Here is a 144,179-nt window from a genome sequence, read left to right on the forward strand (position 1 = left end):
CAAATTAAACCAAAAATACGATCAATGAAAGGTAATATGATTCTATAGATATGTTATAATAAACACATTGACTAGTGAAATGTGACTTGCATAGTTACACTTAGTGGTTGATACAGCCGTAGGAAGAGTGCCTAGGCATATTACCTTTCATTGATCGTATTTTTGGTTTAATTTGTGTTTGTGATTTGTAATCGGTTTGCCACTGTGTTGCCTTGTCCCCGTCCTATCTTTGTTGACAACCATGAGGAGTATGAGGTCAGCAGCATTATTGACCCTCGTATGTCCAGGGGCCGTGTACAGTATTTGGTTCACTGGAGGGGCTACGGTCCGGAGGAGCGTTCTTGGGTTCCCTCCTCTGATGTTCATTCTCCCGCCCTACTCCGTGCCTTCCATGCCCGTTTACCCAATAAGCCTTTTGTCCTCCCGCGGGGGAGGGGTCGTTGAGGGGAGGGTACTGTCAGGGTTTTTCCCTGTTTTGTTTGCCATGTGCTGCTGGCAGCCATTTTACTCACCTCTCTTCCTGACTATGGTGCATTGTGGGGGATGCTGCACATTTCCTACACTTCCTTTTATGGCCAGACTGGTGTGCATCATCCATGTGAGACAGGATGCAGTCTCAGAATTGTGATGTCATCACTTATTATTTAAAGGGCCTCTGTTCAGTATGCTTTGCCTTTTGCATTGTCTCAGACCTGTTTGTAAGAGTTCCTGTGTATTACCTGGCTGCCTGACGTCCTTCCTGGTTCCTGATCCCTGGCTTGTTCCTGATTCTGCTGTTTTCCTTGTTCCTGATTCCGGCTCGTCTGACTATTCGCTTTGGCTGCTGACTCGGCTCGTCTGACTACCAGCTCTGGTTTTGACTCCTGGCTTGTTATTTGACTTGTGGACTTTTTATTATTTTTTGCTATTAATAAAGGTGTGATTATTTTTGCATTTCTCGTCTCAGTCTGATTCCTGGCACCCTGACAATGTTGCGTCCTTTTATGAGATTCCTTTAGAACTGCGGCTGAGGACTTCTTTTCATTTTTCCTTTATGATCCGGGTCCAGAGGTAAGTTCTATTAGACTGCCCAGACTTAATTGCCTCACGTCTGACCATCAAGCTCCTCCGTATTGAGCCCTTGTTCTCACTTCAGATCTCTGATGATCAGTTTGTCTCCTCAAGATTCTTGTTAGCTATTAGCCAAGTTTGATCAGCTTATTATTATTTTTTTTCTTGTCAGCTAGTTGATCCGGACTCTCCCATCTTAATAACTAGTATTAGGAGATCAATTCTTTATCAAATAACTGGTATAATTTAACTAATATATCAGAGCTTCAGTTCAGTGCGAATTGTCTCCCCTGTAGTTGGCTCTGTCCCCCCTCACCACTATTCTTAAAGGGACACATGTAAAAATTAAACTGTCATGAATCAGATAGAGCATTCAATTTTAAACAACTTTCCAATTTACTTCCGTTAACAAAATGTGCAGTCTTTTTATATTTACACTGAGCATGTGCAAGAATTCACAGAATATATGTATATGAATTTGTGATTGGCTGAGTTCTGTCACATGACACAGGGGGAGTGGAAATAGACATAACTGAAATCTACTTCTTTGAAGTTCAGACTAAGTGCATTGTCTTTTTATAATGCATTTGTTGATTATGCAAATCTACTATATTTACTAATATTTTAAATACTGGCAGACAGCCTGCCAGTATGCACTTTAGTGGGTCCATTTATTAAACAGCGGATGCTGCATCGGAGCCCCATTGTTTCAGGTCCCCTTGAAACGGAGTTAATCATCCCGATCCGATCCGATTGGGATGATTGATGGCCACTGCTAGTGGCCATGCTTGTGCAATGTTAAATGCCAACCGCATATACTGTTGGCATTTAGCGAGGTCGAGTGGACATGATTTAATACAGCGAATCATGTCCGCTTGCCTCTTAAAAAAATCTACCCCTAAGACTTTTTTTTAAAAATGATTTCTTTTTTTTTAAATGTAGGGATCCCCAACCCTTCCACCTTCCAAACAGCTCTTTACCCCTTCTTACTAGTTACAGCCATCTTAGGTACTGGCAGCTGTCTGTCAGTACCCAATATTAATTATTATTTTAAAATGTTATATCTGTATTTATGTTTTCTCTGTAGTGAAGGGGTCCTTCCACGTCTCTCCTCCCTGCAATCGTTATGTAGACCCCCTCTGATTCCCCACTTTACTATAGTGTAGCGTCCTATCCCTCCTCCCTTCAAAAATTATTTTCTGTAGTGTAGGGTACCTCCCCCTGCCCATGCTGCCTCTGGGCTGTGCCTTACACCTCCCGGCTACCCTACAACAGCTCCCAAAAGCACCAACGGATAATCATTACAGAAAACGTTACAGAAAAAAAAAGTGTCACTGTCTGTAACGATCCGGCAGTCTGCCTTCATATGGTAAACGGAGCATCGATCATGCTATGTTACCATATGAAAACAGATGCCTGCAGCTCAGGCAGTGACGTGCAGTCACAGGAGGCAGGTGAGGCAGTGCCTCCCCTGGCCAATGTATGTAATAAACAGCCTTTTTATTAAAAAAAAAAAAAAAAAAAAGATCTTTTTTTTTTTCATATTTTTTTTTTTAATAAAAAAAGGTGACCCCCCCACCCCTCCACCAAATTCAGGACTTGTGCTTGTGTAAATTAAAACTTAGTAATACAATACATAATTCAATACATTCATATTGCGCAAGACAAGGCCAGCCAGCTGTCCTTGCATTGCGCAATATGAATGTATTGACTCACTGTGGAAGTGTATGGGCCGCTGAGAGACTGCCACCAAGAGGAGAAAAGGTGCTAATGCAGTGCTCTCCAATGCGCCCCATATGCTCCCACTGGAGGCTTCACTCTGAAAGCCTCCGGACTCAGCCCTGGCCGCCTCTCAGAGTCTCAGCCAATCAGAATTCAGCAAGTCGTCTGATTCTCTCTGGGGCTGGCTGTTGCTGAGTGCCAGGTGGGAAGGAAATGGAATCGAGGTGCGCGTCAGCGTTTCACGTGCGGTCACGCTCAGAGCAGCTCAACTAAGAGACGGAGTCAGAGTAGATGTGGTGGAGAGGTTTACAACAGGAACAGGCTTAGGTGCTTCAGTATGGCACACGTCCCTCCTGGTGCTGCTAGTGTCGACTCGATGTCCATTGTCCAAGAAGGGGGTCACTCAAATTCAGATGGAGGTTCAGTGTGGGGCTCATCCCCGTCGGTGCCCGCACTGCTCGTTTGATTACCTGGTGATCGGGGCCCGGGGGAGGATCAGGTGGACTGGCCAGTGCCCGCAGGGCGGTGGAGTTGGGTGCCCGAGCGGCTGTGGTGGTCATCATTGTAACGCAGGCAAGAATGTTTTACAGGTATAGCCTTTTTTTGTGGTTATTTTTAAATTGTTGTTGTAACAGTAGGACTAATCATTGATCATTCTGTTGGTTGAGCCCCTCGTCAGGCATATTTTAATTACAAGTCATTTCTGTTGTGTATGTGCCGTTGATTATAATATATCCAGTACGCATATATATTTTTAACCTTATCTTGATTGTGACAAATTACTACCCTGAGTCCAGGTTGCACTCTGGAACACTTGGGTCACAAATATAAGCTACTATAAAAATATGTACGTTCTTTCAATGCTTTAATAGGAAGATGTACCATCCTTGTCATGAGTCATAAATTCACCAGATCATATTATGAGTCCCCCCTCCCCTGTGTCTCTCCCCCCTCCCCTGTGTCTCTCCCCCCCTCCTCTGTGTCTCTCCCCCCTCCTCCTCTGTGTCTCTCCCCCCCTCCCCTGTGTCTCTCCTCCCTCCCCTGTGTCTCTCCCCCCCCCTCCCCTGTGTCTCTCCCCCCCTGTGTTTCTGTCTCTCTCTCTCTCCTCCTCTGTCTCCCTCCCTCTCCCCTTTGTCTCTCTCCCTCTCCCCTCTGTCTCTCTCCCTCTCCCCTCTGTCTCTTTCTCCCTCTCACCTCTGTCTCTCTCTCTCTCCCCTCTATCTCTCTCTCTCCCCTCTGTCTCTCTCTCTCTCATCTCTCTCTCTCTCTCTCTCTCTCTCTCTCTCTCTCTCTCTCCCCTCTGTATCTCTGTCTCTCTCCCCTCTGTCTCTCTGTCTCTCCCTCCCCCTCTGTCTCTCCCTCCCCATGCCTCCCCCTCTCTCTCTCTCTCTCTCTCTCTCTCTCTCTCCCTCCCCCCTCTGTCTCTCTCTCTCCCCTCTGTCTCTCTCTCTCTCCCCTCTGTGTGTGTCTCTCTCTCCCCCTCTGTGTCTCTCTCTCTCCCCTCTGTGTCTCTCTCTCTCTTTCTCTCTCTCTCCCCTCTGTGTCTCTCTCTCTCTCTCTCTCTCTCTCTCTCTCCCCCCTCTGTCTCTGTCTGTCTCTCTCTCTCTCTCTCTCTCTCCCTCTCTCTCTCCCCTCTGTCTCTCTCTCTCTCTCCCCTCTGTCTCTCTCTCTCTCTCTTTCTCCTCTGTCTCTCTCTCTCCTCTCTCTCTCTCTCTCTCTCTCTCTCTCTCCCCCCTCTGTATCTCTCTCTCTCTCTCTCTCTCTCTCTCTCCCCCTCTGTCTCTCTCTTTCTCTCCCCTCTGTCTCTCTCTCTCTCTTTCTCTCTCCTCTGTCTCTCTCTCTCTCTTTCTCTCCCCTCTGTCTGTCTCTCTCTCTCTCTCTCTCTCTCCCCTCTGTCTCTCTCTCTCTCTCTCTCTTTCTCTCCCCTCTGGCTGTCTCTCTCTCTCCCCTCTGTCTCTTTTTTTCTCTCCCCTCTGTCTCTCTCCCCCCCTCTGTCTCTCCCTCTCCCCTCTGTCTCTCTCTCCCCAGTCCCCTCTGTCTCTCTCCCCTCTGTCTCTTTCTATCCCCTCTGTCTCTCTCTATCCCCTCTGTCTCTCTTTATCCCCCCCCCTCTCTCTCTCTCCTCCTCCTCTCTGTCTCTCTCCTCCTCTCTCTCTCTGTCTCTCCCCTCTGTGTCTCTCTCTCTCTCTCTCTCTCTCTCTCTCTCTCTCTCTCTCCCCTCTGTGTCTCTCTCTCTCCCCCTCCCCCTCTCTCACCCTCCCCCTCTCTCCCCCTCCCCCTCTCTCACCCTCCCCCTCTGTCTCTCTCTCTCCCCCCTCTGTGTCTCTATTTCTCTCCCTTTCCCCCTCTGTCTCTCTCTATCCATCTGTCTCTCCCACCCCCCTCTGTCTCTCTCCTTACATGTCTCATTCTCCCCCATGGTCTCTTTCTCTGTCTCTCTTTGTGTCTCTGTCTCCCCTCTGTGTCTCTATCTCTCTCTCCCTGTCTCTCCCACCCCCTCTGTCCAATTTACATCTAATATCTAATTTCCTTCATTCTCTTGATATCCTTTGTTGAAAATCATATCTAAATATGCTCAGTAGCTGCTGATTGGTGGCTGCACAATAGATACCTATGTACATTGCTATCTCTTCAACAAAGGATATCTAAAGAATGAAGGCATATCCTAGCCAGTGCCTCACCTGCCTCTGACCTCACTGCACGTCACTGAGCACGCCTTGGGTTGCCACTTGAGAGCTGAGACTGCATGGGTTGTTTGAAGCTCGGGTGTAGATCTACGTTATGTGGTACAATGGGCAATGTACTACATTGATGTAGATCTACGTCTGATTGGTGCAAGGAGTTAAAATTGTATGCTCTGTCTGAATCGAAGATGAAATTTTTTTGGGTTTCATATGCCTTTTATCTCTGACACACTGTAAAGCTGCATTGTACTGACAGTATTGGCTCCATGTACAAAGCAGTGTAAGCTGCTCGTGAGTCCTTGCGGGACAGGTCCGCACATGCAAGCCTGCTTTCTGCAATGTAACTCTTCGCCACCTCTGAGGTTGTGAAGAGAAATCACCCCGAACTTGCTTGCTCGGGGAGATTGACAGACCCTTCTCTTGTGCGATTGGTCAAACGAGAGAATGGGCGGAATTACACACTCATTGGAGTGTGTAATGATACATACGGGTCAGTAGATGAACAGATCTGCGACCCGTATGCAGCAAAGGCGTGCAAACAACTTCTCAAGTTTTAAATTTGTTTTTAGTATGATTGAAATTTACAATACTGAATATTGGCACAACCAGATAGACTGCACATTATTAGTTTGTATATCTGGATATTAAAAGTGAATTAATTTAGTCTAGAGAGAGCTGTTTAGGAGAGATCAAGTAGGGATCAGGGGTGGGAGGTATCAGGTAAGAGTGTATTCTTGTTCACTATAGCTAAACTTAACCTTACAAGCTCCCTGATTAACCCCTTAACTGATGGGAATTTCAGAAGTGTGGTGCGCAGCTACAATTAGATTTTTAAAATCTTTTAGACTTGGCTGATATCTTATTCTATCTATAGCAACACAACAAAAATATCTTGTAATTATAAGGTGAAAGTTTAAATTCTCATCCCAATGTGAAAAACACATGGAAATTCATGGTTTCCCCAAACACATTTTGTTGCTTTTGTATAGCTCTTGCTATAGTTAGTCTAAATCGTTTCCACTTCTGTCATTTACCAAACTAAGGAATCCCTTCAAGAGGTCCATTGTCTTTTGTCACAGTGTAATTTGCCTCCTGCTTCTTTGCTTGTTTTAGGGATAAAAAGCAGCAACCTTATATAACTGGGTAATCTTTCTGATCCCAAGAGTCAAATGTGACATCTTAAACACACTTCATAGCTTTTGTGTTTAAAGATCAATATGCCAGTTGCTGGTCAGATTACAAATTTGGTATAGGCCTGTATCCTATCATCACTTTTTCTGCAGATTCCTTTGTTTACATTTTTCTTTTCACATACATGCCACTATAGCCCTGACATCTCTCCCAGCCCTGGCCCCATAACAATTACCTATATAAAGGGACATCAGAAAATAAACACCAGATTGCAAATGATCGACATAGAAAATAAATATTTTAAATGTATTTAAACTGTCATTTTGTTGAAAAATGGACCTTGTTATACAGTCCAGGCTGCGGCACATAGCTTTTTAGTATTGTTTAACTTATCTCCTTTACTATGAACAATTAGGGAAGGATTTAAGTAGATATGAACAAGTGATTACAGTGTAGAATGAAGAAGGGCCAGAGTTCTGATTTCCACAGGGTAATCTCCAGCTTTTCTTCAGCCACTGTAAAAAATAAAAATTTCCAATTTAAAGGGACAGTACAATAGATTTTTCTTGCATAAATGTTTTGTAGATGATCCATTTATATAGCCCATCTTAGAGTGTTTTTGTAACAACGTAGTTTTGCTTATTTTTTAATAACCTTGTGATGATTTTCAGACTCCTAACCAAGCCCCACAGTGTCAGATGTATACATGCGTTTACAGACTCCTGCTGGCACTTGTTTATGTTCTCTGTCTTTTCATATGCAGGGAAGGGGGGTGGGGGTGTCTGCTCTTATTGTTTTTCCAGCCCCTTTCAGTGGGTGTCCCAGCCTAACCTCATCAACAGTGCTAAACTGGGAGCTTCTAAGTAAGCTTTTAAAAGGTTTTATACTGGATTTTAAGATCAGCATCTGTGCATATTCTTCTTTATAATAGTGTCTATTACATGCATATATGAATATTGGTGTACGCTGCCCTTTAAATTACAGGAAAAGCAGCAAGGTAAATAATAAAAGTGCTTTTTTTTGCATTATGCATAAATAAGCCATTTATGGGGAATTACATTTCAAACCCCTTTAAAGGGACATTAAAGGAATATCAAACCTAAACATTTTCTTTTGTGATTCAGACAGAGCATACAATTATTTTATTTTTATTAATTTACTTCTATTATAAAATGTGCTTCATTCTTATGGTATTAATTGTTGAAGAGATACCGAGGTAGGTGTCTCGAGCACTACATAGCAGGAAATAGTGTTGTCATCAAGTGCTCTTGGAAATAGAAAAAGCATTATGCTTAGGGTGACCATATTGCCGCTTTAAAAAGGGACACATATGAAAAATACATATGTCAGGGCTGTTTCCAGGGCTGTTTCAAGAAATATTTTGTATAAGAACCCATATGTATTTTTCATATGTGTTCCTTTTTAAAGCGGCAACATGGTCACCCTAATTATGCTGTAGGCACAAACAGCTATTGGCTATGAGGTGCAAAGTTACCTCATTGAAAAAATGAGCAGTGCCGTGGTCCGCAAGATGCCGCTAGGCTTAGCAGTCAAGCCGCAACAAAACAAAGGCACTTTTTCATACATTTATTTTAAACTGACGAATGAAAGTGGCCTTTATTTTTAGTGATAGTAAATCCTAGCTTTTTTGAAACTCTAGGATTTACCATTACTTTAAAGTGAATGTCTATTTTCATATAGATAAAGAACATAATGGATTCTACTACTAAGATACATTATAGTCGCTAACTAATTTTTCCCTCAAAATGTTCCTATATTCAAGATTTTTATTTATTTTTTATTCCGTACCGTTTGCTAGCTTCCTCTGCTCCCCTGCTAGCTTCCGGGTTTAGAAGTGTTAGATGTAAGAGCGGTCCCACCTGCTCTATACGTCCTTATCCGTGCGCACTCTCATGAGCCCAATAGTTTGCACATGCGCAAAAATAAGCGTTCCGATCGCTGTTACAATGAAGTTTAATGAATTTCCTTTGATAAATTGAATGTGCATGCGGATATCATGAACGCGCATCTGATGATGGATGAAATCCGTGGATAGCCGCATGTGCATTGCAAAATTGGGGCGTATAGAGACGCCCATGGCGGACCAATGAGATTACAATATCTCTTATTCGTCACGACTAAAGGAAAAAAAAAATGAATGCGGCGGACAACAGAGAAAAAAATCTGGCGGATATCATGGTAAAAAAACAGAATTTATGCTTACCTGATAAATTACTTTCTCCAACGGTGTGTCCGGTCCACGGCGTCATCCTTACTTGTGGGAATATCTCTTCCCCAACAGGAAATGGCAAAGAGTCCCAGCAAAGCTGGCCATATAGTCCCTCCTAGGCTCCGCCCACCCCAGTCATTCGACCGACGGACAGGAGGAAAAATATAGGAGAAACCATATGGTACCGTGGTGACTGTAGTTAGAGAAAATAATTCATCAGACCTGATTAAAAAACCAGGGCGGGCCGTGGGCCGGACACACCGTTGGAGAAAGTAATTTATCAGGTAAGCATAAATTCTGTTTTCTCCAACATTGGTGTGTCCGGTCCACGGAGTCATCCTTACTTGTGGGAACCAATACCAAAGCTTTAGGACACGGATGAAGGGAGGGAGCAAATCAGGTTACCTAAACGGAAGGCACCATGGCTTGCAAAACCTTTCTCCCAAAAATAGCCTCCGAAGAAGCAAAAGTATCAAATTTGTAAAATTTGGCAAAAGTGTGCAGTGAAGACCAAGTCGCTGCCTTACATATCTGGTCAACAGAAGCCTCGTTCTTGAAGGCCCATGTGGAAGCCACAGCCCTAGTGGAGTGAGCTGTGATTCTTTCAGGAGGCTGCCGTCCGGCAGTCTCGTAAGCCAATCGGATGATGCTTTTAAGCCAAAAGGAAAGAGAGGTAGAAGTCGCTTTTTGACCTCTCCTTTTACCAGAATAGACAACAAACAAAGAAGATGTTTGTCTGAAATCTTTTGTAGCCTCTAAATAGAATTTTAGAGCACGGACTACGTCCAAATTGTGTAACAAACGTTCCTTCTTTGAAACTGGATTCGGACATAAAGAAGGTACAACTATCTCCTGGTTAATATTCTTGTTAGAAACAACCTTTGGAAGAAAACCAGGTTTAGTACGCAAAACCACCTTATCTGCATGGAACACCAGATAAGGCGGAGAACACTGCAAAGCAGATAACTCTGAAACTCTTCTAGCAGAAGAAATAGCAACCAAAAACAAAACTTTCCAAGATAGTAACTTAATATCTATGGAATGTAAAGGTTCAAACGGAACCCCTTGAAGAACTGAAAGAACTAGATTTAGACTCCAGGGAGGAGTCAAAGGTCTGTAAACAGGCTTGATCCTAACCAGAGCCTGAACAAATGCTTGAACATCTGGCACAGCTGCCAGTCTTTTGTGTAGTAAGACAGATAAAGCTAGGCTGAAGGTCCAAGGTGCTACTAGTGCATCTACTAGAGTCGCCTTGGGATCCCTGGATCTGGACCCGTAGCAAGGAACCTTGAAGTTCTGACGAGACGCCATCAGATCCATGTCTGGAATGCCCCACAATTGAGTTAGTTGGGCAAAAATCTCCGGGTGGAGTTCCCACTCCCCCGGATGGAATGTCTGACGACTCAGATAATCCGCTTCCCAGTTTTCCACACCTGGGATGTGGATCGCAGATAGGTGGCAGGAGTGATCCTCCGCCCATTGTATTATTTTGGTCACTTCTTTCATCGCCAGGGAACTCCTTGTTCCCCCCTGATGATTGATATACGCAACGGTCGTCATGTTGTCTGATTGGAATCTTATGAATCTGGCCTTTGCTAGCTGAGGCCAAGCCCTGAGAGCATTGAAGATCGCTCTTAGTTCCAGAATGTTTATCGGGAGAAGAGACTCTTCCCGAGACCATAGTCCCTGAGTTTTCAGGGATTCCCAGACCGCGCCCCAGCCCACTAGACTGACGTTGGTCGTGACAATGACCCACTCTGGTCTGCGGAAGCTCATTCCCTGGGATAGATGGTCCAGGGTCAGCCACCAACGGAGTGAATCTCTGGTCTTCTGATCTACTTGAATCATTGGAGACAAGTCTGTATAGTCCCCATTCCACTGTTTGAGCATGCACAGTTGTAATGGTCTTAGATGAATTTGTGCAAAAGGAACTATGTCCATTGCTGCAACCATAAACCCTACTACTTCCATGCACTGCGCTATGGAAGGACGTGGAACAGAATGAAGAACTTGACAAGTGCTTAGAAGTTTTGACTTTCTGACCTCTGTCAGAAAAATCCTCATTTCTAAGGAATCTATTATTGTTCCCAAGAAGGGAACTCTTGTTGACGGAGACAGAGAACTTTTTTCTATGTTCACCTTCCATCCGTGTGATCTGAGAAAGGCCAGAACGATGTCTGAATGAGCCTTTGCTTTTGACAGGGACGACGCTTGTATTAGAATGTCGTCCAAGTATGGTACTACTGCAATGCCCCTCGGTCTTAGAACCGCTAGAAGGGACCCGAGTACCTTTGTGAAAATCCTTGGAGCAGTGGCTAACCCGAATGGGAGGGCCACAAACTGGTAATGTTTGTCCAGAAAGGCGAACCTTAGGAACTGATGATGTTCTTTGTGGATAGGAATATGTAGGTACGCATCCTTTAGATCCACGGTAGTCATAAATTGACCTTCCTAGATAGTGGGTAGAATCGTTCGAATGGTTTCCATCTTGAACGATGGTACCCTGAGAAATTTGTTTAGGATCTTCAAATCCAAAATTGGTCTGAAGGTTCCCTCTTTTTTGGGAACTACGAACAGATTTGAATAAAATCCCATTCCTTGTTCCTTTATTGGAACTGGGTGTATCACTCCCATCTTTAACAGGTCTTCTACACAATGTAAGAATGCCTGTCTCTTTATTTGGTTTAAGGATAAGTGAGACATGTGGAACCTTCCCCTGAATTCCAGAAGATAACCCTGAGAAACTATTTCTAGTGCCCAGGGATCCTGAACATCTCTTGCCCAAGCCTGAGCAAAGAGAGAGAGTCTGCCCCCTACTAGATCCGGTCCCGGATCGGGGGCTACTCCTTCATGCTGTTTTGTTAGCAGCAGCAGGCTTCTTGGCCTGCTTACCCTTGTTCCAGCCTTGCATAGGTTTCCAGGCTGGTTTGGGCTGTGAGGCATTACCCTCTTGCTTAGAGGATGCATAATTAGAGGCCGGTCCGTTCCTGAAATTGCGAAAGGAACAAAAATTAGACTTATTCTTGGCCTTGAAAGGCCTATCTTGTGGAAGGGCGTGGCCCTTTCCCCCAGTGATGTCTGAGATAATCTCTTTCAATTCTGGTCCAAATAGAGTTTTACCTTTGAAAGGGATGTTAAGCAATTTTGTCTTGGATGATACATCCGCTGACCAAGACTTTAGCCAAAGCGCTCTGCGCGCCACAATTGCAAACCCTGAATTTTTCGCCACTAATCTAGCTAATTGCAAAGCGGCATCCAAAATAAAGGAGTTAGCCAACTTAAGTGCGTGAACTCTGTCCATAACCTCCTCATATGGAGTCTCTCTACTGAGCGACTTTTCTAGTTCCTCGAACCAGAACCACGCTGCTGTAGTGACAGGAACAATGCACGAAATGGGTTGTAGAATGTAACCTTGCTGTACAAAAATCTTTTTAAGCAAACCTTCCAATTTTTTATCCATAGGATCTTTGAAAGCACAACTATCCTCGATAGGAATAGTAGTGCGCTTGTTTAGAGTAGAAACTGCCCCCTCGACCTTAGGGACTGTCTGCCATAAGTCCTTTCTGGAGTCGACCATAGGAAATAATTTCTTAAATATAGGGGGGGGAACAAAAGGTATGCCGGGCTTCTCCCACTCCTTATTCACTATGTCCGCCACCCGCTTGGGTATAGGAAAAGCCTTGGGGTGCACCGGAACCTCTTGAAACTTGTCCATCTTGCATAATTTCTCTGGAATGACCAAGTTGTCACAATCATCCAGAGTAGATAACACCTCCTTAAGCAGTGCGCGGAGATGTTCTAATTTAAATTTAAATGTTACAACATCAGGTTCCGCTTGTTGAGAAATTTTTCCTGAATCTGAAATTTCCCCATCTGATAAACCCTCCCTCATGGCCACTTCAGATTGGTGTGAGGGTATGACAGAACAATTATCATCAGCACCCTCCTGCTCTTCAGTGTTTAAAACAGAGCAATCGCGCTTTCTCTGATATGCAGGCATTTTGGATAAAATATTTGCTATGGAGTTATCCATTACAGCCGTCAATTGTTGCATGGTAATAAGCATTGGCGCGCTAGATGTACTAGGGGCCTCCTGCGTGGGCAAAACTGGTGTAGACACAGTAGGAGATGATGTAGTATCATGTCTACTCCCCTCATCTGAGGAATCATCTTGGGCAATTTCATTATCTGTGGCAGTACTGTCCTTACTTTGTTTGGACGCTATGGCACAATTATCACACAAATTTAAATGGGGAGACACATTGGCTTTCATACATATAGAACATAGCTTATCCGAAGGCACAGACATGTTAAACAGGCTTAAACTTGTCAATAAAGCACAAAAACCGTTTTAAAACAAAACCGTTACTGTCTCTTTAAATTTTAAACAGAAACACTTTATTACTGAATATGTGAAAAAGTATGAAGGAATTGTTCAAAAATTACCAAAATTTCACCACAGTGTCTTAAAGCATTAAGAGTATTGCACACCAAATTAAAATAACCGCTTACAAATTTAACCCCTATACAGTCCCAGCTACAGCTTTTGCTGTGACCTAACCAAGCCCAGAGGGGAATACGATACCAAATGACGCCTTCTAGAAACTTTTCCAGCTATTTTCAGGTCCTCACACATGCATCTGCATGTCTTGCTCTCAAAAACAACTGCGCAGTAATGGCGCGAAAATGAGGCTCAGCCTACAACTGGGAAGGCCCTCCCTGACTGGAAAAGGTGTCTAACATAGAGCCTGCCGTTAAAAAACGTTCCCCAAGCTTATAAATGTGAAATATCAGCATAAACATGTAAAAAATGTCCAAATAAAGCAATCGATTTAGCCCATAAAAGTGTCTACCAGTTTTATAGCCCATATTAAGCACTTTATTCTGTTTGAGACTAAGAAAATGGCTTACCGGTCCCCATGAGGGGAAATGACAGCCTTCCAGCATTACACAGTCTTGTTAGAAATATGGCTAGTCATACCTTAAGCAGAAAAGTCTGCTAACTGTTTCCCCCAACTGAAGTTACTTCATCTCAACAGTCCTATGTGGAAACAGCAATCGATTTTAGTTACTGTCTGCTAAAATCATCTTCCTCTCACAAACAGAAATCTTCATCTTTTTCTGTTTCAGAGTAAATAGTACATACCAGCACTATTTTAAAATAACAAACACTTGATAGAAGAATAAAAAACTACATTTAAACACCAAAAACTCTTAACCATCTCCGTGGAGATGTTGCCTGTGCAACGGCAAAGAGAATGACTGGGGTGGGCAGAGCCTAGGAGGGATTATATGGCCAGCTTTGCTGGGACTCTTTGCCATTTCCTGTTGGGGAAGAGATATTCCCACAAGTAAGGATGACGCCGTGGACCGGACACACCAATGTTGGAGAAAATCATGTTGGAAATAAATACGAAAAAAATGATGAATGAAAGTTATGTTATTTATAATCGATTTATATAACCGTATATAGCGATATCATCAACTTTACTTTCACTTTAAGTCTGGCACTTCTGAGGGGGCGGAGGGCATGAGAAGACTGCTGTTTCTATACTTGCCGGTGTTGGTCACATTAGCGAACCTACATGTCAAGGGCTCTAAAGGTACTAATGTAGCTTAATAAATGTGGGCCCATGTCTATACGTAGGTGGTCCTTGGTGTGATAAGAAAAACTCCCACAATTCTACAGGTGAGTATTTACATACTCCACGAGCATGAAAACAAGAAATGTATGTTTTTCAGCAGAACATCCATCTAAAAAATGCAACCCAGAAATGACTATAGAGGGACATGAAACCCATTATTTTTCTTTCATAATTCAGATAGATCACACAATTTCAAATAACTTTCCAATTTACTCCTATTATCAAATTTGCTTTCTTGTCTTGGTATCCTTTATTTAAGGAACAGCGATGTTCAACTAGGAGTTAGATGAACACAAAGGGGCCGATTTATCAAAGTCTGGCGGACATGATACACTGTAGGTTATCATGTCCGCCAGACATCGCTGAATGCCGACAGCATACGCTTGTGCAATGCCGCCCCCTGCAGATTCGCGGTCAATCACCCGCTAGCAGGGGGTGTTAATCAAACCGATCGTATAGGATCGGGCGGATTGATGTCCGCAGCCTCAGAGGCAGTGGACCAGTTAAGGAGCAGCTTGTTCGGCCCTTGATAAATTGGCCCCATTAGGTGAGCCAATGACAAAGGGCATATATGTGTGCGTTCAGTCACCAATCAGCAGCTAGTTCTCAGAAGTGCATTGCTGCTCATGAGCCTACCTAGGTATGTATTTCAACAAAGGATACCAAGAGAATAAAGCAAATTCTGTAACAGTAGAAAACTGGAAAGTTTACTAAAATGACATACCCTATTTGAATTATTAAACTTTAATTTTTGTCTTTACTGTTCCTTAAAGGGACACTGAACCCAAATTTTGTCTTTCGTGATTCCGATAGAGCATGCAATTTTAAGCAACTTTCTAATTTACTCCTATTATCAATTTTTCTTCATTCTCTTGCTACCTTTATTTGGAAAAGAAAGTCCAGTACCCTGGACAGCACTTGTTTATTGGTGGATGAATTTATCCACCAATCAGCAAGAACAACCCAGGTTGTTCATCAAAAATGGGCCAGCATCTAAACTTACATTCTTGCTTTTCAAATAAAAATACCAAGAGACTGAAGAACATTTGATAATAGGAGTAAATTAGAAAGTTGCTTAAAATTGCATGCTTTATCTGAATCACAAATTTGGCATTCATAATTCAGGCGGAGAATACATTTTTAAATAGCTTTCCAATTTACTTCTTTTATTTAATCTGCTTCCTTCTCTTGTTATCCTTTTTTGAAGGGTTTAGCTAGGTAAACTTAGAAGCAGAGAAGCTAGGTGCTGATTGGTGGCTGCATATATAAGCCTATTGTCATTGGCTCATACCATCTGTTAAGTTAGAAACCAGTAGTGCATTGCTGCTCCTTCAACAAATGATACCAAGAGAATAAAGCAAATTTGGAAAGTTGTTTAAAATTGTATGTTCTACCTAAATCATGAAAGCAAAATTTTGAGTTTCATGTCCCTTTAAATAATGATAACCTTACTTGTTAAAAAAAGATGGGAAATTAAAAGATTTATGCAAACATTTACTTACATGTATTGCATTCCTTTTCAGCTCTGTAGTTTTTTAAAAAACTGTATCACAGCTTGTCTAATCACAGCACGCCCAATCACAGCTAAATGTAGTGTGCTCCTGAACTGTGTAAAGCTGTTGGTTGCTTTACCCAGAGCAGGAGAAAGCTACATTTAGTTGAACAGTGCAATGATAATAAAGAAATAAAGATTATTAATCAAATGGTTAGATGGTGTAGGAAATAGAGCACCTTTCTGCTGGTTCTTTATCTAAGACAGTAATCTTAACAGTCATGTATTAATGCTCAGACTGAAATATCCTCAACTTCCAAAATGATTTGCAGTTTATGTTTGTGCATATAAATGTGAAGTGCAGATAATATATATAGAAAGTTTGCTTCTAAACACATTTCACCTGTGTCTTAGGTGAACTGTCTGCTTCACTGTGTGATGACATCATCAAGAATCTAAATAGCTTATGACATATAGCAAATCAACGATAAATTCACAGGGACAAACTACACTTAATACATTTAATATTTTTAAAGTTATTTATTACTGCTCATATATAAACAGCCACAACCTGCAGCTCACGAAGCATAAGTGTTATTTTCTCTGGTTTATATACAAAAAGATTAAGTAATCCTAACTGCTTAATTGCAATGTGTTTCGGTTAAGCACAGATGTTCATGTAATGAGAAAAAAATTAAGTTTATGCACGTGAGGTGTCTCCAACAATAATACTGTGGGGGATCTGCTTAATCCAAGAAATATATAGAAAAGTATAACTACACAAATATTATTTTTTTTGCTATATAAATACACTTGTTATCCTTTTGCTATTTTATGCTGTTTTGTACCTTTTGTAGGCACTAATGATTATTTGTCTTCCTAAGACACAGAGAGCACAGTGTTCAGGTAGGGTTGAATTACATCTTAGGCAGATGTCATTTAAACTCTTGTTTTTTCATCCATTGTGTCTAGTTGAATTACCATCAGTTTTTATGCTAACCATAGCCAACCTACAAATATATGCCTACTTAAAGGGACATTCAAGTTAAAAAAAAAAAAAGATTATTTTTCTCAACAAAATATTTTCAGGAACTATTTATTTAACCCATGGTAAAATTCCGCACCTGACATTTTCCTGTGCTTCTACAAATGAAAATATGGCTGGTAATCCAGCTAAGATTTGCAAATGCGCATATATTCGGCTTCTGGAATTGGTTTGTTCAAATCTTTTAGAATGGTTCTTAAGAATGGCTTATGGGGCTTTTCAAAATTTTAGGCAATCCCAGCTCAGTTTAAAATGGTTTTCTATTAATGTTTTATCTACTTCAGACTATGAAAACCCTTCAGTTCCCTTGCACTGAGACCCTGCATCACAATGATTTTAATAAATAAAAAAATCATTATTCACACGTAATTTTAACAATGTCTACTTAGGCTTGTTTGTGAATATTGTTCTTTTAAAGTGACACTGAACCCAATTGTTTTTCTTTCGTGATTCAGATAGAGTATGCAATTTTAAGTAACTTTCTAATTGACTCCTATTATCAATTTTTCTTTGTTCTCTTGCTATCTTTATTTGAAAAAGAAGGCATCTAAGCTTTTTTATTGGTTCAGACTCTGGACAGCACTTTTGTATTGATGGATGAATTTATCCACCAATCAGCAAGAACAACCCAGGTTTTTCACCAAAAATGGGCCAGCATCTAAACTTACATTCTTTCATTTCAAATAAAGATACCAAGAGAATGAAGAAAATGTGATAATAGGAGTAAATTAGAAAGTTGCTTAAAATTTCATGCTCTATCTGAATCGCGACATAAAAAAATTTGGGTTCAGTGTCCCTTTAAATCTTAACACATATCTAGCTAAAGTTTTAATTAACATGATTATTTCCTGATTTAATGAAATGTTAAAAATCAAATTCAAAAATATAAATGCTTATACGCTGAAATTCTTAAATAACTAACTTATGATACAAAAATGTTAATTATAATCTTTTGCAAAATGCTATTAAATTATTTGCATATGTCTTGATATCATATTAAGTGAAAAAATGTAATTAAACAGGTTAAGCAGTTACCATCAATACTGGATCAAACAGTAGCCATGTTTCCAGTTGGTATTTTGCCTGCACTTATCTTGCTTCTGTTTAAGGTCCCGTTGATTTTTTTATTTTTATTAAATATATATATTCCGTCTACAAGTAAGAAAACAAATTAAACAGCTTAAAGGGACAGTCAACACTATTGTTATTGTTTTAAAATATAGATAACACCTTTATTACACATTCCCCAGCTTTGCACAACCAACATTAATATATTAATATACTTTATAACATTTAAACCTCAAAACCTTAACATTTCTGCCTGTTTTTAAGCCACTACAGACAGCATTTTATCACATGCTTTTTTATTAGCTTTTCAGGAGACTGCTAGTTCATGTGGGCCATATAAATAACATTGTGCTCTCTCCCGTGGAGTTATTAAGAGTCAGCACAACACAGCACTAATTGGCTAAAATTCAAGTCAATAGATAATAATTAAAAAGTCATGTGATCAGGGGGCTGTCAGAAGAGTCTTAGATACAAGGTAATCACAGAGGTAAAAAGTATATTAATATAACTGTGTTGGCTATGCAAAAATGGGAAATGGGTAATAAAGGGATTAACTATCTTTTAAAACAATATAAATTCTGGTGTAGACTGTCCCTTTAACTCATTTAAAGAACTGCACTTATAATAGATTGGAATACCTTAAGATTTAAGCAAAATTGAGTATTTTTTTTTCACTTACATGTCCTTTGCTCATAATGGAAATGTTGATTTCATTGTCTAGTAGTGTCGGCTAACTAATCAGGTAGGTGCTCTTCTGACTTAAAGGGATACTAACCCCTCATTTTTTCTTTCATGATTCAGATAGAGCATGCAATCTTAAAGGGACACTGTACCCAAAAAAATTATTTCGTGATTCAGATTGAGCATGCAATTTTAAGCAACTTTCTAATTTACTCCTATTATCACATTTTCTTCATTCTCTTGGTATCTTTATTTGAAATGCAAGAATGTAAGTTTAGATGCCGGCCCATTTTTGGTGAACAACCTGGGGTTGTCCTTGCTGATTGGTGGATAAATTCATCCACCAATAAAAAAGTGCTGTCCAGAGTACTGAAACCAAAAAAAAGCTTAGATGCCTTCTTTTTCAAATAATGATAGCAAGAGAACGAAGAAAATTTGATAATAGGAGTAAATTAGAAAGTTGCTTAAAATTGCATGCTCTTTCGGAATTACAAAAGAAAAAATTTGGGTACAGTGTCCCTTTAAGCAACTTTCTAATTTACTCCAATTATCAATTTTTCTATGTTCTCATGTTATCTTGATTTGAAAAAGCAGTAATAAAAGGTTAGGAGCCGGCCCATTTTTTAGTTCAGCACCTTGGTAGAGCTGCTGATTGGTTTGCTACGTTTAGCCACAAATCAGCAAGTGCTACCCATGTGCTGAACAAAAAATGGGCTGGCTCTAAAGCTTACAGTACTGCTTTTTCAAATCAAGATAGCATGAGAACAAAGAAGAATTGATAATAGGAGTAAATTAGAAAGGTGCTTAAAATATCATGCTCTATCTGAATCATGAAATAAAAAAATTGGGTTTAGTATCCCTTTAAAGGGAAAGTCAATCCTAGTGTTTGTGGAACGCTAGGATTGACCATTGAAACAAATAAAGGTGACTTTGATTCATGAAGTATAAAATACTTCATGCTAAAAGCTCCTTTATTTGTTTCAAGCACTCGCCATTCTTAGCTGCTCAGGCTGAACACTGTTTTGCTAGAGAGGTGACGTTTTCACCTCTTAGCTAATAGCCGTGCAGTAAATCCGGTTTGGCACCCTTGGGAGCCTGATTTCCCGCACGCTATTTGCTAAGAGGTGGAAACGTCACCTCTTAGCAAAACAGCGTTCTGCCGTGGGCTGCCTGAGCAGCTCAGGATGGCGAACGCTTGAAACAAATAAAGGAGCTTTCTGCATGAAGTATTTTATACTTCATGAATAAAAGTCCCCTTTATTTGTTTCAATGGTTAATCCTAGCGTTCCGCAAATGCTAGGATTGACTTTCATTTTAAGTTACTCTTAGGTAGCTGCTTACCTTGACTTATGAGAAACTAGTCTCAACCAATGGTACAGAACCACGCAGAAACTAAACTATATATACACTAGGCGATAAGCCTGCCCAGAGGGCAGTCTATGTTTAAAAAATACAAACCCCCAAGCTAAAGTTACAAAAAATAAAAAAGTAAAATTACAGATAAAAATAAACAAAGCTATCCAAAATACAAAATGTAAACCTAAACTTATACCCCTATAAAAATAAAAATTCCCCCCAAAATAAGAACACCCCCTAATCTAATACTAAACTACCAATAGCCCTTAAAAGGGCCTTTTGTAGGGCATTGCCCTAAGTTAAACAGCTCTTTTACTTAAACATTTTTACCAATTACCCCCTAACAGTAAAACCACCCACCCAACCAACCCCCCCAAAATAAAAAAACCTAACACTCAAAAAACCTAAGCTATCCATTGCCCCTAAAGAGGCATTTGTATGGGCATTGCCCTTAAAATTGCATTCAGCTCGTTTACTGCCTTTAAAATGGCAATCAGCTCTTTTACAGTCCATTAAATGCATAATCTTAGAAATAAAAATAAAAAATCCTAAAACTAAGCCACAAATAGGTACTCACCGTTCCTGAAGTCCGGCAGTGAAGGTTTTCTTCCAAGTGGCTCCATCAACTTCTATCTTTATCCGGAGCAAAGGCAGCGCAGAGCGGAGGTGCGGAGCACTCTTCCCCAATGCGCGTATCCGGAGCGGCGGTCCTCAGCGGTGGTTCTCAGCGGCGATCCTCAGCGGCGTGGAGGCTCCTCTTCATCTGATCTCCGGCATACACTGAAAATTGAATGCAAGGTACCGCATTCAATTTGGGGTATCTTGCATTCCTATTGGCTAAAATTTTGAAATCAGCCAATAGGATTAGAGCTACTGAAATCCTATTGACTGTTCAAATCAGCCAATAAGACTTCAGTAGCTCTCATCCTATTGGCTGATTTCAAAATGTAAACAATAGGAATGCAAGGTACCCCAATAAATATGGGGTACCCCTTGCATTTAATCTTCAGTGTGCGACGGACGATCGCATGAAGAGGAGCCGAGCCTCCACGCTGCTGATGACCACTGCCGCTGAAGACTGCTGCTGAGGATCGCCGCTAAGAACCACTGCTGAGGACCACCGCTGAGGATCCATGCACAGGGAAGCCAGCTCCGCAGCTCTGCTCCGTGCCACCTTCGCTCCGGATGAAGCTATAAGATGATGGAGCCGCCTGGAAGAAGGCCTTCTCCAGCTGGACGTCAGGAACAGTGAGTACCTATTTGGGGCTTAGTTTTAGGATTTTTTATTTTTTAAGATTAGGGATTTAATGGGCTGTAAGAGCTGATTGCCTTTTTAAGGGCAGTAAAAGAGCTGAATGGCCTTTTAAGGGCAATGCCCATACAAATGCCCCTTTGGAGGCAATGGGTAGTTTAGGTTTTTTAGTTTTAGTTTTTTTTATTTTGGGGAGTTTGGTGGGTGGGGTTTTTTTACTGTTAGGGGGACTTAGTATTTTTTAAATGTAAAAGCTGTTTAACTTATGGCAATGCCCTACAAAAGGCCCTTTTAAGGGCTATTGGTAGTTCAGTTTAGATTAGGGGTGTTTTTATTTTGGGGGCTTTTTTATTTTCATAGGGATTAGGTTTAATTTTTTAATTTTTGTTTATTTTTTTCTGTAATTTTAATTTATTTTTTTGTAATTTAATGTTAGCTTTAATTTAAGTGTAACAGTATTGGGGTTAATTTAGGGGGTGTTAGGTTAGGGGGCTTAGTTATTAAATTAGTTATTTGCACTGTGGGGGATCGGCGGTTTAGGAGTTAATAGGTTATGTTTATTGAGATGTTGGGATTTGGCGGTTTATGGGTTAATAGGTTAATTAGGTTTATTGCGATGTGGGGATTTGTCGGTTTAGGAGTTAATAGGTTAATTAGGTTTATTGCGATGTGGGGGGTTGGCGGTTTAGGGGTTAATATTTTAATTATGTTATTTGATGATTAGGGGTTTATTACTTTATTATTTTGCGATGTTGGCGGTTTTGGTGTTTGTTAATACTTTGTGCGGGAGGTAAGTTTTTTTTTGTTATACTTTGTGCTGGCGGTTACGTGTTTTTTCGTTGTTTTGTGCGGGTGGTATGCGTGCTGCATCCAGGTGGATTCCGTAAATGGCAGGGTGATGAAAGAATCCATCAAAGGTGGATTCTTTCACCACCCTTCACCACCCTGCCATTTTCGAAATCCATCGGGATGCAGCTTAGCTGCATCCATGTGGATTCTTTTGGCTGTGCGCACAGCCATCATTCTTTTGGCTGCCTCCCGCAGCCAACATTCCTTTGAGGATGCGTACGCAACTGGCGACACCGACGGATGCGTTACAAATGCGATTATAGTATAGATAAGAAATGTTTTTGTTTGTTTTAGAAATGTAAGCACTTGCTTAATGTGTATAGTTAGAATACATGAAACAGACAAAAAAATGTTTTTTGGAAAAAAGTGTTCATCAGGAGAAAACATTTATTTTCTTTCTTCCAATATTAGTTTTGGTGGTTGTTTGGTTCAGCTGAATTTTTATATCATTATTTGCTGTTACCAAATCCTCGCCTTTTTCAGTGACCAACCTTTAATATCTCTGACGTATGTTTCACTGCTATTCGTGCAGCTTTTTCAAGGAGTATAATCCATCCATGTTTGTGTCCTGTTTTAAACCCCTCTTCCTATGTTCCTATTGGTCGCTCCCAGGGGTGTGTATTGATGACTTATTCTATTCGTTGTATGTGATTCCTTTATGTCACATGGTCACAAGTGTCACCTGATACATTGTTCATAAGTCCGATATGTCAATCTCTAATACTGATCTTTTTGTACAGTTCTTAATATTTCTGGTAAATTAATAGTTGACATTGCATTTCCTTATAATGCAAATCAATATTTTAGAAAAAGATTTCATTTATATATATATACAATAACAAAATTTATGTGGTGTGTATATTGTTCTTAGCTAAAGCAATCTATATTTAGAAAACTAATTAGAACAAAATATGTTCACGCAAAAACACTTTTTTACAACACTATTTATATTATTTGTACATTAATAAAATATATTAACCCCTTATTTCCTATTGGGCCATCTTCAGGGAAGCAGAAAAACAGCTAGACAGTAGCCTAAACTTAAATAAGTAGTAGCTAATGCTACTGCCACAAGCCAGCAACAGCACAAAGAGAGATTTAAAAAATACTTTTTTAATGGGGTTATTATTGTCTGTTACTCCACAAGATTCACTATGACTAAAATAATATTTCAAGTTTTTTTAGTTTCACCAATGCATATGTCAAATTTTGGAGAGGCTGTTCTCTTCCCTACTAAGGGCCAGATTACAAGTGGAGCGCTAAATATCGCTTTCAAGAAAGCGATATTTGCGCTCCACTGTGTAATACCAGCGCACGCTAATGTGCGCTGGTATTACAAGTTAACAGCAATGCAAACACAAACTCAATGGAAAATAATGGTGGTCACACAAAATATTGACACTTTGCGCCCAATTTGGACATTTCCACTTAGGGTTGTACTTACTTTTGTTTAGACATTAATAGCTGTGAGTTGAGTTATGAACTATTAATTTGTGCTGTCCCTGTCTGCTTTCAGCAAGTGGCATAGAACTTTTAAGATTTCCTTCATTGTTAAATTGTTGTTTTTAATGCAGAGTTAAAACATTTATACATGCCACCCTTGTTTAATTTACTGTGACTAGGTTGTAGCTGATAACAGTATAATTGATTTAGCATAAAATGTGAATGTGCTGTGCATTTGTTAGTTTCATTCAAGAGTGCCTGTAGCTCCGAATATAAGAAATCACTGTAAAATACAGCAAGACTCCTGATTATAATATGTTTACTGAGTTTTTGGCAGCAACAAACAAAATACAGTAACCCAAAGAATAGAGATGAGACAGCAGCAAATTGCTGAAAAAAATCATCATTGTTTTGTAGTTCGTACAAATACTTCTCAATATAATCTGATTATTTATGTTATGCATTTTTTGGCTGTAATTCACCTTAAAAAATGTTTTTGCTTCTAATTACAGTGAGAATTGAAAAGTGCATACTCCAGATGTCTGCTAAATTAGAAATATCCATTGGTATATTATTGTTGAGGCTTATTTATGCCTGTCCCTAAATGGCCTCAGCAGAGGAGATAGAATAAGAGGCTTTACAGGGATATTGAACAGTGCTCATTCAGTTTAAACAAATATGGTAAATCAAAGTAAATCTAAAAAGCACTATTTCTTGCCATGTAGTGCTTCCCATAATATGATGGGAATAAAGCAAATTTGATAAAAGTAGTAAATTGGAGACATTTGTTTTAAATTATATGCTCTGTCTGAATCACAAAATTTTTTTTTGGGGTTTTATATTTTTTTAAGAAAGGGTATTGCAAATTGTCATTTTTTTTTTAAACCAAATGTCAGTAGCTGCGTTTTCTCCAGTAACAAGTCTGGATTGGCTCTTTCAAAGGCAACAGGTGGGAGAAGTTAGACCAGTGAAAAATAATTGCAGCAAACAATGTGTTAATGTATTCCAAAAGTTTTAAAGCTTGCCTGGTATGTTAATTTATGACAAGACTGCACAGAAGTCTGTCAATTACTAAATATTTCATGCTGCTTTAATAAATACTATTACACAAAATAATTGGCATCATATTGTGAATGATGATCTTGAGTATACCAACATATCGTCATGCGTGTCATTCTTAAGTGAGAACTGTGTGGTGTAAGGTTTTTGTTATTTTGTCAGTATACAGTTAAAGGGACACTCAGGTCAAAATTAAACTTTCATGATTGAGATACAGCAGCAATTTTTAACAACTTTCCATTTTACTTCCATTAACAAAAAGTATTTTTATATTTACACATTTTGAGTCACCAGCTCCTACTGAGCATGTGCAAAAATACACAGAATATATGTATATGCATTTGTGATTGGCTGATGGCTGTCACATGATAAATAAGGTGTGGAAATAGTCATAACAAAATCATTTGAAGTTCAGACAGAAGTCCCTATATTCTAAACATCGACAGACCATTGGGAAACTGCCTCGATTGCCTTGTTGGCATTACAGCCCAACGGTCTGTTGGAATATTCTAAAAAAAGGAGCGTGTCTAAGCAATGCCGGCATTTTACTGTGGAGCGGGGTTCCTTTATGAAGTGTACTGTGCAGACAGTGTGCTCACTGAAACTAAATTTAGTTTCTGTGCAGGCACACTTTAAATATTGCGATGGGGACCTAAATTTAATTACACCTACACTAACTAGCTCAGGCAATGTTGTCTCGGCAGCTGATAGCTCCTCCTCGCAACCTGCACTGCTTTGAACATATTGATCTTGTGTCAATGTGTCCAAAGCAAAGTGCAGGCTACTTCCACTAGCATGCCTCGCTAACTCCCACTGAACGCCTAAAAAGTATGTTATGCCTAAGCTACACTCTCCCTCCTCCGCCTCGCTACCTCCCACCGAACGCCTTCACCTATGTCACAGCTAGCCTACACTCCCCCTGCACCACTCAGCTAACTTCCCCTGACTGCCTACACCTACGTCACGCCTAACCTACACCCCCCGTAATGCCCAACTAAGTCCCTAATACCGCCTACACTGACATCATGTTTAAACAACACTCCCCTGGAACGCCCAAGCTAACTGCCTACTGTCACAAAAATAACTCACTATAATAAACTAATCTATAAATCCTAAACCTGCCCATTATAACTATGAAGCTATGTCGCTAAAGTTATCAACAATGTTTAAATACTGTGTCACAAACATGCGCTAAAATGCTGGTGGAAAACCTCTCCGTTAAAACCTCTCCTGGAACTCAACGCTGGACCGGAATTGAGCCCTGGACCAATGCTTCTTAAAAGGGGTGTCGATTGACTAGGGTGCAAGGGATCAAGTCAGTCTTTTAGTATGTTGTCGGCAATTTCATGAGGCACATAGGGATACTTGTTTGGGGGTGCTACCTTCTAGGAGAATGGGGGACACTTCTAATCCGGTCCCCCGTTCCTCCCAGAAGGCAGCACCCCCAAAATAACCCCCCAAAATAACAAATTCTTAATGTAAAAAAACTAGCCTACAAAATAAAATTAAAAATAACAAACCCTATTCTTAAAAATGAAAAACCCACCCCAAAAAAACTCTAACTCCAAAAGTGTTACAGTTGATGGCTCCTCTTGATCCGAAGTTAGGCCCTCTTCATGCAAGCTCCAGGTGTCGGGGGCCCAAATTCACAGTGGGGGAGGCGGATTTCCACAATCTCTTCTGCTGTCTCCACTCCGCAATTTTCTTCAATATCGTGGAACACTTCATCCAGTCTCCAGGCCCCAGTGGGCCTACTTTCGCAGTGGCAGAGGCAGACTTCCACGGCCTCTTCCGATTCCTCCACTCCGCAATTTTCGGTTCTTTGGCTCTCTTCTGGGAGCCCTGGTCTTCATGCGGTCGCTGTGCACACTGAAATCACGGAAACATGGAGCACATAGGGCTACCAATTAATTTAGATTTGCTGATTTCAAATCAGTCAATCCCTATTGGCTGATTTGAATCAGCCAATAGCAAGCATTATCCTTTTTGGAAATTAAGTGGTACCCCTATATATTGGGGTTTCATGATTCCGGGATTTCAGTGTGCAGCAGCGACCTCATGAAGACCAGGGCTCCCCGAAGAGAAACGAAAAACCAAAGATTTTGGAGCGGAGGCATCGAGAGAGGCCGCGGAGATGGCGGGAGAGGCTGCAGAAGTCTACCTCTGAAAAAATGGGTCCCTGGAGGTTGGATGAAGAGGGCATAACATCAGATCAAGAGGAGCTGGAGTCCCCATCAACTGTGAGTAACACTTTTGTGGTTAGATTTTTTTTAGGGTTTTTATTTTGGTTTGTTATTTTTAAATTCATTTTGTAGGCTAGGTGTTTTTAAAGTTAGATTTTGTTATTTTGGGGGTTACTTTAATGTAGGTAAGGGACTTTGTAACTTTTTTTGCAAAAGATCACTTTAGGACAATGCCCTTCAAAAGGACTTTTTAAGGGCTATTGTAATTTATTTTATTGTTAGGGTTTTTTTATTTTGGGGTGGGGGTTATTTTCTGGGGCATGTAGTTACTATTTTTTTTGTAACTTAGATTTTTTTTTGTAAATTAGTGGGGTTAGTTTAGAGGGAGGTTAGGTGTTAGGTAGAGTAGGGTTAGATTTTTTATTTTTTATCTAGATTTTTTTTTTTAAATATTTCTAACTTAGTGGGTTTAGTTTAGAGGGGGGTAGGTATATGTGGTGGCATTGGGGTTAATATTTAGATACTTGTGGTGGGTATGTGTCAGCATAGAGGTTAATAGTTAGAAACATAAGGGTTAATAGCTGATTGTGGTGGGTTATGTCGACATAGGGGTTAATAGTTAGATACTTGCGGCGGGCATGTGGCGGCATAGGGTTTAATGGGATAGAACTTGCGGTGGGTATGTAGCAGTTTAGAGGTTAATAGTTAGCAACTTGCAGTGGGTATGTGGTGGTTTTGATGTTTATTAGTTTAGTGTTATTTTGCGATTGTGGGGTACTTCGGTTTAGGGGTATTAGGATAAGCAGTTAGGCACGGCAGTAATATTCTAGGGATCCTTTTACTATACATCGCCAATATCAATTTACAGATGAAGAGTGAATGCTGGGTCCATTGTATTTATTATACATATATATATATATATATATATATATATATGTATATATTATCCTATATTATAAAAGGCCAAGTGTGTTTGTCTGAAGCCGTCATGCGCAGTAGAGACTGTGCACGAGGACAAACACACCTGGCCTTCTGTCTTCCCCCGGCGTCGCGTGTGGTGGAGTGGGCGTGGCCGACGGGAGTGACGTGGGTGGGACCTGGGCGTGGCGTGGGCGTGGCCGGGAGTGACCGTCTGTGGCATGGGCGGGGCCTAGCATGACGCGGGCGGGGCTAGGTGGGGCCAGGTGCCGGGTGTGTGGCTGTGCACAGTCAGTGAGTGAATCATAAGACAGAGAGCTCTAAAAAGCAGAGGGGGATAAAGAGAGGGGGGAGAGTGAGCAAAAGAGATTGGGGAGAGTGAGCAAAGGAGAGGGGGGAGATAGCACAAAAGAGAGGGGGGAGAGAGCACAAAAGAGAGGGGGGAGAAAGCACAAAAGAGAGGGGGGAGAGAGCACAAAAGAGAGGGGGGAGAGAGCACAAAAGAGAGGGGGGAGAGAGAGCACAAAAGAGAGGGGGGAGAGAGCACAAAAGAGAGGGGGGAGAGTGCACAAAAGAGAGGGGGGAGAGAGCACAAAAGAGAGGGTGGAGAGAGAACAAAAGAGAGGGGGGAGAGTGCACAAAAGAGAGGGGGAGAGTGCACAAAAGAGAGGGGGGAGAGAGCACAAAAGAGAGGGTGGAGAGAGCACAAAATAGAGGGTGGAGAGAGAACAAAAGAGAGGGGGGAGAGAGCACAAAAGAGAGGGGGAGAGAGCGCAAAAGGGAGAAGGGGAGAGAGAGAGCAAAAGAGAGGGGGGAGAGAGAGAGCAAAATAGGGAGAGAGACAGCAAAAGAGAGGAGGGGGAGAGAGAGAGCAAAAGAGAGGGGAGAAAGAGAGAGAAAAAGAGGGGGGAGAGAGAGCAAAAGAGAGCGGGGAGAGCGAGCAAAAGAGAGGGAGAGAGACAGCAAAAGAGGGAGAAAGACAACAAAAGAGGGAGAGAGACAGCAAAAGAGAGGGGGGGAGAGAGAGCAAAAGAGAGGGGGAGAGAGAGAGAGCAAAAGAGAGGGGAGAAAGAGAGAGCAAAAGAGAGGGGGGAGAGAGAGCAAAAGAGAGGAGAGAAAGAGAGAGCAAAAGAGAGGGAGAGAGAGAGCAAAAGAGGGAGAAAGACAACAAAAGAGGGAGAGAGACAGCAAAAGAGAGGGGGGAGAGAGAGCAAAAGAGAGGGGGGAAAGATAGAGCAAAAGATAGGGGGGAGAGAGAGGGGAGAATGAGAGAGCAAAACAGAGAGGGGGGAGAGAGAGAGTAAAAGAGAGGGGAGAAAGAGAGCGCAAAAGGGAGAGGGGGAGAGAGCGCAAAAGAGAAGGGGGGGAGAGAGCACAAAAGAGAGGGGGAGAGAGCGCAAAAGGGAGAGGGGGAGAGAGCGCAAAAGAGAGGGGGGAGAGAGAGAGCGCAAAAGAGAGGGGGGAGAGAGAGAGCAAAATAGAGGGAGAGAGAGAGCAAAAGAGGGAGAAAGACAACAAAAGAGGGAGAGAGACAGCAAAAGAGAGGGGGGAGAGAGAGCAAAAGAGAGGGGGGAAAGAGAGAGCAAAAGATAGGGGGGAGAGAGAGGGGAGAAAGAGAGAGCAAAACAGAGAGGGGGAGAGAGAGAGTAAAAGAGAGGGGAGAAAGAGAGCGCAAAAGAGAGGGGAGAGAGAGCGCAAAAGGGAGAGGGGGAGAGAGCGCAAAAGAGAGGGGGGGAGAGAGAGAGCAAAAGAGAGGGAGAGAGAGAGCAAAAGAGGGAGAGTGACAGCAAAATAGGGAGAGAGACAGCAAAAGAGAGGAGGGGGGAGAGAGAGAGCAAAAGAGAGGGGAGAAAGAGAGAGCAAAAGAGGGGGGAGAGAGAAAGAGCAAAAGAGAGCGGGGAGAGCGAGCAAAAGAGAGGGAGAGACACAGCAAAAGAGGGAGAAAGACAACAAAAGAGGGAGAGAGACAGCAAAAGAGAGGGGGGGGGGGAGAGTAAAAGAGAGAGGGGAGAGAGAGAGCAAAAGAGAGGGGAGAAAAAGAGAGTAAAAGAGAGGGGATATAGAGAGAGAGCAAGGGGTGGGACCGCTGTACTGCAAAAAATGGCCCGTGTACACGGGCTTTAGGACTAGTATATATATATATATATATATACAGTATATATATATATATCTCACAATATTGCTTAAAAAAACAATTTAGGAGAAGACAAAAGAAGCATAATAACTGAGAACATAAGATTTTAGCTTTATTAATGGGCTAGTAAACACGAAACGCAATTCTCAAAATAATCTTCATTAAAGGGACACTCAAGTCAAAATGAAACTTACATGATTCAGATAGAACATTCATAGTAATTAAGGTTGAATAAAAACAAAAGTCCATCGAGTTCAACCTATACAAATCTTAATATACTTACAAAAAAGCTCCAGCTGAGCTTAAATTAATCCAATTAAAAAAAGGTTACCCAGTTAACACCAGGAATCATATCCCTGAATTCTGTTTCTAGCCAGAAATGTATCTAAACTATTTTTAAATGTATCTAAGGTATTGGCATTTACTACCTCCTCAGGTTCCACAATTTTATTGCTCTTACAGTGAAAAAACTTAGATTAAGGGGCCGATTTATCAAGCTCCATATGGAGCTCGATGCCCCTTGTTTCCTGGCTCATCGGAAACAGAAGTAAAAGACAGCTGCTCTATAACTTGTCCGCCTGCTCTGAAGCCGCGGACAGAAATCAACCCGACCGAATACGATCAGGTTGATTGACACCCCCTGCTAGCGGCTGATTGGCCGCGAGTCTGCAGGGGGCGGCATTGCACAAGCAGTTCACTAGGACTGCTTGTGCAATGATAAATGCAGACAGCGTATGCTGTCAGCATTTATCAATGTGCGGCGGACATGATACACTACATTGTATCATGTCTGCTCGCACTATGTTAAATATACCCCTAAATCTCCTTTTCTCCAGCCTTAAATTGCGACCTCTTGTCACAAACAATTTTCTTGGAATAAAGAGAGCTTCTTCTTGAATATATTTATATAAAGTAATCATGTCACCTCTCAAGCGCATTTTTTTCTAGAGAAAACAGACCAATGGCTAGATTACGAGTCTTGCTTTAGCCTTAAAAAGCAGCGTTGAGGGGTCCCAACGCTGTTTTTTAATGCCCGCTGGTATTACGAGTCAGGCAGGAGAGGGTCTACCGCTCACTTTTTTTCCGCGATTTTAGCTTACCGCAAATCCCCTTACGTCAATTGCGTATCCTATCTTTTTAATGGGATTTGCCTAACGCCGGTATTACGATCGCCTGAAAAAGTGAGCGGTAGACCCTCTCCTGTCCAGACTCCTACCTCATATAAAAGTCAGTAGTTAAGAGTTTTATGGGCTAACGCCGGAACATAAAGCTCTTAACTAAAGTGCTAAAAAGTACACTAACACCCATAAACTACCTATTAACCCGTAAACCGAGCCCTCCCCCCACATCGCAAACACTATAATAAAATTATTTAACCCCTAATCTGCCGACCGGACATCGCCGCCACTTTAATAAATGTATTAACCCCTGAACCGCCGCACTCCCGCCTCGCAAACACTAGTTAAATTTTATTAACCCCTAATCTGCCGTCCCTAACATCGCCGACACCTACATACATTTACTAACCCCTAATCTGCCGACTCTGTCGCCGCTACTATATTAAATTTATTAACCCCTAAATCTAAATCTAACCCTAACCCCCCCTAACTTAAATATAATTTAAATAAAACGAAATGAAATTACTACTATTAAATAAATTAATCCTATTTAAAACTAAATACTTACCTATAAAATAAACCCTAAGATAGCTACAATATAAATAATAATTACATTGTAGCTATCTTAGGGTTTATTTTTATTTTACAAGAAACTTTGTATTTATTTTAACTAGGTAGAATAGTTATTAAATAGTTATTAACTATTTAATAACTACCTAGCTAAAATAAGTGCAAAAGTACCTGTAATATAAACCCTAACCTAAGTTACAATTACACCTAACACTACACTATAATTAAACTAATTACCTAAACTACCTACAATTACAATTAAATTAAATAAACTAAATTACGGAAAAAAACAAAAGAATTACAAGAATGTTAAGATAATTACACCTAATCTAATCCCACTAATAAAATAAAAAAGCCCCCCAAAATAATAAAATTCCCTACCCTATACTAAATTACAAATAGCCCATAAAAGGGCCTTTTGCGGGGCATTGTCCCAAAGTAATCAGCTCTTTCACCTGTAAAAAAAAATACAATACCCCCCCAACATTAAAACCCACCACCCACACATTCAACCCTACTCTAAAACCCACCCAATCCCCCCTTAAAAAAAACTAACACTACCCCCTTGAAGATCACCCTACCTTGAGACGTCTTCACCCAGCTGGGCACAAGTGGTCCTCCAGAGGCTCCGAAGTCTTCATCCTATACGACCAGAAGAGGACCTCCAGACCGGCAGAAGGCTTCATCCAGGCGGCATCTTCTATCTTCATCCTTCCGGAGCGGAGCGGGTCCATCTTCAAGACATCCCACGCGGAGCATCCTCTTCATCCGACGGCCGACGACTGAATGACTGGTCCTTTAAGTAACGTCATCCAAGATGGCGTCCCTTGAATTCCGATTGGCTGATAGAATCCTATCAGCCAATCGGAATTAACGTAGGAAAAATCCTATTGGCTGATGCAATCAGCCAATAGGATTGAAGTTCAATCCGATTGGCTGATCCAATTAGCCAATAGGATTGAGCTCACATTCTATTGGCTGTTCCAATCAGCCAATAGAATGCGAGGTCAATCCTATTGGCTGATTGCATCAGCCAATACGATTTTTCCTACCTTAAAGGACCAGTCAACACATTAGATTTGCATAATCAACAAATGCAAGATAACAAGACAATGCAATAGCACTTAGTCGTAACTTCAAATGAGTAGTAGATTTTTTTATAACAAATTTCAAAGTTATGTATATTTCCACTCCCCTTGTACCATGTGATAGCAATCAGCCAATCACAAATGCATATACGTATAGTCTGTGAATTGTTGCACATGCTCAGTAGGATCTGGTGGCTCAAAAATTGTAAATATAAAAGACTGTGCACATTTTTTTTAATGGAAGCAAATTGGAAAGTTGTTTAAAATTACATGCTGTATCTGAATCATGAAAATTTAATTTAACCTGAGTGTCCCTTTAATTCCGATTGGCTGATAGGATTCTATCAGCCAATCGGAATTCAAGGGACGCCATCTTGGATGACGTCACTTAAAGGACCAGTCATTCAGTCATCGGCTGTCGGATGAAGAGGATGCTCCGCGTCGGATGTCTTGAAGATGGACCTGCTCCACTCCGGTAGGATGAAGATAGAAGATGCCGTCTGGATTAAGCCTTCTGCTGGTCTGGAGGTCCTCTTCTGGCCGGATAGGATGAAGACTTCGGAGCCTCTGGAGGACCACTTGTGCCCAGCTGGGTGAAGACGTCTCAAGGTAGGGTGATCTTCAAGGGGTAGCGTTAGGTTTTTTTTAAGGGGGGATTGAGTGGGTTTTAGAGTAGGGTTGAATGTGTGGGTGGTGGGTTTTAATGTTGGGGGGGGTATTGTATTTTTTTTTACAGGTGAAAGAGCTGATTACTTTGGGGCAATGCCCCGCAAAAGGCACTTTTAAGGGCTATTTGTAATTTAGTATAGGGTAGGGAATTTTATTATTTTGGGGGGCTTTTTTATTTTATTAGGGGGATTAGATAAGGTGTAATTAGTTTAAAATTCATGTAATTCTTTTTTTATTTTCTGTAATTTAGTGTTTTTTCCCCCCGTAATTTAGTTTATTTAATTTAATTGTAATTAATTGCAGGTAGTTTAGGTAATTAGTTTAATTATAGTGTAGTGTTAGGTGTAATTGTAACTTAGGTTAGGGTTTATTTTACAGGTATTTTTGTACTTATTTTAGCTAGGTAGTTATTAAATAGTTAATAACTATTTAATAACTATTCTACCTAGTTAAAATAAATACAAAGTTGCCTGTAAAATAAATATAAATCCTATGCTAGCTACAATGTGATTATTAGTTATATTGTAGCTAGCTTAGGGTTTATTTTATAGGTAAGTATTTAGTTTTAAATAGGAATAATTTATTTAATTTTAGTAAATTTATTTAGATGTATTTAAATTATATTTAAATTAGAGGGGTGTTAGGGTTAGATTTAGGATTTGGGGTTAATAAATTTATTATAGTGGTGGCGACGTTGGTGGCGGCAGATTAGGTGTTAATAAATTTAATATAGTTGCGGCGACGTGGGGGGCAGATTAGGGGTTAATAACTATAATGTTAGTGTCGGCGATGTTGGGGGCAGTAGATTAGGGGTTAATAAGTATAATGTAGGTGGCGGCGGTGTCCGGAGCGGCAGATTAGGGGTTAATAATATAATGTAGGTGTCAGCGATAGCGGGGGCGGCAGATTAGGGGTTAATAAGTGTAAGATTAGGGGTGTTTAGACTCGGGGTTCATGTTAGGGTGTTAGGTGCAGACATAATATTAATTTCCCCATAGGAAACAATGGGGCTGCGTTAGGAGCTGAACGCTGCTTTTTTGCAGGTGTTAGGTTTTTTCAGCCAGCTCAGCCCCATTATTTCCTATGGGGAAATCGTGCACGAGCATGTTTTGCCAGCTTACCACTACCGTAAGCAACGCTGGTATTGAGGTGAGATGTGGAGCTAAATTTTGCTCAACGCTCACTTTTCTGAGGCTAACGCCGGCTTGAAGAAAACTTGTAATACCAGCGTTGGCTTAAGTGAGCGGTAAGAAAAAAAGGCTTGTTAGCTCATAATCTAGGCGCAAGTTTGGCTAACCTCTCCTTATAGCTTAGAGTCTCCATTCCACTTATTAGCTTTGGGGTCCTTCTCTGAACGTTTTGCTAAGTCTGCAATGTCTTTTTTTGAGATTGGTCCCCAGAACTGCACTCCATACTCAAGGTGAGGTCTTACCAGGGATTTATATATAATACATGCTAGTTTCTTATTAGCCTTAGAAACTGTTGCCCTGCATTGTGCACCTGCTTGTTATCTATTACTACTGCCAAATAACTTTCCTCTGTTTGGCTAAATCGAGTCCTATTTAAATAATACATTGCCTGCTTAATTTTACTTCCAAAATGTAGAACCTTGCATTTTCCAGTATTAAATCTTATTTTCCTTTTATCTGCCCATTCTTTTAATTTTTGTAGATCCCCTTGTAAAGCAACTTCATCTTCACCTGACCTAATGAATTTACACAACTTTGTATTATCTGCAAAAATAGAGATGTTGCTATTTAATCCTTGCTCCAAGTCATTAATAAAAATATTAAAAAGAAAAGGGCCAAGTTCTGATCCCTGGGGGACTCCACTGATTACCTTTGTCCAATCTGAGTATGATCCATTTACTACTACTAGTTGTCCCTATCTTTTATCCAGTTATTTATCCATAAACTAACATTTTCAACTATTCCCAGTCCCTTAATTGTGTACATTATTCTCTCATGTGGGACTGTATCAAATGCCTTTGCAAAATCACATATCACATCAACTATATCACATCAACCGATTCACCTTTATCTAAATTTTTACTTACTTCCTCATATAATCGAATTAGATTATTTTGAAATGATTTATTTCTCATAAAACCATGCTAATTTGAACTCATAGGGGTCAATTTATTAAGGTGCGGACGGACATGATACGCTGTATCGTATCATGTTATCATGTCTGCCGCACATGAACTGCTGGTGCAATACTGCCCCCTGCAGATTCACGGCCAATCTTGCCGCTAGCAAGGGGTGTCAATCAACCCGATCATATCCGATCGGGCTGATTGCTGTCCGCCACCTCAGAGGTGGCGGACGAGTTAAGGAGCAGCGGTCTTAGGACCGCTGCTTCTTAACTTACGCTTCAGGCGGACCTGAATCAGAGTGGGTCAGAAGCAGCATCCGCTGCTTCATAAATCGACCCCAAGATCTTGTTTACACAAATGTGCTCATCAATATAATCCTTTATAATCCCTTCAAGTATCTTCCCCACTATTAATGTCAGACTAACTGGTCTATAGCTTCCCGGATCAGCCCTGCTTCCCTTTTTAAAGAGTGGCACCACATCAACTTTACGCTAGTCCTGGGGTACTATGGATGAGGATAATGAGTCTAGAAAAATTGAGGTTTGGCTATAACAGTGCTAAATTCCCGTAAAACCCTTGGATGTATTCCATCCGGGCCTGGAGTTTTGTTTTCCTTAATATTCACAGAATATATCTATATGCATCTGTGATTGGCTGATGGCTGTTAAATGATACAGGAGGAGTGGTAATAGACATAACTTTGAAATTTGTCAGAAAAAATCTACTACTCATCTGAAATTCAGAGTAAGTGCTATTGCATTGTATTGTTATCATGCATGTGCTGATTATGCAAATCTACTGTATTCACTGGTCCTTTAAGTTTAGGGCTTGGCAGAGGTTAATTGCTTTGTGCCATAGTATAATGCTATATGTAGGGTTAATGGGAGTTTGTCATCCCTCCGAGGCAGCATCTAAGGTGACAATATGGCCAACATGTCCTCTCAGCTACTATGTTATAGTAGCTGCAAATTGTTGTATGGTAACATCTCTGAAATAACCAAAATCAAAATCATATTTATATATATATATATATACAAATTTACAAATTTACAAAATATATACATATTGTGCTTATTTTGTTTATATATATAAATAACTGAGAACATAAGATGTGCTTTATTAATGGACTAATAAAAACGAAAGGGAAAGGGAAAGCAATATAATTTTTTTTTTCCAATTACTTCCCTTAACAAAATGTGCTCAGTCTTTTTATATTTACACTTTTTGAGTCCCCAGCTCCTACGGAGCATGTGCAAGAATTCACAGAATATACGTATATGCATTTGTGATTGGGTGATGACTGTCACATGATACAGGAGGAGTAGAAATAGACATAACTTGAAAATTTGTCAGAAAAACATCTACTTCTCATTTGAAATTCAGACTAAGGGGTCTATTTATGAAAGGCCTGTCGGACATGATCCGACATTGTGGATCATGTCCGACAGACCTCGCTAAATGCGGAGAGCAATTCGCTCTCCGCATGCAGCATTGCACCAGCAGCTCTTGTGATATGCTGGTGCAACGCCGCCCCCTGCAGATTTGCGGCTAACCGGCCGCTAGGAGGGGTTGTCAATCAACCCGATTGTATTTGATCGGGTTGAATTGTCGCGATGTCTGTCCGCCTCCTCAGAGCAGGTGGACAGGTTAGACCGCTCCTCCATAACTTGTGCTTCTGGCGAGTCTCAAGACTCGCCAGAAACACGGGGCTTCCAGCTCCATATGGAGCTTGATAGATATGCCCCTATGGGGTCAAATTATTATTGGCCGAATTGGGCCAATTCACCCTGTTTCCGCGCGAGCCTTTAGGCTCACTGGAAACAGGAGTTAAGAAGCAGCGGTCTATAGACCGCTGCTCCTTAACTCATATGCCACCTCTGAGGCTGCGTACAGCAATCCGCCGGATCCTATACAATCAGGCTGATTGACTCCCCCTGCTAGCGGCCAATTTGCAGCGAATCTGCAGGGGCGGTATTACACAAGCAGTTTGTCTTGTTAGTATACATTTGTTAATTATGCAAATCTGCTGTATTTACTGGTCCTTTAATCTATAGAAAAATAGTTTCTCATATACATTCATTATGTATTTTGCCCACTTTTCCTGTAAACACTGAAACCTATGCTTAAACATGAAACCTATGCTTAAACATGAAAATTCTTTGATGTGTCAGATAGAGCATGTGATTTTAAACATCTTTCCAGTTTCTTCTAGAATGTAATTTATTTCCTTGGTATCCTTTGTTCAAAAGGGATACCTAGGCAGGCTCAAGAGCTGCTGATTGGTGGCTACACATATATGCCTCTTGCTATTGGCTTACCCAATGTGATCAGCTAGCTCCCAGTAGTGTATTGCTGCTTCCTCAACAAAGGATACTAAGGGAATTAAGCAAATTAGATAAAAGAAGTACATTGGAAAGTTGTTTAAAATTGCATTCTGTATCTGAATCATGAAAGAAAAAAAAATTGGGTTTCATGTCCCTTTAATCCACTGCTCCATAGAGGCTGGAGTACATCTGGATCAGGTAGTATTCTGAAACCTGACCCTGTAACACAGTGACTACCCTAATTGAAAAGCAAAGGAGATAAGATACATATACTTAAGATGTTTATCCCTGGAAAGCAAAATAATGCAAACTTTTCTAAAAAAATATAAATTTTTATTCTTTGGAAACATTTATTTGTATGCAGATGTTTTTCAATGCAAGTATGAAATGTTTAAAAATACTTTGCATTTATAAAAATGGCATTACTGTCCCTTTAATGAGACATTAAAGTCAAAATTAAACTTTCGTGTTTCAGAAAGAGTATACAGTTTTAAACAGAAAATAAAAACGCAGTACTGGGAGCTAGCTGCTTATTTGTTGCTGCACATAGATGCCTCTTGTTATTGGCTCACCGGATGTGTTGAGTTAGCTCCCAGGAGTGTGTTGCTGTTCCTTTAACAAAGAAAACTAAGAGAATGAAGAAAACTGGAAAGTTGTTTAAAATTCACAGGAATTAAGACACTGAAAATGAAAAATCTAATATGGCTGATTTATAACTATAACTGAGATAAAATGCTACAAAACTGTAAAACTGTAAAACCTCATACCACCCTGGAGATTTCACCACTAAAATCCCCATACAAGATATAAAAAACCATGCCAAGATCTCCTGATATCAGGAAGGATATCTACCCAAGACTTCAACTCAAGAACCCACCTCAGAAGCCCTCACCCACCTTAAAGGGACACTTAACCCAAATGTATTATTTTATGATTCAGATAAAGCATGCAAATTTAAGCAACCATCTGATTTACTCCTTTTATCAATTGTTCTCCATTCTCTTTGTATCCTTATTTGAAAAACCAGGAATAAAAGTTTACGAGCTGGCCCATCTTTATTTCTGCACCTGGGTAGCGTTTGCTGATTGGAGGCTAAATGCAGCTACCAATCAGCAAGTGCTATCCAGGGTGCTGAACCAAAAATGGTCCGGCTCCTAAGTGTACATTCTTGCTTTTTTCAAATAAACATAACAAGAGAATGAAGAAAAATTGATAATAGTAGTAAATTAGAAAGTCGATTAAAATTGCATGCTCTATCTGAATAAGGAAAGAAAAAAATGGGGTTTAATGTCCCTTTAACATAATTCCCAGTCTGGACACTTATCTCAGGTATGCCCATGATACTCTTCAGTTTGATTGAAACCTTCCCATTCTCAGTCTTCAGCTACTGAAAACTAAATTTTTATCTAAAAATAATAATAATAATAATAATAATAATAATAATAGCCTTAATTGTCTCATGTTGGTCTCTAATTAATAAGTTCATTTGATATCATTAGTTACTCTTAATCAATTAAAATGTAGAACAGTTAAAGGGACATGAATCCCAAAATTTTCTTTCATGATTTAGACAGAGAATACAATTTTAAACAACTTTCCAATTTACTTATATTATTTAATTTGCTTCCTTCTCTTGTTATCCTTTGCTGAAAGGTTTATCTAGGCAAGCTCAGCAGCAGCAGCAGCAGAGAACCTAGGTTCTAGCTGCTGATTGGTGCCTGCATATATATATTGATTGTGATTGGCTCACCCATGTGTTCAGTTAAAAACCAGTAGTGCATTGCGGCTCCTTCAACAAATGATACCAAGAGAATGAAACAGATTAGATAATAGAAATAAATTAGAAAGTTTTTTAAAATTGTATTCTCTATCTCAATCATGAAAGAAAAATGTTGTGTTTCATGTCCCTTTAATGATGTGATAAGAGACCTCCCTTTTTTCAAAGTGGCTGAAAATAAATATGTGAATATTCCCAGCAAACAAAAAGTTAAGTGGGTTTTAAATTAATAATAATTATCTTTCTAAACATTCCCTGTAACAATTTCCTCTTCCCACAAAAAGCTTTCTCATATGAATACAATCATAATAGCTCATTGATTGGAGCTGTGTGCAGAATAGCATGATCTAGCAAGTGTTACACAAAACGTAGAGGTGTTTAATGCCCTTTTAAGCCTTTGCCCAGCTTTGGGGTTTGTGCCCTTAACCCCTTAATGACCGCAGCACTTTTCCATTTTCTGTCCGTTTGGGACCAAGGCTATTTTTACATTTTTGCGGTGTTTGTGTTTAGCTGTAATTTTCCTCTTACTCATTTACTGTACCCACACATATTATATACAGGTTTTTCTCGCCATTAAATGGACTTTCAAAAGATACCATTATTTTCATCATATCTTATAATTTACTATAAAAAACATTATAAAATATGACGAAAAAATGGAAAAAAAACACACTTTTTCTAACTTTGACCCCCAAAATCTGTTACACATCTACAACCACCAAAAAACACCCATGTTAAATAGTTTCTAAATTTTGTCCTGAGTTTAGAAATACTCAATGTTTACATCTTCTTTGCTTTTTTTGCAAGTTATAGGGCCATAAATACAAGTAGCACTTTGCTATTTCCAAACCACTTTTTTTCAAAATTAGCGCTAGTTACATTGGGACACTAATATCTTTCAGGAATCCCTGAATATCCATTGACATGTATATATTTTTTTTTCAAAGACATCCCAAAGTATTGATCTAGGCCCATTTTGGTATATTTCATGCCACTATTTCACCGCCAAATGCGATCAAATAAAAAAAATTGTTCACTTTTTCACAAATTTTTTCACAAACTTTAGGTTTCTCACTGAAATTATTTACAAACAACTTATGCAATTATAGAATAAATGGTTGTAAATGCTTCTCTGGGATCCCCTTTGTTCAGAAATAGCAGACATATATGGCTTTGGCTTTGCTTTTTGGTAATTAGAAGGCTGCTAAATGCCACTGCGCACAATACGTGTATTATGCCCAGCATTGAAGGGGTTAATTAGGGAGCATGTAGGGAGCTTCTAGGGTTAATTTTAGCTTTAATGTAGTGTAGTAGACAACCCCAAGTATTGATCTAGGCCCATTTTGGTATATTTCATGCCACCATTTCACCGCCAAATACGATCAAAGTAAAAAAAACGTTAATTTTTTCACAATTTTAGGTTTCCCACTGAAATTATTTACAAACAGCTTGTGCAATTATGGCACAAATGGTTGTAAATGCTTCTCTGGGATGCCCTTTGTTCAGAAATAGCAGACATATATGACTTTGGCGTTGCTTTATGGTAATTAGAAAGTCGCTAAATGCTGCTGCGCATCACACGTGTATTATGGCTAGCAGTGAAGGGGTTAATTAGGTAGTTTGTAGGGAGCTTGCAGGGTTAATTTTAGATTTAGTGTAGAGATCAGCCTCCCACCTGACACATCCCACCCCCTGATCCCTCCCAAACAGCTCCCTTCTCTCCCCCACCCCACAATTGTCCCCGCCATCTTAAGTACTGGCAGAAAGTCTGCCAGTACTAAAATAAAAGTTTTTTGTTTTTTTTTAAGAAAAAAAAAAAAGCATATTTGCATATGCTGTGTTTAGGATCCACCCTTAACCCCCAACCTCCCTGATCCCCCCCAAAACAGATCTCTAAGCCTCCCTCTCAGCCTTATTGGGGGCCATCTTGGGTACTGGCAGCTGTCTGCCAGTACCCAGTTTGAACAATCAAATGTTTATTTTTTTTTTTTTATTTTTTTTTTTTCTGTAGTATAGCTCAATCCCCCAAACCCCCCCCCAACCCCCCCACGACCTAAATCACACCTAAGGGTTTTTTATAGATTTAAATTTTGTCCCACTTTTATTTTGTTTTGGGACACATTTTTTCCGTAGTGTAGCGGTTCCGACCCGCTCCCTCCCCGTGCACGCGCCCGCCCCCGCCCCTCCACATGACCAGGGCCATCGATTGCCGCCACCCACCTCTCACACCGGCTCCCACCCACCAACGATACCGGCCATCGATGTCTGGTGCAGAGAGGGCCACAGAGTGGCTCTCTCTGCATCGGATGGCCGTAAAAGGTTATTGCAGGATGCCTCCATATCGAGGCATCACTGCAATAACCGGAAAGCAGCTGTAAGCGAGCAGGATCGCTTCCAGATGCTTTCCACACCGAGGACGTGCAGGGTACGTCCTCAGGTGTTAACTGCCTTTTTTCTGAGGACGTACCCTGCACGTCCTCGGTCGTTAAGGGGTTAAACCCTTAATGACCACAGCACTTTTCCATTTTCTGTCCGTTTGGGACCAAGGCTATTTTTACATTTCTGCTGTGTTTGTGTTTAGCTGTAATTTTCCTCTTACTCATTTACTGTACCCACACATATTATATACCGTTTTTCTCGCCATTAAATGGACTTTCTAAAGATACCATTATTTTCATCATATCTTATAATGTACTATAAAAAAATATAAAATATGAGGAAAAAATGGAAAAAAACACACTTTTTCTAACTATGACCCCCAAAATCTGTTACACATCTACAACCACCAAAAAACACCCATGCTAAATAGTTTCTAAATTTTGTCCTGAGTTTAGAAATACCCAATGTTTACATGTTCTTTGCTTTTTTTGTAAGTTATAGGGCCATAAATACAAGTAGCACTTTGCTATTTCCAAACCATTATTTTTAAAAATTAGCGCTAGTTACATTAGAACACTAATATCTTTCAGGAATCTCTGAATATCCATTGACATGTATATATTTTTTTTTAGTAGACATCCCAAAGTATTCATCTAGGCCCATTTTGGTATATTTCATGCCATCATTTCACCGCCAAATGCGATTAAATACAAAAAATCGTTCACTTTTTTACTAATTTTTTCACAAACTTTTGGTTTCTCACTGAAATTATTTACAAACAGCTTGTGCAATTATGGCTTAAATGGTTGTAAATTCTTCTCTTGGATCCCCTTTGTTCAGAAATAGCAGACATATATGGCTTTGGCGTTGCTTTTTAGTAATTAGAAGGCTGCTAAATGCCACTGCGCACTACACGTGTATTATGCCCAGCAGTGAAGGGGTTAATTATGGAGCATGTAGGGAGCTTTTAGGGATAATTTTAGCTTTAGTGTAGTGTAGTAGACAACCACAAGTATTGATCTAGGCCAATTTTGGTATATTTCATGCCACCATTTCACCGCCAAATGCGATCAAATTAAAAAAAACGTTAAATTTTTCACAATTTTAGGTTTCTCACTGAAATCATTTACAAACAGCTTGTGCAATTATGGCACAAATGGTTGTAAATGCTTCTCTGGGATCCCCTTTGTTCAGAAATAGCAGACATATATGGCTTTGGCATTGCTTTTTGGTAATTAGAAGGCCGCCAAATGCCGCTGCATTTCACACGTGTATTATGGCTAGCAGTGAAGGGGTTAATTATGTAGCTTGTAGGGAGCTTGCAGGGTTAATTTTAGCTTTAGTGTAGAGCTCAGCCTCCCACCTGAAACATGAGACCCCCTGATCCCTCCCAAACAGCTCTCTTCCCTCCCCCACCCCACAATTGTCCCCGCCATCTTAAGTACTGGCAGAAACTCTGCCAGTACTAAAATAAAAGTTATATTTGGGCTTTTTTTGTGTGTTTTTTTTTATAGCATATTTACATATGCTGCTGTGTAGGATCCCCCCTTAGCTCCCAGCCTCACTGATCCCCCACCAAACAGCTCTCTAACCCTCCCCCTCTGCCTTAATGGGCGCCATCTTGGGTACTTGCAGCTGTCTGCCAGTACCCAGTTTAGTAAAAAAATATGCCTTTTTTTTAAAAAAATGCCCTTTTCTGTAGTGTAGCTCCCCCCCCCCCCAAGATCAACCCCCCACCCCTTCCAGATCCCTTAGCTGTTTATTTACAGCTTTTAAAACTTTTTATTTTTTCACTTTTTTTCAGTTATTTTTCTGTAGTGTAGAGGTTCCCTCCCGCTCCCGCCCCGTGCACGCGCCCGCCCGCCCGCCGCCCCACCGTGCACGTGCGCGCTCCTGCCCATCCCGCCCCCGATCCCGCCCCCCTCCACTCCAATCGGCGTATCGATGGCCGCCCACCCGCCTCCCAGACTTGCTCCCACCCACCAACGATACCGGCCACCGATGTCCGGTGCAGAGAGGGCCACAGAGTGGCTCTCTCTGCATCGGATGGCCAAGGGGGGTTATTGCAGGATGCCTCCATATCGAGGCATCACTGCAATAACCGGAAAGCAGCTGGAAGCGAGCAGGATCGCTTCCAGCTGCTTTCCAGACCAAGGACGTATGCCACACGTCCTCGGTCATTAACTGTATTTTTTTTGAGGACGTGTGGCATACGTCCTTGGTCATTAAGGGGTTAAAGGGACATGAAACCCAAATTTTTTTCTTTCATGATTTAGAAATAAAATTCAATTTTAAACAACTTTCTAATTTACTTCTATTATCTAATTTGCTTCATTCTCTTGATATCCTTTGCTGAAAAGCATATCTAGATAGGCTCAGTAGCTGCTGATTGGTAGCTGCACATAGATGCTTTGTGTGATTGGCTCACCCGTGTGCATTGCTATTTCTTCAACAATGGATATCTAAAGAATAAAGCAAATGAGATAATAGAAGTAAATTGAAATGTTGTTTACAATTATATTCTCTATCTGAATCTAGAAAGAAAAACATTGGGTTTAATGTCTGCAAATGAAGCAAATTTGATAATAGAAGTAAACTGGAAAGTTGTTTGGGGTTTCATGTCCCTTTAATGTTGCAAAGTGCAAATGTATTAATTAAAGGGACATGAAACCCCAAACAACTTTCCAGTTTACTTCTATTATCAAATTTGCTTCATTCTCTTAGTATCATTTGTTGAAGAAGCAGCAATGCACTACTGGTTTCTAACTGAACACATAGATGAGCCAATGATAATCAGTATATATATGCAGCCACCAATCAGCAGCTAGAACCTAGGTTCTTTGCTGCTCCTTAACTTACCTAGATAAACCTTTCAGCAAAGGATAACAAGAGAAGGAAGCAAATTAAATAATAGAAGTAAATCAAAAAGTTGTTTAAAATCACATGCTCTTTCAGAATCATGAAGGGGAAAAAATGTTGGGTTTCATGTCCCTTTAACCCCTTAATGACCGGACCATTTTTCAATTTTCTTACCCTTAATGACAATGGCTATTTTTACATTTCTGCACTGTTTGCGTTTAGCTGTAATTTTCCTCTTACTCGTTTACTGTACCCACACATATTATATACCGTTTTTCTCGTCATTAAATGGACTTTCTAAAGATACCATTATTTTCATCATATCTTATAATTTACTAAAAAAAAATGATAAAATATGAGGAAAAAATGGAAAAAAACACACTTTTTCTAACTTTGACCCCCAAAATCTGTTACACATCTACAATCACCAAAAAACACTGATGCTAAATAGTTTCTAAATTTTGTCCTGAGTTTAGAAATACCCAATGTTTACATGTTCTTAGCTTTTTTTGCAATTTATAGGGCAATAAACACAAGTAGCACTTTGCTATTTCCAAACCACTTTTTTTCAAAATTAGCGCTAGTTACATTGGGACACTGATATCTGTCAGGAATACCTGAATATCCCTTGACATGTATATATTTTGTTTTAGAAGACATCCCAAAGTATTGATCTAGGCCCATTTTGGTATATTTCATGCCACCATTTCACCGCCAAATGCGATAAAAAAAAAAAAAGTTCACTTTTTCACAAATTTTGTCACAAACTTTAGGTTTCCCACTGAAATTATTTACAAACAGCTTCTGCAATTATGGCACAAATGGTTGTAAATGCTTCTCCGGGATCCCCTTTTTCAGAAATAACAGACTTATATGGCTTTGTGGTTGCTTTTTGGTAATTAGAAGGCCGCTAAATGCCACTGCGCACCCCACGTGTTTTATGCCCAGGAGTGAAGGGGTTAATTAGGGAGCTTGTAGGGAGCTTGTAGGGTTAATTTTAGCTTTAGTGTAGTGTAGTAGACAACCCCAAGTATTGATCTAGGCCCATTTTGGTATATTTTATGCCACCATTTCACCGCCAAATGCGAGCAAATAAAAAAAAAAACTTTACATTTTTCACAATTTTAGGTTTCTCACTGAAATTATTTACAAACAGCTTGTGCAATTATGGCAGAAATTGTTGTAAAAGCTTCTCTGGGATCCCCTTTGTTCAGAAATAGCAGATTTATATGGCTTTGGTGTTGCTTTTTGGTAATTAGAAGGCAGATAAATGATGCTGCGCACCACACGTGAATTATGCCCAGCAGTGAAGGGGTTAAATTAGGTAGCTTGTAGGGAGCTTGCAGGGTTAATTTTAGAGATCAGCCTCCCACCTGACACATCCCACCCCCTGATCCCTCCCAAACAGCTCTCTTTCCTCCCCCACCCCACAATTGTTACCGCCATCTTAAGTACTTAATTATAAAATATTTTAGTTGTGATGGACCCCTGCCTTAGCACCAACCTCCCTGATCCCCCCCTCCAGCTCTCTAACCCTCTCCCCTACCTAATTACCGCCATCTTGGGTACTGGCAGCTGTCTGCCAGTACCCAGTTTGGCCCCACAAACCAAACTTATTTTAATTGTATTTATAACTGTTATTTGTGTTTAATTATTTCTGTAGTGTAGCAGCCCCCCCACAATACCCCCACCCCCTCCCCCTCACAGATCCTTTTAAATATAAAAAAAATAAAATAACTTTTTTTCCCCTTACTTTTTCATTGGTGTCAGTGTGGCTAATGTGCGCATGTGCACGTGCACGCGCGGCCACGTGCACGCGCACACCCGTGCACATGCACGCGCGCATCGTGCACGCGCGCGCACACGCTCCCTCCTCCCACCGGTCAGAGGCACCATCGGCACCATCACTACCGGTGCAGAGAGGGCCAGAGAGTGGCTCTCTCTGCATCGGAGTCTTGTAAAGGGGTATTGCAGGATGCCTCCATATCGAGGCATCACTGCAATACCCTCAGAGCTGCTGGAAGTGATTGTGATCACTTCCAGCACTCTGTTAGACAACTGACGTACCAGGTACGTCCATTGTCATTAACTGATTGTTAATGCATGACGTACCTGGTACGTCAGTTGTCATTAAGGGGTTAACCTTTGAGTGCTAAGCAATTTCCCACCTGGGTGCTAAGCTAGATTTTTTATTTTTTTTATTTTTTTATTTAATATATTTTTTTTTTACTTTTTTTTTTTTCAGATCCCCAAAACATATACCATTGGAAAGGTTAGGCGATTGCCTTTTCAACAGTGGGTCTTGGGGGTCTGTAGCTGCTCAGATGCCTGAGATACAGAGTTCTAAGCAGCATGCCCCCATTTTCCAATACTGTCCATTGTAATTTTTCAATAAAGTTGTGCGGTGACATCATCACGTCATTGCACGTGACGTCACCGCTAAAAACGTAAAGCCCCGGTGATGCCTGTCACTATACAGGCCCGATCGCCGGGGTGGGAGTCGATGGGAGCCACCAGATTGCCCTCAAGGTGGGTGAGTGCTAGCGACGGCTCTGAGCCGTCGTCGGCACCTGACTCGGAAAATTTGCGACGGCTCAGAGCCGTCTTTAGCACTCAAATGGTTAAGCTTCAGAACCCATTTTGTTGTTTTCAGATTAATTCCTGATTTAATTCTTGTACTTATTCGTTGTATCCCTGTGTGAATATAACTCTGATTTAAATTTTAGTTTCACAGACATTCTAGCATTGTTATTGGTAAATATATTAAACAAAGCAGGTCACAGCACTAATCCCTGTGACTCTCAGCTATTAACATTTCACGTCTTTAAATGAACTTCAGTAATTGAAATACAGTGCAAGTTATTTGTTTTTCTTCTAGTGAAAGCTATATCTAGTGTCAGTTACAGATGGATGCGTGAGGCTAGTTCCTGACCTCCATCATTATTATAGAATTCTCAAATTTTAAAAGGAATAAAAAACAGAGAAATGCCAATAAACATTCTTTACTTGTGCCATTCTCTGCTCAGTTCCCTGACTTCTATTGATATCACCAAAACATCAGCTTTCTGGATCCTCACAGAAGAAAGAGAAGATTTACAGAAAGGATAGTTGATTCATGGGGGCCCATTTATGAAGGCCCGTGTTTCTAGCGAGCGTGCAGGCTCGCCAGGAACACCAGTTATGAAGCAGCGGTCTAAAGCCCGCTGCTCCATAACCTGAGCAGGCGGACAGACATCGTCGCAATTCAACCCGATCAAGTACGATCGGGTTGATTGACACCCCCCTGCTGGCGGACGATTAGCCACGAATCTGCGGGGGGCGGCATTGCACCAGCGTGTTGCTCTTCGCATTCAGCGAGGTCTGTCGGACCTGATCCGCACTGTCGGATCAGGTCCGACAGACCTTTGTTAAATAGGGGCCATGGGGTCAATTTACCAAATGTCAGGCGGACATGATTCGCTATAACGATCCATGTCCGCCCAAAATCCCTAAATGCCGACAGCATACGCTGTCGGCATTTAACATTACACAAGCATTTATTGTGAAATGCTTGTGCAATGCCGGCCACAACACATTCGCAGCCAATTGGCTGGTAACAGGGTTTGTCAATCGTTCCTATTGTATCTGATCGGGATGATGGCAGACTGCTGCTTTTTAACTGCTGTTTCCGGCGATCCAGAAACTACAGGCGGATAAAGCAGCATCCGCTGCTTAATAAATCCGCCCCATGGAATAAACTTCTATTACATGTAGTTAAAGGGACATGATAGCCATTTTTTTTCTTTCATGATTTAGAAAGAGCATGTCATTTTAAACAACTTTCTAATTTACTTCTATTATCTAATTTGCTTCATTCTCTTGATATCACTTGCTGAAAAGCATATCTAGATATGCTCAGTAGCTGTTGATTGGTTGCTGCACCTAGAGGCCTTGTGTGATTGGCTCACACATGTGCATTGCTATTTCTTCAACAAAGGATATCTAAAGAATTGAGCAAATTAGATAATAGAAGTAAATTGGAATGTTGTTTAAAATTCCATGCCCTATCTGAATCATGAAAGTTTAATTTTGACTAGACTGTCCCTTTAAGATGAACACTGTGGGGAGACTTGATGGTTCTATGGTTCTATTCCATTGGAGGAAAGGGACATGTCCTACAAACATAAAAGCATTTATTTTTCGGCATAGGAACAACCACTTCAAAAAAGTTCTTGTCTCTGAAAAGCACAGCTGGGCTAAAAGAACTATATACTACTTTATATATATTCACACTGCGAAATGTTTCCCTAAGAATGATGGGGAAACCAGTAGATATGTGGATTTGTGCACTTTGGGTGCTAACAAATGCGGAAGAAGGTGGCCGCAAGTCACATTCAGTTTTATTCAGAGCTGGATTTATTCTTGTGAAAGTGCAGTACACTGAGATCTGTGCAAATCCAGATCTCAATGTCTTTCACAAGAATAAATCCAGCTCCGAAAAGAGCCAAATGCGGCCTTCAGCTGCCTTCTTCTGCATTCGTTAGCTCTCAAAGTGCACATATCTAGAAACCAGATGTGGACTCCTGGTCAATTGTGCCTTGAGGGACATGGTGACACCTCACTGATGAGGCCCAAAGAAGACCGAAACAGTTGTCTTGGGTTGCCCTGTCCCTTGTTCAGAGGAGGGTTTCCTGTTATTTCTGAGCTGTTCCATCCTTTTTAGACCAGATCAGACTGATATATTTCAGGAAATGTATTCTCTCTAAAAAGCACAATTGGGCTAAAAGAGGCTGCTACCAGGTGGTGACCCACCAAAGAACAAGCTACTGAGCCATTGTTTGTTCCTGGTTTAACTCTTCTTAGCCACTAATCACCAGCTTGTTCTCAGTAGTGCATTGCTGCTTCTGAGCCTACCTATTGGTGCTCTTCAGCAACAAATACATTGAGAGAATAAAGTACATTTGATATTAACCATAAACTGAAAAGTCTGAACCATAAAAGTTTAATTTTGACTGTCATGTTCCTTTAAAGGGAAATGAAATAAAGCAAATATCATTAGTGCATTTGATAGATCAGCCCTTAAACATTCTAATGATAATTTTTCATGAAACGTAAAGATGTTTATATTGATATTGAAATTAGGAGGATAAGTATGTTTAAAGGGACAGTATACACCAATTTTCATATAACTGCATGTAATAGACACTACTATTAAGAATAAGATGCACAGATACTGATATAAAAATCCAGTATAAAACCATTTAAAAACTTACTTAGAAGCTCCCAGCTTAGCTCTGTTGAAAAAGTAGCTAGAATACCCACTGCAAGTGGGAAATAAAGACACTTCCCCTTCCTCTGCATATGAAAAGTCTCTTTCCACAAACAGGAGCAAGCTGGAGGAGGAATACATCAGTATTCTCCTAAAACTTTGGGGCTTGGTTAGGAGTCTGAAAATAAGAGCAATGTTATTTAAAAATAAGCAAAACTATATTTTTTTTTAAAAAAAAACTTAAAGTGAAAGTAAATTTTGTCCCATTAGAACACATCACTGCATTGTATAACTGTATAATATTACAATCGCTATATTTTTTCTATGAAATGTATTGATTTGTGCCGTTTTTATATCATATAATTGTAATACCGTTCTCCTGCTGACTCCTCCCATCTTCTACTTCCTATATTTTTCAGTGTTGTTGTATAGAGCGGTTCCACCCGCTCTATACAAATCATGAATGCGCGTTCACAAGGACCAGTTCCATTGCGCATGCGCAAATCGCCGATTCTAACTTTAATGCGCATGCGATTCTCTGTTCAACCTGTGTCCAAAGTGCATGCGTCTATCTATCGTTTATGCTGTCAGCCACAAATGTTATGCGCATGCGCGAATCGGGAACGCGCGTTCAGCATAACAGTAGAGAATCTAGATTTGACGCATGCGCAGATCCATCAATAGGAGGATGATGTCGCTTCACGGCCGCCTAATGGCCAGAATTTCAGTTGGCCCAAAAAGAAACGTGATCAGGAAGTAGGAATAATAAAAAAAAAGGGTTGAATTTGAATTAGGTAAAATTCTGCTTTTATTTAGGATAAAACTTGATTTGCACATAAGTATAAAAAAAAAACATGAATGAAAGTCCTATTGATTTGCAACATAATATGTTACTACGGTTAGCAAAACAGCAAACTTTACTTTCACTTTAATGGGTTATATAAATAGATCATCTACAAAACATTTATGCACAGAAAAAACGAGTGTATAATGTCCTGCTCAACCTATACACACCAGAAACATAAGTTAAAGAGCAGCGGATCATGTCCGCACGCATCTTCATAAATCAGCCACTTAAAGTGATGGAAAATGTAACATTATATTAACTTAACATGAGATCCTAATTGAGTCTCAGTCACCATTGTATATATATATAACAGTGATGTCACTGAAAATGTAATGTTATTATTGCATCATTTTTAACTTCCCCCCCTTCCTTGCATTTCTTTTTCTGTAGTGTATTGATGTATAGATTGGTCCCACCCACTCTATGCATAATTGTCAGTTCACGCTCCCAAGAGATAGCTGATTAGCATTCTCATGTAAGCTTCCAGTAATGCAAGCAAACAGTAAATGGGAATAAGAGTTTTTTATTCACTGTTTACTTTTACAAAATGGGGACTCCCTTATTAAAGAATCCGAGCATGCAAATGGCCTCTGCTAAAAGAGCATCAATATTGCCCATGCATAGAAGAGTTTGGCAGCCTCCACATAGAAAACAGCAAGCCGTATGGCTACGCTGCTGATTGGTTGTTAATGAGAACCATGACAAAAAAATCAAAACACTACAATGGCGGGTGGGGGGTCTACATACAAGAGCATCTCTAAGTACAAATGTATTACAGACAACATTCTCGTGGTATCTTTATTTGAAAAGCAAGAATGTAAGTTTAGATGCCGGCCCATTTTTGGTGAACAACTTGGGTTGTACTTGCTGATTGGTGGATTAATTTAACCGACCAATAAACAAGTGCTGTCCAGAGTTCTGAACCAAAAAAATAGCTTAGATGCCTTCTTTTTCAAATAAAGATTGCAAGAGAACGAAGAAAAAATAATAATAGGAGTAAATTAGAAAGTTGCTTAAAATTGCATGCTCTATCTGAACCATGAAAGAAAAAATTTGGGTTCAGTGTCCCTTTAAAGGGACACTAAACCCAATTTTTTTCTTGCATGATTCGTATAGAGCATGCAATTTTAAGCAGCTTTCTAATTTACTTCTATTATCAAATTGTCTTTGTTCTTTTGCTATCTTTATTTGAAAGAGCAGGAATAAACGCTTTGGAGCCGACCCATTTTAGGTTGAGAACCTGGGTTGCGCTTGCTGATTGGATGGCTAAATGCAGGCACCAATCAGCAAGCCCTCTCCAGGGTACTGAACAAAAAATAGGCCGGCTCCAAAGCTTTCATTCTTGCCTTTTTAAATAAAGATAGCAAGAGAATGAATAAAAATTGATAATAGGAATAAAATAGAAAGTTGCTTAAAATTGCATACTTTATCTGAATCATGAAAGAAAAAAATTGGGTTCAGTATCCCTTTAAGGGTCAGTTACTTACTGGCTGATAATTCCCCTGTTCTATTGAAGGATAGCGACAAGCATAGCACATTTCTTTTTCAACACAGGAACAACAGCTTTCCATAAAAAAAAGAACACTTTAATATATTTTAAAATATCCTCTTTAAAAGGCACCAATGAACTAAAATGAACTACATGATAAAAAAAGGTTTGTGTAATCTAATGAATGGAGAGTTCAATTCTGTGCTCTAAAAGAGCAAATTAAATCAGAATATTTAAAATCATATTCAGTAATAAATCAGAAAAATCGAATTTTATCTTTTTTTAATTTTAAAACAACTTCACAACATTCCAATACATTTTAAATAAACAATAAAGGTTTTACAAAAATGTTGTTGCATTATTTTTATTTCTTGCTTTAAAGGGACATGAAACCCATAATTTTTATTTTAGGATTCAGACAGATTGTGATTTTAAACAACTTTCCAATTTGCTTCTATTATCTAAATTGCTTCATTCTCTTGGTATCCTTAGTTGAAAAACATTTCTAGGTGGACTTAGGAACAGCAATAAACTACTGGGAGCAAGCGTGGCTGCACAAAAATGCCTCTTTTCCTTGGTTCGCCAGATGTCTTCAGATAGCTCCCAGTAGTGCATAGTCACTCCTTCAAAAAAGAATACCAAGAGAATGAAGCAAATTGGATAAAAATAAGTAAATTGGAACGTTGTTTAAAATCACAAGCTCTGTCTGAATCATGAAAAATAATAAAAAGAAAAATGTTGGGTTTCATGTCCCTTTAAGTTAAAATTCTGTTTGATATGAAAAAATATCATATACAATTTCTATTTTGATATTGTAGAGGAACCTTTTTGGTATAGAGATGGCTCTGCTTTCATTGCTCAAATGTCTGTAGTTTTGTTTCCAGTAGTAAAATTCACCTTTTTCTTAGGTTATTACTCAGTAATGCCTTGAGAAATATCTCTTCAGGCAATTGCAAATAGCCACTGTACAGTGTTTTACTTCTGTCTGCCGTAGGCAAAGGTGCTGGGGAAAAGTGAATGCGAATCTCTTATTACTGTTACTTTAAATGTGCAGTGAAATAAGCCCATGTTTTATCAGGAGCTAAAAATGTCTGCTAAAAAGTGTGCAGAATTCTGGGTAGTAGCAGCTTCTGCGTTCTCTATCAAACCCGGTATTCTAAATTTATTCTGAAATCTAACATTTTAATTTAAAATTTTAAAACTAAAATTATCAAAAATTTCTATTATTCCCTTCCTGTTATTCACAATCTTCGCAGCCTGCGTCTTTGGGGTGGTTTTTTTTGTTCTAAAATGCAAATAATAGTCTATATTTATTTAAAACAACAAATATTACCTTTTTTGATTACAGTTTTGTACTATTTTTCTGATATAATATATACAAAGTTATTATATATATATATATATATATATATATATATGTGTGTATATATATATATAACTTGTCTGTCTGCTCTGAGGCCACGGACAGAAATTAACCCGATCGAATACGATCGGGGGCCCGATCCGATATGCAACGTCGCCCGCAAAAGCCGGCGACGCCAAATTTTGCGCTGGTTTGGTATCACATATACGGCGTAGCATACAACTTACGCGCGTATATTTCTGCCTTCGCCCGTATTTTTTTTACCCATAGACTGACATACAAAACACGCGCAGTTTGGTATCCAATACACAGCGTAAGGACTTACGCACGCAGAATTCAGAAAATCTACTCCATTCTCATCTCGCCACAAATTGCAGGCGCAGCAACCCTTGCACTGACTTAGAAACCAACGTAACTCTCTGAAGGCCTAACAAATGCATGCTTAACAACATACATATCAGCAGCTTGATCACAAATAGTTAAACCTCTTCAAAGCATTTATTATTCCTGCCCCTGCAAGTGTGTCAAACCAATCACAAACAGCACAACCTCACAACAGGAAGCCTTAAAAACCCGCCATTGCACATCCTCATTAGCCACCATGTTTTCCTGCTTTCCATAGAGAGGCAGCATCATGGGGCACAAGGGTGCATCATGGGGCACAAGGGTGCATTATGCGGCACAAGGGGTGCATCATGGGGCACAAGGGGTGCATCATGGGGCATCATGGGGCACAAGGGTGCATCATGGGGCACAAGGGGTGCATCATGGGGCACAAGGGTGCATCATGGGGCACAAGGGGTGCTGGAAGCCCTACAAGCCCCTGTTGTTCCATCTATACATGCTGATTCTATAGTTGCTGCTGAGGTCCCTGGTCATGGTGCTGTCCCTGCTGCAGCTGGTCATAGAATTATATACTGCGGATTTCCACTGCATGTAAGTGAAACTACTACATCCCACCCCCTTAACCACCCTAATTACTGAAAATATCTCATTTGTTTAATTCATGTTTAGGTCACTATGATTTATTGACTATCATTAAGAAGAATGAAAATGGATGTTTATACCTTATGTTCACACCTTCTGTAAAAACATTATTATTTAGATATATATATACCCATGTGCAGGGATAGGCAAGGTGTCCTTCACTAAAGGTCTTTACCTTAGAAAATCTCCGCCACAGCCTTGCCTTGTGCCTATCCCTGCCCATGTGTCAATATCCATTGGATGTGAGAAACCTTGATTTGCATCTTATAAGTGAATATTACTATATGTACCCTTCATACACAACTATGTGATGTGGTTTATAGAACATGAATATGTCATAAACATGATGATATTACCTTTTTTAGCCCATTTCCATACAGGCCTTATTATATGTTTAAACAATATTAGTGTACTAAAACACCCCTCACATGGATGTGGATGACAATTATATGGTAAATAACAGAGGACAAGATTTATGGTGAACTATAAGAATATTTTTTTTTTTTTTTAGGCTCCTTTTGGTTGAGGGGGCTGAGGTGACTGGAGTGGATTTCCTGGTTCTCCTGGTTTGGGAAGCTTCAGATTATTCTGCTGGAGTGCTGGCCACAGATGATAGGCTGGAGGCAGTGTCCCGCTGGTGTGTGAAGTGCTCAACCAACACACCCAAGAGTTGGTTTTGTTCCCGCCATCTGTTGTCAATCTGCATCTGCATATCAGAAATAACTCTCATCATCTGCGATTGGTTTTGTACTATACCATTTAATGATGCTGCCATGTCCCTCTGCAGCTCTATGGTACGCTGGAGTAACCTCTATTGGCTCCTGTGAAACCTGTGTTGGCCTTTTTGTCTGCTCTCACAGCTTGTTATGAGCCTCCTCTGGAGTGAAATATATTCCTTGCCCAGGGGAGAATACAGTGGATCTACAGGCTCTTGAGCAGCAGTGATTCTAGGTGCAGGTTCAGCTCTATCTGCTGGTGCATCATGGACAACTGCAGCTGCTGGTGCTTCAGGGACAACTTCAGCTGCTGGTGCTTCAGGGACAACTTCAGCTGCTGGTGCATCATGGACAACTGCAGCTGCTGGTGCATCATGGACAACTGCAGCTGCTGGTGCTTCAGGGACAACTTCAGCTGCTGGTGCTTCAGGGACAACTTCAGCTGCTGGTGCTTCATGGACAACTGCAGCTGCTGGTGCTTCAGGGACAACTTCAGCTATATGCTCATCTGAGGATGGTGGAGCTCTCCCAAGGGAAGCGGATGGTGGAGCTCTCCCAAGGGAAGCGGATGGTAGAGCTCTCAGGCTGGATTGGTAGTCCTATTGACGACTAGTGTGTGACCACTCAGCCTGTCCAGTTTGCATTTCTTGCAACATCCCCTGTGTGGAAAAGCCATGACTGGCCTGATATTGTGTTGGGGGGTAAAGACATGGACCCTTCATGGCTGACTTGGCTCCCCCTCAAAGCCAAAAGGATATTCCTCAGGCCAGGTATCTTGCCAGGGGTTGTATGCCAATGGTGGTGGCATCACTTCTGGGTCCTCAACGGAGGCAATCCAACCCTGCTCATGCCTGGGAGCATACTGTCCATGTTGCTGCCTGAAGACTGGTGGTGGAGGTGGCTGCATGGCTGTGACTGGTCGTGGAGGTGGCTGCATGCCTGTGACTGGTTGTGGTGGTGGAGGTGGCGGCATGCCTGTTTGCAGCCTGGTGACAGGATGTTCTGTGGAGGAGTCAAATGATGATAGGGATTAGTACAGTCATATATATGTCCATGTGGGCATACAATATACATTGATACATGCTAGGGACAATACTCATTCTCATGTCAAACTGTATAACATGCATGTGCACAATGTGATTTGTGATAAGAGGGATTTTAATCTGCACAGTATACAGGTATGTGTTTCATACAATAGTTATGTGTACATGTCAGTGATGGAGAAAATGTGTTCTTAAGTGACACTATGGTCAAACAATTTACTTTAGCCTGATGTAGGCACAGAACCTGCTTTCTGAGCTAAAAGTATTGTGATGGCTATAGTGTCCATTTACTGAAAACTCTACATGTGGCTTGTGGCCTGTGTTACTCTGAGACATGTTAGTATTGCACTATTCCACCTCATATCATGAATTGCATTGTGTTAAGTAGCATTAATGTGAAATATAATTGTAGATGTTTTTGTTAGTAGGCCAAATACCATGCTCCTCATTGTGTACATGAATGTGTGACATTAAAGGATGTTATATCTCAAATACATATAATACTGGTGTGTGGGATGTTACTCACCAGCATGAGGTACTGTGGTTGCAGCCCCTGAGTCACAAGCCCCTGGAAGTCCACGGACTGCTGTGATACTCAGGGACCTGCGTATCATATCCTGCCAGGTGTTGTATTCGGTTTCCAGGGGTGGACCACCGCCTGTTCCCCTCTGGTGCATGGCTTCCTGCCCCATCTTCTCTTTCACCCGCCTCTTTCAATCGTTCAACCTTTTTTTAAGTCCCTTGACAGTCCTCCTCTGCGGGGCCACACTTTTTACAGTATCCTCTATCGCCAACCATGCTGCCTTACGCCTTCGGGCAACGCCTTTGCCCTTCTCCTGGCCAAAGAGGGCACTGTGGTTGTCCATGATGGCCTGGACTAGTGCAACATTCTCATTGAATGAGAAGTTTGGGCATCTCATGCACTCCTCCTCTGTGGCCACCTGGCTTGCTCCCTGGGATGTCCCTGGTGTGGGTTCCTCCCTATCCTCTCCCTCCTCCTCCCTTCTGTCCCCATGTGCACCCTCTGTCCCTCTTCTAAGTGTGCCTGGTCTCTGGGCATCTCCCCTCCCATCATCCCTTCTAACTCTCCCTCTCCCCACTCCACTTACTCCCTGACGGGGACCCCGCTGCTCCTCCTGTCCGCTACAATACTCGTCTCCCTGCCACTCCTCTCCCCTCCTCCCCTCCGCCCTACCTCTCCCTACCATCCTCACACTACACACACTCACACACTCACACTCACTCCCAGTTCAATCACACACAATCACAACCAAACACTCAGCCTATCACACTGTAAAATTGAAATAAAATGTGTGAGGTGTTAGAAAAAAAAAGTGTTGTGTATTTTGTATATGTATGTATGCAATATGTGTGCAATATGTAAAGATAAGTGTAAGTAAATGTACAAGCTTACCCAAACAAAAATCCGACTTAACTAACTATTATGCTGCGCCTCTCTCACTACTCTTACTAATCCTAAACTCACTGTAGTGTGCTGTAGCTCAACGAACCATCCAAACACACTGAAGAAAATGGCGGCTGCGCATAGCTTTATATATGACTTTTGAATAGTGTAATTACGTTGCGCATTTTTAGATGGAGTCGCAGGTAATTTTTACGAGTCTTAGCCTAATTTGCATAAAACTACACTTTATTGAGACTTTACGTGGACAAAATACTGGCGTAAGTACTTGCGACGACTTAAATGTGTATTTGCACACTTTTCGGAACAACGCCAGTTTGTCCTATGCCACTTTAGCATCTGATGGCGCCGTATATTGGATAGCCCAATGTGCAAGGTGAAATTATGGGCGGCGTGGGTTCCCTCGCTTGCGCCGAAAACTACGCCGTATATCGGATCGCGCCCCGGGTTGATTGACACCCCCTGCTAGTGGCCGATTGGCCGCGAATCTGCAGGGGGCGACATTGATAAATGCCGACAGCATATGCTGTCGGCATTTATGGATGTGCAGCGGACATTATTCGCTACTTCGTATCATGTCCGCTCGCACATTGATAAATATGCCCCGAAATGTCAACTCTTGTTTTTACTATCGATTGACTTATTAGAGATTTGTCTCAGTGTAAGTCGCTTGAGTGCCTATAAATATATAAATAAACAAATAAATAAATATATATTTATATAAATATAAATATTACTACTATATATATATATATATATATATATATATATATATATAATTTTCCAATAGATGCAACACATATGCATACAAATTTTGCGCTTTTCTATCATTACCTTTTTATTTTCAATGGTTTTTATTGATTTTATAACTTTTATGTTATTATCCTGTACTTAGATTAGTCATAAATAAATTTGAGTACGGCTACAACTTCATGGTTTTTAATCTCACTTTCAAATATGTCTTACTTCCTACTAATTCGATATGACGTTTGCTATAATCCTAATATTAATGTAATTTATGTTTAGAGTGGCAATAAATTACACAGAGCTAAACATTACTGAAAGGTGGTTACAAAAATCAAATTAACAAATGCAGAAAAAATGAGACACCTTTTATTGCACCAGTTGATGAGAGGATGAAAATTACAGGTATGAATATTACTTTAATACCTCCATAAATTTAGATAAAAACATATTCATAAATTGTTGGAAAAACATAGCTGTAAATTAAGGAAAAGTATAAGAGACATTAAGAATGTCATAAACGTACTGCTACTTAAGAAATTATATATCACTTGAATAAAATTATAAAACATAATAACACAGAGTGATAAAGACTACTGGTCAAATGCAACAAACGCAGAAAACTGCAACTTTAAAGAATATTTCTGATTGGTTGTTGTAACCTGTACATCCAAACATTATAAATATATAAACTAGTATGGGGTGTTAGGAAGTGATTCACAGAAGCTCTTTAGGTTGCTGAGGGTCCATGTTATTAAGGCCTTGATGATCAAATGTGCCACGGGGTGGCAGGATATTCCAAAGGTATCTGTCACCATGTTGAGAAAGCCAACGAAACATTAAAAAGGGCTGACAGTACTGTTTAAAGGAATCAGCAAGGGCTACCCAGGTCTTAAACCAAAAATGGGCTGGCTCCTAAGCTTAAATTCTTGCTTTTTCAAACAAAGATACCAAAAGAACGAAGAAAAATTAATAATAGGAGTAAATTCGAAAGTTGCTTAAAATTGCATGCTCTATCTGAATCATAAAAATTTAATTTTGACTAGACTATTCCTTTAAAGGCAGCATCGCTGAGAGACGTCTTACCATACATTTCATTGAGTGGCTATGCTGCTCTGATACTGGTGAAATATTCAAAGCAGAATCACCACCTACATTGAAGGTGTAATGTAAATGATCCCTTTACATAGTACTGTATGACAATACAATTTACATGTGTCAACAGAAACTCAACCCCTGTTGTTAAACATATTAATGATACACCTATAGGATCTGGGGGATTGTGGGTATATGATAGATGTATACACATTGTTTAATGTATATGTATTATATAGTGCAATATAATACATATACATTATACAATGTTCACAATATTCATATTTACATTAAATTGAGAATACATTGGCGATTAAAATATTTATATTTCACAATATTGTGATCACGTTTTTTGCGCTTGTAATATTCATATTTCATAATTTTGCAATCAAAATGGTTCAATCCTGTTTTATTTATAATATTCCAATGGCGCTGTAGCACTGCACTGTAGCAAACGTGTTCTATAATTAATATATATCCATGGATATAGATATATATTATTATAGAAGACGTTTGCTACAGTGTGATCGCAATATTATAAGTAAAACACGAATCTCAATATTATTGTGAAATAGACATTAATGGAGTGCCTTATTAAAGAAAACCTAACACTTATTACTCACGCGCTGCATAAGACCAAGTGTGCTCATATTCCAATGTTCTTCACATTAAAGAAAATGTTCTTTATGGTAAAACACTATACAAATATTAAAATTGAAAAAAAAGGATTTTTCATGTTTTAAGGTATTTGAGTGAAAAGGGCTCGTAAGTGTGTGTGTATATATATATATATATATATATATATATATATATATATATATATATGTATATATGTAATCGAGAAAGATACGGAGGGGACGCAAGTGCTATAAGAGCTTAAGCCTAAACAAAGTAGGCAAAAAACTGTATAATACAGTAAATAATGGTGCAGACCCTTTAAGAATTTATGTAGTGGAAAAATTAAGGAGAGAGGCCAGGACTGAAATCCTGGTATGTAAAGACAGGGAATTCAGCACTCTTTTAAATAAAGCTCAAGGTAGTTCAATTCCAAAAATATTGAATTTTTATTGTTCGTGATAAAGCAGTCCTCCACACCGGAAGAGCATAGCCCCACATCAAATACTTAGCAACAAAATTCATAGTGAAAAATACACATTTATAAGCCAAGTGATAAGGGGATATATGATAGATTTAAAACCTGACCGGTCAGGGGCACACACTAATTAGGCAAAACAGTTTATCAAAATTTAAAAGGCATTTATGTTACTAGAGTTGTCTGAATATTATTAAAGCCAATTACACCCTGCTGCACACAGAACCTCATAGAATACAATGCTGAGGTATACCCTGGGCAGGTTAATAGAAGGGATCTAAGAGGCTTTAAGCAACCACAGTAAAATAGTTATAGGGAAAAGATCGTAGGTTATCTTTCAAAGTATTTTCAAACAGCAACAGATAAATAACATATATACAAATAATTTGTATATACAGAGTGTACACCTTTTGTCTAACTACACCCGGCTGCGCATAGCACCTCTTTGAATAGAGGTATAATGCTAGGCAGGTTAACATTGGGATCTAAGTAGACATGGGTGTACGGCCTGGATATGTACATAGCCAGTCATGTTATATGGATTCATCAAAACCAATAATGGTAATAAGCAATGTTAGGAATTATGCATGATTCATACTCATAAGCTTAGATAAATTGCAGAGTCTTAAAGCAATGGTCAAGTAGCATGCAGTTAGTACGCATAAGCAGTAGGCAAGTTTTTCTGTGTTAGCTCCTTGTTGCAAGCAAGCATATACTCCTGAATATTACTCAGCCAGCTTATGTTAGTGAAGTACGGTATGCACATAAATCAAATGCTGTCAAAAAGTTCCAAACATCACAAGTGAGACAATCCCTCGACAGGGAAACCAGTATGATAGCTGGATGCTTCACTCCTTGTGCGTTGGTAACATAAAGTTTCATACGACCTTATTTTTTTACGAAATTTTCCCAGATAGCCAAGAAATTCCATTTGTAGTTTTGCCACAAATGCTCATTGCTCCATCCGCTGATTTAGTGCAGGAAACGTCCGCTCCAAAGACGGTTTGCCATAACCGGCATCAGCATAGCAAAACTGGCGTGCGTCACGTGACTCGGTCGGCTCAGCCAATGCCGACGTGCGTTTCACCCGCTCGTCTGGGATTCAGACCGGGCTTCGTCAGGGCGTGATTCAGCTGTCTTTCTTACGTCCTACTTTATAGTCTAAGTTGGTAGCGCCTCTGCTGGAAGGTGAAAGAATGACATAACAGACTGCCAAAAACCTATTGTTATTCCTTATAGAAATGAATGTACTTGTTTATATAGCAGCTCATATACTTATCTATAGTTAATTAAAAACAAAGCCTAATATCCTCACTTGGTTAAATATTTAAAAGTAATGTGTATAATAATTTCATCATTTTCCCCTCATAGATTTCAGTTCTAGAGACACAAGTGCATAGGGGTAATTCATAGGAAGCAGGCCATATCCAGCTTGTCATTAAGCCCATATGGAATTTGCATCTCCAGGATCGAGATCCACCTGCATTCCTTCCTTAGAAGAACCTTGTCATTGTCCCCACCTCTTCCATTCATAATGCCTCTATCTATGCCCACAAATCTAAGAGAATCAGGATTACACTCATGGACTAGTTCAAAATGTTTGGCCACATTTCTCTTTTGTTTTTTGTTTTTTACATCGTCCCTGTGTTCAGTGATACGGTCTTTTATAGCTCGCCTAGTTTTTCCCACGTAAAAACGTGGGCAGCTGCAAGAAAGTAGGTATATGACACCTTCTGTGTCCCAACTTACAAAATATTTGAGTTTATACGTTTTTCCCGTATTTGTACTAAACTCTTTTGTTTTTTGCATATACCTACATGCCACACATTTTCCACAGGGGTAATTTCCTGATGACCTATGTTTTGTAAGCCAATCAGATTGTTTATTTTTAGACACATATTGACTCCTTACAAGTTTGTCTTTCAAGTTGGGTGCCCTCCTAGCAGTGATATTAGGAGTTTCTCCTACTTCTTGGGCCACTCCTGTGTCGCTAGTGAGAATATGCCAATTTTTGACGAGTATATCTCGCAATGAGTTCCAATGGCAGTTATAATCGGCAATCAGTCTTATTTTTGATTCGCTATCTTTTTGTTTAGGCACAAATAGACTTTCTCTTTCTGTATGCATAGCATACTTGAAAGCCCCTCTTACAACTCTTTTTGAGTATCCCCTGTCCAAGAATCTCTTTTCCATGTCTACTGCATGTTTAAGATATTTTTCTTTTGTTGAGCAGTTTCTGCGGAGTCTAAGGAATTGTCCTTTAGGTATGCCTCTTTTTAGATGGCTTGGGTGGTGACTGGAAGCTAGCAAGAGACTGTTGGTTGCTGTACTTTTGCGAAAATTCTCTGTCACCAATGTCCCTGTTTCCACTTTTACTTTTACATCAAGATAGGCAATTTCTTCTCTACTATATTGTAGAGTCAGGGAGATGTTTCTACTATTCACATTAAGAACACCAACAAATTCCTTGAGTTCTTTCTCAGAGCCCTCCCATACGAGGAAGACATCATCCACATATCTCAACCATATGTGGATGTTCTCCTCAAACAGGGGGCTCTGAAATACCTCCTCCATCTCCCATATGCCCAAATGTAGGCAGGCATAGGTAGGGGCACATGTAGCGCCCATGGCCGTGCCTTGTAGCTGTTTGTAAATTTTGTTGTTGAACATGAACACATTGTTCGTAAGGACGAAAGTGAGCAGTTCAACAACAAAATCTGTGTGTTTTTGAATACCTATACCTCTCGTCATGAGGAAGTGTTCACATGCTGCAATGCCAACTTCGTGGGGGATGGATGAATAGAGTCCCTCTACATCAAGGCATACCAAGATTGCTCCTTTCGGAACTATCAGACCTTCAATTTTCCTAAGAAAATCCTCTGTGTCTAGAACAAAGGAGGGCATAGTGACGAGGAAAGGTCGCAAAAAATGGTCAATATAATTGCTGAGGTTCTCGGTAAGACTACCAATACCTGCTATTATCGGCCGGCCCGGTGGATTGGCAGAGTTCTTATGTATCTTAGGGATGCAATAGAACACCGGCATGACAGGGTATTGAGGATAGAAATACTTAAACTCAGATGTGGTTATGACACAGTTATCCTTGGCCTTTTTAAGGATATTGAAAAGTGCAAACTGATTTGAGGAGGTTGGGTTAAAGGAGAGAAGTTGATATTGCTTTTTATCTAGCAACTGGCGTTTCACCTCGAGGGTGTACATTTTCTCGTCCCACAGGACCAAATTCCCACCTTTATCGGCCGCCTTTATGACCACACCTTTTGCATCCATTAGTTCGTTCAGGGCCTTCCTTTCGGCCCTACTTAGATTACCATCCACCAAACCTGTAAGGGATAAGTTATATAAGTCCCTTTCAACCTGTTTAACAAATATGTTCACAGCAGGTACCATAGACAGTTGTGGCAAATATTTCGATTTTGCTTTTAGATTGGAATTAGCAGTTTCAGGTGTGGTCAAGGGTTCTCCCTGTGAGGGGATATACTGGCTTCCTTCAGAGTCAGTAAGGAGACCTTGCAGATCTGAAAGAGTGGACCTGTCCTCACTAGTTAATGATACGTCATCAATTAGAGATCTGCTTTTGCCCTTCATAATTTGGGACAGGACAACCCGTCTTGCAAAGAGATGTAAATCCTTTAGAAAGTTAAACTTATCTAAAGTATTGGTAGGGCAAAAGGAAAGTCCCCTTTTAAGTACTTCTATATGTGTAAGATTAAGTTTAAAGGAGGACAGGTTAATCACTTGTAGGTCATTGTCAGCTAGTTTGAGTATCCCCTTCTGCCCCGGGGCCGTCGTGGTCTGCCCCGATGGTAGTTCCCCTGGCTCTGTTCGTGGCTCTGCTGGTAGCGTTGCCTGGAGGGATACCGCCTCTCTCCTGAGTTTAAATTTGTTCCCCCTCCTTCTCTTCCTACCACCTCTCCTCCTTCCCCTAAAAAAGACTGTTTTTTGTCAAGGTTGCTTTTATGTTGTTCTTGTTCCATATCAGAGCCATCAGTCCCAGAGTCATAAGTACCTCTCGCTGACTTATAGTTGTAAACCTTGTTATTCTTATAGTCTTCATTATCTCTGGGAAACTTCCTTCCTTTTCTGAGTTTAATATCATTTTGTAATCTAGCAATTTGTTCTTTTATTTCTTTATTTAACTTAATAAAATTCAGATTAGATTCAAATGAATTAACTATTTTTAGAGATTCCTCAGCCTAAGTAATTGTCTTTTCCAATCTTTCTTTATTACTTTTGACCATTTTATTCATTAAGATAATCAAGCAATCAGAAAGACTGGTATTCCAGTCTTCCATGAACTCATTTCCTCCCTCATCCTCTCTCAGATTGGTACCTGGGTCCAGTCTGAGACGTAAGCCTCTTGGTATAATTTTAGTTTTTATATAAATCTCCAAACTTGAAGTTTCTGCCCGGAGTTTAACCTGTTTCACTAGAAGTTTCTTATATTTCTTAAAAGCACCATAGATATTAACAGGTGCATTATCTGTATCCTGATTCTCTTCTAGATTTGACATAGACAGAGAGGCTGTAAGTTCAGCCTCCCAGTTTTCATCAGAGAGCATGAAGGCCATAATGAGAGTAAGATCAACAGGACTGTGCTCTCACGGTGCAAAAACAAGACACCTCCTCACGAACAACAATAAATGTGATATAAGCTTTTTGGTCACCAACACTCCGGAAACCTAGAATTTGGGCCAAAGCCCTAGTATACAAGTTATACAAAAACAATAATCGAGAAAGATACGGAGGGGACGCAAGTGCTATAAGAGCTTAAGCCATGAGTGTAATCCTGATTCTCTTAGATTTGTGGGCATAGATAGAGGCATTATGAATGGAAGAGGTGGGGACAATGACAAGGTTCTTCTAAGGAAGGAATGCAGGTGGATCTCGATCCTGGAGACGCAAATTCCTTATGGGCTTAATGACAAGCTGGATATGGCCTGCTTCCTATGAATTACCCCTATGCACTTGTGTCTCTAGAACTGAAATCTATGAGGGGAAAATGATGAAATTATTATACACATTACTTTTAAATATTTAACCAAGTGAGGATATTAGGCTTTGTTTTTAATTAACTATAGATAAATATATGAACTTCTATATAAACAAGTACATTCATTTCTATAAGGAATAACAATAGGTTTTTGGCAGTCTGTTATGTCATTCTTTCACCTTCCAGCAGAGGCGCTACCAACTGACTATAAAGTAGGACGTAAGAACTACAGCTGAATCACGCCCTGACGAAACCCGGTCTGAATCCCAGACGAGCGGGTGAAACGCGTGTCGGCATTGGCTGAGCCGACCGAGTCACGTGACGCACGCCAGTTTTGCTATGCTGATGCCGGTTATGGCAAACCGTCTTTGGAGCGGACGTTTCCTGCACTAAATCAGCGGATGGAGCAATGAGCATTTGTGGCAAAACTACAAGTGGAATTTCTTGGCTATCTGGGAAAATTTCGTAAAAAAATAAGGTCGTATGAAACTTTATGTTACCAACGCACAAGGAGTGAAGCATCCAGCTATCATACTGGTTTCCCTGTCGAGGGATTGTCTCACTTGTGATGTTTGGAACTTTTTGACAGCATTTGATTTATGTGCATACCGTACTTCACTAACATAAGCTGGCTGAGTAATATTCAGGAGTATATGCTTGCTTGCAACAAGGAGCTAACACAGAAAAACTTGCCTACTGCTTATGCGTACTAACTGCATGCTACTTGACCATTGCTTTAAGACTCTGCAATTTATCTAAGCTTATGAGTATGAATCATGCATAATTCCTAACATTGCTTATTACCATTATTGGTTTTGATGAATCCATATAACATGACTGGCTATGTACATATCCAGGCCGTACACCCATGTCTACTTAGATCCCAATGTTAACCTGCCTAGCATTATACCTCTATTCAAAGAGGTGCTATGCGCAGCCGGGTGTAGTTAGACAAAAGGTGTACACTCTGTATATACAAATTATTTGTATATATGTTATTTATCTGTTGCTGTTTGAAAATACTTTGAAAGATAACCTACAATCTTTTCCCTATAACTATTTTACTGTGGTTGCTTAAAGCCTCTTAGGTCCCTTCTATTAACCTGCCCAGGGTATACCTCAGCATTGTATTCTATGAGGTTCTGTGTGCAGCAGGGTGTAGTTGGCTTTAATAATATTCAGACAACTCCAGTAACATAAATGCCTTTTAAATTTTGATAAACTGTTCCTTTTGCCTAATTGGTGTGTGCCCCTGACCGGTCAGGTTTTAAGTCTATCATATATCCCCTTATCACTTGGCTTATAAATGTGTATTTTTCACTCTGAATTTTGTTGCTAAGTATTTGATGTGGGGCTATGCTCTTCCGGTGTGGAGGACTGCTTTATCACGAACAATAAAAATTCAATATTTTTGGAATTGAACTACTTTGAGCTTTATTTAAAAGAGTGCTGAATTCCCTGTCTTTACATACCAGGATTTCAGTCCTGGTCTCTCTCCTTAATTTTTCCACTACATATGTATATATGTGTTTATATGTGTATATATGTATGTATATACATATATAAATATAGAAACACATAAATGTAAGTATATATATATATATATATATATACACAGTATATTATATACACACACACACATATAGACATATATATATATATATATATATATATATATATATATATATATATATATATATATGCATAAACATATGTATATATGGGTTTACATGTGTATATATATATGTATATAGGTATATACATACATAAATATATATAAACACATAAATACACAAACATACACACACACATATATATATATATATATATATAATGTATATATACTGTATATATATATATATATATATATATATATATATATATACTGTATATACACATACACATAGACCCATCAGATATGTTCTACAATGAGAAAGCAAAACTAGGATGTCTATGATGCTCACAATCTATTTTTTTTTATCTCCTGATGTAAGTAAAATGACTGAAAACTATGCTGAGAGTTAACCTTAAAAGAGAGTACACCAATTTTCATATAACTGCATGTAACAGACACTACTATAAAGAATAAGATGCACAGATACTGACAGTGGCGTAGCGTGGGGGGGCCACAGGGGCAGTTGCCCCGGGCGCAAAATTATGGGGGGCGCAAAATTATGGGGGGCGCAAAAGCCTCCACCAGACAGTAGACTGTTGTGACAGTCCCAGACTCCAGTGGCGATTTTAGCAACCCTGCTGTTCTGTCTTGAGTCACTCTCAGTCTCAATCAATGCAAGTGTGAACTTCCATTGTTTGTCACTTTGTCAGTGTCGTCTGAGTCGTCACGGTCTGTGAGTCTCAGTCTGTGCCGCCGGCGCCTCCTGTAAGTGTGTGTAAATGTAATCTACTGTTTATCCGACTCTACAGTTTACACCACTAGCACGGCGCAGGCGGGTCCTAACTCCTCCCACTCCCAGTGCGCAGGTCAGGAGGGACTGAGGGAGCAATAAGTGGGGGAAGAGCCTGAGCCTGAGGACTGTCTCTAGCGCGTCGTGCCTGGTGCCTGCCCTGCCCGTGACTGTATATTGAAGCCTGGACCGGCAAGTAATTTGGGGAGGAGAGGAAAGGGATGTCGGTTGTGGCAGCGGCTTAGCCTTAGTGGCTATATATTTTTTGACTACAAATTGTCAGGACTCAGAGGACTGAGAGGAATGTTAACTGTTGGGAGGCTGGGGTGTAAAGGTGAGCTCAGTGTTCTCTTGGGCCTGGGTAGGAATAATCTGTCTGTAATCCTGTGCTGCTGAGCTCTGCTCCTGCTCCTCTCATCAGTCTGGATGCAGTTTGGCTGCAGTTACCTTCTCAGGCTGGCCGCTGCGAGTTTCCATAAAAGTCCTGCTCTCAGGTCATCTACCGCATGCTACCCCCTGCATGAGAAACCACTTCATTCCTGGGCTCTAGATTGTGTGTGAGAAGGGGGTGGTACACTTGTGCATTTGCATTAGAGAGGAAATACAGATACATGGCTTACAGCAATGTCTATCTGCAGCAATATATCAATAAGTTAGAAATACTCAGCAGTGAAAGATAAAGGAGCCAATGACTTAACAAAAGGTAACATTTTCTGAACTTTTGGGATTTTTTCAAAACAGACAGCATCTTGCTTCAAATAGGATGTACATAATGCCAGCAAAGTTAGTTGTACATCATCATATGTCATTTACAACTGTATTTTATACCAAGGTAGCAATAAAAGGGGTATGGAACCATTAATGTTTTTTGCATATAAAATATTTTTACAAATAATTGCAGTTTAAAAAAAAAAAAAAAAAGTTAGCTTAAAGGGACATAGTGCTATATCATTTCATTACACTATTTCCTGTTTCTGTGTTTAAGCCCTACAAAGGGGTTAAACACATGGTTAACTATGAGCTCAACCCCTGTATGAACAATAATAGTTATATGGAATGTGCACAAAAAATATCCTTTACCATCTATAAAGTTTTACTTTTGTATGAAAAATCTTAGCACTGTATCTTTACTACTCTTCTTTGATATTGACCTTTAAATTTCCTGCAGATCAGTTGGAACCCTCAGGAAAAAAAAAAAGTTTAATGAATATTGGAAATTGTAACAAGTTTAATTTGTTTTATATGTAATTAAAACAAAAACCTGTCTCCTAAGTTGTTGAGCTGGCTCCTAGATTCAAAGCAAATTTGCCAATTCCTACTGTACTGGTGCTAATGGGTTAGGGGGGCACAATTCTTACCTTGCCCTGGGCGCTGACAACCCACGCTACGCCACTGGATACTGATACAAAAATCCAGTATAAAACTGTTTAAAAACCTACTTAGAAGCTTCCAGTTTAGCTCTGTTTAAAAGGTTACTGGAACACCCACTGCAAGTGGGAAATATCAAACACTCCACCCCACACCCCACACCTTCTACTTTCTTTTGCATATGAAAAGACCCTTTACACAAACAGAAGCAGGGGGCTACTTATCAAGCCGTCTACTTTTCTGGCTTCGCCGGCCCAATACGTCCGCCTAAGCTCGCCTACCTTCGCCGCCGCGGACCTTGAATACGTTCGCCTAAGTTATCAAATAAAGCTGTCAAAAAGCCGCGGGGCGATGAGCAGCGGACTGTGACAGTTATCACTCATCCGATCTCGCTGCCCTTCGGCTTTTTCCCAGCTTTATTGCTAGCCTGTCACTAAGCACTCACACTAAACTACACTGTTCTACCCCCTATACCGGCGCCCCCGGAGGCCCCCGCAACTAAATAAAGTTACTAACCCCTAAACCGCCGCTCCTAGACCCCGCCGCAAGTCTTATAAATGTATTAACCCCTAAACCGCCGCTCCCGGACACCGCTGCCACCTACATTATACCTAGTAACCCCTATCCTGCCCCCCTATACCGTCGCCCTCTATTATAAAATTATTAACCCCTATCCTGCTGATCCCGCACCTCTCCGCAACTAAATAAATAGTTTAACCCCTAAACCGCCTCTCCATGAACCCGCCGCAACCTATAATAAATTTATTAACCCCTATCCTGCCCCCCACTACGCCGCCGCCACTGTAATAAAATGATTAACCCCTAAACCTAAGTCTAACCCTAACCATAACGCCCCCCTAACTTAAATATTAATTAAATAAATCTAAATAAATTAACTCTTATTAACTAAATGAATCCTATTTAAAACTAAATACTTACCTTTAAAATAAACCCTAATATAGCTACAATATAAATAATAATTATATTCTAGCTATCTTAGGATTTATTTTTATTTTACAGGTACCTTTCAATTTATTTTAACCATGTACAATAACTATTAAATAGTTATTAACTATTTAATAGCTTACCTAGCTAAAATAAAGAGAAATGTACCTGTGAAATAAATCCTAACCTAAGTTACAATTACACCTAACACTACACTATACTTTAATAAATTATTCCTATTTAAAAATAAATACTTACCTGTAAAATAAACCCTAAGATAGCTACAATGTAATTAATAATTATATTCTAGCTATCTTAGGATTTATATTTATTTTACAGGTAACTTTGTATTTATTTTAGCTAGTTAGAATAGTTATTAAATAGTTATTAACTATTTAATAACTACCTAGCTAAAAGAAATACAAAATTACCTGTAAAATAAATCCTAACTTAAGTTACAATTAAACCTAATACTACACTATCATTAAATTAACTAAATAAACTACCTACAAAGAACTACAATGAAATACAATTACATAAACTAACTAAAGTACAAAAAATAAAAAAAGCTAAGTTACGAAAAAAAAAAAATTAAGTTACAAACATGTTAAAAATATTACAACAATTTTAAGCTACTTACACCTAATCTAAGCCCCCTAATAAAATAACAAACCCCCCCAAAATAAAAAAAATCCCTACCCTATTCTAAATTACATAAATTTCAAAGCTCTTTTACCTTACCAGCCCTTAAAAGGGCCATTTGTGGGGGCATGCCCCAAAAAGTTCAGCTCTTTTGCCTGTAAAATAAAAATACAACCCCCCCCCCAACATTAAAACCCACCACCCACATACCCCTAATCTAACCCAAACCCCCCTTACAAAAACCTAACACTAATCCCTTGAAGATCATCCTACCTTGAGTCGTCTTCACTCAGCCGAGCCACCGATGGAACTGAAGAGGACATCCGGAGCGGAAGAAGTTAATCCTCCAAGCGGCGCTGAAGAAATCTTCCATCCGATGAAGTCATCATCCAGGCGGCGCTGAAGAAGTCTTCGATCCGGCCGATGTCATCTTCAAAGAGGCGCTGAAGAGGTCTTCTATCCGGGCGAAGTCATCTTCCAAGCCGGGTCTTCAATCTTCCTTCCGCCGACGCGGAACCACCTTCTTCACCGATGGACTACGATGAATGACGGCTCCTTTAAGGGACGTCATCCAAGATGGCGTCCCCTCAATTCCGATTGGCTGATAGGATTCTATCAGCCAATCGGAATTAAGGTAGGAAAATCTGATTGGCTGATGGAATCAGCCAATCAGATTCAAGTTCAATCCGATTGGCTGATCCAATCAGCCAATCAGATTGAGCTCGCATTCTATTGGCTGATCGGAACAGCCAATAGAATGCGAGCTCAATCTGATTGGCTGATTCCATCAGCCAATCAGATTTTCCTACCTTAATTCCGATTGGCTGATAGAATCCTATCAGCCAATCGGAATTGAGGGGACGCCATCTTGGATGACGTCCCTTAAAGGAGCCGTCATTCGTCGTAGTCCGTCGGTGAAGAAGGTGGTTCCGCGTCGGCGGAAGGAAGATTGAAGACCCGGCTTGGAAGATGACTTCGCCCGGATAGAAGACCTCTTCAGCGCCTCTTTGAAGATGACATCGGCCGGATCGAAGACTTCTTCAGCGCCGCCTGGATGATGACTTCATCGGATGGAAGATTTCTTCAGCGCCGCTTGGAGGATTAACTTCTTCCGCTCCGGATGTCCTCTTCAGTTCCATCGGTGGCTCGGCTGAGTGAAGACGACTCAAGGTAGGATGATCTTCAGGGGATTAGTGTTAGGTTTTTGTAAGGGGGGTTTGGGTTAGATTAGGGGTATGTGGGTGGTGGGTTTTAATGTTGGGGGGGGGTTGTATTTTTATTTTACATGCAAAAGAGCTGAACTTTTTGGGGCATGCCCCCACAAATGGCCCTTTTAAGGGCTGGTAAGGTAAAAGAGCTTTGAAATTTATGTAATTTAGAATAGGGTAGGGATTTTTTTTATTTTGGGGGGGTTTGTTATTTTATTAGGGGGCTTAGATTAGGTGTAAGTAGCTTAAAATTGTTGTAATATTTTTAACATGTTTGTAACTTAATTTTTTTTTTTTTGTAACTTAGCTTTTTTTATTTTTTGTACTTTAGTTAGTTTATGTAATTGTATTTCATTGTAGTTCTTTGTAGGTAGTTTATTTAGTTAATTTAATGATAGTGTAGTATTAGGTTTAATTGTAACTTAAGTTAGGATTTATTTTACAGGTAATTTTGTATTTCTTTTAGCTAGGTAGTTATTAAATAGTTAATAACTATTTAATAACTATTCTAACTAGCTAAAATAAATACAAAGTTACCTGTAAAATAAATATAAATCCTAAGATAGCTAGAATATAATTATTAATTACATTGTAGCTATCTTAGGGTTTATTTTACAGGTAAGTATTTATTTTTAAATAGGAATAATTTATTAAAGTATAGTGTAGTGTTAGGTGTAATTGTAACTTAGGTTAGGATTTATTTCACAGGTACATTTCTCTTTATTTTAGCTAGGTAAGCTATTAAATAGTTAATAACTATTTAATAGTTATTGTACATGGTTAAAATAAATTGAAAGGTACCTGTAAAATAAAAATAAATCCTAAGATAGCTACAATATAATTATTATTTATATTGTAGCTATATTAGGGTTTATTTTAAAGGTAAGTATTTAGTTTTAAATAGGATTCATTTAGTTAATAAGAGTTAATTTATTTAGATTTATTTAATTAATATTTAAGTTAGGGGGCGTTAGGGTTAGGGTTAGGTTTAGGGGTTAATCATTTTATTACAGTGGCGGCGGCGTAGTGGGGGGCAGGATAGGGGTTAATAAATTTATTATAGGTGGCGACGGTGTAGGGGGGGCAGATTAGGGGTTAATAAATGTATTATAGGTGGCGACGGTGTAGGGGGGGCAGGATAGGGGTTAATACATTTAATATAGGTTGCGGCGGGTTCAGGGAGCGGCGGGTTAGGGGTTAATACATTTATTATAGTTGCGGTGGGCTCCGGGAGCGGCGGTTTAGGGGTTAATATGTATAGAGTAGCTTGCGGTGGGCTCCGGGAGCGGCGGTTTAGGGGGTAATAACTTTATTTAGTTGCGGCGGTGTAGGGGGGGTCAGATTAGTGGTGTTTAGACTCGGGGTACATGTTAGGGTGTTAGGTGTAGACAGCTCCCATAGAAATCAATGGGATGTCTGTCAGCAGCGAACTTGTACTTTCGCTATGGTCAGACTCCCATTGATTCCTATGGGATCCGCCGCCTCCAGGCTGGCGCTTTGAAAACCAGGTACGCTGGGCCGTAAAAGTGCCGAGCGTACCTGCTAGTTTTTTGATAGCTAGCAAAAGTAGTGAGAATGTGCCGCACTTGTGTGCGGAACATCTGGAGTGACGTAAGAATCGATCTGTGTCGGACTGAGTCCGGCGGATCGAAGCTGACGTCACAAAATTCTACTTTTGCCGGTCTCGAGCCTTTGATAACTAAGGCGTATCAGCCTCACCACAAATACGCTGCGGAATACGCAGCGTATTTGAGGTTGACGGCTTGATAACTACCCCCCGCAATCTGGAGTACGTTGGTATTCTCCTAAAATCTTGGGGCTTGGTTAGGAGTCTGAAAATCATAGCAATGTTATTTAAAAATAAGCACAAAAAAAATAAGCAAAACTATCCATTTTAAAAAATAAAAAACTGTATGGGCTATATACAGGGAGTGCAGAATTATTAGGCAAATGAGTATTTTGACCACATCATCCTCTTTATGCATGTTGTCTTACTCCAAGCTGTATAGGCTCGAAAGCCTACTACCAATTAAGCATATTAGGTGATGTGCATCTCTGTAATGAGAAGGGGTGTGGTCTAATGACATCAACACCCTATATCAGGTGTGCATAATTATTAGGCAACTTCCTTTCCTTTGGCAAAATGGGTCAAAAGAAGGACTTGACAGGCTCAGAAAAGTCAAAAATAGTGAGATATCTTGCAGAGGGATGCAGCACTCTTAAAATTGCAAAGCTTCTGAAGCGTGATCATCGAACAATCAAGCGTTTCATTCAAAATAGTCAACAGGGTCGCAAGAAGCGTGTGGAAAAACCAAGGCGCAAAATAACTGCCCATGAACTGAGAAAAGTCAAGCGTGCAGCTGCCAAGATGCCACTTGCCACCAGTTTGGCCATATTTCAGAGCTGCAACATCACTGGAGTGCCCAAAAGCACAAGGTGTGCAATACTCAGAGACATGGCCAAGGTAAGAAAGGCTGAAAGACGACCACCACTGAACAAGACACACAAGCTGAAACGTCAAGACTGGGCCAAGAAATATCTCAAGACTGATTTTTCTAAGGTTTTATGGACTGATGAAATGAGAGTGAGTCTTGATGGGCCAGATGGATGGGCCCGTGGCTGGATTGGTAAAGGGCAGAGAGCTCCAGTCCGACTCAGACGCCAGCAAGGTGGAGGTGGAGTACTGGTTTGGGCTGGTATCATCAAAGATGAGCTTGTGGGGCCTTTTCGGGTTGAGGATGGAGTCAAGCTCAACTCCCAGTCCTACTGTCAGTTTCTGGAAGACACCTTCGTCAAGCAGTGGTACAGGAAGAAGTCTGCATCCTTCAAGAAAAACATGATTTTCATGCAGGACAATGCTCCATCACACGCGTCCAAGTACTCCACAGCGTGGCTGGCAAGAAAGGGTATAAAAGAAGAAAATCTAATGACATGGCCTCCTTGTTCACCTGATCTGAACCCCATTGAGAACCTGTGGTCCATCATCAAATGTGAGATTTACAAGGAGGGAAAACAGTACACCTCTCTGAACAGTGTCTGGGAGGCTGTGGTTGCTGCTGCACGCAATGTTGATGGTGAACAGATCAAAACACTGACAGAATCCATGGATGGCAGGCTTTTGAGTGTCCTTGCAAAGAAAGGTGGCTATATTGGTCACTGATTTGTTTTTGTTTTGTTTTTGAATGTCAGAAATGTATATTTGTGAATGTTGAGATGTTATATTGGTTTCACTGGTAAAAATAAATAATTGAAATGGGTATATATTTGTTTTTTGTTAAGTTGCCTAATAATTATGCACAGTAATAGTCACCTGCACACACAGATATCCCCCTAAAATAGCTATAACTAAAAACAAACTAAAAACTACTTCCAAAACTATTCAGCTTTGATATTAATGAGTTTTTTGGGTTCATTAAGAACATGGTTGTTGTTCAATAATAAAATTAATCCTCAAAAATACAACTTGCCTAATAATTCTGCACTCCCTGTATATGGATCATCTACTAAAAATGTATGCAAAGTAAAATCTAGTGTATAATGTCCCTTTAAAGGACCAGTAAATACAGTAGATTTGCATAATCAACAAATGCATGATAATAAGACAATGTATTAGCACTTAGTCTGAACTTAAAATGAGTTTTTATTTCTGACAAATTTCAAAGTTTCTCTATTTGCACTCCTCCTGTATCATGTGACAGCCATCAGCCAATCACAAATGCACATACGTATATTCTGGGAATTCTTGCACATGCTCAGTAGAAGCTGGTGACTCAGAAAGAGTAAATATAAAAAGACTGTGCACATTTGGTTAATACAAGTAAATTGGAATGTTTAATATTGTGTGTTCTTTCTGAATCATGAGTTTAATTTTGACTTGAGTGTCCCTTTAATTAACAATCATTTCAACAAAAAAGTTCAAATGGCACTTAGAGTGGGACACACAATAGCTAATATTAAAAACATAAAACCGAGGATTTAGTTCTATTTATTTTCAAAGTATCATAAACCTCTCCACAAGACTTTAAGCAAATGGGAACAAACTGGATTTTAGTGATTGTTGCAGAGAGGCTACTTTAGCTAACATCTTTTTCTCCAAGAGAGGAGGGTGAACCTAATGTACCTGTGGCAAGTCTGCTCAAGGTGGCATTCATTATAACTTTTTTGACACTCTGCGTCTGGGCTACCAACATGCTGCTTGGTTTTATTGGTTGCAACTGTGCTGCTTAATAAATTGCTTTTTTTATATGGACAGTAAATACCTTAAGATTTTTATATAAAATCTTTAGTTATGGGTAATGAAACATTTTTGCAATGTATTTTCATTATTTATTTTCTACACTTTTATGTAAATTGAGCAATTTCTATTTCTCAGAACATGAAATGCACAGTGAGAAAACAAGTAGTCCGGAGTTGCAGTTAAAAACTTTCCATCTTTTATTAATCCATAAAAGCTTACAAATACATGTTAGACAAAAAACATGCCCTTAGTGTCCAAAGCTTACGCGTTTCGGCTAGAATGCCGTACTCATGAGCAAGCCAATTTTTGAACTGAGCAATTGCAGCTAGTGAAATCCTGGAGGCTAAAGTAATAAAGGTGGTGTATTTGGATCACACTACTAACCTGCTGCCCCATTGCCTAGAGGATCGTCCAGTTGGGCATCGCTACCTTCCCTCATTCGTAAGCCGGCCGCGTCATTGTGACGTCATCTCTCGGAGCACCAGAGTGTGTGGACGGACGCCAGCGCAGCGTGTTGGCGGCTGCATGCTTGTGTGAGCGGATTCCGAGCAGGGAAATGGCGTACCGCAGAGAGCCCAGGAGTGAGGTCTCCCAAACGGCTCTCCACTCAGGGTGCATGGAGACGGAGAGAAAAAGGGCCGTGAAGAGAGGGTAAGTCCCATTGTGGGTCTACAGGACAGCTGAGATATTGACTTATAATGTGTGATCGTAGAAAACAGAGCATCAGCAAGTTTTAGAGTTTTCACACCATAAAGAGACGCTTTTATGTATGTCCCAAAGGGTCACCTCGTTATTGGGGTTATTTTTATTGTTGAAATGCACAGTGTTACATGATAAAAACCATAAAACAGAGTACTACTTTATACTAACTTTATGACAGTGGCTAGCCTTGTCATAAAGGGACAGTTTACCCAAATATTGTGTCCCCTTTAAATTGTTCCTAATGATCCATTTTACCTCCTTGAATGTATTAAATTGTTAACAAGTAGCTCATTTTCCCTTATTTTGGCATTTGAAATAGCTGTTTTAACATGTGGAATTCCAACCTACATTGAAAGTTTCTATACTAGAGTCTGAGCTATTGATAAGCCTAAGTAAACACAGCCAGCAGAAGAAATTACACTCCCAGTGGGTTACAGGTTGGTTAAGTAATAAAATTTAAATTTTCCAGTGTTCTCTCTGAGGCCCCGGATATTTAAAGCATCAACAGACCTTCGGGAAACGGCTTCTCTGGAGCCGTCAGCCTCGCAATCTGACGGTCTGTCAAGATATTCAAAGAAAAGGGGCCTGTCTGAGTAATGCTGGCGAGCGGCAATGTCTCTCCCATAGAAGTCAATGGGAGTGTGATATCACCACCTACATTGTCGACACCGCCGCTCGTCGCCATTTTGGTGCGGCCGGGGGGAAGTCTACACAGCGCAAACAGTGCGCTCACTGAAACTAAAATTAGTTTCTGTGTAGGCACACTTCAAAAATTGCTGTGGTGGCCAAACAATTTAATAGCACTAAATAGCTCAGGTGATGTAGTCTTGATAGCTGGCTAAAACAAATGTGGCTGCTACCCTCCTCGCAAACCTGCACTTTGTTGATTTGAACATATCAATCTTGTGTTGCTGTGTAGAAATCAAAGTGCAGGCTACTCCCACTAGCACATCCCGCTAACTCCCTCTGAACACCTATAACTATGTCATGCCTAAGCTATACTCCCCCTGCACCACCTTGCTACCTCCCACTGAATGCCTACACCTACGTCACAGCTAACCTGCCCCCCCCCTGCACTGCCAGCTAACCCCCCCTGACCGCCCCTGACCGCCTACACCTACGTCATGCCTATCCTACACACCCCAGGAACACCCAGCTAACTATCAAAAAATAACTTACTTTAATAAACTATACTAAATAATAAACTATGAAGCTATGTCGCTAAAATAATAATCAATGTTTAAATAATGTGTCACAGAGATGCGCTAAAATGGCAAAACTTTTTTTTATAAACAACAGTTTCATTATAATTATAGTATTACAAAACTGCATGCCTGTTATAAAATATATATTTATGTTTTAAATAAAATAAAAAAACTGAAAAATACATATTAATTTATATACAATAGACAAAAGAATATGTATCATACATAAGAATGCATATTTAAAAAATTGTAGATAAACTGCCCTAACCTAATCTCCTAATCAACCCACATACAGGTATGGGGGTGGTTATGGGATTAAGGCCTAATAAATACTAACTAACACTAATCACCATCAATAATCACCTAATGAACCCCATACAGGTATGAGGGGAGGTTAGGAAATTAAGGCCTATTAAATACTAACTAACACTAATCACCTAATCAAACCCCATACAGGTATGAGGGGTGGTTAGGAGGTTAAGGACTACTAAATACTAATTGACAACAATCTCCTAAACAACCCCTATACAGGTATGGGGTGTGGTAAAGCGATTAAGGCTTACTAAATACTTACCAACACTAATCACCTAATCAACCCCGATACAGTTATGGGGGTGGTTAGGAGATTAAGGCCTAAACTGCCACCTCCCATTGCAAACTAGAACCACACTAATTCCGAACCCCCCCCTCTAAACTAACCACCCCCCTCTATGAGGTATGAGAGGAGGTTAGGAAATTAAGGCCTATGAAATACTAACTAACACTAATCACCTAATCAAACCCCATACAGGTATGAGGGGTGGTTAGGAGATTAAGGACTACTAAATACTAAGTGACAACAATCTCCTAATCAACCCCCATACAGGTATGGGGTGTGGAAAAAAGATTAAGGCCTACTAAATATTTACAAACACTAATCAGCTAATCAACCGCAATACAGTTATGAGGAGATTAAGGCCTAAACTGCCACCTCCCAATGCAAACTAGAACTACACTAACTCCTAACCCCCCTTTAAATTAACCCCCCTAAATTACAAAAATTATAAAAATGTAAATTACTATAAAATAAAAAAAGCTAAGTTAGAAAAAATAATAAACTACAAATAAAAAACACCGTTATACCCAACACTAAATTACATGCCCCATAAAATAAAATACAAAACCCTAACACTAAAAAAATTACAAAAGCCATTTAAAGGGCCTTTTGTAGGGCATTATCCTAAAGTGATCAGCTCTTTTATATCTAAAATTCAATTTCAAAACCCCACTCTGCAATATTATTCTGAAAAATAAAAAAAAACACCCCAAAAAAGCCCTAACTATTCCCAAAAGTGGTACTCATCATTGCGAAATCTGGCTCCTCTTGATCCGACGTTGGGCCCTCTTCATCCTGGTTCCTGGTGCTGGGGGCCCATCTTTGTGGCAGCGGAGGCGCACTTCGGCAGCCTCTTCCACTGTCTCCGCTCCGCAATCTTCTTTTCTTCAGCTCTCTTCTACGAGCCCTCCTTTTCATGTGGTCGCCACCACACACTGGAATTCTTGAAGCGCGGAATATATAGTGGTACCACTTAATTCCAATTGGCTGATAATAAATCAATCAATCAATCCCTATTAGCTGATTTAAATCAGCCAATAGCAAGAACATTTTTTAATTTAAATTCTAATGTCCAATAGAAAAGGATAATTAGAATTTGAATTTAAAAACGTTCTTGCTATTGGCTGATTTTTATCAGCCAATAGAGATTGACTGATTTAAAATTAGCCAATCGGAAATTAAGTGGTACCCCTATATTTTGGGGTTCTGTGCTTCCGGAATTTCAGTGTGCGGCGACCTCAAGAAGAGGAGGGCTCGTAGAACAGAGCTGAAGAAAAGAAGATGCGGAACGGAGACTGCAAAACAGACAAAGGAGCCAGGATGAAGAGGGCCCCGACATTGAAGAAGATTGCGAGGGGAAGTGATGGAAGAGGCGTCCGGAGTCTGCCTCTGCCACTGCAAAGATGGGTCCCTGATGCCAGGAACTGGGAGGAAGAGGGCCCAACGTCAGATCAAGAGGAGCTGGATTTCCCAATGGTGAGTACCACTTTTGGGGTTAGTTAGCATTTTCTGTGGGGTTGGGTTTTTTATTTTTAAGAATAGGGTTTTTTATTTTTACTTTTCTTTTCTAAAATAGGTTAAGAGTTATTTTGGGGGTGGGGGTTACTTGTATTGTAGAGGGGGGTTATGTAATTGAATTTTAAATGTAAAAGAACTGATTACTTTAGGGCATTAGTTTTGTTTTTTTTGTTTTTGGTGGTCATTTTATTTTATGGGGCAAGTAGTTTAGTGCTAGGTATAATGGTGTTTTTTTATTTAGTTTTTTTATTTTGGATACTGTAGTTTATTATTTTTTGTAACTTGGGGGGGAATTAGTTTAGAGGGGGTTATATGTTAGTTAGAGTAGGGTTAGATTGCATTTGGGGTTGTGGAGGTTTTAGATTTAATATTTATTTTTTATTTACTTAAATTTACATTTTTTGTTAACTTAGGGGATATAGTTTAGAGGAGGATTAGGTGTAAGGTTAGTTTGAGTTTGGGGTATGTGGATGTATAGGGGTTAATAGTTTAGTACTTGTGGTGGGTATGTGGCAGTATAGGGGTTAATAGGATAGATACTTGCTGTGGGTATGTGGGGGTTTAGGTGTTAATAGGATAGATACTTGATGTGGGTATGTGGGTGTTTAGGGGTAATAGGATAGATACTTGCAGTGGGTATGTGGGTGTTTAGAAAAGGATAATTAGAATTTAAATTTAAAAACGTTCTTGCTATTGGCTGATTTTTATCAGCCAATAGAGATTGACTGATTTAATATTAGCCAATCGGAAATTAAGTGGTACCCCTATATTTTGGGGTTCCGTGCTTCCGGAATTTCAGTGTGCGGCGACCTCAAGAAGAGGAGGGCTCGTAGAAGAGAGCTGAAGAAAAGAAGATGCGGAACGGAGGCTGCAAAACAGACAAAGGAGCCAGGATGAAGAGGTCCCCGACATTGAAGAAGATTGCGAGGGGAAGTGATGGAAGAGGCATCCGGAGTCTGCCACTGCCACTGCGAAGATGGGTCCCTGATGCCAGGAACTGGGAGGAAGAGGGCCCAACGTCAGATCAAGAGGAGCTGGATTTCCCAATGGTGAGTACCACTTTTGGGGTTAGTTAGCATTTTCTGTGGGGTTGGGTTTTTTATTTTTAAGAATAGGGTTTTTTATTTTTACTTTTCTTTTCTAAAATAGGTTAAGAGTTATTTTGGGGGTGGGGGTTACTTGTATTGTTGAGGGGGGTTATGTAATTGAATTTTAAATGTAAAAGAACTGATTACTTTAGGGCATTAGTTTTGTTTTTTTGTTTTTGGTGGTCATTTTATTTTATGGGGCATGTAGTTTAGTGCTAGGTATAATGGTGTTTTTTTTATTTAGTTTATTATTTTCTGTAACTTGGGGGGGGATAAGTTTAGAGGGGGTTAGATGTTAGGTAGAGTAGGGTTAGATTGCATTTGGGGTTGTGGAGGTTTTAGATTTAATATTTATTTTTTATTTACTTAAATTTACATTTTTTGTTAACTTAGGGGATATAGTTTAGAGGAGGGTTAGGTGTAAGGTTAGTTTGAGTTTGGGGTATGTGGCTGTATAGGGGTTAATAGTTTAGTACTTGTGGTGGGTATGTGGCAGTATAGGGGTTAATAGGATAGATACTTGCTGTGGGTATGTGGGTGTTTAGGGGTTAATAGGATAGATACTTGCGGTGGGTATGTGGGTGTTTAGGGATAAATAGGATAGATACTTGCCGTGGGTATGGGGCGGTTTAGATCTTTATTAGTGTAGTTTTAGTTTGCGATCGTGGGGTACTTTGATTTAGGGGTATTAGGAGTAGTGATTAGGCAGATGGCAGTTCTATTCCAGGTATCCTTTACTATACATCGCCAATATGGGTGGCGATGCCGGGTGCTGTCTATAGCCAGCATCGCTGACCAATGGCATATATAGTAAACGCCTCTCGACGATGCCGCTATGCTCCGGCCCGGGAGCTTGAAAAATTTTGACAGACTCGCTCGACATAGTGGCGGATCCCTTGAAATATTTTGCTGCCTTGTAGCACTTTTGATCATCGGGGCCTAAGTATTAAACTTTGGTTTTCAGATATAAGATAAGAAAGCAAGCGTGTGTAGATAAAAGCTCAACCCATTTAAATAGGCTGTATTTTAAAAGCACAAAACCAGCTAATTCATCCACACACAAAAAACCTGAAAATGCAATTTCTCATACATTTTTTACTCTGCAGCTGGTTTAACAGGTCATTGAAAATACATTAAGGGAAAAACTATTTGCTTAAAAACATTAAATATATATGTATATTTACATATCAGCAAATTTTAAAGATTTAAAAGAAAAAATTTAATGTTTCCTTAAAGGGACAGTAAACGTAGGTATTAATGTTACGTAATTCTGCACTATGTGCAGAATTATGTAACATTAATCTAACGGTACCTGTGAAAAAATAAATTAAATTAAAAAAAAAAACCCCCTCAAATGTTTACTTTACCGTTCCTTCATTGCTGTCCTCTTCTTCTCCGCTGTTTTTTTTTACAAAACCGTGTCACATCACATCTAATCATGTCATTGAACTAAATGTATTGCTTTTCCGCACAGCTTTATCCAGCGCAGTAGCACACTATATTTAGTTCAACGGCTTGGTCAGGCACGCTGTGATTATACAGCGAGTCCATGATGCGGTTTTGAAAAAACAGCAGAGCAGAAGATGACAGCTATGAAGGCAAGTAAACTTTTGTGAGGTTAAATCTTTCATTATTTTCACAGGTAGCACTAGGTTAATGCTACATAGTTCGGCACTTAGTTTAGAACTATGTAACATTAATACGTATATTTACTGTCCATTTAATGTCCCTTTAAAATTAACAAAAAGATGACGTGTCATTTTTTAGAAGATTGTTACACATCTCATGAACATAATGTGTAAACATCCCATGACAGAGGAAGCTTCCCCAGAGCAGACAAGAGTTAGGATTCAAACTGAGAATGACCATTTTGGGAAATTAAATATGAGTCTAAAGGGCAATTAAGACTAATCTAATAGAATGTTTGCACAGATCTCCATGTGTGAGTATGGGAGATTTCCCAAGAGACATTGCTTCCTAAATAACCAATCTGTTATAAGTTTTAACTTCAAATGTCACTCTTAGTGAATTGATTCCAGTAGTAACTGGTATTGCAACCATTATTAAAATATATTAATATTATTCTTATTATTATTATTATTATTATTATTTAAGTATATTCATTACATATACAGAAGAAACTGTGCACAAAATGAAACAGATGCTGAAATTGCTTCTGTCCTTCCTTTATATACGGACAAATACACAAAAGGTCAATCAGCAAGCTCTACCCAGGTGCTGAACCAAAAATGGGCCGGCTCGTAAGCTTTTATTCCCGCTTTTTCAAATAAAGATACCAAGTGAACGAAGAAAAATTGATAATAGGAGTAAATTAGAAAGTTCGGCACAATCTGACTACTTTTGCTAGTTATCAAAAAACTAGCAGGTACGCTCGGCACTTTTCCGGCCCAGCGTACCTGGTTTTCAAACCGCCGCCCTGGAGGCGGCAGATCCCATAGGAATCAAATGGAGTCTGACAATAGCGAAAGTTCATGTTCGCTGCTGCCAGACATCCCATTGATTCCTATGGGAGCTGTCTACACCTAACACCCTAACATGTACCCCGAGTCTAAACACCCCTAATCTGTCCCCCCTACACCGCCGCAACTAAATAAAGTTATTACCCCCTAAACCGCCGCTCCCGGAGCCCACCGCCACTATAATAAACTTATTAACCCCTAAACCGCCTCTCCTAGACCCCGCCGCCACTATAATAAATATGTTAACCCCTAAACCGCCGCTCCCGGTCCCCACCGCCACCTACATAAGACCTATTAACCCCTATCCTGCCCCCCCTACACCGTCGCCACCTATAATAAAGTTATTAACCCCTATCCTGCCAATCCCAGACCCCGCCGCAACTAAATAAATAGTTTAACCCCTAAACCGTCGCTCCCGGACCCCGCCGCAACCTATATTAAACTTATTAACCCCTAATCTGCCCCCCCTACACCGTCGCCACCTATAATAAACTTATTAACCCCTATCCTGCCCCCCCTACACCGCCGCAACTATAATAAATTTATTAACCCCTATCCTGCCCCCCTACACCGCCGCAACTATAATAAATTTATTAACCCCTAAACCTAAGTCTAACCCTAACCTAACACCCCCCTAACTTAAATATTAATTAAATAAATCTAAATAAATGTAACTCTTATTAACTAAATTAATCCTATTTTAAACTAAATACTTACCTTTAAAATAAACCCTAATATAGCTACAATATAAATAATAATAGGTACAATAGCTATTAAATAGTTAATAACTCTTTAATAGCTACCTAGTTAAAATAAATACAAAATTACCTGTAAAATAAAAACTAACCTAAGTTACAATTACACCTAACACTACACTATCATTAACTAAATTAATCCTATTTAAAACTAAATACTTACCTGTAGAATAAACCCTAAGATAGCTACAATGTAATTAATAATGACATTGTAGCTATTTTAGGATTTATATTTATTTTACAGGTAACTTTGTATTTATTTTAGCTATTTAGAATAGTTATGAAATAGTTATTAACTATTTAATAACTACCTAGCTAAAAGAAATACAAAATTACCTGTAAAATAAATCCTAACCTAAGTTACAATTAAACCTAACACTACACTATCATTAAATTAGTTAAATAAATTAGCTACAATTAACTACAATTAAATTCAATTAAATAAACTAACTAAAGTACAAAAAATAAAAAAAGCTAAGTTACTAAAAATATTTGTGAAAAAGTGAACAATTGTTTTTTATTTGGTCTCATTTGGCGGTGAAATAGTGGCATGAAATATACCAAAATGGGCCTAGATCAATACTTTGGGATGTCTTCTAAAAAAAAATATATACATGTCAATGGATATTCAGGGATTCCTGACAGATATCAGGGTTCCAATGTAACTATTGCTAATTTTGAAAAAAAAAATGGTTTGGAAATAGCAAAGGGCTACTTGTATTTATTGCCCTATAACTTACAAAAAAAAAGCAAAGAACATGTAAATATTGGGTATTTCTAAACTCAGGACAAAATTTAGAAACTATTTAGCATGGGTGTTTTTTGGTGGTTGTAGATGTGTAGCAGATTTTGGGGGTCAAAGTTAGAAAAAGTTTTTTTTTTCCCTTTTTTCCTCATATTTTATAATTTTTTATAGTAAATTATAAGATATGATGAAAATAATGATATCTTGAGAAAGTCCATTTAATGGCGAGAAAAATGGTATATAATATGTGTGGGTACAGTAAATGAGTAAGAGGAAAATTACAGCTAAACAGAAACACCGCAAAAATGCCCAAACGGACAGAAAATGGAAAAGTGCTGTGGTCATTAAGGGGTTAAGTAGATGAAAACATTTAAAAGCATATTTATGCAATATTTATATTTCATAAAGTGTCATACTGTGTATTTACTTTAAATATTTCACATTCCAATGTTCTGCACATAGGGGAATATGTTCTATATATTTGTAAATATATATTCCTATATTTATCTGCATATATCTATATCTATATATAACCATGTATATACAAAGGCATAAATATATATTTGTGCAAGAAACATCAGATATATAAAGAAATATTTATTTATGAATAAATAGAACATATTCTACTATGTGAAGAACATTGGAATGAGAAATATTCATATTTCCATGTTGGGTTAGAGCACATGAGAATATGCAATCCTGTTTGCACGCGAGTAGATGGTTTTTTTTTCTTCAATTTTTTCCTCCTTTTACTTCTATGGGGGAATACGTGAACATGCACGTGCTATTCTATGTTCAGTTGGGTTAGCGCTTGAGCAAAAACAATTCACTTTCTACTCATAATAGCAGCGCAACCTGAAGAACGCAAAAAGCTGAATTTATAGCGCAGTTAACACTCGAGCGAGAGCATTAACTAGAGCTCCTCTCATTATCTGGCCATAAAATGAGAGAACAACCATTATAGCACATGGTAGAAACCAACTTTAGTTCAATGTTCGCCATAACCCCTAGGATAACATTATTAAATGATCTACCAAAAATCCCCAGCAAATTTAGACTAACTCTTATGCAGATTGTAATAAATGCAGCCAAATCACTAAAAGTGGCCACTGAAGTCAGCATTAACCCCTTTAGAATCTATGTGGAAAGAAAGAGTAATGAAATTGTTAATTTTAAAAGAATATGGACACCTAAAACTTAACAAAAACACCTCCTTTATAGAAAATACACACTCTTATAGTCACTCCGCTTCTCTTTAATCATCCTCTTAACACCACCAATAAGGCATTCATAGATGAACAACATAACAGATATAACCTCACCAGAATTGCTTGGTTCGTGGTCTACACCTCCATGTTCCTCCAAATCCTATCCTTGTCACTCCTCCACCCCTCCCCTTCTACTTTTTAATCTCTTTTATCAAAGACTGGTAAACTCAACTCGGCTAATTCATGGACAGAAATCGACTAAATAATATTGCCACTTTCAGTGGCCTTTAAAGACACAGGAGATTTGTAGAAGATGAACATTTACCCATTATATGTGTTTATTGTCTTGTTAATGATAATCATTAAAAAAAAAAAAAAAAATGGGACTCTGTTCTCCAATTGGAATGTTTCTTTAGAAGAAATGTTAATTTGAATATTGCATCCAAATATTGATTCCAATTGACTTACATTCAAACACAACATTAAAGGGACACTCAGGTTTTATTAAATTTTCATGATTCAGATACAGCATGTAATTTTAAACAACTTTCCAATTTACTTCCATTAAAAAAAATGTGCACAGTCTTTTATATTTACACTTTTTTTGAGTCACCAGCTCCTAATGAGCATATGCAAGAACTCAGACTATACATATATGCATTTGCGATTGGCTGATTGCTATCACATGGTACAGGGGGAGTGGAAATATACATAACTTTGAAATGTGTTAGAAAATAATCTACTACTCATTTGAAATTCAAAGTAAATGCTATTGTATTGTCTTGTTATCTTGCAATTGTTGATTATGCAAATCTGTTGTGTTTACTGGTCCTCTAAGAGCCAGATTACAAGTGGAGCACTAAATATTGCTTTTGCAAAATCAATATTGGCGCTCCACTGAGTAATACCAGCGCACACAAATGTGCACTGGTATTATAAGTTATGCGCAATGAGAACGCAAGCTTGCATTTGCATTGCTAGGAAGCATTGTGCTCACGAGATCGTACTTCCATAGGATCCATTGGGAGCCTTGTTCTGAGCAATGGGGTTAAGTAGCGTTGCGATGGCGGCAAAGTTTAAATATATATGTATATGGCTATATACATATATATTTATGTGTTAATATGCGTATATACACATATTAACACATAAATATATATCGGCTAGATTCCGAGTTTTGATGTAATAGCTTCTTGGTACTAACTTGCAAGTTATTGTCACAGCTCACCTCCCTCTAGCGCTGCTATTACAGGTTTACAAAAACCCGGCGTTAGCAGACATTATTGCAGCGTAAAGCAAAATTGAGCTCCATACCGCATTCCAATACCAGCGCTGCTGTGAGCTGGTTTTACGTGTTTGTGCACGATTTCCCCATAGACATCAATGGGGAGAGCCAGCTAAAAAAAAGCCTAACACCTGCAATAAAGGAGCGTAAAGCTCCGTAACGCAGCCCCATTGATTCCTATGGGGAAATAAAATTTATGTTTACACCTAACATCCTAACATAAACCCTGAGTCTAAACACCCCTAATCTTCTGCCCCCAACATCGCCGCCTCCTACATTACACTTATTAACCCCCTAATCTGCCGCCACCGACACCGCTGCCACCTACATTACAGTTATTAACCCCTAATCTGTCGCCCCCGACATCGCCGCCACCTACCTACACTTATTAACCCCTAATCTGCCACCCCAATGTCATCGCCACCTACCTACACTTATTAAACCCTAATCTGCCGCCCCCAATGTCGCCGCCACCTACCTACACTTATTAACCCCTAATCTGCCGCCCCAATGTCGCTGCCACCTACCTACACTTATTAACCCCTAATCTGTTGCCCCAACATCGCCGCCCCTAAACCTAACCTTAACCCTAACACCCACTAACTTTAATGTAATTAAAATAAATCTAAATAAAACCTACTATTAATAGCTAAATAATTCATATTTAAAACTAAATACTAACCTATAAAATAAACCCTAAGCTAGCTACAATATAACTAATAGTTACATTGTAGCTATCTTAGGTTTTATTTTTATTTCACAGGCAAGTTTGTATTTATTTTAACTAGGTAGAAAAGTTAGTAAATAGTTATTAACTATTTACTAACTACCTAGTTAAAATAAATACAAATTTACCTGTAAAATAAAACCTAACCTGTCTTACACTAACACCTAACCTTACACTACAATTAAATCAATTACATTAATTAAATACAATTAACTAAATTGCAAAGAAAAACAAAAACACTAAATTACACAAAATAAAAAAGAAATTATCAAATATTTAAACTAATTACACCTAATCTAATAGCCCTATAAAAATAAAAAGCCCCCCCAAAATAAAAAAAACCCTAGTCTAAACTGCCAATAGCCCTTAAAAGGGCCTTTTACGGGGCATTGCCCCAAATAAATCAGCTCTTTTACCTGTAAAAAAAAATATACAAACAACCCCCCAACAGTAAAGCCCACCACCCACTCAACCAACCCCCCCAAATAAAAACCTATCTAAAAAAACCTAAGCTCCCCATTGCCCTGAAAAGGGCATTTGAATGGGCATTGTCCTTAAAAGGGCATTTAGCTCTTTTTCCGCCCAAACCCTAATCTAAAAATAAAACCCACCCAATAAACCCTTAATAAAACCTAACACTAACCCCCAAAGATCCACTTACAGTTTTTGAAGACCCGACATCCATCCTCAATGAAGCGGCAGAAGTCCTCATCGAAGCCGGCAGAAGTCTTCATCCAAGCGGGCCGAAGTCTTCATCCAAGCCGGCAGAAGTTTTAAGTTTTTTTAAGGGTTTATTGGGTGGATTTTATTTTTAGATTAGGGTTTGGGCAGAAAAAGAGCTAAATGCCCTTTTAAGGGCAATGCCTATACAAATGCGCTTTTCAGGGCAATTGGGAGCTTAGGTTTATTTAGATAGGATTTTATTTGGTGGGTTTGGTTGTGTGGGTGGTGGGTTTTACTGTTGGGGGGTTGTTTGTATTATTTTTTTTTTTACAGGTAAAAGAGCTGATTTCTTTGGGGCAATGCCCCGCAAAAGGCCCTTTTAAGGGCCATTGGTAGTTTATTGTAGGCTAGGGTTTTTTTTATTTTGGGGGGGCAATTTTATTTAGATAGAGCTATTAGATTAGGTGTAATTAGTTTAAATATTTGATCATTTCTTTTTTATTTTGTGTAATTTATTGTTGTTTTTTTTGTAATTTAGTTAATTGTATTTAATTAATGTAATTTATTTAATTGTAGTGCAAGGCTAGGTGTTAGTGTAACTCAGGTTAGGTTTTATTTTACAGGTAACGTTGTACTTATTTTAACTAGGTAGTTAGTAAATAATATTGTGCTGACTCATAACCAAACCCCAAAAGTATCAGATGAAGACCCAGGTCCACAGATTCCTTCTTGCTCCTGTTTGTGTAATGGTTCCTTTTATATGCAGGGAAAGGGGTACGGGGGTAAGGTCTGCTCTTCCTGCTTTCTCAGCTCCTTTCAGTGGGTGTCCCAGCCTAAATTCATGAACAGTGCTAAACTGGTAGCTTCTAAGTACATTTTTTAAAATGGTTTTATACTGGATTTTTAGACCAGTATCTGTGCATATTCTTCTTTATAGTAGTGTCTATTGCATCCAGTTGTATGAAAATGTGTGTATACTGTGCCCTTAATTCCAGGGATCTCCCTTATTTGCCTAAACATTTTTTATAGTCCCCCCTGCTCTCTTTTTTCTGCTGTTAGAACATTTTTCTGTCTTATTTTTTACAACATGTAAAATCTTTATTTCAAACATTTAATACTGTACTCCTGTACTCATATTTAGTTAATCATTTTGGTGTATTTGACAGTTATGACTTTACTCCCACTGTGCCTTAAATGAGAAATAGAATTCACATATTTTCAGAAAATTGTTAAATGAATTAAAGGGATGTGAAACCCAAATTTTTTCTTTTAAGATTGAGATAGAGAATACAATTAAAAAAAACTTTTTAATTTACTTCTATTATATAATTTGCTTCATTCTCTTGGAATCCTTTGGTGAAGAAGCAGAAGCTGCAATGCACTACTGGTAGCTAGATAAACACATTAGTTGATCTAATAACATACGTCATATGTGCAGCCACCAATCAGCAGCTCCAGACCCTACCTAGGTATCATTTTAAACAAGGGATACCAAGTGAACAAAACAAATTAGATTAGACGATTGGTAAATTCGACATTTTTTAAAATCAGACTCTATCTGAATCATAAAAAAAAAATGTGTGTTTCATCTACTTTTAAGTCTTTTTCTCTCTCCTTATTTAAAGTATTATAAAAGATGTCACTAGTTTGACTTTGTTTATTTATTTAAAATTGTTCTTGGCTTGATTTTATTTATTTTAAAGACATTCGGCTAGATTACGAGTTTTGCGTTATGAGCGGCTCGGTGCTAACTTGCAAGTTATTGTCACCGATCACCTCCCTATAGCGCTGCTATTACAGGTTTGCAAAAACCCGGCGTTAGTAGGCAATATGTGAGCATTGAGCAAAATTGAGCTCCATACCGCACTCCAATACCAGCGCTGCTTTGAGCTGGTTTTACGTGCTCGTGCACGATTTCCCCATAGACGTCAATGGGGAGAGCCGGTTGAAAAAAGCCTAACACCTGCAATAAAGGAGCGTAAAGCTCCGTAACGCAGCCCTATTGATTCCTATGTGGAAAGAAAATTTATGTTTAAACTTAACACCCTAACATAAACCCTGAGTCTAAACACCCCTAATCTGCCGCCCCTGACATCGCTGACATCTACATTATACTTATTAACCCCTAATCTGCCTCCCCCAATGTCGTCGCTACCTACCTACACTTATTAACCCCTAATCTTCCGCCCCAATGTCGTTGCTAGTATACTAAAGTTATTAACCCCTAATCTGCAGCCCCTGACATCGCCGACACCTACATTACAGTTATTAACCCCTAATCTGCCGCCCCTGACATCGCCAACACCTACATTATATTTATCACCCCATTCGTTAAACTGAATTGTGGGTGTGGTGAGGGGTGTATTTATAGGCATTTTGAGGTTTGGGAAACTTTGCCCCTCCTGCTAGGAATGTATATCCCATACGTCACTAGCTCATGGACTCTTGCTAATATGAAAGAAATTAATTTATCAGGTAAGTTCTTACATAAATTATGTTTTTTTTTTCTTCAATTTTTTCCTCCTTTTACTTCTATGGGGGAATACGTGAACATGCACGTGCTATTCTATGTTCAGTTGGGTTAGCGCTTGAGCAAAAACAATTCACTTTCTACTCATAATAGCAGCGCAACCTGAAGAACGCAAAAAGCTGAATTTATAGCGCAGTTAACACTCGAGCGAGAGCATTAACTAGAGCTCCTCTCATTATCTGGCCATAAAATGAGAGAACAACCATTATAGCACATGGTAGAAACCAACTTTAGTTCAATGTTCGCCATAACCCCTAGGATAACATTATTAAATGATCTACCAAAAATCCCCAGCAAATTTAGACTAACTCTTATGCAGATTGTAATAAATGTAGCCAAATCACTAAGGCCTAGATTTGGAGTTCGGCGGTAAAAGGGCTGTTAACGCTCCGCGGGCTTTTTTCTGGCCGCACCATAAATTTAACTCTGGTATCGAGAGTTTAATCAAATGCTGCGTTAGGCTCCAAAAAAGGAGCGTAGAGCATTTTTACCGCAAATGCAACTCTCGATACCAGAGTTGCTTACGGACGCGGCCGGCCTCAAAAACGTGCTCGTGCACGATTCTCCCATAGGAAACAATGGGGCTGTTTGAGCTGAAAAAAAACCTAACACCTGCAAAAAAGCAGCGTTCAGCTCCTAACGCAGCCCCATTGTTTCCTATGGGGAAACACTTCCTACGTCTGCACCTAACACCCTAACATGTACCCCGAGTCTAAACACCCCTAACCTTACACTTATTAACCCCTAATCTGCCGCCCCCGCTATCGCTGACCCCTGCATATTTTTTTTAACCCCTAATCTGCCGCTCCGTAAACCGCCGCAACCTACGTTATCCCTATGTACCCCTAATCTGCTGCCCTAACATCGCCGACCCCTATATTATATTTATTAACCCCTAATCTGCCCCCCTCAACGTCGCCGACACCTGCCTACACTTATTAACCCCTAATCTGCCGAGCGGACCTGAGCGCTACTATAATAAAGTTATTAACCCCTAATCCGCCTCACTAACCCTATCATAAATAGTATTAACCCCTAATCTGCCCTCCCTAACATCGCCGACACCTACCTTCAATTATTAACCCCTAATCTTCCGATCGGAGCTCACCGCTATTCTAATAAATGGATTAACCCCTAAAGCTAAGTCTAACCCTAACACTAACACCCCCCTAAGTTAAATATAATTTTTATCTAACGAAATAAATTAACTCTTATTAAATAAATGATTCCTATTTAAAGCTAAATACTTACCTGTAAAATAAACCCTAATATAGCTACAATATAAATTATAATTATATTATAGCTATTTTAGGATTAATATTTATTTTACAGGCAACTTTGTAATTATTTTAACCAGGTACAATAGCTATTAAATAGTTAAGAACTATTTAATAGTTACCTAGTTAAAATAATAACAAATTTACCTGTAAAATAAATCCTAACCTAAGATATAATTAAACCTAACACTACCCTATCAATAAAATAATTAAATAAACTACCTACAATTACCTACAATTAACCTAACACTACACTATCAATAAATTAATTAAACACAATTCCTACAAATAAATACAATTAAATAAACTAGCTAAAGTACAAAAAATAAAAAAGAACTAAGTTACAGAAAATAAAAAAATATTTACAAACATAAGAAAAATATTACAACAATTTTAAACTAATTACACCTACTCTAAGCCCTCTAATAAAATAACAAAGCCCCCCAAAATAAAAAATTCCCTACCCTATTCTAAATTAAAAAAGTTACAAGCTCTTTTACCTTACCAGCCCTGAACAGGGCCCTTTGCGGGGCATGCCCCAAGAAGTTCAGCTCTTTTGCCTGTAAAAGAATAAATACAATACCCCCCCCCAACATTACAACCCACCACCCACATACCCCTAATCTAACCCAAACCCCCCTTAAATAAACCTAACACTAATCCCCTGAAGATCTTCCTACCTTGTCTTCACCATCCAGGTATCACCGATCCGTCCTGGCTCCAAGATCTTCATCCAACCCAAGCGGGGGTTGGCGATCCATAATCCGGTGCTGAAGAGGTCCAGAAGAGGCTCCAAAGTCTTCCTCCTATCCGGCAAGAAGAGGACATCCGGACCGGCAAACATCTTCTCCAAGCGGCATCTTCGATCTTCTTCCATCCGGAGCGAAGCGGCAGGATCCTGAAGACCTCCAGCGCGGAACATCCATCCGGACCGACGACTGAACGACGAATGACTGTTCCTTTAAGGGACGTCATCCAAGATGGTGTCCCTCGAATTCCGATTGGCTGATAGGATTCTATCAGCCAATCGGAATTAAGGTAGGAATTTTCTGATTGGCTGATGGAATCAGCCAATCAGAATCTAGTTCAATCCGATTGGCCGATCCAATCAGCCAATCAGATTGAGCTCGCATTCTATTGGCTGATCGGAACAGCCAATAGAATGCGAGCTCAATCTGATTGGCTGATTGGATCAGCCAATCGGATTGAACTTGATTCTGATTGGCTGATTCCATCAGCCAATCAGAAAATTCCTACCTTAATTCCGATTGGCTGATAGAATCCTATCAGCCAATCGGAATTCGAGGGACGCCATCTTGGATGACGTCCCTTAAAGGAACAGTCATTCGTCGTTCAGTCGTCGGTCCGGATGGATGTTCCGCGCTGGAGGTCTTCAGGATCCTGCCGCTTCACTCCGGATGAAAGAAGATCGAAGATGCCGCTTGGAGAAGATGTTTGCCGGTCCGGATGTCCTCTTCTTGCCGGATAGGAGGAAGACTTTGGAGCCTCTTCTGGACCTCTTCAGCACCGGATTATGGATCGCCAACCCCCGCTTGGGTTGGATGAAGATCTTGGAGCCAGGACGGATCGGTGATACCTGGATGGTGAAGACAAGGTAGGAAGATCTTCAGGGGATTAGTGTTAGGTTTATTTAAGGGGGGTTTGGGTTAGATTAGGGGTATGTGGGTGGTGGGTTGTAATGTTGGGGGGGGGGTATTGTATGTTTTTTTTTACAGGCAAAAGAGCTGAACTTCTTGGGGCATGCCCCGCAAAGGGCCCTGTTCAGGGCTGGTAAGGTAAAAGAGCTTGTATCTTTTTTAATTTAGAATAGGGTAGGGAATTTTTTTATTTTGGGGGGCTTTGTTATTTTATTAGGGGGCTTAGAGTAGGTGTAATTAGTTTAAAATTGTTGTAATATTTTTCTTATGTTTGTAAATATTTTTTTATTTTCTGTAACTTAGTTCTTTTTTATTTTTTGTACTTTAGCTAGTTTATTTAATTGTATTTATTTGTTGGAATTGTGTTTAATTAATTTATTGATAGTGTAGTGTTAGGTTAATTGTAGGTAATTGTAGGTAGTTTATTTAATTATTTTATTGATAGGGTAGTGTTAGGTTTAATTATATCTTAGGTTAGGATTTATTTTACAGGTAAATTTGTTATTATTTTAACTAGGTAACTATTAAATAGTTCTTAACTATTTAATAGCTATTGTACCTGGTTAAAATAATTACAAAGTTGCCTGTAAAATAAATATTAATCCTAAAATAGGTATAATATAATTATAATTTATATTGTAGCTATATTAGGGTTTATTTTACAGGTAAGTATTTAGCTTTAAATAGGAATAATTTATTTAATAAGAGTTAATTTATTTCGTTAGATAAAAATTATATTTAACTTAGGGGGGTGTTAGTGTTAGGGTTAGACTTAGCTTTAGGGATTAATCCATTTATTAGAATAGCGGTGAGCTCCGATCGGAAGATTAGGGGTTAATAATTGAAGGTAGGTGTCGGCGATGTTAGGGAGGGCAGATTAGGGGTTAATACTATTTATGATAGGGTTAGTGAGGCGGATTAGGGGTTAATAACTTTATTATAGTAGCGCTCAGGTCCGCTCGGCAGATTAGGAGTTAATAAGTGTAGGCAGGTGTCGGCGACGTTGTGGGGGGCAGATTAGGGGTTAATAAATATAATATAGGGGTCGGCGGTGTTAGGGGTAGCAGATTAGGGGTACATAGGGATAACGTAGGTGGCGGCGCTTTGCGGTCGGAAGATTAGGGGTTAATTATTTTAAGTAGCTGGCGGCGATGTTGTGGGGGGCAGGTTAGGGGTTAATAAATATAATACAGGGGTCAGCGGGGTTAGGGGCAGCAGATTAGGGGTACATAAATATAACGTAGGTGGCGGTCGGCAGATTAGGGGTTAAAAATTTTAATCGAGTGTCGGCGATGTGGGGGGGCCTCGGTTTAGGGGTACATAGGTAGTTTATGGGTGTTAGTGTACTTTAGGGTACAGTAGTTAAGAGCTTTATGAACCGGCGTTAGCCAGAAAGCTCTTAACTCCTGCTATTTTCAGGCGGCTGGAATCTTGTCGTTAGAGCTCTAACGCTCACTTCAGAAACGACTCTAAATACCAGCGTTAGAAAGATCCCATTGAAAAGATAGGCTACGCAAATGGCGTAGGGGGATCTGCGGTATGGAAAAGTCGCGGCTGAAAAGTGAGCGTTAGACCCTTTAATCACTGACTCCAAATACCAGCGGGCGGCCAAAACCAGCGTTAGGAGCCTCTAACGCTGGTTTTGATGGCTACCGCCGAACTCCAAATCTAGGCCTAAAAGTGGCCACTGAAGTCAGCATTAACCCCTTTAGAATCTATGTGGAAAGAAAGAGTAATGAAATTGTTAATTTTAAAAGAATATGGACACCTAAAACTTAACAAAAACACCTCCTTTATAGAAAATACATACACTCTTATAGTCACTCCGCTTCACTTTAATCATCCTCTTAACACCACCAATAAGGCATTCATAGATGAACAACATAACAGATATTACCTCACCAGAATTGCTTGGTTCGTGGTCTACACCTCCATGTTCCTCCAAATCCTATCCTTGTCACTCCTCCACCCCTCCCCCTTCTACTTTTTAATCTCTTTTATCAAAGACTGGTAAACTCAACTCGGCTAATTCATGGACAGAAATCGACTAAATAATATTGCCACTTTCAGTGGCCTTTAAAGACACAGGAGATTTGTAGAAGATGAACATTTACCCATTATATGTGTTTATTGTCTTGTTAATGATAATCATTAAAAAAAATAAAAAAAAATGGGACTCTGTTCTCCAATTGGAATGTTTCTTTAGAAGAAATGTTAATTTGAATATTGCATCCAAATATTGATTCCAATTGACTTACATTCAAACACAACATTAAAGGGACACTCAGGTTTTATTAAATTTTCATGATTCAGATACAGCATGTAATTTTAAACAACTTTCCAATTTACTTCCATTAAAAAAAATGTGCACAGTCTTTTATATTTACACTTTTTTTGAGTCACCAGCTCCTAATGAGCATATGCAAGAACTCAGACTATACGTATATGCATTTGCGATTGGCTGATTGCTATCACATGGTACAGGGGGAGTGGAAATATACATAACTTTGAAATGTGTTAGAAAATAATCTACTACTCATTTGAAATTCAAAGTAAATGCTATTGTATTGTCTTGTTATCTTGCAATTGTTGATTATGCAAATCTGTTGTGTTTACTGGTCCTTTAAGAGCCAGATTACAAGTGGAGCACTAAATATTGCTTTTGCAAAATCAATATTGGCGCTCCACTGAGTAATACCAGCGCACACAAATGTGCACTGGTATTATAAGTTATGCGCAATGAGAACGCAAGCTTGCATTTGCATTGCTAGGAAGCATTGTGCTCACGAGATCGTACTTCCATAGGATCCATTGGGAGCCTTGTTCTGAGCAATGGGGTTAAGTAGCGTTGCGATGGCGGCAAAGTTTAAATATATATGTATATGGCTATATACATATATATTTATGTGTTAATATGCGTATATACACATATTAACACATAAATATATATCGGCTAGATTACGAGTTTTGCGGTAATAGCTTCTTGGTACTAACTTGCAAGTTATTGTCACAGCTCACCTCCCTCTAGCGCTGCTATTACAGGTTTACAAAAACCCGGCGTTAGCAGACATTATTGCAGCATAAAGCAAAATTGAGCTCCATACCGCACTCCAATACCAGCGCTGCTGTGAGCTGGTTTTACGTGTTTGTGCACGATTTCCCCATAGACATTAATGGGGAGAGCCAGCTAAAAAAAAGCCTAACACCTGCAATAAAGGAGCGTAAAGCTCCGTAACGCAGCCCCATTGATTCCTATGGGGAAATAAAATGTATGTTTACACCTAACATCCTAACATAAACCCTGAGTCTAAACACCCCTAATCTTCTGCCCCCAACATCGCCGCCTCCTACATTACACTTATTAACCCCTAATCTGCCGCCACCGACACCGCCGCCACCTACATTACAGTTATTAACCCCTAATCTGTCGCCCCCGACATCGCCGCCACCTACCTACACTTATTAACCCCTAATCTGCCACCCCAATGTCGTCGCCACCTACCTACACTTATTAAACCCTAATCTGCCGCCCCCAATGTCGCCGCCACCTACCTACACTTATTAACCCCTAATCTGCCGCCCCAATGTCGCTGCCACCTACCTACACTTATTAACCCCTAATCTGTTGCCCCAACATCGCCGCCCCTAAACCTAACCTTAACCCTAACACCCACTAACTTTAATGTAATTAAAATAAATCTAAATAAAACCTACTATTAATAGCTAAATAATTCATATTTAAAACTAAATACTAACCTATAAAATAAACCCTAAGCTAGCTACAATATAACTAATAGTTACATTGTAGCTATCTTAGGTTTTATTTTTATTTCACAGGCAAGTTTGTATTTATTTTAACTAGGTAGAAAAGTTAGTAAATAGTTATTAACTATTTACTAACTACCTAGTTAAAATAAATACAAATTTACCTGTAAAATAAAACCTAACCTGTCTTACACTAACACCTAACCTTACACTACAATTAAATCAATTACATTAATTAAATACAATTAACTAATTTGCAAAGAAAAACAAAAACACTAAATTACACAAAATAAAAAAGAAATTATCAAATATTTAAACTAATTACACCTAATCTAATAGCCCTATAAAAATAAAAAGCCCCCCCAAAATAAAAAAAAACCCTAGTCTAAACTGCCAATAGCCCTTAAAAGGGCCTTTTACGGGGCATTGCCCCAAATAAATCAGCTCTTTTACCTGTAAAAAAAAATTACAAACAACCCCCCAACAGTAAAGCCCACCACCCACTCAACCAACCCCCCCAAATAAAAACCTATCTAAAAAAACCTAAGCTCCCCATTGCCCTGAAAAGGGCATTTGGATGGGCATTGCCCTTAAAAGGGCATTTAGCTCTTTTTCCGCCCAAACCCTAATCTAAAAATAAAACCCACCCAATAAACCCTTAATAAAACCTAACACTAACCCCCAAAGATCCACTTACAGTTTTTGAAGACCCGACATCCATCCTCAATGAAGCGGCAGAAGTCCTCATCGAAGCCGGCAGAAGTCTTCATCCAAGCGGGCCGAAGTCTTCATCCAAGCCGGCAGAAGTTTTAAGTTTTTTTAAGGGTTTATTGGGTGGATTTTATTTTTAGATTAGGGTTTGGGCAGAAAAAGAGCTAAATGCCCTTTTAAGGGCAATGCCTATACAAATGCGCTTTTCAGGGCAATTGGGAGCTTAGGTTTATTTAGATAGGATTTTATTTGGTGGGTTTGGTTGTGTGGGTGGTGGGTTTTACTGTTGGGGGGTTGTTTGTATTTTTTTTTTTTTACAGGTAAAATAGCTGATTTCTTTGGGGCAATGCCCCGCAAAAGGCCCTTTTAAGGGCCATTGGTAGTTTATTGTAGGCTAGGGTTTTTTTTATTTTGGGGGGGCAATTTTATTTAGATAGAGCTATTAGATTAGGTGTAATTAGTTTAAATATTTGATCATTTCTTTTTTATTTTGTGTAATTTATTGTTGGTTTTTTTTGTAATTTAGTTAATTGTATTTAATTAATGTAATTTATTTAAGTGTAGTGCAAGGCTAGGTGTTAGTGTAACTCAGGTTAGGTTTTATTTTACAGGTAACGTTGTATTTATTTTAACTAGGTAGTTAGTAAATAATATTGTGCTGACTCATAACCAAACCCCAAAGTATCAGATGAAGACCCAGGTCCACAGATTCCTTCTTGCTCCTGTTTGTGTAATGGTTCCTTTTATATGCAGGGAAAGGGGTACGGGGGTAAGGTCTGCTCTTCCTGCTTTCTCAGCTCCTTTCAGTGGGTGTCCCAGCCTAAATTCATGAACAGTGCTAAACTGGTAGCTTCTAAGTACATTTTTTAAAATGGTTTTATACTGGATTTTTAGACCAGTATCTGTGCATATTCTTCTTTATAGTAGTGTCTATTGCATCCAGTTGTATGAAAATGTGTGTATACTGTGCCCTTAATTCCAGGGATCTCCCTTATTTGCCTAAACATTTTTTATAGTCCCCCCTGCTCTCTTTTTCTGCTCTTAGAACATTTTTCTGTCTTATTTTTTACAACATGTAAAATCTTTATTTCAAACATTTAATACTGTACTCCTGTACTCATATTTAGTTAATCATTTTGGTGTATTTGACAGTTATGACTTTACTCCCACTGTGCCTTAAATGAGAAATAGAATTCACATATTTTCAGAAAATTATTAAATGAATTAAAGGGATGTGAAACCCAAAATTTTTCTTTTAAGATTCAGATAGAGAATACAATTAAAAAAAACTTTTTAATTTACTTCTATTATATAATTTGCTTCATTCTCTTGGAATCCTTTGGTGAAGAAGCAGAAGCTGCAATGCACTACTGGTAGCTAGATAAACACATTAGTTGATCTAATAACATACGTCATATGTGCAGCCACCAATCAGCAGCTCCAGACCCTACCTAGGTATCATTTTAAACAAGGGATACCAAGTGAACAAAACAAATTAGATTAGACGATTGGTAAATTCAAAATTTTTTAAAATCAGACTAAAATGTGTGTTTCATCTACTTTTAAGCCTTTTTTTTTCTCTCCTTATTTAAAGTATTATAAAAGATGTCACTAGTTTGACTTTGTTTATTTATTTAAAATTGTTCTTGGCTTGATTTTATTTATTTTAAAGACATTCGGCTAGATTACGAGTTTTGCGTTATGAGCGGGCTCGGTGCTAACTTGCAAGTTATTGTCACCGATCACCTCCCTATAGCGTTGCTATTACAGGTTTGCAAAAACCCGGCGTTAGTAGGCAATATGTGAGCATTGCGCAAAATTTAGCTCCATACCGCACTCCAATACCAGCGCTGCTTTGAGCTGGTTTTACGTGCTCGTGCACGATTTCCCCATAGACGTCAATGGGGAGAGCTGGTTGAAAAAAGCCTAACACCTGCAATAAAGGAGCGTAAAGCTCCGTAACGCAGCCCCATTGATTCCTATGTGGAAAGAAAATTTATGTTTAAACTTAACACCCTAACATAAACCCCGAGTCTAAACACCCCTAATCTGCCGCCCCTGACATCGCTGACATCTACATTATACTTATTAACCCCTAATCTGCCTCCCCCAATGTCGTCGCTACCTACCTACACTTATTAACCCCTAATCTTCCGCCCCAATGTCGTTGCTAGTATACTAAAGTTATTAACCCCTAATCTGCAGCCCCTGACATCGCCGACACCTACATTACAGTTATTAACCCCTAATCTGCCGCCCCTGACATCGCCAACACCTACATTATATTTATTAACCCCTAATCTTCTGCCGCCAATGTCGCCACCACCTACCTACACTTATTAACCCCTAATCTGCCGCCCCCAATGTTGCTGCCACCTACCTACACTTACTAACCCCTAATCTGCCACCCCCAACGTTGACGCCACTATAATAAAGTTATTAACCCCTAAGTCTAACCCTAACCCTAACACCCACTAACTTCATAATTAAAATAAATCTAAATAAAAATTACTATCATTAACTAAATAATTCCTATTTAAAACTAAATACTTACCTGTAAAATAAACCCTAAAATAGCTACAATATAACTAATAGTTACATTGTAGCTATCTTACAGCTAGATTACGAGTTTTTCGTTTTGAGCTGTACAGTGCTAACGAGCAGTTTTTTTTCTCACCGCACACTTACCTACAGCGCAGGTATTACGAGTTTTTACAAACCCTGCGTTAAAAGACAAGAAGTGAGCGTAGAGCAAAATTTAGCTCCAAATCTCACTTCAATGCCAGCGCTGCTTAAGTCAGCGGTGAGCGGGTCATACATGTTCGTGCACGATTTCCCCATAGGAATCTACGGGTAGAGCTGGTTGAATAAAAGTCTAACACCTGCAATAAAGCAGCGTAAAACTCACTAACGCAGCTCCATTGATTCCTATGGGGAAATAAAATTTATGTCTACACCTAACACCCTAACATGAACCCCGAGTCTAAACACCCCTAATCTTACACTTATTAACCCCTAATCTGCCGCCCCCGACATCGCCGACACCGGCATTATATTTATTAACCCATAATCTGCCGCTCCGGACACCACCGCCACCTACATTATAGTTATGAACCCCTAATCTGCCGCCCCCAATGTCGCCGCAACCTACAATATATTTATTAACCCCTAATCTGCCGCCCCCAATGTCGCCGCCACCTACCTACACTTATTAACCCCTAATCTGCAGCCCCTAACGTCGCTACCACTATAATAAACATATTAACCCCTAAACCGCCGCACTCCCGCCTCGCAAACACTAGTTAAATATTATTAACCCCTAATCTGCCGTCCCTAATATCGCCGCCACCTACCTACATTTATTAACCACTAATCTGCCACCCCCAACGTCACCGCCACTATACTAAATGTATTAACCCCTAAACCTAAGTCTAACCCTAACCCTAACACCCCCTAACTTAAATATAATTACAATAAATCTAAATAAAATTACTAATAGTTACATTGTATCTAGCTTAGGGTTTATTTTTATTTTACAGGCAAGTTTGTATTTATTTTAACTAGGTAGAATAGTTACTAAATAGTTATTAACTATTTAATAACTACCTAGCTAAAATAAATACAAAGGTACCTGTAAAATAAAACCTAAAGTAAGTTACAATAACATAGGTTTAAAAGATAGTTAGATAGGAGCGCCAAAAGTAGGCGAGGTCCAGGGGGTAGAGAAATAAGTGTATTGTTGGATCACAAGTAGGAATAACCCTGTATGTTAGTAAAGTACTGTTGGTGGACCACGGAGATGGTGATGGTCCTATCGTATGCGTAAATGAGATTGTAGAGTGTATAGCACAGATAAATGCTAGAATTCTAAGCACATATACCCTGAACTTTAATATAGAGGTGACGGTAGCACTAACTGAATAGTGGGCAGAGTTTAATTAAGTACAAATTATGTATGTATAGCACAGAAAAAGATTCTCAAATAGTCTATACGAAAATGTCACAAAGTTTAATACTGATTACATAGATAAATATGGATCCATATAAACATTAAAAATGGAATTTGCCTAAAAACAATTCCCACTGTCTAAATTAAATAAATAAATTCTAAACATGAGCCTCACATGTACAAATGAGGACGATAGTGGGAACGTGAGCACGCTGTCAGATGATCGCTAACAGATTGACCTGCTTTGATTATAACATAAAAACGCTAGCCCATATAGTGGTACAAACGAGCTAGAGAATAGTGCAAGTTATGGCAATAGTATTTGGTTATAGAACAACCTAGATAAAATCATATGTAAAGCCACATAATAAAAAATGGTATTAGTTCAAAAAACGTGATCTCCAAATAATAACAGTCCAAACAAGTGAGAAAATAGTCCAAATTGGTGAAAAACGTTATATCCACAAAATGTTAAATCCACAAAATGTTATTCAATCAAAAAATATGAAAATTATTCAAAATGGTGAAAAATGTAAAAAATGAAAAAAACTAGTGTGTGCGCAAAACTAGTAAAAGTGATCACTGAAAAAAACCATACAAAACTTAATATTCCTGGATGTAATTCCATGAGTTCAAATGTCCCTTTGGTTGTGACCCTATCAGCGAGGGTAATAGGAAGATAAAAATTACAACTTATAAAAATTAAGATAAAAACAAAAATAATAGTGAAAAAAAGAGTCTGGGAAGTCCTCAAAAGCTGTAAATAAAGAATAACAACATAGTGTGATACTGTTAAAATATTCAATAGTTAAAAGGAATAAAGTCTTGAGAAAGGCCTCTTTTGTGGGCCAAAACGCATTGACAAGTATATGGAGAGCATTATTCCTTTTAACTATTGAATATTTTAACAGTATCACACTATGTTGTTATTCTTTATTTACAGGTTTTGAGGACTTCCCAGACTCTTTTTTTCACTCTTATTTTTGTTTTTATCTTAATTTTTATAAGTTGTTATTTTTATCTTCCTATTACCCTCGCTGATAGGGTCACAAACAAAGGGACATTTGAACTCACGGAATTACCTCCAGGAATATTAAGTTTTGTATGTTTTTTTCAGTGATCACTTTTACTAGTTTTGTGCACACACTAGTTTTTTTCATTTTTTACATTTTTCACCATTTTGAATAATTTTCATATTTTTTGATTGAATAACATTTTGTGGATTTAACATTTTGTGGATATAACATTTTTCACCAATTTGGACTATTTTCTCACTTGTTTGGACTGTTATTATTTGGAGATCACGTTTTTTGAACTAATACCATTTTTTATTATGTGGCTTTACATATGATTTTATCTAGGTTGTTCAATAACCAAATACTATTGTCATAATTTGCACTATTCTCTAGCTCATTTGTACCACTATATGGGCTAGCGTTTTTATGTTATAATCATAGCAGGTCAATCTGTTAGCGATCATCTGACAGCGTGCTCACGTTCCCACTATCGTCCTCATTTGTACATGTGAGGCTCATGTTTAGAATTTATTTATTTATTTTAGACAGTGGGAATTGTTTTTAGGCAAATTCCATTTTTAATGTTTATATGGATCCATATTTATCTATGTAATCAGTATTAAACTTTGTGACATTTTCGTATAGACTATTTGAGAATCTTTTTCTGTGCAATACATACATAATTTGTACTTAATTAAACTCTGCCCACTATTCAGTTAGTGCTACCATCACCTCTATATTAAAGTTCAGGGTATATGTGCTTAGAATTCTAGCATTTATCTGTGCTATACACTCTACAATCTCATTTACGCATACGATAGGACCATCACAATCTCTGTGGTCCACCAATAGTACTTTACTAACATACAGGGTTATTCCTACTTGTGATCCAACAATACACTTATTTCTCTACCCCCCTGGACCTCGCCTACTTTTGGCGCTCCTATCTAACTATCTTTTAAACCTATATTTTGTACTGCGGGTATTTGGGGACCTGCTTTGGACAGGAGCTATAGGTCTTCCACACATAGCGCTGTAAGTTACAATAACACCTAACACTACACTATAATTAAATAAATTAACTAAATTAAATACAATTAAATAAATTAAATTAGCTAAAATACAAAAACCCCCCACTAAATTACAGAAAATATTAAACAAATTACAGATATTTAAACTAATTACACCTAATCTAATAGCCCTATCAAAATAAAAAAGCCCCCCCCAATCAGCCAATAGAATGCAACCTCAATCCTATTGGCTGATTGAATCAGCCAATAGGATTGAACTTCAATCCTATTGGCTGATTGCATCAGGCAATAGGATTTTTTCTACCTTAATTCCGATTGGCTGATAAAATTCTATCAGCCAATAGGAATCTAAGGGACGCCATCTTGGATGACGTCACTTTAGGGTACCTTCATTCATAGCGTAGTCATCGGATGAAGAGGATGCTCCGCGTCGGATGTCTTGAAGATGGAGCCGCTCCGCGTCGGATGGATGAAGATAGAAGATGCCGTCTAAATGAAGACTTCTGCCCGTCTGGAGGACCACTTCGCCCGGCTTGGATGAAGACTTCTCCCGGCTTCGTTGAGGACTTCGGCCCAGTTGGATGAAGACTTCTGCCGCTTCCTTGAGGATGGATGTACGGTCTTCAGAACTGTAAGTCAATCTTCAGGGGTTTAGTGTTAGGTTTTTTTTAAGGGTGTATTGGATGGGTTTTATTTTTCGGTTAGGGTTTGGGCCTGCAAAAGAGCTAACTGCCCTTTTAAGAGCAATGCCCATCCAAATGCCCTTTTCAGGGCAATGGTGAGCTTAGGTTTGGTTTTTTTTACTTTAGCTAATTTAATTTAATTTATTTAATTGTATTTAATTTAGTTAATTTATTTAATTATAGTGTAGTGTTAGGTGTTAGTGTATCTTAGGTTAGGTTTTATTTTACAGGTACTTTTGTATTTATTTTAGCTAGTTATTTAGTAAATAGTTAATAACTATCTAGCAACTATTCTACCTAGTTAAAATAAATACAAACTTGCCTGTAAAATAATAATAAACCCTAAGCTAGCTACAATGTAACTATTAGTTATATTGTAGCTAGCTTAGGGTTTATTTTATAGGTAAGTATTTAGTTTTAAATAGGAACAATGTAGTTAATTATAGTAATTTTATTTAGATTTATTGTAATTATATTTAAGTTAGGGGGTGTTAGGGTTAGACTTAGGTTTAGGGGTTAATACATTTAGTATAGTGGCGGCGACGTTGGGGGCGGCAGATTAGGGGTTAATAAATGTAGGTAGGTGGCGGCGATGTTAAGGACGGCAGATTAGGGGTTAATAAGTGTAGGTAGGTGGCGGCGACATTGGGGGCGGCAGATTAGGGGTTAATAAATATAATGTAGGTGGCGGCGATGTTGGGGGCAGCAGATTAGGGGTTCATAAATATAATGTAGGTGGCAGCGATGTTGGGGGCAGCAGATTAGGGGTTCATAAATATAATGTAGGTGCGGCGGTGTCCGGAGCGGCAGATTAGGGGTTAATAATTTTATTATAGTGTTTGTGATGCGGGAGGGCCTCGGTTTACGAGTTAATAGGTAGTTTATGGGTGTTAGTGTACTTTTTAGCACTTTAGATATGAGTTTTATGTTACGATGTTGTACCATAAAACTCTTAACTACTGATTTTTAAATGCGTTAGGACTCTTGATGGGGTAGGGTGTATTGCTCACTTTTTGGCCTCCCAGGACAGACTCGTAATACCGGCGCTATGGAAGTCCCATAGAAAAAAGACTTTACGAAGTTTACGTAAGTCTTTTTGCGGTAATGCCAAAAAGGGTGCGGTGACCCTAAACCTTCAAACCTTTTTTACCCTAACGCACAACTCGTAATCTAGCCGTTAGGTTTTATTTTTATTTCACAGCTAAGTTTGTATTTATTTTAACTAGGTAGACTAGTTAGTAAATAGTTATTAACTATTTACTAGCTACCTAGCTAAAATAAATACAAACTTACCTGTAAAATAAAACCTAACCTGTCTTACACTAACACCTAACATTACACTACAATTAAATAAATTACATTAATTAACCCCTTAATGACCGACGACATACAGGGTACGTCCTCAAAAAAATACAGTTAACGCCTGAGGACGTACCCTGTACGTCGTCGGTCTTGGAAAGGGCTGGAAGCTGCTTTCCGGTTATCGAGGCCTCCTGCAATAACCTTTTTTACCCCTCCGGTGCAGAGAGAGCCACTCTGTGGCCCTCTCTGCACCGGGCATTGATGGCTGCAATCGTTGGTGGATGGGAGCCAACGTGGGAGGCGGGTGGGCGGCCATCGATGGATTCCAGAAGAGTGAGGGGGCGGGGTCACGCACGGACGCGCGCACGCATGCACGGGGGGTGGCAGTGGGTGCGTGCATGGGGAGGGAGCGGGTGGGAACCACTACACTACAGAAAAATTTTGATCATTAAGTGGGAGAAAGGGGGAGGAAAGCAATAAAAAAATGATCTAAGGGATCTGGGAAGGGGTGGGGGGTTGGTCTATGGGGGGGAAGCTACACTACAGAAAAAAAAAATTAAATAATTTTTTTATTTTTATTTTATTCTAAACTGGGTACTGGCAGACAGCTGCCAGTACCCAAGATGGCTCCCAATAAGGCAGAGGGGTAGGGTTAGAGAACTGTTTGGGGGGGGGGAATCAGGGAGGTTGGGGGCTAAGGGGGGATCCTACACAGCAGCATATGTAAATATGCTAAAAAATATATACCTTTTATTTTAGTACTGGCAGACTTTCTGCCAGTATTTAAGGTGGTGGGGACAATTGTGGGGTGGGGGAGGGAAGAGAGCTGTTTGGGAGGGATCAGGGGGTGTGATGTGTCAGGTGGGAGGCTGATCTCTACACTAAAGCTAAAATTAACCCTGCAAGCTCCCTACAATCTACCTAATTAACCCCGTCACTGCTAGCCATAATACACATGTGATGCGCAGCAGCATTTAGCGGCCTTCTAATTACCAAAAAGCAACGCCAAAGCCATATATGTCTGCTATTTCTGAACAAAGGAGATCCCAGAGAAGCATTTACAACCATTTGTGCTATAATTGCACAAGCTGTTTGTAAATAATTTCAGTGAGAAACCTAAAATTGTGAAAAATGTAACGTTTTTTTAAAATTGGATCGCATTTGGCGGTGTAATGGTGGCATGAAATATACCAAGATGGGCCTAGATCAATACTTGGGGTTGTCTACTACACTACACTAAGCTAAAATCAACCCTACAAGCTCCCTACAAGCTCCCAAATTAACCCCTTCACTGCTGGGCATAATACACGTGTGGTGTGCAGTGGCATTTAGCGGCCTTCTAATTACCAAAAAGCAATCCCAAAACCATATATATCTGCTATTTCTGAACAAAGGGGATCCCAGAGAAGCATTTGCAACCATTTACCTGCTGGAGTGTATTAAACAGGTTCCAAATATATAGTTTATGTTAATTTTGGCAATTGAAATAGCTGATTTGCCTGTGGTATCACCACTTTCACTGAAAATTCCAATACTTAAATTGTAAACATTTTCAGTAATAGAAATTACACTCCTAGTAGGGGGTAGGATAGATAAGTAATACAATATTACTTTTGAGTTGTTTTCTCTAATTATTGGTCTTAGTCACAAACACAGAGATAAGATGAAGAAGCATTTCTGTGAATAGTATGTGATAAGATAAGGAGGTCTGATTTCTCTGCAAGCTCAGCTCATTTTAATAGGTTATTGTTTTAAAATTGACATGAAACCCAAATATTGAAGCACTTGAAAGTGATGAAGCATATCTGTAAAAAGCTGACTAAAAAATATCACCAGAAATGATTTTACCTCAAAATTTACTCAGTAGCCACATCCAATTGAAAAGGGACATTAAGCAGCCAATCAGGATGCTAGCCCTGAGACTTGCAAGGGAACATGCATCTGGCATGTGCAGCAAAGTCATGTTATTTTTCTCCAAAGTAGAAGGAAGTTTACTATGAAATATCATGAGATTTCAGTGAAATCCATTAAAGAAAAGTGTGACATTAGCACTAATGAAGCTGACAGTAGCTGAAGGATAACTGTTCAAAGAACACACACACATATATATATATTTATATATATATATATATATATATATATATATATATACACTCACTGGCCACTAGACATGTGTGTTTCGCTTCGGACGAATTTCGTTTTGGACGAATTTCGTCTTTGGACGAATTTTGGACGATTCAGAGATTCGAATGCATCTGAATTTCCGAATTGGCACCATAACAAAAATCCCGAAAAATTCTGAAAATGAATAAATCAGTTTCCGAATTTTTGGATCCATTCTTTATTTATATTCAGAATTTTTAATTGTTCTAATCTAAACCGCAGTTCCCTGACATCGCCGACACTAACTAAATCACTAAATAATCTTATTAACCCCTAAACCGCCATTTCCGACATCGCCGACACTAACTAAACTTATTAACCCCTAAACTGCCATTCCCAAACATCGTCAAAACTAACTAAACCTATTAACCCCTAAACCGCAGTTCCCTGACATCGATTAACCCCAAAACCGCAGTTCCCAAACAAATCAGCCAATAGGATTTAAGCAGTTCTAATTCCTATTGGCTGATTTTAATTTTTCAACCAATAGGAATGCAACGGTATCCCAATATAAAAGGGGTACCTTGCATTGAATCCTCAGTGTGCGGCGGATGATCGCATGAAGAAGACCTCAACGTCGGACCGATGGAACTCCACCTGGACCTCCGCCTCTGCGCATCGACCGCTCTGCAGGGAAGAAGAGGATGCCGGTCCCACGATGGATGAAGATGGAGCCGTCTGGATGAAGATGCTTCGCCGCTGGGATGAAGATCTTTCGCCGGACTTCCACAACTGTGACTACCTATTTTGGGGTTAGGGGTTTTTTTTTTTTGGAGGGTTTTTTTTTTTTTTAGATTAGGACTTTTAATAAGCAAAAAAAAGAACTGAATGCCCTTTAAGGGCAATGCACATACAAATGCCCCTTTCAGGGCAATGGGTAGATTAGTTTTTTTTAGTTATGTTTTTTTTAATTTTGTGGGTTTGGGGGTTGGGGTTTGTAATGTTAGGGGGTATTTGTTTTAATTTTTTAGCAAAAGAGCTGTTTAACTTTAGAACAATGCCCTACAAAAGGCCCTTTCAAGGGCTTTTGGTAGTTTATTATAAATTAGTTTTTTTTTATTTTGGGGTGAGTTATTTTATATAATGGGATTTTTTTTATTCTTGGGGTGGTGTTTTTTTTTTTTAGATTAGGCATTTTTTTTTATTTTTAATGGGCCAAAAAAAGCTGAAATAAAAATAAACCTAATCTACCCATTGCCCCGAAAAGGGAATTTGTACCCTTTTCGGGGCAATGGGTAGATTAGGTTTATTTTTATTTTGGGGGTTTGGGGGGGTGGGGGGTTGTAATGTTAGGGGGTGTTTGTTTTTATTTTTTTGCGAAAGAGCTGTTAACTTTAGGGCAATGCCCTACAAAAGCCCCCTTTACGGGCCCTTGGTAGTTTTTATATAGATTAGAGGGGGTTTATTTTGGGGGGGGGGGTGTGTTTTTTTTTTTTTTTTTTTAAAGGGGTATTAGAATAGGAATAATTTTTATTGTTTTGGATCATTTCCTTTTTCGTATATTTTGTAATGGTAGTTTTTTTATTTTTTGTAATTTTAGTGTTTTGTTGTAACTGTAGTTTTCATTTTTTTTGCAATGTTAGGTTTTTTATTTTTGTAATGTTAGGTTTTATTAGTGTAAGCTTAGGTTTTATTTTTATTTCACAGGTAAGTTTGTATTTATTTTAACTAGGTAGTTAGTAAATAGTTATATTGTAGCTAGCTTAGGTTTTATTTTTATTTAACAGGTAAGCTTGTATTTATTTTTAAATAGGTAGTTAGTTAATAATTGTAACTTTAATTTAGGTCTATTTTAATTATGTTAAAGTTAGGGGGTGTTAGGTTTAGGGGTTAATATAGTTTAATTTAGGTTGTAGCGATGTGGGGGCGGCAGTTTAGGGGTTAATAGGTTTAGTTCATGTCGGCTATGCTTGGGAACTGCGGTTTAGGGGTTAATAGGTTTAGTTAGAGTTGCCAATGTTTGGGAACTGCGATTTAGGCATTAATAGGACTATTTAGTTTTGGCGATGTCGGGGAACTGCGGTTTAGGGGTTTATAGGTTTATTTAGTGTTGGCGATGTTTGGTAACGGCGGCTTAGGGGTTAATATGTTTATTTAGTGTTTAGTTAGTGTTGAGGATGTCGGGGAACGGGGGTTTAGGGGTTAATAGCTTTATTTAGTGTCAGCGATGTAGGGGGGTGCGGTTAAGGGGTTAATAGGTTTAGGTAGTGTTGGCGATGTGGGGGGATGGCAGTTTAGGGGTTAATAGCTTTATTTAGTGTCGGCGATGTGGGTGGTGACAGCGGCGGTTTTATATAATTTTGTTTCAGCAATCACAGGCAAATTAGTTATGTTAAATTAAATCGTTTTTTTGGATCCATTCTTTATTCATATGCATTATTCTATTCTAAACTTCAGAACAAAATAATGTATATAAATAAAGAATGGATCCGAAAAAACAAACGGATCCGAAAAAACTATTTAACTTAACTAAACTAATTTGCCGAAATGAAATTATTTATTTAACTAATGAAAACGAAACAAAACAAATTGTTTAGCGTTGCACATGTCTGTCGGCCACTTTATTAGGTACACCTGTTCAATTGCTTGGTAACACAAATTGCTAATCAGCCAATCACATGGCAGCAACTCAATGCATTTAGGCATCTAGACGTGGTGAAGACGACTTGCTGAAGTTCAAACCGAGCATTAGAATGGGGAAGAAAGGAAATTTAAGTGACTTTGAACGTGGCATGGTTGTTGGTGCCAGATAGGCTGTTCTGAGTATTTAATAAACTGCTGATCTACTGGGATTTTCACGCACAACCATCTCTAGGGTTTACAGAGAATGGTCAGAAAAAGAGAAAATATCCAGTGAGCAGCAGTTGTGTGGACGACAATGCCTTGTTGATGTCAGAGGTCAGAGGAGAATGGGCAGACTAGTTTGAGATGATAAAAAGGCAACAGTAACTCAAATAGCCACTTGTTACAACCAAGGTATGCAGAATACCATCTCTGAACGCACAACAAGTTGAACCTTGAAACAGATGGGCTACAGCAGCAGAAGACCACATCGGGTGCCACTCCTGTCAGCTAGGAACAGGAAACTGAGGCTACAATGCGCACAGGCTCAACAAAATGGGACAATAGAAGATTGGAAGCTCACTCCCCACTACTGTACAATGCATGCTGGGAGTCCAGAACAAAACTGAGAAGCATATAGTGAACTAAAGATTCCAGAATGCTGTGTAACTCCCAGAATACTGTTCTTCCCCCTTGTGTCCCCCCCCCCCCACATGGACACCCATGTATAGGAGAAATTAAAAGGATAGTCTAGACAAAATTAAACTTTCATGATTTAGAGCATGCAATGTTAAGCTACTTTCTAACTTTCTCCTATTATCCATTTTTCTTCATTCTCTTGATATGTTTATTTGAAAAAGCAAATGTAAGCTTAGGAGCCAGCCAATTTTTGGTTCAGAACCTGTGTAGCTCTTGCTGATTGGTGTCTAAATGTAATCACCAATCAGCAAGCTCTACACAGGTGCTAAACCAAAAATGGTCCGGCTCCTAAGCTTACATTCTTGATTTTTCAAATAAAGATACCAAGAGAACAAAGAAAAATGTATAATAGGAGTAAAATAGAAAGTTGCTTAAAATTGCATTCTCTATCTGAATCATGAAAGTTTAATTTTAACTAGACTATTCCTTTAAGTACTGCTTTGCAAAATATTTGCACACAATTTTTTTTATTTTTTTTTTAACATATTTATTTATTCATCCAACAGCATGTACAGAGGCATTACATTTACATTTCTATGCCTCACTGCACACAAATGTTTTAATTGCAGTCCAGGGGGCCTAATTTAGGGATAAATTACAATCCTTTAGAAATTTTTTATTTAATGCTTGTTCTACAAAATTCACCATTAAAGACTATGAGGACTTTTGTAGATAAATAATTTGGTCAATCACTCTGTAGAATGCTTAGGGTCCAAATTCAGAACCCTAATATATTCATTATCGCCTTCAAGTTTCAGAGTTAAAGGAAGAGTAAACACTTAGGCCTATATTTAGAGTTTTGCGGCCAAAGGGGTGCGTTAGCTACTCGTGTTTTTTCCCCCCCACACCTTTTAAATAACGCTGGTATTGAGAGTTCTCTGAAGGGCTGCGTTAGGCTCCAAAAAGGGAGCGTTGAGCCGAATTTACCGCCACTTAAAGTCTCAATACCAGCGTTGCTTACGGTAGCGGTTAGCTTGAAAAACGTGCTCGTGCACGATTCCCCCATAGGAAACAATGGGGCAGTTTGTGCTGAAAAAAAACTAACACCTGCAAAAAAGCTGCGTTCAGCTCCTAACGCAGCCCCATTGTTTCCTATGGGGAAACAGTTTCTAAGTCTGCACCTAACACTCTAACATGTACCTCGAGTCTAAACACCCCTAACCTTACACTTATTAACCCCTAATCTGCTGCCCCCGCTATCGCTGACCCCTGCATTATTATTAACCCCTAATCTTCCGCTCCGTACACCTCCGCAACCTACATTATACCTATGTACCCCTAATCTGCTGCCCACAACATCGCCGACCCCTATATTATATTTATTAACCCCTAATCTGCCCCCCCAACGTCGCCGCTACCTAAATTAACCGCCTCACTCCCGCCTCGCAAACCCTATAATAAATTTTATTAACCCCTAATCTGCCCTCCCTAACATCTGCGACACCTAACTTCAAGTATTAACCCCTAATCTGCTGACCGGACCTCGCCGCTACTCTAATAAATGTATTAACCCCTAAAGCTAAGTCTAACCCTAACCCTAACACCCCCCTAAGTTAAATATAATTTTATTCTAACAAAATAAATTAAATCTTATTTAAAAAATGAATCCTATTTAAAGCTAAATACTTACCTGTAAAATAAACCCTAATATAGCTACAATATAAACAATAATTACATTGTAGCTATTTTAGGATTTATATTTATTTTACAGGCAACTTTGTATTTATTTTAACCAGGCACAATAGCTATTAAATAGTTATTTACTATTTAATAGCTACCTAGTTAAAATAATTACAAAATTACCTGTAAAATAAATCCTAACCTAAGTTACAATTAAACCTAATACTACACTATCAATAAATTAATTAACTAAACTACCTACAATTACCTACAATTAAATCAACTAAACTAAATTACAAAAAACAAACAAACACTAAATTACAGAAAATAAAATTTTTTTTACAAGAATTTTATCCCCTTAGTGACCACAATGTACCCTGTATGTCACTGGTCTTTAAGTGTTTTTTTCAGGTCATAATAGCACAAGTCTAGCAAGAACATGCTATTAATGCACTCCCTCCAGCAGGCTTCGTGGAATAGATCAGTCTCAACGCTGGTAGCAAGACCGCTCTATAAAACAATCAAGTCCCAAAAAAAGGCCAGTGACATACAGGGTACGTCTCTGGTCCTTAAGGGGTTAAACTAATTACACCTACTCTAAGCCCCCTAAAAAAATAACAAAGCCCCCCAAAATAAAAAAATGCCCTGTTCCGATCAGCCAATAGAATGCGAGCTCAATCTGATTGGCTGATTGGATCAGCCAATCCGATTGAACTTGAATCTGATTGGCTGATTCAATCAGCCAATCAGAGTTTTCCTACCTTAATTCCGATTGGCTGATAGAATCCTATCAGCCAATCGGAATTCGAGAGACGCCATCTTGGATGACGTCCCTTAAAGGAACCTTCATTCGGTGTTAGGACGTCGTTAGAAGAGGATGGATCCGCACCGGCTGCTTCAAGATGGACCCGCTCCGCTCCGGATGGAAGAAGACAGAAGATGCCGCCTGGATGAAGACTTCCGACCCTCTGGAGGACCTCTTCTGGCCGGATAGGATGAAGACTTCAGACCCTCTTCTGGACGGATCGGATGGTACCCGGCTGGGTGAAGACAAGGTAGGAAGATCTTCAGGGGCTTAGTGATAGGTTTTTTAAGGGGGGTTTGGGTGGGTTAGATTAGGGGTATGTGGGTGGTGGGTTGTAATGTTGGGTGGGGGTATTGTATGTTTTTTTAACAGGCAAAAGAGCTGATTTCTTTGGGGCATGCCCCGCAAAAAGCCCTTTTAAGGGCTGGTAAGGTAATAGAGCTGTTAACTTTTTATTTTAGATTAGGGTAGGGCATTTTTTATTTTGGGGGGCTTTGTTATTTTTTTAGGGGGCTTAGAGTTGGTGTAATTAGTTTAAAATTCTTGTAATCTTTTTTATTTTCTGTAATTTAGTGTTTGTTTTTTTTGTAATTTAGTTTAGTTGATTTAATTGTAGGTAATTTAGTTAATTAATTTATTTATAGTGTAGTGTTAGGTTTAATTGTAACTTAGGTTAGGATTTATTTTACAGGTAATTTTGTAATTATTTTAACTAGGTAGCTATTAAATATATTATAATATATATTTAATTTAGGAGGGGTGTTAGGGTTAGGGTTAGACTTAGCTTTAGGGGTTAGAGTAGCGGCGAGGTCCGGTCGGCAGATTAGGGGTTAATACTTGAAGTTAAGTGTCGCAGATGTTAGGGAGCGCAGATTAGGGGTTAATAAAATTTATTATAGGGTTTGCGAGGCGGGAGTGCAGCGGTTTAGGGGTTAATACATTTATTATAGTGGCGGCGAGGTCCGGTCGGCAGATTTGGGGTTAATAAGTGTAGGTAAGGTAGCGGTGGGAGCTAGCTGCTGATTGGTGGCTGCATAAATATACCTCTTATCATTGGCTTATTGATGTGTTCTGCTTGCTACCAGTAGTGCATTGCTGGTCCTTTAATAAAAGATACCAAAAGAATGAAGCAAAATTGATAATAGAAGTAAATTGGAAAGTTGCTTAATATTGTATGCTCTATCTGAATAAGGAAAAAAAATAATAATATTAGGTTTCATGTCTCTTTAAAGGGACATGAAACCCAAACATTTTATTTCATGGTTCCAATTTACCTCTATTATACATTTTGCTTCATTTTCTTGGAATCCTTTCTTGATGAAGCAAACGTGCACTTCTGGGAACTAGCTGAACATATTGGTAAGCCAATCAAAAGAGGCATATATGCAGCCACCAATAAGTAGCTATCTAGATATGCTTTTAAACAAAGGATAGCAAGACAAAGAAGCAAATTAGATAAAAGAAGTTTATTGGAAAGTTGTTTAAATTTGTGTGCTCTGCCTGAATCATGAAAGAAAAATTGTTGGTTACATGTCCCTTTAAAGAAACACAAAAGCAGTCCCTTAAAATCTGAACAATAAAGTCTCCCTTTCATTTGTTGCAAAAAAAAAAAAAAAAAGTTTTGTTAATGCAGTTGTTCTAACAGAATAGCAAACATATCAGATCAGCAAACGGAAGTGACGTTCCGTCAGCTGTCTGATCAAAAATACTCACCGCGCATGCGCTCCTACACGCCACAACCCATCAGATTCTATGTTGTTACTGCAGCCATCAGATTGTTGGACACTTGTTAGAGAGCATGCGTCTACAAACGCCTTTATATATATATATATACTAATCGATATGCCTGCCCAGAGGGCAGTGTAATTATTTTTTAAGCTACAGATGTAGAAACAACTTATTTTGTAACTCTTCTTTTATATAAATATTTAAGCTACAGGTGTAGTGTAAAATTATCATTTTAATTGACTACTGTCTTAAATATATCAAAAATATTTTCTATATAATAAACTACAGATATAGCCACACTCTGGCCTAGATTTAGAGTTTGACGGTAGCCGTGAAAACCAGCGTTAGAGGCTCCTAACGCTGGTTTTAGGCTACCTCCGGTATTTGGAGTCACTCAAAAAAGGGTCTAACGCTCACTTTTCAGCCGCGACTTTTCCATACCGCAGATCCCCTTACGTAAATTGCGTATCCTATCTTTTCAATGGGATTTTTCTAACTCCGGTATTTAGAGTCGTGTCTGAAGTGAGCGTTAGAATTCTAACGACAAAACTCCAGCCGCAGAAAAAAGTCAGTAGTTAAGAGCTTTCTGGGCTAACGCCGGTTCATAAAGCTCTTAACTACTGTGCTCTAAAGTACACTAACACCCATAAACTACCTATGTACCCCTAAACCGAGGTCCCCCCACATCGCCGCCACTCGATTAAATTTTTTTAACCCCTAATCTGCCGACCGCCACCTACGTTATACTTATGTACCCCTAATCTGCTGCCCCTAACACCGCCGACCCCTATATTATATTTATTAACCCCTAACCTGCCCCCCACAACGTCGCAGCCAGCTACCTACAATAATTAACCCCTAATCTGCCGACCGCAAAGCGCCACCACCTACGTTATACTTATGTACCCCTAATCTGCTGCCCCTAACACCGCCGACCCCTATATTATATTTATTAACCCCTAATCTGCCCCCCTCAACGTTGCCTCCACCTGCCTACACTTATTAACCCCTAATCTGCCGAGCGGACCGCACCGCTATTATTATAAAGTTATTAACCCCTAATCTGCCTCACTAACCCTATAATAAATAGTATTAACCCCTAATCTGCCCTCCCTAACATCGCCGACACCTAACTTCAAACATTAACCCCTAATCTGCCGACTGGAGCTCACCGCTATTCTAATAAATGTATTAACCCCTAAAGCTAAGTCTAACCCTAACACTAACACCCCCTAAATTAAATATAATTTTAATCTAATGAAATTTATTAACTTTTATTAAATAAATTATTCCTATTTAAAGCTAAATACTTACCTGTAAAATAAACCCTAATATAGCTACAATATAAATTATAATTATATTATAGCTATTTTAGGATTAATATTTATTTCACAGGTAACTTTGTATTTATTTTAACCAGGTACAATAGCTATTAAATAGTTAAGAACTATTTAATAGCTAAAATAGTTAAAATAATTACAAATTTACCTGTAAAATAAATCCTAACCTAAGTTACAATTAAACCTAACTCTACACTATCAATAAATTAATTAAATAAAATACCTACAATTACCTACAATTAAACCTAACACTACACTATCAATAAATTAATTAAATACAATACCTACAAATAACTACAATGAAATAAACTAACTAAAGTACAAAAAATAAAAAAGAACTAAGTTATAAAAAATAAAAAAATATTTACAAACATAAGAAAAATATTACAACAGTTTTAAACTAATTACACCTACTCTAAGCCCCCTAATAAAATAACAAAGCCCCCCAAAATAAAAAAATGCCCTACCCTATTCTAGATTACTAAAGTTCAAAGCTCTTTTACCTTACCAGCCCTGAACAGGGCCCTTTGCGGGGCATGCCCCAAGAAGTTCAGCTCTTTTGCCTGTAAAAAAAAACATACAATACCCCCCCCAACATTACAACCCACCACCCACATACCCCTAATCTAACCCAAACCCCCCTTAAATAAACCTAACACTAAGCCCCTGAAGATCTCCCTACCTTGAGTCGTCTTCACCCAGCCGAGCCAAATTCTTCATCCAAGCGGAGCAAGAAGAGGTCCTCCATCCGGTAGAAGTCTTCATCCAAGCGGGGCAGAAGAGGTCTTCCATCCGATTGAAGTCTTCATCCAAGCGGGATCTTCTATCGTCATCCATCCGGAGCGGAGCGGCAGGATCCTGAAGACCTCCGACGTGGAACATCCATCCTGGCCGACGACTGAACGACAAATGACGGTTCCTTTAAATGACGTCATCCAAGATGGCGTCCCTCGAATTCCGATTGGCTGATAGAATCCTATCAGCCAATCGGAATTAAGGTAGGAATATTCTGATTGGCTGATGGAATCAGCCAATCAGAATCAAGTTCAATCCGATTGGCTGATCCAATCAGCCAATCAGATTGAGCTTGCATTCTATTGGCTGTTCCGATCAGCCAATAGAATGCGAGCTCAATCTGATTGGCTGATTGGATCAGCCAATCGGATTGAACTTGATTTTGATTGGCTGATTCCATCAGCCAATCAGAATATTCCTACCTTAATTCCGATTGGCTGATAGAATCCTATCAGCCAATCGGAATTCGAGGGACGCCATCTTGGATGATGTCATTTAAAGGAACCGTCATTCGTCGTTCAGTCGTCGGCCAGGATGGATGTTCCGCGTCGGAGGTCTTCAGGATCCTGCCGCTCCGCTCCGAATGGATGACGATAGAAGATCCCGCTTGGATGAAGACTTCAATTGGATGGAAGACCTCTTCTGCCCCGCTTGGATGAAGACTTCTACCGGATGGAGGACCTGTTCTTGCTCCGCTTGGATGAAGAATTTGGCTCGGCTGGGTGAAGACGACTCAAGGTAGGGAGATCTTCAGGGGCTTAGTGTTAGGTTTATTTAAGGGGGGTTTGGGTTAGATTAGGGGTATGTGGGTGGTGGGTTGTAATGTTGGGGGGGGGGTATTGTATGTTTTATTTTACAGGCAAAAGAGCTGAACTTCTTGGGGCATGCCCCGCAAAGGGCCCTGTTCAGGGCTGGTAAGGTAAAAGAGCTTTGAACTTTAGTAATCTAGAATAGGGTAGGGCATTTTTTTATTTTGGGGTCTTTGTTATTTTATTAGGGGGCTTAGAGTAGGTGTAATTAGTTTAAAATTGTTGTAATATTTTTCTTATGTTTGTAAATATTTTTTTATTTTTTGTAACTTAGTTCTTTTTTATTTTTTGTACTTTAGTTAGTTTATTTCATTGTAGTTATTTGTAGGTTTTGTATTTAATTTATTTATTGATAGTGTAGTGTTAGGTTTAATTGTAGATAATTATAGGTATTTTATTTAATTAATTTATTGATAGTGTAGTGTTAGGTTTAATTGTAACTTAGGTTAGGATTTATTTTACAGGTAATTTTGTAATTATTTTAACTATTTTAGCTATTAAATAGTTCTTAATTATTTAATAGCTATTGTACCTGGTTAAAATAAATACAAAGTTACCTGTAAAATAAATATTAATCCTAAAATAGCTATAATATAATTATAATTTATATTGTAGCTATATTAGGATTTATTTTACAGGTAAGTATTTATTTTTAAATAGGAATAATTTATTTAATAAGAGTTAATTAATTTTGTTAGATTAAAATTAGATTTAATTTAGGGAGGTGTTAGTGTTAGGGTTAGACTTAGCTTTAGGGGTTAATACATTTATTAGAATAACGGTGAGCTCCAGTCGGCAGATTAGGGGTTAATAATTGAAGTTAGGTGTCGGCGATGTTAGGGAGGGCAGATTAGGGGTTAATACTATTTATTATAGGGTTAGTGAGGCGGATTAGGGGTTAATAACTTTATTATGATAGCGATGCGGTCCGGTCGGCAGATTAGGGGTTAATAAGTGTAGGCAGGTGGAGGCGACGTTGTGGGGGGCAGATTAAGGGTTAATAAATATAATATAGGGGTCGGCGGTGTTAGGGGCAGCAGATTAGGGGTACATAAGGATAATGTAAGTAGCGGCGGTTTACGGAGCGGCAGATTAGGGGTTAAAAATAATATGCAGGGGTCAGCGATAGTGGGGGCGGCAGATTAGGGGTTAATAAGTGTAAGGTTAGGGGTGTTTAGACTCGGGGTACATGTTAGAGTGTTAGGTGCAGACGTAGGAAGTGTTTCCCCATAGCAAACAATGGGGCTGCGTTAGGAGCTGAACGCGGCTTTTTTGCAGGTGTTAGGTTTTTTTTCAGCTCAAACAGCCCCATTGTTTCCTATGGGGGAATCGTGCACGAGCACGTTTTTGAGGCTGGCCGCGTCCGTAAGCAACTCTGGTATCGAGAGTTGAAGCTGCGTTAAATATGCTCTACGCTCCATTTTTGGAGCCTAACGCAGCCTTTATGTGGACTCTCAATACCAGAGTTTTTATGGTGCGGCCAGAAAAAAGCCGGCATTAGCTACGCAGGTCCTTACCGATAAAACTCTAAATCTAGCCGTCTATTTGGACAAACTACTGTCCTAAATAAATACAATATTTCTTCTCTTTAAATTATGTCTACTTTAAGTATATTTCTTTATAAAAAAAACTACGATTACAAAAATAAAAAAGCCTAACATTACAGAAAATAAAAAATCAAATTACTAAAGTTTAAAAAATTAAACCTAATCCCTATGAAAATAAAAAGCCCACCAAAATAAAAACTCCCCTAATCTAAGAGTAAACTACCAGTAGCCCTTAAAAAAGGGCTTTTTGCAGAGCATTGCAGCAAGATAATCAACTCTTTTACATCCAAAATACACAAAGTCCCCCCTAACAGTAAAATCCCCCCACCCACCAAACCCCCCAAAATAAAAAAAAACTAACACTAAAAAAAGCTAAACTGCCCATTGCCCTGAAAAGGGCATTTGGATGGCATTGCCCTTAAAAGGGCATTTAGCTCTTTTACAAAGTGCCCAAAAAAAATTAGCTAAATAAAAACATAAAATTTTTAAAAAACCTAACACTAAAGCCCCAAATAAATACTCACATGTCCTGAAGTCCGGCGGAGAAGATCTTCTTCCAGACGGGTCCATCATCTTCATCCACAGCGAAGGCGGCGTGGAGCGGTGTTTCCAGATGTGGCGATCCTTGGAGGCGGCGATGGTCCTTGGCAGCGGTTCCCGGCGGCGGTGCTCCTCGGTGGCGTGGAGGTTCCTCTTCATGCGATCGACCGCCGCACAATGAAGATTAAATGCAAGGTGCCCCATATTTATTGGGGTACCTTGCATTCCTATTGGCTGACATTTTCTCATCAGCCAATAGGATGAGAACAAGTGAAATCTTATTGGTTGGTGAACAGCCAATAGGATGAGAGCAAGTGAAATCCTATTGGCTGTTCACCAACCAATAAGATTTCACTTGCTCTAATCCTATAGGCTTATGAAAAAATGACAGCGAATAGGAAAGCAAGGTACCCCAATAAATATGGGGTACCTTGTATTTAATCTTCAGTGTGCGGAGGACGATCGCATGAAGAGGAACCTCCATGCCGCTGAGGAGCACCGCCGCTGGGAACTGCCACCAAGGACCATCGCCGCCTCCGAGGATCACCACATCTGGAAACACCGCTCCACATCTCCGCTCCGCCCGCCTTCGCTTTGGATGAAGATGATGGACCCGTCTGGAGAAAGATCTTCTCCGCCGGACTTCAGGACCTGTAAGTATCTATTTGGGGCTTTAGTGTTTTTTTACATTTTTATGTTTCTTATTTATTTTTTAACAGGGTTTATTGGGCACTTTGTAAAAGAACTAAATGCTCTTTTAAGGGCAATGCCCATCCAAATGCCCTTTTCAGGGCAATGGGTAGTTTAGGTTTTTTTTTGTGTTAGTTTTTTTATTTTGGGGGGTTTGCTGGGTGGAGGGATTTTACTGTTAGGGGGGACTGTGTATTTTGGATGTAAAAGAGCTGATTATCTTGGGGCAATGCCCTGCAAAAAGCCCTTTTAAGGGCTACTGGTAGTTTATTCTTAGATTAGAGTTTTTTTTTATTTTGGTGGGCTTTTTATTTTCAGGTTTAATTTTTTAAACTTTGGTAATTTGATTTTTTATTTTCTGTAATGTTAGACTTTTTTATTTTTTGTAATTGTAGTTTTTTTTTGGTAAACTTAGATTTTTTTATTTTATTTTGTAAGTAATGTAGTTGTTTATTATTTTAAATAATTAAGGGATTAATTTAAGGGTTGTTAGGTTAGGGAATTTAATATTTAAATTATTTATTTGCGTTATGGGGTTGGCGCTGTAGTAGTTAATAGTTAAATTAGATTACTGCGTTAGTGGTGGATGGCGGTTTAGGGATTAATAGATTTAGTTAGTAGTTTGTAATGTTAGGGTAGATAGATTTATTAGGGGTTAATAATTTTATTTGCTTTGTAGGGTTGGTGGTGTAGAAGTAAAAAATTAAATTAGTTGACTGCGTTGGTGGTTGATGGCGGTTTTTAATAATTTATGTGGGCGGTTATTTATTTATTTTTTTAAACTTGAAGTGGGCGGTTAGTTTTTTTTAATAATTGATGTGGGCGGTTAGTTTTTTTTTTTTTTATAATTGATACGGGCGGTTAGTTTTTTTTAATAATTGATGCTGGCGGTTAGTTGTTTTTTTTTAAATTGATGTGGGCGGTTAGTTTTTGCTTTTGTAATGCTCAGTTTGCCTTTGATGGATTCTTTCACCACCCTGCCATTTTCGGAATTCGCTGCATCCAGGTGAATTATTTTGGCCTCGCACTGCCAGCATTTCATTGAGGATGCGTGCGCAACTGCCGACTGCAACATTTTTAAAAATAAATTATATATACATGGGCATTGCACTCCTCCGCATAATCACATTTATTCCAAAAAATAAAGTGTCCAACAATCTGATGGTTATCTTCTTAGTATACACAGATGCAAATTAAATAAAATGTAAAATATATAATCATTCCTTACATTGTATTTAACTTGCACTTAGGCACAGCTGGTACACTTATAGTTAGTGTGCTACCCCCTAGGCACAGCTGGTACAAGAACTTAGCCATCAGATTTTTCGACACTTTATTTTTTGGAATAAATGCCAATGTATATATAATTTATAAAAAAAACATGCCCAGTAGCTGCAGTTTATGGCAGGTTTAATTAATAAATAAAAAAAATAATATATAAATAAAGGAGTTTGCAGACGCATGCGCTCTAACAAGTGTCCAACAATCTGATGGCTATTTTGTTAGTGCACTAACAACATAGACTCTGATGAGTTGTGACGTGCAGGAGCTCATGCGTGGTATTTTTGATCAGACAGCTGATGGAACATCACTTCCGTTTGCTGATCTGATATCAATTACTTTACGTACTCTCCTCCCCATTTAGCAATCTTTTTTACCTTCTGTTCCAAAAGTATTGAATTGGCCGTAGCTGTTAAGCTCTGCTGGTTGAGACTAATGGAGAGTGCGCTCCGGCTGCCTTCCATCGGTCACTGTGGCGGGACTTGCAGATCCTTACTATAAAAAAAAAAAAATATGAAGGGCTCTAAAGACAAGAACCAGTCAGACTCATGTACACAAACTGCAACTACAGAGCGGGAAAGATATACATGACAGTAAGGGAATTGCAGATGGTTTCAGGGACTTTTATGCACACCTCTATAACTTAAAACAAGCTGATTCACATGCCCACTATGAGGAACTACAACAATACTTATTATCAGCTAATTTAAACACTCTCTCACAAACCCAAATGAATGACCTTGACAAGCCTATCTCTTTAGAGGAGGTTCTCTCGGTTGTATCTCACCTCCCCACGGGGAAAAGCCCTGGCCCCGATGGCTTCACCAATTCTTATTATAAGTCTTTCAAGCAACTTTTAGCTCCCCATTTACTAACATTATTTAGATCTCAAGATGACAAAGGCTCACAATTCTCACCAGAGATGTTATCCGCCCATACTTCAGTTATACTAAAACCAGACAAACCCCAAGACCAACCAGGTAGCTATAGACCCATCTCTCTACTTAATTCGGATATCAAAATATTTAGCAAAATCATTGCCAATCGTGTCAACACAGTACTAAGTGACATTATTCATACGGACCAGGTTGGATTTACACCCCGCCGAGAGGCGCGAGATAACACAATAAGAGCCCTGACACTATCGATGTATGCGAAATATCACAATATACCAGCAGTTCTAATGACAACAGACGCAGAAAAGGCGTTTGATAGGATGAATTGGCCCTTTTTAAAACAAATGCTAGAGAGATTCGGTTTTGGAGCCAAAATGACTAATAGAATCGGTTGCCTCTACACACATCCTAGTGCTAGAGTGAGAGTGAATGGCATGCTCTCAGACCCCTTTAACATTAAGAACGGCATGCGCCAGGGATGCCCTCTCTCGCCTATCCTCTTTATATTAACAATGTAGGTATTTGCAGCCCACGTACGTGCAAATAGTGAAATACACGGTATCCCGATAGGCCCCAATGAATTCAAAATAGCCATGTACGCGGACGATGTCCTCTTTTCAATATCTTCCCCATCTACAACTATCCCAGCCATATTAAAAGAGATTGAAAGATTTGGCAAATTTTCAAACTTTTTAGTGAACCAATCAAAATCTGAAGTTTTAAACATTTCACTTAAGACACATGAGTTCCAGGGTCTCACATCGGTCTGCCCATTACGCTTACAGACAGAATCCATTAAATACCTGGGTATACACCTTTCCCCTCGGCACTCAGTCCTTTTTAAGAAAAATTATGAGACGTTACTAAACAACATATTTAAGGACCTTAACATTTGGGCGACTAAGCCACTATCTTGGTGGGGTAGGGTACACTCTATCAAGATGACCATACTACCCAAAATTTTATACATACTGCAGGCTATGCCACTCCACCTTCCAAAACGGTACCTAACGCGTTTCCAGAGCCAGTTGAACTCCTTTGTGTGTGAGGTAAGATTAAGCCCAGGGTGAACAGGAACACTCTCTATAGGTCTACAGATACAGGGGGTATAGGGCTACCGAAAATTGAGGAACACTACCATGCAGTGACACTTCAGAGAATAATAGACTGGCACGGGGTGACATCACATAAAGCATGGGTATCCATTGACTCCCACACTCTACAAGTCCCGTTTGACCGAGCGCTGTGCTGGGTTCCCGTAGACTTAAGACCACCACAATGTAGCCACCTGGAAATACATAAACACCTTTTTAAAGAATGGGAGAGAGTAAAAATTACTTATCCTCACATATCATCAAAGAGATCTCACTTTTTCCGGTAGTTCTCAACACTGAGATGATTGGAGGTTGGGATAGAGGATTTAGAAGACTTAAGGAATGGGGTTACACCATCCCATTATGCAGGTTTCTGGAGGGAGGGAGACTGATAGATAGAAACAATCTGGAGACAGTGGCCGATGGTAGATTTTCACATTGGCTTAAATATGCAAAACTCAAGCACTTCCTACAAACATCTCCAAACAGGGAAGACTTTCTTCGACCAATGACACAATTCGAGAGACTGTGCGAGAGGGAGATGGCCATCCAGGGTTCTCTAGCGGTTTCCCGTAAACTGTTAATAGAACCCCAAGCTCAGAGCCTACCAAACTTTACGTCTAAATGGGCACTAGATTTGCACACTGACATCGACAACAAAGCATGGGGTAACATCTTACGTAGAACAAAAAAATCATCTACATCACCACAAATATTGGAACTAAATTACAAAATCCTCTCACAATGTTATCTAACTCCGACCAGACTGAACACAATATACCATGACTCATCTCGACAATGTTGGAGGGGTTGTGGTGAACAGGGTAGCCTGATCCATATATGGTGGGACTGTCCTCAAATAAAAAACCTATGGAAAGAGGTAGAATCTTATTTACAGAGAATAGCGGGAGAGACACTCCAACTTAACCCCAGAATGGCACTTTTAAATGATAACACACACATCACATGTAAGTTGAGATCCCTTTTAGTACAGATAGGGCTTAATGGGGCATGATCAGTGATTGCTAGAGCTTGGAAATCTCCCACGACCCTGACAATAGAATCATGGGTAGCACGAACAGCAGAACTGATTAGTTTAGAGGAGCATGTTTTCCTAAAACGAAACAAATTGCCCTTCTTCTTGGATGCCAGATATTTGTGGGAGGAGGCCTACAACACACCCTGAGGTAGAACTTCAAACACAAGGGTCCTATTGATACACTTAAAAAAAAAAGGGGGAGACAATCCAGTGACTGGTCTGGAGGCCGGGGAGGACCTGAAAAGACTTGTTTAGGAGGAATTTGACCGAACTAGGTGAGGTTATCTGACAATGTCTTAGCGTAAAAGTAATTTGATTTGGATACTTTAGACAACAATAATCACAATTAATATGAGCTACCTATAGAGCACTGAAATAGGTTAGTAGTTCATTTGTTTTAATTGTTTTATCTTAGCTCAGTATGTTTAAGTATGGATTTAAGAGTGTACCATGATTGTTGAAATTCTTTTCTGTGAAATGGAAAAACAAAATAAATAAAAATAAAAATAAAAAAAAATATGGAGGATTTTTGAAAAGTAATTTATTAAGCGTAAAATATGTTTGTCTAGGAAAACTACATCTCTAATGCTTGAAAGTGCCAAAGGCAACAGCAGTCTCCAGAGCATTTTGCTTCCCTCCAAATTAACGCACCTGTGATTTACTCCCATAGCAACTTCAGGTTGGCTACAATCATGTTCTTGTGTGTGGAAACTAGACATTTGTGTCATTCTTTTTAAAATCAGTGCCTTCCCAGTCCAACACCTTGTCATATACCATATAAAACAGTTTTTATACATTTATTTCAACAAGAAACATATACTATACATTTAATATATTGGCTCAAAAGTTTCACTAGCCCACTAGTCATTGACGAGTGGAATTTTAACGGTGGCGAGTGAATGTTAGTTAGTGAATGCTTAGTATGAAGTCTGGTGGCATGTTGTAAGTAGCAAAGTTGGCACATTGTATTTGCAGAATGTACATTCCTATTGCAGCACTGACAAACACACATTTTGTGCTATGTGCTAAAACTATTATCTAAAGGGATATTATATATCCATGAAAGTGCAAGGATATGTTATACTTCTAGTGCTGTTGGGACCCCATTAGTGCTTAGAAAGTTACTTCTGAGAGGATAAATGGGGGCAGATAGAGAGAGATGAGAGAGGAAAAGGAAAAGTGGAAAAGAATGGAGAAAAAAAGTGTGAAGACATATGAGAGAGGGTAAAATGAAAGGTTGAAAAGAGAAGGGAGGGATGATAATTGAAAAAAAAAAGCTCCAGGTCTGCTATGACCTTCCATGATTGTCAGCGCTCTCTGCAAACTCTCAGTTCAACGACTTCCTTTTTCTATCCAGCTGTTTTCTTCCCCCAGAACCTCTAGTTGATGTTTCTAAATGCTATAAATCATTCTTGTTAATTTATTACTGTATGTAGCATTATTTAATTTGTTATGGTATAAAATAAAAACAGTATTACAAAATGTTTCACAATTGCTAAACATATGCAAAGAGGGGGTTAAATAGTGGGTGAGGCAAGTAATATTTTGTCCTGGCTAGTAGCTTAGGACTTGAAAATGTTGAGCCCTGATATATATATATATATATATATATATTAGGTACACCTTGCTAGTACCGGCTTGGATCCCTTTTGCGTTCAGAACTGCCTTAATTCTTTGTGGCATAGATTCAACAAGGTGTTGGAAACATTCCTCAGAGATTTTGATCCATATTGACATGATAGCATCACGCAGTTGCTGCAGATTTTTCGGCTGCAATTCTATGATGCAAATCTCCTGTTCCACCACATACCAAATGTGCTCTATTGGATTGAGATCTGGTGACTGTGGAGGCCATTGGAGTACAGTGAATTTATTGTCATATTCAAGAAACCAGATTAAGATTATTTAAGCCATGTGACATGGTGCATTATCCTGCTGGAAGTAGCAATCGAAAGATGGCTACACTGTAGTCATAAAGGGATGGATATGGTCAGCAACAATACTCAGGTAGGCCGTGGAGTTTAAACAATGCTTAATTGGTACTAAGAGGCCCAAAATGTGCCAAGAAAATATCCCCCACACCATTACACCACCACCACAGCCTGAACCGTTGATACAAGGCAAGATGGATCCAGGCTTTCATGTTGTTTACGCCAAATTCTGACCCTACCATCTGAATGTTACAGCTGAAATCGTGACTCATCAGACCAGACAGCGTTTTTCCAATCTTCTATTGTCCCATTTTGGTGAGCCTGTGTGGATTGTAGCCTCAGTTTCCTGTTCTTAGCTGACAGGAGTGGCACCCAGTGTGGTCTTATGCTGCTGTAGCTCATCTGCTTCAAGATTCAATGTGTTGCGTATTCAGGAATGGTATTCTGCATACCTTTGTTGTAAAAAGTGGTTATTTGAGTTAATGTTGCCTTTCTATCATCTCGAACCAGTCTGCCCATTCTCCTCTGACCTCTGACATCAACAAGGCATATTCGTGCACACAACTGCCGCTCCCTGGATATTTTCTCTTTTTTGGATGATTCTCTGTAAACCCTAGAGATGGTTGTGTGTAAAAATCCCAGTAGATTCGCAGTTTTTGAAATACTCAAACCAGCCCATCTGGCACCAGAAACAACCATACCACGTTCAAAGTCACTTAAATCACCTTTCTTCCCTATTCTGATGCTCTGTTTGAACTTCAGCAATTCGTCTTCACTACGTCTAAATGCCTAAATGCATTGAGTTGCTGCCACGTGATTGGCTGATTAGCAATTTGTGTTATCAAGTAATTGAACAGGTGTACCTAATAAAGTAGCCGGTGAGTGTGTGTATATATACAGGGAGTGCAGAATTATTAGGCAAATGAGTATTTTGACCACATCATCCTCTTTATGTATGTTGTCTTACTCCAAGCTGTATAGGCTCGAAAGCCTACTACCAATTAAGCATATTAGGTGATGTGCATCTATGTAATGAGAAGGGGTGTGGTCTAATGACATCAACACCCTATATCAGGTGTGCATAATTATTAGGCAACTTCCTTTCCTTTGGCAAAATGGGTCAAAAGAAGGACTTGACAGGCTCAGAAAAGTCGAAAATAGTGAGATATCTTGCAGAGGGATGCAGCACTCTTAAAATTGCAAAGCTTCTGAAGCGTGATCATCGAACAATCAAGCGTTTCATTCAAAATAGTCAACAGGGTCGCAAGAAGCGTGTGGAAAAACCAAGGCGCAAAATAACTGCCCATGAACTGAGAAAAGTCAAGCGTGCAGCTGCCAAGATGCCACTTGCCACCAGTTTGGCCATATTTCAGAGCTGCAACATCACTGGAGTGCCCAAAAGCACAAGGTGTGCAATACTCAGAGACATGGCCAAGGTAAGAAAGGCTGAAAGACGACCACCACTGAACAAGACACACAAGCTGAAACGTCAAGACTGGGCCAAAAAATATCTCAAGACTGATTTTTCTAAGGTTTTATGGACTGATGAAATGAGAGTGAGTCTTGATGGGCCAGATGGATGGGCCCGTGGCTGGATTGGTAAAGGGCAGAGAGCTCCAGTCCGACTCAGATGCCAGCAAGGTGGAGGTGGAGTACTGGTTTGGGCTGGTATCATCAAAGATGAGCTTGTGGGGCCTTTTCGGGTTGAGGATGGAGTCAAGCTCAACTCCCAGTCCTACTGCCAGTTTCTGGAAGACACCTTCTTCAAGCAGTGGTACAGGAAGAAGTCTGCATCCTTCAAGAAAAACATGATTTTCATGCAGGACAATGCTCCATCACACGCGTCCAAGTACTCCACAGCGTGGCTGGCAAGAAAGGGTATAAAAGAAGAAAATCTAATGACATGGCCTCCTTGTTCACCTGATCTGAACCCCATTGAGAACCTGTGGTCCATCATCAAATGTGAGATTTACAAGGAGGGAAAACAGTACACCTCTCTGAACAGTGTCTGGGAGACTGTGGTTGCTGCTGCACGCAATGTTGATGGTGAACAGATCAAAACACTGACAGAATCCATGGATGGCAGGCTTTTGAGTGTCCTTGCAAAGAAAGGTGGCTATATTGGTCACTGATTTGTTTTTGTTTTGTTTTTGAATGTCAGAAATGTATATTTGTGAATGTTGAGATGTTATATTGGTTTCACTGGTAAAAATAAATAATTGAAATGGGCATATATTTGTTTTTTGTTAAGTTGCCTAATAATTATGCACAGTAATAGTCACCTGCACACACAGATATCCCCCTAAAATAGCTAAAACTAAAAACAAACTAAAAACTACTTCCAAAAATATTCAGCTTTGATATTAATGAGTTTTTTGGGTTCATTGAGAACATGGTTGTTGTTCAATAATAAAATTAATCCTCAAAAATACAACTTGCCTAATAATTCTGCACTCCCTGTATATATATATATATATATATATATATATATATATATATATATATATATATATATATATATATATATATATATATATATATATATATATATATATAAACACAAAACTGGCACTCTCTGGTCTTTCCAAAAAAATCTTTTACTGTGAAAGTAGTGACGTTTCGGGGACAAAGTATCCCTTTCCTCAGAAGTCACTACTTTCACAGTAAAAGATTTTTTTGGAAAGACCAGCGAGTGCCAGTTTTGTGTTCAGCTATATTTAATTACACTAGCACCCTGGCAGTTGATATACTGAGTGAGAGTGCTCTCCTTTGTTACTATAATATATATATATATATATATATATCCTAACACAAACTGATCTTCTCACCAGAGAAATGGGAAAAAAAATGAAAGAAGAACGCATGAATATGATGGTTACGTTTAACCCAACAAGCAGATTCACCCGATGAACCATAGAGAAAAATTGGTTCATTCTAAATCAAGATCCAACCCTCCCTTTCTACAACAAGCCACCACCAAGAATGGTCTATAATAGAACCAACAATCTTCGTGACATACTGGTCAGGACAACCTTTGAGTTGGATATGAAACAAGGTCTCTGGCTACCAACACCTAAGAAAGGTTGCTACAGCTGTGGCAATTGCATCACGTGCAACTCCTTTATAACAGGTGCAAAGTTTCACCACCCGCATAATGGAAAGTCAATACAGATACAACACAGACTAACCTGTACAAGGGAATATGTTGTCTATTTGATCATTTGTTCATGTGGCCTATACTATGTGGGCAAGACGAGCACGTCCTTCCGTGAACGACTAGCGAATCATCGCAGTGCAATTAGGAAGGCCATAAAAGACAAAAAAAGTGACTAACCTGTGGCACGCCATTTTATGCAACACGGCCACACAGTAGCTATGATAACAAAAATTCTTATTGATTGGATACCGCCATTGAGAAGAGGGGATGACAGAAACCTTGAATTGCTAAAGAGGGAAGCAAGGTGGATTCACCGACTGGACACACTACTACCCAAGGGGCTCAATACCATTATTGACTATGCTCTGTTCTACTAACAACTATTATTATTTACATAGTAGTAACATAGTACTGAGGTAACACTGTGGGTCTTATGCTGGGGCTCTTGCAATACTACTTGATATGTAAATCAGGTTTTTCAATCAGTGCAGAATAATATTCCCATATTGTAAACTTTGCTTTTCTCCCGGGTCATTCATACTACCTCTATACCAATCTATTCCCGACCGAACTAAAAGTAATTGTGCAGTCCAATCTATGTATGTTTTTTCTATATGTTACATCTAATAGTCACGCACAACCATCATAATACTTACTTGCTTAAATGATGACTCTACACACCCCTACACAGCACCTACAGTACACATTTAATAGACTCCTTCCTACCCCTGTATCATACATGTTTATTATTTTTTCCTTTGATACGTTTTGTATACATTGTCATATAACATATGTTGTGCTCTTGCAAGCGTTAGCACTTAGACACTGAGCAACAGTTTTTGCTCCTACTGATATAATACCCTGAAACAGATATATTCATATGCTCACTTCTGTATGACTATTTTTTCTAGCGAGCAATCATTGTTCCAGGCTGCAAGCCCTAGCGACTTAAATCAGCCAGAGCTATGATATTCCTCTCTATTAGGGTTGCACCGATACCATTTTTTTTAAGACTGAGTACAAGTACCGATACTTGTTTTCAAATACTTGCCGATACCAATTACCGATACTTTGTTTTTTTACTGTCATGTGACAGTTTACCAAGCACAATACAGACTAACTATTTAAGATTCCTTCTTTATAATTATGAAGGACTGTAACTCAAAAGGCATTATAAAATAATAAAACAGTTTTATTTGTCACAAAGTTCACAGAACATGTTAATAAATAAAAATATTACAATAAAATATATTAATAACAACAACAATAAATAACAAATATAAAATTACAACCAACCAAAAGTGCAATACAGTGAAAAATAGAACAGTGCATTGTTTAATCATGGGGAACAACACTATGGGATAGATTATATTTGACTGGCAAGCTTTACCAATGATCTCATTACACGTCCTACTCCATTAAAGTCTATGGAATTGGAAATGTGAACAGAGCATTGGTAAATCTTACCAATCAAATGTAATCTAAATCTAGTCCTATAATTGCAGGATGAGTGTTCATTGGAATTAACTTAATTTGTCCTATGAGTACTCTTCCTGCAATTATATAATCTAAGGGTATGGATGTTCCTCAGAGTACAGTATGTTTTGAACATAATTGGGCAAGATGAGAACTAGCAGTAAAAAAAAAAGGCAATCAAGCAATAAGAAAAGTTTTTCAAAACTTAGTGGCAAGTTCTTTTTAAGGAACAGAACAGAAGCCTCTCTGCATGTTCAGCTATTAGTCTGTTTTTGCTATCAGTGAGGAGGTTCGACTCTAAGTTGAACAGTCTTTCACTTTCCACACTACTGCATGGGGCAGAAAGATATTTTTGGGCCATTTTAGCCAGTGCTAGAAATCTCAGTTTATTAACTGCCCAGTACTTCAGGGGTTTGTTTGAACGAGGTACAGTGATCTCTCCTACAATAATACAAATAACAACAATTTTTATTGGCAGAACAATAGTAAACAATTTTTAGTTTAGTCTCCACTCCAGTTTAAAATGAAATGGGAACATGCAGTTTGAAAAAACGTCACAAGATAGCAAATGGGTAGGAAGTGGAGGTATCGGTTTAAGTATCGGTGCATTTACACGAGTACAAGTACTCATGCAAATACTTGGTATCGGTACCGATACCGATACTAGTATCGGTATCGGTGCAACCCTACTCTCTATAGTCATAAACAGTTCTGACCAGTTGCACTTTATGCATGTAGAGTGCAATATCGATTCTCTCCACAGCCTGCTTATTCCATTACTTATAGCAGCATTCTGATAAACACTCCTAGTATTTTCAATATGAAGCTTGTTAGGGATTGTTACCATGACTATCCCACTTCACTACCGTGATCCGTACGCACGGCTGATGACGTCATACACATCGACGCCACGCCACCTACACTGTATTTAAGAGCGGCGCAGACCATAGTCTGCTCATCGCTGAGAACAATATACACCCTCATACTGAGGTAAGTAAAACCGACATTCTTGACTATCGGATTTTGATAACACTGTGATCCTGCAACTCGTTTACAAGGTAACACTGTCAGTCCCCCTGACATTCTAGGCACTTCGGTGTACATGAGTATCTTGACATACTGCTGTACACGGATGTTATCCAATTTACTGTCAACATACTTCTATTTGCTAGTGTCTAGAACTGTCACGCTTACTTTGATCTACTAAGTATACACGTTAATCTATTAGTAAACAAGTTTAACTACATAGGGCGGTTGACTTTATGTTCACTATTACACATTACCTTAAACATATCTCTGAACCAGGTGTTTTACATCCATGTTTATGCCTACACTACTGTATATAAATTTATGGATATGTATGGACACCCGTGGTGAGGATAGGAGTCTTTTTAATCTATTTTAGTCCCTTAAGTCCCTTTGATCTTCTTCTAGGCTTTATGTATCTTTTACTTTTTGTCTTGTTTGGCTTTATATTCTTTTAGTATTTATTTATGTGTCTACTTTAAGATCTGATCTATAATATTGCTCATACTACTCACTTTGTACAGGGCCGGTGCTAGACTATTTTGCGCCCTAGGCAAGACCAGCTACTTGCGCCCCCCCCCAAAAAAAAAAATGCCACAAATGTCTGAAGTAAATCATTTTTATGTTGAATTAATCATTTTATAGTGGAATCTAGACCCCCTCAAACACACACTCACATACAGACAGATTCACTCAAACACAGACAGACAGATTCACTCAAATACAGACACAGATTTATAGATACACACAGACTCTCTCACACACACAGATACACACAGACCACCTCAAACACTCACATACAGACAGATTCACTCACACACACAGACTCACATACAGACAGATTCACTCAAACACACGCACACACACTCACATACAGGCAGATTCACTCAAACACGCACAGGCAGACAGATTCGCTCAAATACACTCACAGATTTATAGATACACACAGACTCTCACACACACAGATACAGACAGACCACCTCAAACACACACTCACTCACATACAAACAGATTCACTCAAATACACACACAGAATTATAGATACACACAAACTCACACACACAGATACAGACAGACCACCTCAAACACACACTCACATACAGACAGATTCACTCAAACACACACAAAAGTAAAAGACAACTTGATATAGATTCACAATAATAGACAGTAACTGCATTTATAGATGTGCAAAGTTTTTTTACTAGCTCTAACAATAAGCAAGTATTTAAACATGAAGCATTCCCCACGCACATACATGGCCTGGAAAATATTGCTCCAAATTTAATCTACAAGTGGATCCTCCCTATAGGCCACATACGCTGTGTGACACACATCCTATGGTTGTGTGCATCTGTAAACACAGTACACAGCAGGCACTCATGTATGCACACAATTTGGGATTATATAGAATATAGAATATTATTATATTTATACAACTAGGTTATAATGTGAAATTAATTTACTAGGACTGGTCCTAGTTTGACTTAGTTTGGCTCTAACACTAACTGTTATATTTTCTATATCAGGCTTTTTAATCTTGATGCCTGATTGCCTGTGACACACACATACCGTGTGCATGCCTGACTCATGATGGCTAATTGGTAATGGCTACATATATTAGAGGATCCATGATCCATTTATCCCAAAACAAAATGTATAGACTGAGCTGAGGCTGAGCAAAAAGAAAACTAAATTACATCACTGGTGAAAGTGATGTTTTTGCTCACCAGACACACCAAGTTGCCACCGGCAGTCCGTCACCAGCCTAGCCTCACTGCTGCTGCTTCAGCCTTTTTGCCTGCCTCCCTGCCTCAGCTCGCTGCTTCCCGCTCTCAGCTCTTCTTCATGCGCCTGCAGCTGCTGCTGGGATTCTGAGTGGGAGGAAGTGATGACGAGTGTCAGGGCAGGGAGCGTTGGGCTGAGCGGGTGATCACTGCGTCATCGCGTGAGGCTGGCCGGATCAATCTGTCATTAGCAGCCATCAGCCAGCCAGCACGCTGCACTTGTCAGTCTCTACAACATTGATACAGCGACCGTAAGACTTAAGTTGATGCTCAGTCTCACGGCCGCTGTATGCAAGTACTGTCCCCTGCTCAGTCAGAAGACTAATGTATCTCCATCAAGCACTTAGGCAAATGTTGTACTGGAGTCTGTGCAACCCAGGTTGTGGCCGGCTGCGCCCTAGGCGGCAGTGCGCCCTAGGCGGCTGCCTAGTTTGCCTAGTGGGAGTGCCGGCCCTGACTTTGAATATATAGAACCAGTTGCAACACGCTAGGTGCTGTGTGTGCAATAGGACCTTGTTCTTGTTTTCACTGTTGTTAATACACATGAATTTTGTACCTATATTCATGAATTTACATGTTTTTCTTAAACTTTTATAACATGTATATGTGCAATTTCTGTTAGAAAGGCTTTGAAGCTCATTAAGTATACTCTACAAGCAGATATGGGGATACCCTTGCACGGCTCAGGCTATTTCTTTCTATTTTGACCAAATACTTTCTATATATCAATTTTTTTTAAATATTGCTTTTTCTTTTCTCTACAAGTGTCTTATGGTTGTTAGTCTTGTTTAATGTGGAGTTTTACTCTTAGTGGAACTAACTGTGTTTTTTTCTGAACTTTGCATCTTTTGTGTAGAAACAGTCTTGACAAAGGTCCCTGCAAGGACCGAAACGTTGACTGACTGAATTGATTAACTATTAATACATTTTGAATTAACTAAGTCCTGTGAGTGCCTTTTCTTTTCATGAAAGTTTATATATATATATATATATATGTATATATATATATATATATATATATATATATATATATATATATATATATATATATATATATATATATATATACACAGGGATAGGCACGCACCAAGACTGTGGTGTACATTTTCCAAAGTACAGATCTTAGTGAAGGACACTAAGGTATATTTCACATTAAAAATGTTAAAAAACACTCTCTTTACCGAGAGGGGTAGTGGATGCATTGTGGAAAAGCCATTCAGCAGAAGTGTAGGTATAGGTATACGCTATGCTAGATCAGTCTCACACACACACACACACACACACACACTCTATTGCACACTTGCATCACACACATCCTCACAGTCTCACACCCACATCCGCTTACACACTATCACACACGCACCTTCATAGTCTATCTCACACACACACACAGGGCCGCCATCAGGGGGTGACAGGGGTGACTCCTGTCAGGGGCCCAATGGGCTAGGGGGCCCCATGAGGCAAGAACTAAAAAAAAAAATATATATATATTTTTTTTACATTTTAGCAGCCACCAGTGGGTACTACAGCAGAGTGCTAATTGAGCATGGGAAATTTTATTACAAGGAGTAAAGTATTGGCATTTGAGAGGATTTCTGAGTGTGCACTAAACCACTATGCACAGTGTGAGACAGACTTGGCACTTTGTAGAGTGTGTGCCTGAGTCAGGCGGCTGATCACTTTCATTTGCAGAGGAGGTAGGAATTACTTAGCAAATGTTTTTTATTTCTTTGTGCAATTTAAGATTGTAACTTCAGTGTGGTAGTAGTTGTATGGTGGGGCCAGGGGTCCATAAAAACAATTTTTTTAGCAGCAGTGTATTTATGATTATTTGACAATGCTGTAGAAATTCTATATTTAAAACCATGCAGAAATGTTTCCTCCTCAATACACAAATGATATATATTACATTCCAGTTTACTGCCCCTTTATGCAAGGACTTTCCAGATACAAGGAGGCATTTTATCTAAGATTCTTACATCTGCATAACATGTTATACTCTCAGACTAAGATTGCTCAGTGTTGGAAATGAGACAGGTTAACTTAAAACTGTTCAGTTTACTCTACAGCTGACTTAATTTTGAAATGCATACCAACAAGCTTAAAGGGATACTATACCCAAACATTTTCTTTCATGATTAAGGTAGAGAATACAATTTTAAACAACATTCCAATTTACTTCTATTACCTAATTTGCTTCATTCTTTAGATATACTTTAATGAAGAAATAGCAATGCACACGGTGAACCAATCACAGGAGGCATCTATGTGCAGCTACAAATCAGCAGCTACTAAGCATATCTAGATATGCTTTTCAGCAAAGAATATCAAGAGAATGAAGCAAATTAGATAATAGATGTAAATTAGAAAGTTGTTTATAATTGTATGCTCTTTCTAAATCATGAAAGAAAAAATTTGGGTTTCATGTCCCTTTAAACCCTGCATTTAACCAGATCTAATGGTATGAGTATCACAGCTTATAGTTCCACCAAGACCATATAGAGTACAGCATTTTCAAAATCCACAAGTACAGCTGACAGATGGGAACATTTGTACACTATATTTGAAGTGGTGCTCTTGGTTGGGGAAAATATCAAACAAACTTTTAAAAGTACTTTTCTTCATCTAGCCATCTACCCAGATCATTAATGTACAATTTTGAATTCACAGAATTAGTTTTTGTTTGCACATTTACAAATATGATTCTTTAAAAAGTGATCTCTTAATTTCTGCATTTTTTATCATGCATGTCACACACTGTTGATTTAGGGGATGCAAGGTGCATAAATGATTCCTCCTGTGAGTGTTTCTGTGGGTGTCTGTGTTTATGTCTTTGTGCTTTGGTTTGGGTCTCTGAGTGTGTATGTATTTTTTTTCTGTTGGTATCTCTGTGAGGGTGGGTGTGTATGTCTTTGTGCATTTTCTGTGGATCTCTGTGAGGGTGTGTGCATATGTCTTTGAGCTTTTTCTATGGGCGTCTCTGTGAGGGTGGGCGTGTGTTTGTCTTTGTGTATTTTCTCTGGATGCCTCTGTGAGGGTGGGTGTGTATGTCTGTGTTTTCTGTGGATGTCTCTGTGAGGGTGTGTGTGTGTGTATGTCTGTGTTTTCTGTGGATGTCTCTGTGAGGGTGTGTGTTTTCTGTGGATGTCTCAGTGAGGGAGTGTATGTATGTCTTTCTGTGTTTTCTGTGGGTGTCTCTCTGTGTGTGTGTGTATGTCTGTGTGTTTTCTGAGGCTGTGTCTGTTGGTGTTTAATTGGGTGTGTATGCAAGTTTGAGTTTGTGTGTGTGTGTGTCCATTGTCTGTTCCTTTTTAGGACACTTTGACCTTACTACTGATTATTCACATCTTTCTACAGACTTTGAGACTAATTAGACCTTTCCGGAAGTCACCAATCTACCATTTAACCTTTAAATTATTGTTTAGGCAGTTCAGGGCCCTTCCTTTCAGCCACTGCATGCTGTTATCATTTAGTTGGCATCTTCCTTTACAAAAAGATAATCAGAACTCCATATTTTGTTTTCTAAATCTCCTTTTTTTTTACAAAACTGTAGTTTACCTCATTACTTGTCAGGTCATTGTAAATAAGTGCTAAGTGTCTGAGTGTGTTTCTTTGCGTGTTTGCTAGAGTGTCTATATGTGAATCCTTATGTGTGAGTGTGTTTCCGTGTATGTAACTACCTTTACAACATTTCCAAGTTTAAATAGACACAAGAATAAAGTGCATATATGTTTTAGTCACTTGGTCAAAAATTGCACATGTCAAAGGAAGGGGGGGGGGCCTGATCAATGGTTAAGTCAGGGCCCCCAAAATTTCTAGTGGCGGCCCTGCACACACACATTCGATTGCACACTATCACCCACACACACACATACTCACAGTCTCATACACACACCCACACTCTTAAACATACCTTTAGTCACACACATACACTTTTGCAGTCTCACACTGTCACACACAAACTCTCACAGTCTCACACTCTGTCTCACTCTTTTGCACACTGTCACACACACTGTCTCACAGCCTTAGCCTTTCACACACACACTTGCACACTGTCACACACACTCACAGTCTCACACTGTGGCTTCCCTCCATGCCGCAAAACGGTTGCATGGACGCCTTGCCTATCCCTGTGTATATATATATATATATATAATCACAAAAACACTGTAGATAGCGCTCACCTGAGAAGTCTGGTGAACAGACAAGCAACCGCCACTATGGAGAGTGGGCGGGGACACACCCCCTTACTTCGGCCAATGATCTGGCTGCTACAATGGGCGGAACTGCCGAACATGCCCCAAACAACACTAAGTGTATACAAACATCCAGAGATAAGTAGCGCTCAGTAAAAGACACAAAAGATCCAAAGCGTATGTGAAGTGCAGAAAATCCAAAGGCAAGGACTTGTAAAACATAAAATCCAAACATTATTCCAAGTGTTAAAAAGACGTAGAAAACATCCAATGTAAAAAAAGCCAGCAGTGACTGTTGCTATCAGGTAGCTGAACTGATCCTCGCGCAGATGCGTTTCGTGCGCATGCGCACTTGTTCACTGCTTCATATAGTATATATATATATATTTACTGTATAAATATATATATTATATATATGTGAGTGTAATACTTTATTTTGATATATTTTACATGTGTTTTGTTAAAAATTTAGGGCTAGATTACAAATGGTGTAGTAATTTTTTTTCACGATTGAGAAAACTATGCTAAAGTTAAGCTTTTTGCACTAGTCAGGTTGCATTCATATTACAAGTTCTAAAAATCATATTTTGCACAAGCGGTAACCGGAATAGTGCAAAAATCTGAACTTAACTTTTTGAGTGTGCGTGCATGTATTCCCCCATAGAAAACAATGGAGAAAAAAAAGTAGAAAAAAAAACCTAACACCCAAGATTGCACAAACAAGATCGCATTGTCACATTCCCCATAGAAGTCAATGGAGAGAAAAAAGTTGTTTAAAAAAAAAAACACCCATTGCGCAAACAACATAGCATATTCACATTAGCAAATGTGAAATATTTACAGTAAATGCATAGCTAAAATTTTTATTAAATATGAATATTGCATAAAAAACATGTTTTATCATGTTGTTATCTGCTTAATGGCAAAGGGCTCTAATGCACCTATATCTATGTCTATATATGTATATACATATAAATGTATTTGTTTATATGTGTAGATATGTCTGTCAGTACATATATACACATATAAATATACACATATATATATACATAAATACACATAAATATGCACATATATATACATAAATACATATGTACTCATATAAATATACATATAAATATATATATATATATATATATATATATATATATATATATATATATATATATATATATATATATATACATAAATACATATGTACACATATAGATATACACACACACACATATATATATATATATATATATACACATAAATACATATATACATATATACACATATAAATATACACATATATATACATAAATACATATGTACACATATAAATATACACATATATATATACATAAATACATATGTACACATATAAATATACACATATATATGCATAAGTACATATGTACACATATAAATATACACATATGTATACATAAATACATATGTACACATATAAATATACACACATATATATATATATATATAAATATATATATATATATATATATATATATATATATATATATATATATATATATATATATATATATATATATACATAAATACATATGTACACATATAAATATACACATATATATACATAAATACATATGTACATATATAAATATACACATATATATATATATACATAAATACATATGTACATATATAAATATACACATATATACTGTATATACATAAATACATATGTACACATATATAGACAATTTCCAATTTATATATATATATATATATATATATATATATATATATATATATATATATATATATATATATATATATACATACATACAAATACTTCTTTAGAAATGTATCTGTATGTATCTCTATATTAAACAGCAGAGATCTCATATCTTTGAACCCGTATAACTTTTTTGTGCAATATATTTTTTTATTAGACAGTGTTAATATGAGTGTAACTTTGTAATGTATTTTGATGTGTTTTGTGCAATTTTTTTTGTTTTGGAAAACAGTTAACCACAGCTCTGAGATCGTGGTAAGGATTGAAGCGCAAATGGCGATTGTGCTAGCGCAATTGTGATTTTGTCCAACTTGTAATATCAAATTCAAAAGGCTCGGGAAAAGGCGACATCACTTGCACAAAACAATTTACACCTCACTTGTAATCTAGACCTTATTGTAGCCCTAACACTTTACCTCAAGTCTCCAGTCATGCTAACTTTTCGGCCCTGTTATGTGTTGAGCTGAATTTAAAGGAATATATAGTATGACCATTGAAATTATAGAGCACGCTAAATAGAAGTTGGCCGTGCTATACATTCTCTGGTAATTCTGTTTTCCCTTTAAATTTGTGCAAAATGAGGATTTTAGTTTAGCTTTAGAGTACATATCTAAAAGATAACATACATATTTTGTACATTGTATGACAGAACATATGCAATAATCCCAGTTTGCAAACAGACTTGCATTGCTTTGCTGATAGAAGCCAGTATTTACAGTCATACAATCTGCTACTTGCATGGGTTTGGCAGCAAATGCAGTGGGATTCCTGAATGACAAACAGCATTTAGATGTTGGCTCACTGCATAGTCAGGGGAATATGTTTAGGATGGCATCGTAGAGAAAGGCAGGATTGAGAACTGGATAGACAGACGACACAGATAGATGATAGACAGATAAATGATAGATAGATAGATAGATAGATAGATAGATAGATAGATAGATGATAGATAGATAGATAGACAGACAGAGAAACAGACAGGCAGATAGATATATAGATAGATAGAATATAGACAGACAGACAGATAGATTGATAGAAAGACAGACAGAGAAACAGACAGAAAGATAGATATATTGATAGACAGAGAGCATTAAGACAGACAGATAGATGGACAGACAGACAGATAGATAGATAGATAGATAGATAGACAGATAGAAGATAAATATATAGATAGATAGATAGATAGACAGACAGACAGATAGACAGATATATAGATGCCATGTTCATACAAATTTTTGTTATGTAACAAAAAAATATAACACATAGTCAGCTTGCACTTTTACTCCATAAAATATCCTAGTATTTTCTGGTTTTTTTTTTTATTGATAACAGTAGCATTTGATTGATAGAAAGATAGATAGATAGATAGACAGATAGATCGATCAGTAACGGACCTACTCAACAGAGGGCCCTAGTGCAAAAATGCCCCCCCCCCAAAAAAAAGTATCTCACTAATAAACAATAGTAAAAAATAGTGAATATATAATGTATAATGATTTCAGTGTGTGTGTGTGCGTGTGTGTGTATATATATATATATATATATATATATATATATATATATATATATATATATATATATATATATATATATATATATATATATATATGGTAGTTCTGCCCCTGTGATAGAGATAGATAGATAGATATATAGATATATGATAG

Source organism: Bombina bombina, chromosome 6 (assembly GCF_027579735.1).
Source record: "Bombina bombina isolate aBomBom1 chromosome 6, aBomBom1.pri, whole genome shotgun sequence".
Lineage (NCBI taxonomy): Eukaryota > Metazoa > Chordata > Amphibia > Anura > Bombinatoridae > Bombina > Bombina bombina.